We start from the raw sequence: 143510 nt of genomic DNA on the forward strand, positions 1-143510 counted from the left end.
CTGGCCTAACAGGAGTATCTTCACTGAGTTGCTGGCAATGGAACTGCTGGGCAGCTTCGAGGAGGGCAGTGACAGTGGTAAGAATTGTGTTTGCTGTGAGGTCTAAATCTGGAAGTCACCTGAAGTGACAGGCATCTCATAGGGGAATGTGGATTTGCCACAGGATTGGGGTGGGGGTGGGGGATGAGACAGATCCAGCAGACAAGTTTCTTAACAAAAACCAAGACTCCTGTCCACCAGGGGTGCCCAAAGGATACAGCATTTTGAGGAGGGGGCTGGGGAAGACCTCCATTCCCCAGTAGGCATCTTCTCTCTGCCACGCACACCAAAGGCCCTCTGAACAGGCCAAAGAGCCAATTCAGTGCAAAGGCTTACAGGAGCAACTGTGACAGTGTAGCCCTTTGGCCTTTCAGGGAGAGAGCGACAGACAGTGTGGTCCCTTGGCTTCTTCTCTAGGGTCCTGCAGCACAGATGAAGGGTCACGGGACTGCCCTCCTGCCTCTGAGCTCTCCGAGCTGGGGGCTCCATCGGGGGTTCCAGAGCACAAATGTCAGGTAAGCTGTCTCTTTACAGGACCACCTCCATGTAGTGCCAGCATGCTTTCAGGTCCCCTGACTTTGATCCTCTACCTGTGGGGACTGAAACTCCACAGAATCTTGTGAGGGAGCCAAGCAGCGTCCAGCCAGGAAGGAGTGGAGGGAGAAGTTGTATTTGAGCCAAAAACGTCGTGGGGATTTGGGTGGGAGGGAGGCAGCAAAGCCCAGGATGAGGACTAAACCGCCCCCCTCGTCCTCCCACCCCCGTCCTCCCCATCTGTCCGTCCGTCCCACTGTGGGGGTGGGGGGGGGCAGAAGAAAGTTAGGGCCAAGGAGTTGCTTCTCGGCCTTCTGGAAGGACGGCCGGTAGGCTCCTCCCAGGTTCCCCAGCTTACCTTCTCCCTCCCCAGGGCTCCCCAGCCCGCCTTTCCCACTGAGACTCATCCCTGATCCACCTCCCACCGAGTCCTCCCACCCCACAGCCCACCTTCTCCCCCGGGACCCTCGGCCCACCTTCTTCCCCGGCCCGCCTTCCCCGCGGCGGCGGGAGCGGGGCCCAGGCCGGCGGGCGGAGGCGGCGCCACCCGGGGCGCTGACGTAGAGGCCGCTCGGCGGCCGGGGGTCCCTTCGGTGGGGCCGCGGCTCCCCGCCCGCCGCCCCCGCGCGTCCATTCGCTTTTGTGTCCCGCGCGCGGCGCGGCGCGGCCCAACCCCGCGTACACTCGCGCCCTGCGCCCCGCGGGCCGGCGGGCGGCTCCCGGCGCGGCCCCTCAGCCAGCGCGCCGGCATTGTGTGGACGCGCCGGGCCGGGAGCGCGCGCGGGGGCTGTCGTGCGCCCCCGTCCCCGTCCCTTCCCGGTCGCAGCGCCGCCTGCGCCCCGCCGCCCCCGCCGCCCCCGCGCGGCCCGGCCCCCGGTCCGGCCCGGCCCGACCCGGGCAGCGCAGCGGCGGGGCGAGCGGCGGCGCGGCGCGGCAACATGGCGACGGTGCCCGTGTACTGCGTCTGCCGGCTCCCCTACGACGTTACCCGCTTCATGATCGAGTGCGACGCCTGCAAGGACTGGTTCCACGGCAGGTGAGCGCGCCGCTGCCCCCCGCCCGGCCCGGCCCACGCTCGGCCGAGCCCTGCGCCCCCCGGCTGCGCGCCCCAGGCCCGGCTCGCGGACTGGCCGCCGCCGCTGCCGCCGCCGCCGCCGCCGCCGCATTCCGGGCGCCCGGGTCGGGCCGGGCCGGGCCGCGCGCCCTTTTGTGCCCAGGGCGGGGGCGCCGGGCGCCGGGCGCCGGGCCCGCGCTGGGCGCCCTCGGCCGCGGTGCACAAAGCGAGGCCCGCGGGCCAGGAGGTGGGCTTCGGGTGCGGAGAAGTTGGGGCGCCGGGCTGGGGCCCGATCGTCTGACAGCGGGGCCGCGGCAGCTGTGGAGGCCGGGCACGGGAGGGAGGCCCAGGCCCTGCACCCCCGCCGCCTCCCCCCTGCGAAGTTGCAGGAACTTTCCCCGCGCGGGCTCGGGGCGGCCGGGCCGGGAGAGGCGGGCGCGCAGCCCGGCGCGAGTCCCCGGAGAGGCGCGACTGGCGGGTTCCGGAGCTGGCAGGGCTTGGGGCGGCCGAGGGGGCTCCGGGGAGATGGTAGCCTGCCCTCCCAACCCTCCCCCGTGGCCCGGGAGCTCCCCGGGCCGTGGTCCTAGCGGGCAAGACCCCTACCCGGTTCCCGCGCAGCCATTGGCCCCGGCCGGCCTGTGGGCCTGGGCGGGAGTGCAGTGACAGAACAGTGTGGTGGGGGCTGGGGTTGTGGCTTGGACGCCTCCTTCCTGGCCTTCAAGGTTCCCCATTTCCCTCCTCCCTGTACCAGGCAGGAGCACCCCAGTTTTGACATGACCTTATGCTCTCGAAGGAAGATGGGGGGGGGAGTAGGAGGTAAGCCCCGGAGATACTGAAACCCGCCCTCTTGGTCCTTGCCCCTGGCCATGACCTGGCCTGGTGCCTGGGTTTTAGAGCCTAGGTCCCTTCCTCTCCAGAAGTAAAAGGAGGAGGAGGAGGAGGAGAAGGAGGAGATGGAGGAAGAGGAGGAGGAGGAGGTGGTGGAGGAGGAGGAGGAGGAGGAGGTAGAGGTGGTGGAGGAAGAAGAGACGATCCTTCTGCCTAAACTGCTCCAACAGGTTCTCTTGTGTCTGACTTTGCCTGTGGGATGTGTTTGGGCCTCCGGGAGAACTGACTGCCCTCTGGGGTTCCAGTCATAAATGGCCGGGAGGAGGCTTGAGGGAGGGGAAGGGGTACAGTGGTAAGTGGTCCCTAATCCTCCTTTTGGAGAGAGAATCCTTTTGCTGGCTCACACCATGAGTCTTTAGGGGGCCCTTAAAAGTGAGCTGTAGCCTCTCCAATTTAGCGGGAGCCAGGCCTGCACTCATCTGCCCTAGGTCAGAGTCCCACCTCCCTGCCTGGATGCTGGTCTTGGAGGGAAGGGGGCTATGTGGTTCACTAAAATCCGAGCCTCCTCCAGCTTCTGTCTTGGGATATCTAGGTCTGAGGGAAGTCTCAGAGTAGGGTGACAAGTGTGACTCCTGCTCTCTGCCCCAAATAGGGCCACTCTAAACAATCAAATGACATCCGTCTCATAGATTCATGGCCTGGCCATGACCCAAAGCATTAAAGATGCTGGGATGCTGGCCCTGATTATGTGGGGGTTCCTCCCTTCTCCTCTATCTTCTTCCAGGGCCTACAGAACCTTTGGGTACTTGTCAGATCCCTGCTGCTGCCCATATTCTTGGTACCTGGACTGGGTCAAATGAAAGGACCTTTGTCTTATACCAAGGGGCTGGGAGAGAAGGATAGTTTTCATTTGGGCTTCAGACCCAGGTAAAAACCCAGGAATTAAAGGGGCAGGCAGAGGAGAGGGGCCAGGAGCTGGCCTGATAGATATCTTTGTTGCATTTGGCCCAGGCAGAGGCAGAGGAGATGTGATTAAGTCCTAATACTTGAAAGAGGATTTTTTTTTTTGAGGCCTTATCTCTCCTTATTACTTATCTGAGGTTTTGTATTTGATCCAGGACAGTTAGTTGATCAGCACAGCTTCATTTTCACCTATTTGGGGTGGTCCTAGGATCTGAAGGGGGCTCAGCCATGTGAAGTGTTTTGTCACATCTCTAATCAAGGGTCATTTACCCAAGTGAATCTTGACTGGGGAAAGACTTGAGGTGGGTATTGGACCCCTGGGTGGCTCTTAGCCTGGGGGCTGAGATGGAGAAAAGGTGGGATGAAGGCCTGGGGCCTGGTGGGTGGAACAGGGTAAAGATGGGCTTGGCCTCTTGCTGCTGCCATGACCCTGGCTCTGGGTAAATCCCTTGAGCTTCCCTTTGCATCGCTCCTCTCATGGTGAATTGAAGGTGTGGGATGAGACCACGACACTATCCAGACCTGCATAGCATCTGTACTGTTTGCCTCATGGTTCCCATTTTGATTCACTTTTTTTAAAAGTTTGAATGCCTTCCACACTTTTATTTTGAGGGGACTTAGACTGACAGAAGTGTTTCAGGTTCCCTTCCCTTCCATTTGCCCTAAAATTAACATCAGACATGATAACCATGGTGCCAGCTTTGTAACCAAGGAGAGAACACTGGCAGTGCTATTGACTGAACTACAGACTTTGTTCAGATTGAGTTAACCAGGTTTCCCTCCTTGCTGTCTTTTTCCTGCTCCAAGATCCCACATTGTATGTCTCCTTACTCTGGCAAATATTTCTTTTAAAGGAAACTTCATATCATTCCCTGAAATAGAACATTAGTGTAACTTGCCATGCACAGTAACTGTAAAAATAAACACAGTAACTGAACTAGTCAAAAGTCTGAATGTGTCCTACCTTGGCCTACCGAGCCTGGTTTGGGAGAACTGGAGAGAGGGTCTCTGAGTCACCCATACTCATGGTGGCAGATCTTTGCTCTTGGCAGCAGTTGTGGCCCTGATACTTGTACAACACAGATGCTTTCTAGGACCTGAGCATGCTTCTGGGGTAAGTCTGCCTCTCAGGGGAACTAAGCACCACAGTCTCTCCTGTATGTAGGAGGACATTCCTCCTGGGCTGGGTTGGCATGTGTGCCATCCTAAAATTTGTACCCTGCATTTCCTATATGTACAGTGTTGGGGGATATAATGTACTGGGATAAAATGTACTATATATGAGATGCCGTTTTCCAAGTTCTTAGAGGATTCTTTCTCCAATCCCATCTTGACCTGGGTACTGTCAGCCCAGTCAGTCTTTGCTGGCATTGTCTGTGGGATAGCATGACAATTGTTTTTTTTTGGGGGGGGGTTTAAATTCAGGGTGCTTACCCTGCCTTCTTGCTTTAACTGGTGGTCTACCACTTGAGCCATATCTCCAGCCCAGAGTTTTAGTGGTTCATTGGTGATGAAGTCTCTTCATGACTTTTTTGCCTGGGCTGGCTTTGAACCACAGTCTTCTAAATCTCAGTCTCTTAAGTAGCTAAGATTGCAGACACAAGCCACTGGTGCCTGATTGGAATTGAGGCTTTACAAAGGAATGCATAGGACCTGCCTAGTTGGAGGCAGCTGGTTGTACCCTCCAGAAAGAAGACAGACACAAGGAAGGACCACAGCTGTTTGCTTTTTTTTTTTTTTTTTTTTTTTGTCCAGGGGCTTGAACTCAGGCCTAGGCACTGTCCCTGAGCTTCTTTTGCTCAAGGCTAGTACTCTACCACTTGAGCCACAGCACCACTTCCGGCTTTTTCTGTGTATGTAGTACTGAGGAATTGAACCCAGGGCTTTATGTATGCTAGGCAAACACTCTACCACTAATCCACCTTCCCAGCCCTGTTTGTTGCCAGCCTGTTTTTGTGGGAGAACTGGGGCTTGAACTCAGAACATGGGTAGTGTCCCTTAGCTTTTTCACTCTGGTGCTCTCCAACTTGAGCCACAGCTCCACTTTTGGCTTTTTGGTAGTTAATTGGATATAAGAATTCTCTAGACTTTCCTACTTGAGGTGGCTTTGAACCAGATCTCAACTTCTTGAGTAACTAGGATTACAAGCATGAGCTATTAGTGCCTTTCTTCTAGACTACCTAAGGGGATCTAAACAAAAGGGAGACTCCTAAAAGGAGAGGACTTGTTCCGAAGGCACATGTGAGGACAAGATATAAGCTTCCTCCTACCAGGTTCTGCCCCCAAATCCATGCCCTCTGTCCCTGCCTGTGGCCATATGCTAGAGGACCTCATTATCTCATTGCTGATTTGACTGGAAGATTTTTTTTAAAATTTCTGACAAGTAGGAATTATTGTACTAAAGTATCTAACATCCTTAACCCTAGATTTCTGGTCCTCTTTGAGGTGCTTCTTCTATTGGATTTGAAAGTTTTGTTTTTGTCTTTTTGAGGCGTCTCCTATAAAATTGAAAGCTGCATGGGAAACTTTGATGACAAAAGTTTCACTTATTGCTCAGTAAATACTTATTGACATGTTTCAATGAGGAGCTTGGCACTGGCTTGTCTCTTACAGGGTTTCTTGTACTGGGAATTAGCCTTGGGGATAGAGTTCCCTCTCAATTTGGTAGGTCTCAGTGATGAGTGGGGTGGTGTGAGCAAAGAAATAGGGGTGGGGGTGCAGGCAAGGAGGCCTGCGAGAGGACTCAGGTATAACCAGAACTTAGCTGATGGGAGGCAGGAACCACACTGGGGGAGATTTTAAACAGAACAGCCACAGGAACTGACAGAAGCTATTTCTCTCTCTCTCTCTCTCTCTCTCTCTCTCTCTCTCTCTCTCTCTCTCTCTCTCTCTCTCTCTCTCTTCCCCTCCTCCTTTCCCCTTACCCCCCCCTTCTCTCTCTCCCTCTCCTTCCTCTTTCTTTCTTTCCTTTTCCTTTCTTTGGTGCCAGTCCTGGGGCTTGAACTTAGGGTGCTCAGGAGCTGTTCCTGAGCTCTTGCTCAGGGCTAGCATTCTACCATTTTGAGCCACAGTGCTGCTTTTGGTTTCTTTTCTTTCTTTTCTTCTTTTTTTTTTTTTGGTCTGTCGTGGTTCTTGAACTCTGGGCTTGGGCGCTGTCCCTGCGATCTTCAGCTCAAGGCGAGTGATCTACCTCTTGAGCCACAGTGTCACTTCTGGTTTTCTAGTGGATTATTGGAGATAAGAATCTCACGGACTTTCCTGTCTGGGCTGCCTTTGAACAGAGATCTTCAGATCTCAGCCTCCAGAGTAGCTAGGATTACAGGCATGAGCCACCGGCGTCCAGCTTGCTTTTGGTTTTCTGATGGTTAATTGGAGCTAAGAGTCTCATGACTTTCTTGCCTGGACTGACTTTGAACTGTGATCCTTAGCTCTCAGCCTCCTGAGTGGCTAAGATTACAGATAATGAGCCACCAGCACCTGGCTTTTTTTTTTTTTGTTAGATGCCAGTGCTCTACTACTTGAGCCACAGCTCCACTTCCAGCTTTTTGGGAGTTAATTTTAGATCAGAGTCTCAGAGACTTTCCTGTCCTGTTTGGTGTTGAAGTGTTACCTTTGGATATCAGACTCCTGAGTAGCTAGGATTATAGGCATGAGCCACTGGTGCCTAGATCTCCCTTGCTTTCTTGCTATTGTGGTTAGAACTCTGCTTTTAGCACTTCTTTGCATTAAAAAATAAATAATTATTAAATTGAATTTTTAAAACTTACTTATTATACCAGTATAGGGGCTTGAATTCAGGGCCTTGTCCTCTTGCTTGGCTTTTTTTTTTTTTTTTTTTTTTTTTTTTTGTCAGCTGTGGGACTTGAACTCTGGGCTGGGTGTAGTTCCTCAGCTCTTCAAGGCGAGAACTCTACCTCTTGAGCCACAGCGCCACTTCCGGTTTTCTGAGTGGTTTATTGGAGATAAGAGTCTTAGGGACTTTCCTGCCCCGGCTGGCTTTGAACCACGATCCTCAGATCTCACTGCCCTGAGTAGCTAGGATGACAGGCGTGAGCCACTGGCGCCCTTGCTTGGCTTTTTTTTGTGCAAGGCTGGCACTCTCTCCCACTTAAGCCATACCTCCATTTTTGGCTTTTTGCTTGCTATTTGGAAATAAGGGTCTCACAGACTTTTTGCCTGGGCTGGTTTTGAACTTGGATTTTCAGATCTCAGCTAGAATTATAGGTATGAGCTACCAGAGCAGCTCTGCGCTGATTATTTTTGAAATAAGGTCTTACTTTTTGCTCAGCTATTAGTTGAGAAGGTGTCTTACATGTATGCCTGGGCTAACTTGAAACTCCAATGCTCATGATTTCCAAATGGATGATAATAGGTATGAGCCATTAGCACCTAGCTTGCTTGCCTGCATATTTATTAATTTAGTTAATTTTTTAGAAAGGGCTCACTATGTAGCCCAGACTGGCTGAGAACTAGAGATTCTCCTACTTCAGTCCTCTAAGTGTTAGGATTACAGGTATGCATTACCACACAAGGGAGGCCTGGGATCCAGCCAGGAGATGACCGTTATTACCCAAAATGAGAGAGCAGGACTCATAGTGGAGGTGCATCGTGGGGATTAAGGTGGGAAAAAGGTTAGACTCTAGGAGTGCTTGGAAGATGCAGTGGACAAGACTTGCTTGGACATGTCTCTGATTCCATGTGTCTGTCTCTCAGGACTCCATCCCCATCCTTCTTTTCAGTGCAGGACTGTGAGTTTTCCCTGTTTTTACTCAGCCGTAAGCTCCTTGGGGCAGAGCTGTATTTGGGGTACCTGGGGACATAGAGTGGGGCTTGATGTCTGTGCTTAGTGGCTGGCTCTGTTGTTGGCCAGTGGACTGTGTGTGTCCAGAAGAGAGGAGGCCCCACCAGGGCCCCACAGAAACAGTGTTATGTGTTTAGGAATAATGATTCACCATTTTAAGACAAGGAATTTTCCCTGTGTGAGTTCTCAAAGTTCTGGAGGAGGTAGCAAGAATGTCTGCCTGCTCTCAAGTCCTGTCTAATGATGTTTTGCAAATAAATTGTATGGCGAAGGAAGCAAGTTGATGTGAGATTCCTACTAGCCAGAATATTTGCTTTTATTGGAAATATTTGTCTGGAAACAGGCTTGGTGTGAGACTCAGGACTGCAGCCCATGTTTGTTTGGTGCCACTTGGGTTGCAGGCCTGGCTACAGATGGCCTGAGGTCTGGGCTGAAGTTTGGGATGCTCTGTATCAACCCTGGCACTCTGGACATCCTCTTTTCTTGGGCCATTTCCTCATATTTCTTCACACTTGCCAGGTCCTCATTTCAAAAGCATGAAGGGACTTGCTTTTGGAAGTGGGCCATAGTAAAGTGTTCCAAGGTGAAGTGCTAACTAATGCCTAAAGTTCAGGGTAAAATAAGTCGGCCAACAGGCTTTTGGATGTTGACAGTCATGCTGCAGGAACTGCCATTCTGGCAATGGGTACCACCTGAGGGGATATGATATTGTTGTCATCTTATGTGGTTCCCATAGCAACGAAGGGCATATCACACTATGGTCCCCATGCTCAGCACTGGCCTAGAGGCAGCCAAGGAGAAGTCATGTGCAGCTTCCACCTCTGGTCAGTCCACTCCAACCAGGGCAGGTAGATGGCATTTATCTGCAAGAGGGTGTAGGTGAGAAGGTGGCAGCATCTGGCGTGTGTTCTTCCGGCTCAAGGATCTGAACAAATGGCAGGTGCTGTAACTGCTGTGTCTGTGGTGTGCCAGTGCAGCATGGTGGGAGGCATCCCCGAGGAGAGCTGCAGATGGCGCAAGGTAGAGGAAGTGGTTCCCTCTCCAAGCAGCCACCTGCTCAGCTCCGTGCCAAGTCTCTGTGCTGTGCATCTCTCAGGGTCCAAACCCGTAATGGTGGTGGTCTTGCTTCAGTCCATTTTCAGTCCCCTTAGTTCTGCTGACCTTGATTCCCAGCTTTGTGACTTGGTGGGAATATTTACTCTACTCATGTTCTCCAAAGTGCTGGGGGAAAACAAAAACATACTCAGACTGCATTTCATCTGGAATCCTGAGCACTGGAAGTCTTTGTGGTATGCATCCAGGCAAATGGAGAAACTAGTCTCTTATCTTTAAAAAAATTGAAATGAAGTTCAGTTAACATAAAATTAATCATTCCACCCCAGCACTGAAAAAAAAAAAGAAAAAGTAACTTAGTGGCATTTAGTGTATACATAATGTACACCTCTTGCCTATGTCTGATCTCAGCCCAAAGTAACCCCTCTGTCTATTAAGCAGATCCCTCCTTATTTCCTTTCACATCCCCTGACAATCACTAGATTGTTTTCTGGCCTAGTAGGTTTATCTATTCTGAGTATTTATTTTTTGTGTGCCTGTCCTGGGGCTTGAATTCGGGCCTGGGTTTTGTCCCTTAGCTTTTTTGCTCAAAGTTGGTGCTCTACCACTTGAGCCACACTCCATTTCTGGCTTTTTGGTTGATCAGAGATAAGAGTCTCACAGACTAGGTTACCTTTGAACTGATATCTTCAGATATCAGGTAAGCCTGATATCTGATATCAGAAGGTAAGCCCTTCTGAATAGTTAGAATTATGGGTGTGAGCCACTGGCTAAAGGCTCATTCTGGGTATTTTGCATTTCATGTAAGTAGAATGTTACAATATGTAACCTTTTGAATCTGGCTGCTTTTACTGAGCACAGTGTTTTTGAGACTTATCAACATTGTATCTTGTGTCAGTGTTTCACTGATTTTTCTTTTATAGCTGAATAATCTTCTTTTGTATTGATAGGCTAAGTTTTATCCATTCATCAGTTGTTGGATATTTGAATTGTTTCCACCTATGGCTGTTGTAAATAGTGCTGCTATGAATATTTGTGCTCAAATGTTTGGTTGAGCACCTATTTTCAGTTCTTTTGGACATATTAACCACATGCGCTACTGTTGAGCTATATTCCCAGCCCTATATTTACTTTATGAGTAACCAACTAACCATTTCTACAGGGACTACACATTTCTCCACATCCTCAGCAACAATTGTTATTTTCCTTTAAAAAAAAAAAAGATATAGCTATTCTAGTTGGTGTGAGTGTAAAGTATTTCAAGTTGGTTTTAACTTGCATTTCTCTAATGATTAATAACGTTGGACATCTTTTCATGGGCTTGCTAGTGATCTGTGTATATCTTCTTTGGAGAAATGTCTCTCACTTTCCCCCCCTTACCTTGCTAGTGATGGAATCCAGAGCCTTGTATGTGGTAGGTAAACACTACCACTTGGCTGTATACCCTTGGTCTGTTTGCTCATTTTAAAATTGGATTGCTTTTCTCTTTAATGCTGAGCTTTCAGAGTCCTTTATATATTCTAGAGATTATATCTTTATTAGATATATTAATTGAAAATATTTCTCTGAATTTCTTGTTTTGTTTTTTAACTTTTCCCTTCCCTCTTCCTCTCCTATTATTTTTTTCTTTTCCCTCTGTGCCAGTCTGGGGCTTGAACTCAGGGTCTGGAGGTTATTTCTTAGCTTTTTTGGTCAAGGCTGGAACTCTACTACTTGAGCCACAACTTCACTTCTGGCTTTTTGGTGTTTAAAGATAAAAATCTGGCTTCAGGGGCTGGAATGTGGCCTAACGGTAGAGTGCTTGCCTAGCATGCATTAAGCTCTGGGTTAGATTCCTCAGTACTACATAAACAAGAAAAGCCAGAAGTAATGCTGTGGCTCACGTGGTAGAGTGCTAGCCTTGAGCAAATGAAGCTCAGGGACAGTGTCCAGGCCTTGAGTTCAAGGCCTAGGACTGGCAAGAACAAACAAAAAAATCTGGCTTCAAACTAAGATCCTCAGATTTCAGCCTCTTGAGTAGCTAGGATTACAGGTGTGAGCGACTGGCATCTGGTTTCTGCTCATTTTCCTTTTTTTTTTTTTTGGTTGGTCATGGGGCTTGAACTCTGGGCTTGGGTGCTGTCCCTGCACTCTTTAGCTCAAGGAGATTACTCTACCGCTTGAGCCACAGCGCCACTTCCGGTTTTCTAGTGGTTTATTGGAGATAAGAGTCTCATGGACTTTCCTGCCCGGGCTGGCTTTGAACTGTGATCTTCAGTGTCCTGAGTAGCTAGGATTATAGGCAAGAGCCACCGGCTCCCGGCTCTCTGCTCATTTTCTTGATAATGTACATTAGTAGTTCAAGGTGTGCTTGTCAGTTTTACTCTAATTTCTCACTTCAATGAAGAAAAACTGATTTTTTTTTCTTCCTTTGGCTGTGCATGCTTTTGTTGTGATGTCTAAGAATCTGTTATTAAATCCAGGGCTATTAAAGTTTACCCTAGTAGTTCTTTTAAGAGTTTTATGATTTTAAATCTTTTTTTTTTCAATATTGAACTCAGGATCTTACCCTTGCTAGTCATACCCCTAGCCTTTTAGTTATTTTTGGATAGCTTCCAAAGGCCCATATGTTAAAGGCTTTGCTACATTGCTTTTGGCCTGTGATGGTGACTACATCATGGGGAGAGGGTGTGGTAGAGGAGGCTGTTCATTTCATGGCAACCAGGATCCAAAGAAAGCAACAAGAAGGGCCCTGGTCCCAAAATCCCCTTCAAGGGCATGTCCTCAATAACTCTTCTAAGACCCACCTTCTAAAGGTTTCACTACCTCCCAATAGCTCAAACCAAGCCTTTAACATATGAGTCTTCAGGGGACACTTATGATCTGAACTAAAGCACATGTTGGATGTACAGTTATTTCAGCATGCTTTGCTGAAGACTGTTCTTTTCTCTTATTGAATGTCCTTGGTCCCCTTATTGGGAAATTATTTGACTCTATATGTAGAGTTTATTTCTGAACTCTCAATTTTGTTCTTTTAGTCTTTATGCCTTTTCTTATAACAGTACCAGACTATCAGACTTTTTTTTTTTACTATCAGACTTTTTTTTTTTTCCCCTTCTGGTGCTAAGGTTTGAACTCAGGCATTAGGATAACTTGTCTGGCTTGCTCAGCTGGTACTGAGCCGTGCCTCTAGTCTGACTTTTTAATGGTTATTTTAGAGACAGAATATCATGTATTTCTTTGCCTGGGCTGGCCTTGAACCTCGATCTTCCAGATCTCAGCCTTTTCCATAGCTAGAATTACAGGCATAAGCTACCAGCACCTGGCTACTTTTTTATTTTTTAATCCACAGATTGTACCTTGGACCTTGCATATGCTAGGCAGATGTTCTACTGAGCTATACTGCAACCCCATGTCTGGTATGTTTATCTGTCTTCACAGTCACCTTTTCACATATGGTGACTGGATATTTCTCAAGCACACATGTACAGGGAACTTCTGCCCCTGACACTCTCTTGGTGTTCATGCATATGCTAGTGTGTACATACCCAGATGTGTTCATGTTTGCATGCCATTGGAGGGGCATTACTATCTCTCTGTTTAACCTCAAGTATCTGTTGAACCTCTGTGCCAGTTGTAGGGCTTCGGCATCTTTAGTATGTAGCTGCAATCCCTCTTGTATTGTGGGAGGTCCCCTTGTGCAGACCTCTACCTCAAGGCTTCCCTGACTGCCATCCTCCCTCAGGGCTCCTTTGTGCCTGAAGTGAAGATGGGCCAAGTCCAGGCCTTTGATGCTTTGGATGGGGATAGTGGGCCCAGTCGTGAGCAGTGCTGGATGTTTATGTGGCCAGCACACGGCCTCCCTGACTCTCACACAGCTGAGTGTTGATGGGTTATTCCTACCCACTGGACAAGCCTGCCAAGGCTTGAAGGATTTGGCTTGCTGTGGTCAGCACTATGAAGCAATAGACTGGGGTGGAGCTGTCCCAGCCACCTCAGGTGATACCACGCTATTGATGAGAGTGACTAGAAGTGCCAGAGCCCACCATAGGAATTATGGAATGGACACTCAGAATGCCTTGGGACTGGGAAGGGTGCCTGGAACTAGAGCTGGGTGGGATGGTGCTTCCAGTTAGAGCTGGGTGGGTGGAGAGGGCAGATCTAGTGAGAGTGTTGGCCAGAGAGGTTTAAGTCTTTCCAGGAGCCAGCTCAGAGTGTGGCTGGGAAACTTCTGTGGATTTAGGGTGCAATAAGCCTGCAAGGGAGGCCAGGATAGTGTGCTATATGGCAAGCTCTGAGGTGGTAAAGGACCTGTAGTCCTGATTCCTCCAGGTTGGGTCAGGGAGGGAGTTACTGAACCAAGCTTGTAGCCTGATGGAGAAGCCCTGAGATAAGGGAAGGGGGAACTCTAAGGTGAGGAACTCTAATACTGAGGCGAGGGAAGAGGACCTCTAGAATGAGGGATGGAGGAGCCTTTAGTGAGGGATGGGAACTGAGGCGAGGGATTCAGGAAGGAGGAGGCTGAGGTGCATGCTGGAGGAGCTTTAGGTGGTGCTTCCATGGTGGAAGGGCATCATTTCTGCCCCTTGGAAGTAGTGTCTTTCAGGCACTACTCCTACCCTGAATTCCTCCAGTATATCTTGGAGGGTAGAAATACTGGCTGCCTTTGGTTTTGTTAGGTTCTCACAGCTACAGTGTAGCTCCCTCAGTCTGTGTCTGTGTGACCTATGCTCTGGGCCACCCAGAGCATACTTCTGTGTGTCCATTGGCTTTTCTGAACCCTGGACCTTGACTTAGCCTTATGCTGTCTTGAGTTGTTCCTGAATCCTGGATGGAGCTACACCATCAGCTTGATAATTTCCCTTGCAGCTGTCCCCCAGCTTAGGTACCTGTGACAGGTTTGTGTTTGGGAGCCCATTTCTCCTTTCCTCTAAGCTGTAGCTGTATGGGACTAGAGCTTGAAACTCATGTCTGCCTGAGTTCTTGCCTCGGGGGCAAGATGCCCACTGGTCTGGCCAGGGTTGATCTTGGGAGGGGCCCTGGAGTGGCCAGGTATAGACTTCCATCCTGAATTTGTGGCCTGGTCACTCTTTTCTTGGTGGACACTGGATATTGGGACGAGAGTAGCTCTGCCTTTATTCTCAGTGATACATTATGGGGATCCGGTAGATGTGGATTTGGATGTAGATATAATAGGGTAAGCTCAATGTTTAGGGTGTGGCCCTCAGAAGTAACTGGGAAAGTTGGGTGCTGGTGGCTCATGCCTGAAGTGCTAGCTACTCCGGAGGCTGAGATCTGAGGATTGTGGTTCAAAGCCAGCCTGGGCAGTAAAGTCTGTTAGACTCTTATCTCCAATTAACCACCAGAAAACTGGAAGTGGCACTGTGGCTCAAGTGTACTAGCCTTGAGCTGAAGAACTCAGGGACAGCACCCAGATCCAGAGTTCAAGCCCCATGACTGACCAAAAAAAAAAAGTAACTGGGAAAGCTAGGAACAGCCCTTCTTGACATTAGGCACAAAGGCAATGAGAGAATCATTCACAGAGCAAACAGCCCAGTCTTGCCGATTACCCCTTCTCCCTACACCCCCATAAACTGTATTGGATCCTGGTCTATGCCCTAAAGTTAAACCTGTGACATTTATGTTTAGAGAGGTACCTCTATCTACTTGTGGGGGACAGTGTGAAGGAGGGAGGGGCCTGGAGGCAGTAAGAGGGTGGAGCCATTATCTGAAGCTCCATACTCCAGGTCTGGGATAGGGGCTCTGCCATGTTCTGATGCACTTTGGTCATTGCCTTAGTACCTTGTTCAGCTGTAGATCCTTAGGCAATCCTGGGCTGCACATTTTTGTGCGCACACACACACGCGTGCAAGCTATGTGCTGGCTAAGTTCTATTAAGAGAAGTTGCTGTTTTGAGTAGATACAGCATTAAATATTAATAAAAAATCTCCTGATAGGTTGTACCAATTTCTTACTGAACAGCTGAATTTTTCCCCCTTGTGATACCAGTCCTGGAGCTTGAACTCAGGGGCTTAGGTGCTGTCCTTGAGGGTTTTTGCTCAAGGCTAGCACTCTACCACATAAGCCACAGCTCCACTTCTGTTTTTCTGGTGGTTAATTGGAGATAAGATTCTCATGAACTTTCCTGCCTGGACTGGCTTCAAACCATGATCCTCAGATCTCAGCCTTTTGAGTAGCTGGGATTACGGGAATTATAAGTATGAGCTACTAACATGGAGCTTGAATTTTTCTTTTTTCTTTTTTCTTTTTAAAATAAGTTCTTGGGGCTGGGAAGGTGGCTCAGTGGTAGAGCGCTTGCCTTGCATGCCTGAGGCCCTGGGTTCAATTCCCCAGCACCACATAAGCAAAAAAAAAAAAAAAAAAAAAAAAAAAAAAAAATAAGTTCTTTGTTGTGAAAATACTGTACAGAGGGGTTACAATTACATGAGCAAGGTAATGAGTACATTTCTTATCAAGCATTTTTGCCTCCTCCTTTGTTTTTCCCCTACTTGAATTTTTCTTTTAATTGGCTTATATCAGTTATGAGGGAGGAGGATTTTCCCACATATTTGAACTGTATTCCACTCAAGTCAGCTGAACTTTTTAGTCTTTATCAATCAAACCTGGAAACTTCAGTTTGTTGGCAGTTACCTACTTATGGAGCTCATTTATACTGAAATCCTTCCTCCCCACAGTTGTAGTATTCTGGCAGTGATGCTGATGCTTTCTAATGAAGACAGAAGGAGCAGGTTCAATGGGAGAGGTCAGTTGAGAAGATAATCCTCTGATGAGTTGGGGGTGATCTTTCCATTATGTCTCCTGCCCTGCAGCTACTGTAAGGCTGGCTGCCTGCCACCTGTTTGCTAAACGTCCTCCTACCTTGGTTGAGTCCTGCTGCTAGGTCAAACTCATTTGCATTTTCTTCCAATACACCTTTAAGTTAGAATTGTTTTAGTGTTACAGAAAAATACACATCTCCTGATCCAGTTTTCCAGAATGTTCACCTGTTCATTGTGGTAGGAACCCTCATCACCTGTGAGGTTCTGGGTTGCTTGGGTCATTCGTTTGCCAAGACACACCTGTGAGGCCACATACTGCCCTCCTATCTCCTGGACCCTCTGGGTGCCATATGGCTTCTGAGACTCTTTTTGCCCTGTGACCCTAGCAGACAGAGCACTGTTGGTCAGAGTTGCAGGGGCGGGGGGAGGGAGAGGAGGAGGAAAAGGAGCTGCTTCTTTCCAGAAAGCCCAGCCTTCCCAGCTACTCAACCTAGCTAGGGTACCCCAGCAGTTCACAGGACTGTACTGGGTCAGCCAGGTGGCTAACTCCTGTGATCCTTAGACCCTGTGCTACACAGCAGATGTGTATAGTGACTGGCTGTGGTGGTCCCAATGATATACATGGGCTCTGAGATGCAATACTCCATGGCCCCTCGCCATGCTGGAGTCTGTCTGGTTCCAGTCATTGTATATGAGGAGTGTATATGGATACTTTTTACTGTTTATGGTTTCTCCTAGATCTCAGATATGTACTATTGCTTTTTTGGGGGGGCGCGGGGGGTCATTTGTGTGGCTTGAACTCAGGCCTGGGCACTGTTCTTGAGCTCTTTTGCTCAAGGCTAATGCTCTACCACTTTGAGCCACAGCACCACTTCTGGTTTTTGAATGATTAACTAGAGATAAAAGTCTCATGGGCACTTTTCTACCAAGGCTGGCTTGGAGCTACAATCCTCAGATCTCCGTCTCCTGAGTAGCTAGGATTTATAAGCATGAGCCACCAGTGCCTGGCCTATTGCTATTTTTTATTGGCATGTTAAATTGTACATAGTAGAGTTTCATTGTGACATTTCCTAAATGAATATAATATACTTGAATCATATTGACCACTTTTATGTTTCCTGTCCCTTTTACTTTTATTCCTTGGTTGTTGTGATTTGTTCCTCTCTAACTTTCACAATTAAGAGAAAACATACCTGGCTTTCTGAGTCTGGCTCATTTCACTTTATTTCATTTCACTCAGTTCCACTTACTTTCCAGCAGATGACATAATTTCATTCATCTTCATGACTCTATTGTAACTATATAGCACATTTTCTTTATCCATTCATCAGTTGATGAACACCTCAGCAGATTCAATAGTTTGGCTCCTATGAATTCTGCTGCAGTAAACATTGATTTGGAATTATCTCTGTAGCATCTGACTATGATTCTTTTGGATGTATATATTAGAACTGATCATGTATTCTATATTTTATTTATTTTGTGATGTGTGTGTGTGTGTGCTGGTATTGTGGCTTGAACTCAGGGCCTTGTGCTCTCTTGACCTTCATATGCTCACTGCTGGTGTTCTGCCACTTGATTTGGCATCCAGTATGATCTTCAGATCTCAGTTTTCTGAAAAGCCAAGATTCCAAGCGATTCAAGCATAAGCTACTTGTGCCTGGCTGGTAGTTCTATTTTTAAAATGTTGAGGAATTGCCAATAGTGATTTCCATAGTGGCAGGACTAATTTACGTTTCTACCATCAAGCATGTATATTATTTAAATTCAGAACTTCTCATTGAAAAGGAAGCAATCCATTTTCTGGGTATTGAAGTTTTATCTGTTAAAATCTGGGCTCCATAAGAACAGTTTCGGCTGGACAGGACTTTCTCTCCCTCAAGAATGAGTTTATAGGACTATCACTTCTAGGGATCTCACCAAGTGTTAATCCAATCTCCTCTTTTCACACATAGGAAATGTCCTGAGCAGCAAATTAGGGATTGATAGAGACCCAAGTCCCTGCCTCCTCTCTTGACCTAATGTTTTTTTTTTTTTTTTTCCCCTCCTTTTGTGCTACTTTTCTGAAGGAAATCACTCTCATATAATTTGGTTTCCATCCTGTGAAGACTCTGGACTCAAGCAGTGGTTGATGGGGTCCTTTGGGAGGAAGGTAGGCCTGGACATCCTGCACAATGGCTGGAAATGCTCTCCTTAGCAATACCCATCCAAATTAGGGTTCTCCTATGTCTCTGGCTGTACTCCTCAGGGTCTCAGGTATTCCTTGTGTTAGCTTGCTTCGACCCCATTTCCTGCCCCTCAGTGGCCTGAGGTTCTGTCCTTGAGCACATTTTTCAGCCTAGCACTAGTTCATTTAAGCATTTGACTCTTTCTTTACCTTGTATCTTTTGCTGGCCTTGGCCTCACTCCTTACCAGCTCCCTACTTCTGTGGGATGGGGGCCTCTGGGAGGCGCCTTCCAAGTGTACTTTCCTACTGGGGCAGTGCTTCTGTTTCTGAACTACTGTGATTCCTTTTCAAACTCTTGGGGAAGCCTTGTGGAAGCCATTCGTTTTACAGGGACTGTAAGTAGACAGGAGGAGGCAATGCCATGTGGTCACAAATGTCCTGGTGAGGTTGATTGATTGAAAACTCATTTGGGGGAGCAGTGTCACTGTCCTCACCACTAATGCGTTTAGAAAATCCACAGCCCACTGCTTAAGTAACTAAGTGGGCTGTTGGTGGAGTTCCCTTAGCAACACTCAGCAGCCAGCAATTTTTACAGATGCTTAGTAAGAGGGCTTTTTCAAGGCAGTTCCTGAAATATCCCCTCTGCCGAGTGGAACTTAGGGACAAGGCCTAAATCTCATGTTCACTAAGAGAGATTCTCCACCAGTTGTGTTCCAAAGCCCTTTATCTAGTAAAAGTGTTCAGCTGGTGTGTCTGCTGGTACAAGGTACTTGAAGTATAGCTGAGGCATCTGAACTGGTGTCTGCAGCCTGCTCTTGTTGGCCCTGTAGGCGATGATGTCTCTATTTTACAATGACACAGAGCCTCCAGTGATGTATCTGAGGCTAGGGAGCTGTGTAGCCTCAGAATCTTTCTCTGGCAGAAGGACCATCAGAAGGCCCTGGCCTTAACCAGAGAACTTCAGAGCTGTCCCTGCTCCAGGCCTCTGGTCCTGAGCCTTTCTCTCAGTTACCAGGGGCAAGGCCTAACTGCAGCCAGGGAAAGGGGCTCACATTGTTTTTTTCTGCCCATCTAGGTTTTTTCTTCCCCCTTCTAATCTTCACTTTTTCTTTATGATTAACAAAACAAAACAAAGGCCAGTGCCAGTGGCTCCTGCGTATAATCCTAGCTACTTAGGAGGCTGAGATCTGAGAATCACAGTTCAAAACCAGTCCTGGGCACGAGTCCCTGTGAGATTCATCTCCAATAAACTACTTGAAAGAGGCCGAGGTGGCTCTGTGGCTCAAGTGGTAGAATGTTAATCTTGAGCACAAAGAGGCTCAGGGACAATGCCCAGCCTTGAGTTCAAGCCCCAGGACCCACAAAACAAAACAAAACAAAGCAGGTCAAAGGACAAATGCTATCATATTCCATCAGAAGGGCTATGGAGTTTACCAGATGCTTAGTAGTATAGACCTTTGAGTCCAAGAGTTGTCAGGAGGTGACTCCTGATTGCTATCTTTTATTCTAGGACTGTGGTACACCTGTCTTTAGGCCCCATTCCTGGCAGGGCTCAGGACTGAGGCCTCACCTCCCTTGGTTTGAAGTCCCTATCTCTGATAATAGGGTCCCTGACTGCAAAGTATTCTCCAGTCAGATTATCTGTTGTCTCTGAGGGTTTCACAGGCTGTGATTCCTGGAGCTTCCGGAAAGAGATATTTGTTCTACATCTGCATACAATTGGTTTCCTTAGAAACCACTGGAGTAGAGGCTCTGAAACCAGCTTCTAAGTTTTAAAGAGACCATACCTTTATCTGAAATATCTGTTGAAGATTTCACAGAACAGTTTTAAAAGCACAAATACATAGTTTAGCTATTTATTTAATATATCAAGAGTTTCATACTGCTGAATAATAGAGCTGAGGGGATGATTAAACAAATGACAGGGCACACATACAATAGGAAATTATGTAGTTATCAACAATACTGTTGACAACAGGTTTTAATGACACAGGAAATGTTTATGATGTAACATTGAATGAGGTGCTGTATGTTTAGTATCACAGCTGGTGTTAATTAAATAGGCTGAACATTTAAATATTAAATATTAAATAGATATTTCAATGTTTCAAGGTTAAGATTATTACTAAAGGTTGAGCATTTTTTCTCTTGCTTTTATATTTTCCAACTAGTTTTCCAGGACTATCAGATTATTTTTTAGAATTTTTAAAGTTGTTATTATTAAGGTGATGTGCAGAGGGGTTACTGTTTCATAAGTCAGGTAATAGATGTATTTCTTTTTGAACAGTGTCACCCCTTCCCCTGCTCGCTTCCAGTGTCCCTCTCCTATCCTTACTTACAAGTTGTATAGTTCACTTTCAACAGTGTCCACTGAGTACCATTGCTACATTTGTTCACTTTGTCCCTCCATTTTTGTGACCCCCCCTTACCCCCAATAAAGACAGATAAATGAAGAAACAAGACAAAAAACAACCACCCATCATTTCCATTTCCTGGAATTTATTTCAATAAATGTTATTTGTTCAGAGGCATAGGGTATCATGTTATTTTTTTTTCTTTTTCATTTTTTTTATGTTGGTCGTGGGGCTTGGACTCTGGGCTTGGGTGATGTCCCTGAGCTCTTCAGCTCAAAGTGAGCTCCCTACCATTTGAGCCACAGTGCCACTTCCAGTTTTCTGGTGGTTAATTGGAGATGAGTCTTACAGACTTTCCTGCCTGAGCTGGCTTTGAACCAAGATCCTCAGATCTCAGCCTCCTGAGTAGTTAGAATTACAGGCATGTAGTTAGAATTACTGGCACCCAGCTCATGTTATTTTTATAATCAGAAATAAAGTAGACAGAGAAGAATGACTGTCAGTTGAGGGGTTATATTGCCTGGTTTCCTGGCTTACAGATTTATGGACTAGAGGTTTTATAGACATTGAAGATGGAGTTAATTCTCCCTGTCCTATATTTGCTGGCCTTAGGACCTTAAATACTAAGGGCAGGAGAGGATGGGCACTCACTCTCTATCATACCCCCTTTTCTTCTGTGATCTCACCTCCATTAATGCATGTCAGCTTTTGCCTCCCTTAGCTAGAGCCACTCAAGAGTCCTGTGGGGCTGTAGGTGGAGTGTTGTGTTTAAAAGGTGCCTCCTGGCTATCCTTCCACCTTCTTTGAATTGACCTGGGGTCAATGACTAGATTATGGCCTAGGACCAGTCTCCCAGGAACCTAGGAACATTTGGGCTATTCCATCACCAGCAGTACTTTCTTACTGGTAGTGTCTGCTGTAAGTGGAGGCCCAAGCATATGGCCAGCTGTGGAGGCCACTGTGGGGCAGAATGACCCTGACATTCTTTTTTTGCTGGCTGGCAGCTTAGCTCCTCTTGTTTCTCCAGATATGTAAAGGGGGGCAACTAGTTGGGACCTTGTGCCTCATGTGGATTTAGGTGGCAGGAGTGTGAGCCAAGTGAGGGTTATTGGGGGTGAGCCTGATGGACACCAGCTTCAACAGGCTGAAGGCATAGATCCCTATAGTCTATTTTTGGGGTGGTGAATGCTGTTCCTCCACATGGAGACTGTTTTTGCCCATGGCTTTAAAGAGTTCCTACAGCTATTTGAGTACTTGCAGATACTAAACAATTACAGATGCTTGTTGCTTACAAATATTAAGTACCTGCTTACAGGTAGCACCTCAGATATTTATAGAGGCTAAACAGCCAGTTATAGACATTGGGGTACTATCAGATACTAAATGATTGCTTACAGGTACTTGGGTACTTACAGATACTAAGCAATTAGTTTTTGATACAGAGAAAGCTAATTTACAAGCATTGTGTATTAATAATGTCAGTTTTACTCCTGTCTTACAGGCATGGGAAATGCCACAATAGTTCAGATTTGATAGCTAGTCTCAGTTTGAATTCGGTGTCCCTAGTAGCTGGTTGCTCACTTATTTTCTGTTTCTTCTGTGATAAGTTCTCCCCAGGCTCTGCTATGTATCTAATGTAGCCCCCCCTCTCTGTCTCTGTCTCTGTTTCTCTGTCTGTCTCTGTCTCTGTCTGTCTCTCATCTGTCATGGAGCTTGAACTTAGAGCCTGGGCACTGTCCCTGATTTCTTTTGCTCAAGGCTAGTGCTCTACCACTTTGAACCATAGCACCACTTTTGGTTTTTGAGTAGTTAATTGGAGATAAGAGTCTTACCAGGACTCTTCTGCCCAGGCTGGCTTGCAACTAGATCTCAGATCTCAGCCTCCTGAGTAGCTAGGATTACAGGCGTGAGCAACCAGTGCATAGCTTAGATAATTCTTAATCACCTTCAGATCACATAAGAATATATTTACCTAAAATCCTGCACCACACTCTGTTTGGCCCTTTCCCAACGGCCTCTTCCCATTGAACAAGTCACCCCCCCCTCCCCCCAGCACCACTGTGTGACTGGACTGGTGCCCATGTATGTCCTCTGAAGCATAGGCTTACACAAATAAGCTTACACATCTTCAGCAGAGGTGTCCCTGGGGATCATCTGCAGGGAGGTGGGCAGCTGCAGGGGCTCCCTGTAGTGGGAGGGAGTGGGTTGCTGCTGTGTGTGCCCACGACAGAGGGAAGGTCACCTTTCCTGCACTTCATTTTATATGTGTTTATATCATAAGCATCTTTATCTTGAAGGGAAAACAAAGGGTGGATACCAGGTAACCCTGGCTTGGCTAGAGAGTGGGTGTGTGCTAGGATGTGCAGCTCATACCTCTCTGACCTGCAGGGGAAGCCCCACTGCTCCAGAAAGTCTTAATGAGCAGGAGCCCTGTGGAATCCAGACAGATTCCAAGCGAGCTGTGGTAAAGGTAGGGCAAGGAGACGGAGACAGAAACTGACTTACAAGTCTGAGTGGAAGCCAGGTGTCTTATACCAATAATCTTAGCTACTCAGGAGACTGAGACCTGGAAGTTCAAAGCCGGCCTGGGCAAAAAAGTTTGTATAAGAATTCATCTCCAGGGCTGGGAAGGTGGCTCAGTGGTAGAGCGCTTACTTTGCATCATGCCTGAGGCCCTGGGTTCGATTCCTCAGCACCACATAAGCAAAAAGAAAAAAGCCGGAAGTGGCGCTGTGGCTCAAGTGATAGAGCGCTAGCCTTGAGCTGAAGAGCTGAGGGACAGCGCCCAGGCCCAGAGTTCAGGCCCCACAACCGGACCAAAAAAAAAAAAAAGAATTCATCTCCAGTTAACCAGCAAAATGACAGACTGGAGGCTAGCTCTTGTGGTAGATCACTTAGCAAGAAAGCTGAGCAAGAGTGTGAAGATCTGAGTTCAAGAAACAACCAAACAAAAAAAAAACCCAAGTGGAAGAACATCCATGCTCATTGGCTGCCCAGTGTTTCAAACACAAGAATTTGTACTGTGAATGTTCTTATGGGATACCTGCTGACCAGGAAGAGCTGATGGGTGCCTAAGAAAGTCAACTTTCCTGCATTTAACTAAAATACAGTGTCACACTGGGACTGTTTGGCCCAACCCTCCTGTGACACCTGAGTAATTGTGGCTCTGGGACTTCAGCTGAAAGGAACACAGATACAAGAGTTCCAGGCATCACCAGGATACCAAGTTAACATATGTTCCTGCTCTCTGGTACATTAGCAGAGCCCCTGTATTTTATTTGATAAGTTTGGTTGCCCAAGTACAGACTGGCTCTTTGTCAGTGAAGACAGAGAAGCTGAGATGCATGGGAATCAGAGGGCCTTGAGCTCTTCTGAAAGGGTGAGTTCTGTGGACTCCTCCACCCCTGAGCGCTATGCAGAAAGCTTAGATTTTTCCTGCAGTGTGGATTGCTTGGCAATTCAGATCTGTTCCTTCCTCTCCCTCCTCTCCTCTCCTCATCCTCACCTGTAAGATGAAAATGATTTGATCACCTGGCAGGTTGTCATGTGGATTGAGGCAGAACTGCCAGTTAGAGACTGTATTCACATCCTGGTGCCAGCCAGACTCCAGGGACACTCACCCTGCCTAATGGCCTCCCTGGCCAGCCAGGGAGCCATACCTAGATTTTGACCTGACTGGGAACTGCAGACTCCTTGGGAAGCCAGGTCTGATCTAGGGTTTTTTTCTGGCACCTTTTAAGGAACAGATATCTCTAACTTTTGGGATTTATAATTGAAGAGTGAATGACCTCAGAGCAGTAGCAGAATTGCTTCTCCTGCATTGACTGACAAGCCAGTGATGCACTGTTGGTGTGGGAGAGTTTTTCCTCCCACAGTTTCTATTAGCACAAATAATTTTGTCTAGAGCACTTATCACCTTGGGAGAGAAGAAAGGGGAAGGGAAGGAAAGGGAAGGGAGGGGAGGGGAGGAAAGATGAGAAGAGATGAGAAGTGGAGAGAAGACAAATTACCCAGTTATCCTTACTTCCTCCAAATATTTCCAGTCAAGTGTTTATAGAACTCTGTATTACCATCTGCTGAAACTTGGCTAAGTCTGGGGGGGTGGTTGCGTGAGTATGCACACACATGCCTACTGCCCACAATTAATGACCAGAAAACTGGAAATGGCACGTGGCTCAAGTGGTAGATCGCCAGCCTTGAGCCAAAGAACTCAGGGACAGTGCATAGGCCCTGAGTTCAAGCCCCATGACTGACCAGAAAAAGTAGACTGAGGAATGGCTCAGTGTTCAAGGAGGACCTCAGCACCTAGCTGACTTCTTGTACTTTCTTCTCAATTTTTGGGGCTCCTGCTGCTTGTTTGGTCCTTCTCATTCCTGCCTAGATCCTAACTGTACCTTCCCCATCTCTATGTGACACTCAGGGTGGTTTCTTCAGCTCTTTCTTCCAGCTCACCAGTTCCTCAAACATCTTGAGAGTACTAAACAAAAATGCGCAGTTTGTTGTTTACAGTGTCCACTGAGGGCTGGGAATTGCTCAGAGATAGAGTGCCTAGCAGGCATGAAGCTCTGGTTGGTTAGTTGCTTTTTGGCAATACTGGGTTTGAACCCAAGGCTTCTCCTTGCTAGGGTCACAACATCCATACATAAGGCTCTGGGTGTAATCCCCAGCACCACAGGAAAATGAAACAAAAATAAATTAAAAAATAAAATGTTCATTGACTTTAAAATTTTAAAGCCATCTTTCATTTCTGGAAGTTCTTGTTTTTCCAGTTTATCTGATCATTTTGTCCTAGTGTATGTGAGTGTGCATTTCATATTTTTACACCTGCCATACCCATTGTTTGAAACAGATTTTTTTTTGGCAGTACTAGGGGTTGAGCTCAGGACCTTGCCTATGTTCATAGCTGGTGCTCGACTACCTGAGCCTTGCCCCAGCTCTGCTTTTTGCTGTGTAATTGTAGGTAGAGTCTAATGAACTTTTTTGTCTGAGTTGACCTTGAACTTCAATCCTCCAGATCTCATTCTCCTTAGTAGCTAAGATTATAGGTGTGAGTCACTGGCATCCAATTTGAAACAGATTGTATTCTGTTGATTAACTATTGGGGAATCTTACTTTACAGTTGAAGTGTCTATCAACTCTCACAGAGTACTTCACCATCTTGTTTGGAAACTTGAGACTGTGCTCATTTTGCACCAGACTTGGTGAGACAGTGTACCTTGCCTCTTAGCTCAGGTTGGCTCTTCAGAGTAATTCTTCAAGAATGGATCTAGAGAATGGTACTGATTTGCAGTTTGCCTTCCAAAGGGTGGGGTTAGACCCAAGCCTGCTCAGTTTCTTCACTCAGGGCCTGGCATGGTGAGGGGGTCATCTCTGCCACCTCTGGTGGATCTTTGATGAAGACATAGTCCCTTGCTGGTCCTGGGCCTGGAGGGGAGTCTCACTGCAGTTTATTGCTTCTTCTGACCTACATTAACCTCAAAACCTGAACTTTTGATGCTTTGAGACTAGCCATACTCCCCCTGCTTCCCTGTGCCTGTGGCACCCAGAACTCATCTGTTGCCCCATGTTGCCATGCCCTCTTCTTTGCTTCTACCTTGAGGACTTCCCACATGTACTGACAACTAAACTGGGTATTTTATGGGGTGTTTGCCACACCTGTCTGTGTCCTTCAACACTGCGGTTGGAGCTAGGCTGGGGAGAACCATCCCTGAAGAGAGGAGAGTGACAGCAGTGTCCAGTGGCAATGTCCCCTCCACCCCCATTATCTGTTCCATACTTTGTCCAGCACAGTTCTGGTCCTCGACACTTAGATTAGGCCCTGGACTCCACCCAGATTTCCATGCAGCCCTGCTTGCACCCTTCACCAGGCTTCTAAGCAGTCTCTTCTGTTCTTCAGCCAACTCCTGTCACTCATAGACTTGCTTCTGACAAGGCACTTCAGGGACTTGGCACTGGGGTTTAGCAGTGTAGGGTTGTAGAAAGAAATATTGACCAGTAAAGGCACCAGCAGTGCCATTGTCCCAGAAAAGAGCCAACAATGTTTTCATGTACAATCCTGCCACCAAACTTCGTCCCTCAGTCCTTGGCCTGACCTGGGGACATAGGCCATTTTTAGGTATCTGAGAGCTTCCTGAATTCCAGAAAAGTTAAGGTCTCAGCTTTCCAGGGCTTGTGGCTGTCACTGAACTTACATCCCGTGCCTTTCTGCTGTGGGACCCTGGGAACCCCATAAATAAAGGAATATTTTTCCATGTCCTTTGGAATCATCACTTGGAGGACTGGTCTCATTTTGTGGCTCCTGTTTTGAAGTTGCCTCTCAAAAGGTCCACTTGGGTGTGGGTGCAGTACTCTTTGAGGCTAGGAGGCAGAAGTTTTAGTTCTCTTTTAGCCTGAGCCTAGGGCCTTGCCTACAAGTCTCAGCAGGTGGAGGTGAGGAGACAGGAATGGGGACGGAATCTAGCTCACCACTCTCCTGGCCCCAGTTCTGCTTAAATGGCTAGACTGGATAATCACACTGGTATCAAGAATCTCCTGGATTCTATGTTGGTGCCAAGTGCTGGGATCTGCCTCAGTGAGCCATACTAATAGGTGGACAGAAGCCAACCTGGATCTTGTGGTTGGATATAAGGTATCTCCTAAAAAAGCTCGTGTTGAAAGCTTGGTTCCCAGCTGGTGGAACTATTTTGGGAGTTTGTGAGAACCTCAGAAGGTGGAGTCTGGGTGGAAGAAGTTGGTCACTGGGGGATGCCTTGGAGGGTTACGCCTGGCCCCCAGTTCTGTCTTCCTCTCTGCTTCTTGTCAGCCATGGGGTGAAACCCTCCTCTCACATGCTTCTAGTACCATACTGTTCTGTCCAAACACCCATGCACAGAACCCTCTAAAACAGAACTAAATCTTTCCTTTTCTAAGTGGTTTCTATCAGGCATTTTGTCACAATAATGAACAAAGTAACTAACATACTCCATCCTCGCTTCTGATACTACCAGTCTGAGGAAATCTACTCCCCCTCTCTAGTGGCCCCAGGCAGTGGTGACCCTGAGTATCCATGATAGAAATGGTGGTTGACTTAGGGCTGGGATTGGCAAGTGTTTGCATCTTTGTGGTTGTTTTTCAGGTGCTTATGGCTCCCCTAAAGAACTGCTGGCCTTGGACTCCTGCAACCAACTCAGCTGGAGTCGCAGGGATATTGGGAACAGTTCCCTGTGGGTCAGCCCTCCCTTCAACTAAGAGGCTCACTACAGCTAGTATCTGCTATTAATCTCTAGAGCTCACCCACAGTGCATGCCCTCTGGGACCTAGGATACCCCACTGCCTGCACATTCAAGGGAGAACTCAGCCTGGTGTTGGGGCATTCTACTGATGTCTTCTTTCCTACCAGCTTGTCATTAGCAAGGGCTATATTTGTTTCTCATGATATGGCCCTACCTTCTTCCTAGAGGCACCACTCTCCTGCACCCCTCACTCAGCCCCCAGGACTAGCCCAGCACTGCACTAACTAGTTGTCATATGCAGCCAACCTCCCTCTTCCCTGTAGTCTCCACTCATTTCTGGGGTCCTAGCCCAGTGCACGCTGTAATGTTATTTTTTGGAGTGGCTACAACTGGCATCTCCAGATCTTTCAGCCCAAGACTGCTTCTGGCCTGCACAGCATGTTAGAGGTGGGCTGTGTGCCTTTTAGTGGCTCCTGTCTGGCTGTTGTAGTGGGTCATGATGTGGTTAAAGTGGTTTAGGATACTGACCGCTGAGGGGCTATCTCTTCTAAGTGGGACAGAGATCTAGGTTCAACCCTGGAACTAGAGGAGGCAGTGCTGGTAGGCTCAGAGGAGACTTTGAGATGAGGAGGCCCCTCCAAGATGGGAAGGACAGATCATGTGCAGCAGGGAAGAAGAATGCACTCCAGCCTGTGCTGAAGACATGTGTTGCAGGCTACTTGTTTACCCTTTCTGTTCAAGTATCAAGTAGCCAACAGGAGGAGTAGGCTTTGGCTGGGGCAGGAGGTCTGGCTTTTAAGTTTAACAAAATACTTTATAGAATTTGAAGATACATTGCAGCATGCTTTGTTATCTTATCCAATTGGGTCCCCCCCCCTACTTTGGAGTTACTGGGGACTCACCTCAGAGCCTTGATTGCTAAGCAAGCACTTTACTATTTGAGTTACATCTCAGCCTAAGCTTTTAGTTTGTTTTTTTCAAATAGGATCTTGCCTTTGTCCTCAGCTGAGCTTGAATTGGGATCAGTTTCCTAAGTAGCTGGGATTATAGACACATACCACCATGCCTGGTCATAAATATTTCATTTGGGATTCAGGTGGACCTGTTGCAACAAGGAGAATTACAAAATGTCATGTCAAAGCAAGCTTTACAATGTCGGTGTGGGGGGGGGGGGAGGGGGGTATGATTGGGTGGGGGGGAGGGGGGAGGCTGGGAAGGGAGGTGAAGGGTAAACAAAGGAGGAGGCTGCAATGCTTGGTAAGAAATGTATGCATTATCCTGCCAATGTAATTGTAACCCCTCTGTACAGTATGTTCTCAAATAAAATAAAATTAAAAAAAAATATTTCATTTGTCCTGTTTTACTTGTGGTGTGTGTGTGTGTGTGTGTGTGTGTGTGTGTGTGTGTGTGTGTGTGTGTGTGTGTGTGTGTGTTTGCTGGCACTGGGTCTTGAATTTAGGACCTTATTTTGTGTGTGTGTGTCTGTGTCTGTGTTTGTTTGCTGGCACTGAGTCTTGAATTTAGGACCTTATTTGTATGTGTGCTTGCTGGCACTGAGTCTTGAATTTAGGACGTGTGTGTGTGTGTGTGTGTGTGTGTGTGTGTGTGTGTGTGTGTGTGTGTGTGTGTGTGTGTGTGTGTGTGTGTGTCTGCTGGAACTGGGTCTTGAATTTAGGACCTTATACTCTTTCTGTGCAAGGTTGGCACTCTACCACTTGAGCTACACACCTCTCCTTCTGGCTTTTTTGCTGGTTTCTTGGAGTCTCTTAGATTTGTCTGTATGAGCTGATTTGAAACATGATCTTAGATCTCAGCCTCCTGAGTGGCTATGATTACAGGCATGAGCTGCCAGGGTGGTAGTCTGGCTTATTTTTTGCTTATTTAAAGCAGTATCTGAGATAGAGTAATTGTATTCCAAGTGTTTATTTAGCATTTCCTTTATGAGAGTTTCCCATTTAGCTAACTTTCCTGGATCTCTCAGTATTCCCACCCATGACCAGTTGACAATCATGTGTTTCTGTGAGATCTTTCGGTAAGAAAACATATAGATATACAGAGACCTTTTTCTTTGTGGTTTATCTTTAATAGATTTAGGTTTACAGAAAGATTGAGTGAAAGAACAGAATTCCCCTAACACTCCTTTCACAACTTTTCTTTTACATTTTGCCTTTCTGTGATTTCTTTGCACTGTTAAGCTAGGCTTGGTCTGCTTTAATCAAGGAAGTCCATAATTTGCATTAGAATTTACCCTGTGAACTTTGACTGTGATGTCCTAAATCCACCATTGTAGTATCTCACAGAACAGTTTCTCTTTTTTTTTTTTTCTAAAAAAGAATTTTTTTTTTAATTTTTTTATTGTAGAGATTCTATACAGAGGGTTACAGTTACATGAGTGAGGTAATGAGTACACTTCCACTTCCTCTTGAACATTGTTACCCCCTCCATTGTTTTCCCCCTACCATCCCCTCCCTCCCTCCCTTCCCCCAGGTTCTTTTTTTTTTTTTTTTTTTGATCGTGATTAAGTGATTACTTAATTTCCGGAAATTCACAGTATTGTGGAATAATGATGCTCATTTAAAGTCACAAGTTCATTCTAACTTTCCTGGAGCAAATTGTCTATCACAGTCTGTAATATATAACGGTGCTCATATGTTATATACCATATATGTGATCAGCAGCATGGGGATATTTAGTAGTGGTTCAACCAGATGAGTGGGAGTTCTTTGTTTCTTAAGTCCTGTTAGTTTTGTCATATCACCTAACATTTTGGATTCATCATCCACTTATCAGGGAGACCATGTACTGTTTGTCTCTTCGTTCTTGGCTTACCTCGCTCAACATGATTCCTTCTAGCTCCATCCATTTCCCTGCAAATGCCATTATTTTGTCATTTCTAATGGCTGCATAATATTCCATTGTGTATAGATACCACAATTTTTGGATCCATTCATCTGTGGTGGGGCATCTAGGTTGTTTCCATATCCTAGCTATTGCGAACAGTGCTGCAATAAACATGGAGGTGCATGTGTCTTTGTATATTGGTTCCTGTTGTTCAGGGTAGATGCCTAGAAGTGGTATGACTGGGTCGTAAGGGAGGTCAATCTTTAGCTTTCTAAGGACCCTCCAGACTGCTTTCCAAAGTGGTTGTATGAGTAGAACAGTTTCTCTTAAAATCATCTATGCTCCACCTACTCATCCTGTACCACTCTCCTGAACCTATGACAAACACTTTTTTTTCTTTTTAATATCTCTCCAGTTTGTCTCAAGAATGCCATATAGTTGGAATTAAAAATATGTAGCCTTGTCAGATGATTTCTTTTGCTTAGTAATATGCATTCCAGTTCTTTTATGTTCTTTTCATGGAGAGACAGAACTTTTTTTTTTATTTTTTTTGATCCGGTTGTGAGGCCTGAACTCTGGGTCTGGGCGCTGTCCCTCAGCTCTTCAGTTCAAGACTAGCGCTCTACCACTTGACCCACAGCACCACTTCTGGCTTTCTTCTTTTTGCTTATGTGGTGCTGAGGAATCGAACCCAGGGTCTCATGTAAGCGCTCTCCACTGAGCCACCTTCCCAGCCCGAGAGACAATATTTTTTAGTGTTGAATAATATTCTTTTTTCTGGACATGCCACAGTTTATCCACTTGCTCTCTAGAGAACACTTTGCTTGCTTCTGTGTTTTGGTATTTATGAATAAAGTGGCTGTAAACACACATGTGCAGGTTTTCATAGGGATATATCTTTTTAGTTCCCTTGGGTAGATACCAAGGAGAGCCAATGCTAAATCATTGGAAATGTAAGTTTTTTTCTTTAAGAGTCTGCCAGCTTACCTTCCAAAGTAGCTGTACCATTTTGCATTCCCATTAGGAGTAAAGAAGACTTTCTGTTGCTCCATGTCCTCACCAGCATTTGGTATTGTCAGTGTCTGGATTTTGGCCAGTATAATAAGTGTGTAGTGGGAGCTCATTGTTGTAATTTGCATCTCCCTGAGGACATATAATGTTGACATCTTACATAATTGCCATCTGGATTTCTTCTTTGTTGAAGTGTCTGCTAAGTTCTATGGCCCATGTTTAAATTTCTTATTACTTGAGTTTTAAGAGTTCTTGCAAATTTCAGATACCAGTTCTTTAACAAGATGTGTTTTGTAAATATTTTCTCCCAGCTTGTAGCTTGTCTTTTTATTTTCTTGGTGTATTTTACAGAGCAGAAGTTTTTTTAAAATTTTAATGAAGTCCAACTTGTCAATCCTTTCTTGCATGAATCATGCCTATAATGTTGCACCTAAAAAGTCAGTATCAAACTGAGCCTGCAAATTTTTTCCCAGCTTATCTTTTAAGGGTTTGATATATACATTTAGGCCTATTATCTAAAGTTATTTTTGTGAAATGTATGAGTTGGGATTAGATTATTTTTTTTCCTTCTACATATGGATATCCAGTTATTTCAGTACCATTTAAAAAATAATCTCTTTTTTTCCATTGTATTGCGTTCCTTCTTTGTTATTTATCAGCCAGCTATATTTCTTTGGGAATCTATTCTTTTTCATTGATCTGTTTTACTGTTATTTCATTAATACCTCAAAGTTTGGTCACTGTTGCTTTACAGTTAGTATGGAAGCCAGTAATGTTACCTTCTGACTAAAATCTTTGTTCTGTTGTGTTGTCTTTGCTTCTTCACATAAACTTTAGTCAGTTTATTAATCTCCACAAAAATAACTTGCTGGGGATTTACTGCTACTGTGTCGGTTCTATAGATCAAGTTGGGAAGAGCTGGCAGCTGACAGTGCTATCTTCCTGTCTGAACATGGGCTCTCTCTTTGTGTTTTCAGTTCTGTTGTTTCTTTTGTCAGAGTCCGTAGTTTTCCTTATAGATCTTCTACATATTCTGTTGTATTTCTGACTCATTTTATTTTAGGAGTGCTAGTATCAATGATATTATTTGTATTTTTTTATTTTAAATTTCAAGTGTTCATGAGATTTGCTAGTATATAAGATAGTAGTGAATTAAAAAATATGGCAACCTCTCTCTCTCTCTCTCTCTCTCTCTCTCTCTCTCTCTCTCTCTCTCTCTCTCTCTCTCTCTCTAGTATTAGCTTTTTTTCCCTTCTCTATTCTTACTGGGCCCCATACTACACAACCCTATTTTATACTGTTATCCCATTATTATCATCACCTTTTAGGTCAAGATTTTATATATAGGGCTGGGAAGGTGGCTCCGTGGTAGAGCGTTTGCCTTGCATGCATGAAGCCCTGGGTTCGATTCCTCATCACCACATAAGCAGAAAAAAAAGCCGGAAGTGGCGCTGTGGCTCAAGTGGTAGAGTGCTAGCCTTGAGCTGAAGAGCTGAGGGACAGCGCCCAGGCCCAGAGTTCAGACCCCACGACTGGACCCAAAAAAAAAAAAAAAAAAAAAAAAGATTTTGTATATAAGCACAAATAATGTGACTGGACTTTTGAGCTTGGCTTATGTTGCTTGTTATGATCTTCAGTTCCATTCATTTTTATGCAAATGACAAAATTTCTTTTATTTTCATTGCTGAATAATACTTTACCTAAATAATACTTGATCTATTCATTGATTGTTGGGTACCTAGCTAATTCCCCAGTTTAGCTATTTTGAACAGTGAACCATAAACATGAATGTACAGATAATCTCTCTTGTTTGCTGATTTTTACTCTTTTGGATATATTCCAAAAAATATTATAGCAATGTCATAGCTAGGTCTATTTTTAATTTGGGGATAAGCTTCCATGTTGATTTCATAGTGATTGTACTAGTTTACATTCCCACTAATAGTATATGAGAGATCCTTTCTTTCTGCCAGCATTTGTTCTTGTTTGTTTTCTTGATGATAGCCATTGTGACTAGGGTATTATGAAATCTCAGTGGGTTTTTTTGTTTTGTTTTAGGTTATTGCTCTCATATTATTATTATTTTTTAGGGGGGTTTCCAGTCATGGGGCCTGAACTCTGGGCCTGGGTGCTGTCCCTCAGCTCTTCAGCTCAAGGCTAGCGCTCTACCACTTGAGCCACAGTGCCACTTCCGGCTTTTTTTCTTTTTGCTTATGTGGTGCTGGGGAATTGAACTCAGGGCCTCAGGCATGCAAGGCAAGAGCTCTACCACTGAGCCATCTTCCCAGCCCGCTCTCATATTATTTTATTGTATTTTTTGCCAGACCTGGGGCTTGAACTCAGGGCCTGGGCAGTGTCCCTGACCTTCTTTTGCTCAAGGCTAGCACTCTACCACTTGAGCTACAGCACCACTTCTGGCTTTTTCTGTTTATGTGGTACTGAGGAATCAAACCCAGGGTGTCATGCATGCTAGGCAAGCACTCTGCCACTAAACCATATTCCCAGCCCTTATTTTTATTAACAGGGTATCTGAGTGAGTTCCCTATAATGTTGGTGCTGACACTTCTATAATACAGCCTCCAGTTGAGTAGAGAATTCTGATGTGAGAAGCCTGGAATAATCAAAGTATGAAAGGTGTGTGGAGAAAATTAGAGATTGCAGAACGAACAGTAACATGGTGTTCACTCTCTGATGTCAGATGGTGGTAAACTCTGATGTGAACAAGGAAGAGTCATTGTTTCATGCAAAAGGAAAAAGAGAAAGATATAAACACACATTTGTCTATAATCATTTTCTTCTATGTATTTGAAAAATGAAATGAATGCCGTTCCAATGACTAAGTATATTTTGTTGAGAATATCATAAATGAAAACAGGGATTTTAGTAATTTTAGAGTCACATTGTTATATATAGTTTTCAATTTTATACTGACATCCCTGGTTGTAAAGATAAAAAAATGTGTAGGTATGTGATTAAAAGAAAATGGCAAGGGGCTGGGAAGGTGGCTCAGTGGTAGAGCGCTTGCCTTGCATGCCTGAGGCCCTGGGTTCCATTCCTCAGCATCACATAAGCAAAAAGCCGGAAGTGGTGCTGTGGCTCAAGTGGTAGAGCACTAGTCTTGAGCTGAAGAGCTGAGGGACAGTGCCCAGGCCCAGAGTTCAGGCCCCACGACCGGACCCAAAAAAAAAAAAAAAAAAAAAAAGAAAATGGCAAGTCATATTTATGCAGTGTCTTCTATGGGCTAAATACTATGTGAAACCTCATTGCCTTATTAGCTGTCCCCATGCTCTCTCTCATCTGTATCTTGGCTCATTGGTCCCCCTGTGCCCAACATATTTTTCAGAATTTCCTCTGATAACACAATTCTTCATCCTCCATTCTGTACCTGAGGGGTTGACTCTTCCCCCTGGATCCCATTAGGATGCACGTCCTCTTAGTGTCTCCTATTTCACATTTCTCCAGAAGTTAGCTCCTCTCTATCATGTGTGTTATTGTTGTTGATGTTGTTTGTGTGTTGATACTGGGGTTTGGACTCTCAGCCTTCTGCTTTAGCTGAGCTTTTTTTTTTTAATTGGTGATATACAGAAGGAGTTCCAGTTTCATAAGTCAGGTAATAATTACTTTTCTTTTTGGAAAATGTCACTCCTTCCTTTGCTCTCTTCCAGTTTTTCCTTCCCATCTCCACCCTCAAATTGTATAGTCCATTTTCAACTTAGTGTCTGGTGAGAACCACTGCTGCATTTGTTCAGTGTGATTTTTTTATTTGCATTTCCTATGGCTAAGGAAGTTGAATATTTTTTCATGTATTTCTTAGCTATCTGTATTTCTTCTGAGAACTGTCAGTTCAACTTATTTGCTCACTTATTCAGTTATTAATTGGATTATTGGTTCTTTTTTAAAAATTGAGTTTTTTATGTGTATTCTGAGATTTGTGTGTGTGTGTGTGTGTGTGTGTGTGTGTGTGTGTGTGTGTCTGTGTGTCTGTGTGTCTGTGTGTCTGTGCCTATGTGTAAGTCTGCGTGCATGAGCCAGTCTTAGGGCTTGAACTTAGAGCCTGGGCACTGTTCTGAGCCTTTTTGTTCAAGGCTAGTACTCTATCACTTGAGCTACAGTTCCACTTCTGGCTTTTTGGAGTTAATTGGAGATAAGGGTCTCATGGATTTTTCTGCCTGACCTAGCTTTGAACCTCGATTCTCAGATCTCAGACTCCTGATTAGGATTATAGGTAAGAGCCACTAGCAGCCTGAGTATATTTTATCCATTGACTAGCTGGCAAAGATTTTCTTCAATCAGATGGTCTCTTGATTTAGGTAATTATTTCATTTGGTGTGTAGAAGCTTTTCAATTTGATGAAATCCCATTTGTCCATTCTTGCTTTTTTTTTCCTGGGCAATTGGAGTTTCATTCAGAAAATAATTGCCCATGTAGTTAGTGTTTTCTCATAGTAGTTTCAAAACTTACATCTTACATCCATTTGGAGGGAATTTTTATACAGGATGAGAGATAGAGATCTAGTTTCAGGCTTCTGGATATAGGTAACTAGATTTCCAGCATCATTTGTTGAGAATACTGTCTTTTCTCCAGTGAATATTTTGGGCTTTTTTTAATCAAAAAATCTGATAGCTATAGCTAGGTAGTTTTATTTCTGGATCTTCTGTCTGTTGCATTGGCTTTTAGTGTCTGTTTTGTGTCAGCACCATGTTTTTGTTACTATGGTTTTGTAGTATAATTCCAAGTCTCTTATGGTACCTCTAGCATTGCTCTTTGCTGATGATTATTTTTGCTATTCAAAGTCTTTTATATTTACATATGCTTTTTAGGATTGATTTTTCTATTTCTGCAAAGAATACCATTGGGATTTTGACACCTATTTTTTTCATTGAATCTGCAGAAGTATACAAATTTTGGAAGTATATGAATTTCACAAAATTAATTCTGCCAATCCATGGATACACAGAGTCTTTTCAATCTTCTGGTGTTTTCTTCATTTTCTGTATTCAGAGTTTCATAATGTCCATTGTAGATATCTATTATCCTTTCCTTTTTTTTTTTTTTTTTTTTTTTGCTTATATGGTGCTGAGGAATCGAACCCAGGGCCTCATGCATACAAGGCAAGCACTCTACCACTGAGCCACCTTCCCAGCCCTATCCTTTCCTTAGTTAAGTTTATTCATAGGTTCTTTTTATTTTTTAGGCTATTATGACTAGTTTCCTGATTTATTCTCAGTCTGTTCATTGTTGGCGCATAGAAAAGCTACTGATTTTCTGTAAATTTCATATCGTACTGCAATTCTGATAGTGTTTATCAGATCTAGTGTCTGTTTCTCTTCCTCCTTCCCTTCCTTCCTTCCTTCCTTCCTTCCTTCCTCCCTCCCTCCCTTCCCTTCCCTTCCCTTCCTTTCCCTTCCTTTCCTTTCCTTCTCTCTCTCTTTCTTTCTCTTTCTTTTTTCTTTCTCTCCCTCTACCTTCCCACTTCCCCTCCCTTACTCTTCCTTTAACTTTGCTTCTTTTATTCCTCCCTCCCTTCCTTCCTTCTTTCCTTCCTTCCTCCTCCCCTTCCCTCTTCTCCCCTTTACTTCCCTTCCTCCTTTTTACTTTTCAGTGTAATCTTTTAGGTATAATATCAAATAAGAATAATTTGACTTCTTTTTTTCCTATCTCAATAATCATTACTTCTTTCTTTTGCTATTTCTCTGGGTACACAATCCCAGAATTTCAGATAATTTCAGCTATTTCTCATTTACTGTATACTATACTCTACTGTATAGTAGAGTAGAGATACCCTTTATTATGTTGAGGCACTTTCTACTCCTAAGTTCTTCAGAACTTTTGTCATGAAAGGATGTTGATGTGTGTGTGTGTGTGTGTGTGTGTGTGTGTGTGTGTGTGTGTGTGTGTGTGTGTGTGTGTGTGTGTGTGTGTGCTGGTACTGGTACTTGAACTCATGGCCTAGACACTGTCTCTGACCTTCTTTTGCACAAGGCTAGGGCTCTACCACTTCAGCCATAGCCCTACTTAACAGTTTTGGGGGCAGTTAATTGGAGTTAAGAATGTCATGGACTTTCTTGCCTGGTCCTCAGATCTCAGCCTCCTGAGTAGCTAGAAGTACAGGCATGAGCCACTGGCACCTGGCAGGATTTTTATTATTATTATTAATTGAGATGACCATGTGATTTTTATCTTCGATTTTTGTTTATATGTTATATTACAATTATTGATTTATATATGATAAACATCTTTGCCTTACTGGAATGAAACCAGCTTGATCTTGATATATAATCTTCTTAATGTATTGTTGAACTTGGTTGATAAGTATTTATTTTATTGAGAATATGTCCTTCCAGTTTGGTATCAGGGTAACACTGCACACTGGCTTCATGGAATGAATTCGGTAGCAGTTATTCCCTTTCTATTTCATGGAATGGCTTAAGGAATATAGTTATTCTTAAAATTCAGAAGTTCTGTGCTTTTTTTTTTTTTTTGAGAGAGAGAGAGAAGGAGGAAATCTTCATTATTTCTTTAGTATCATTGTTCCTTATACATCTGTTGAAGTAGTTTATATCCTAGTGGTTCAATTTTGGTAAATAAGATGCATCTAGAAATTATTCCTTCCACGTTTTCCAATTTATTAGAATGTAAGTTCTCAAATTTCTTAATGGTCCTCTGGATTTTATTTGCTATGTGTTATGATATCCTTTTTTCCTTATCTCCAATTTAATTGATTTGGCTTTTGTTTTTCCTTCCTTTTTTTTGGTCAGTTTTACTAGGGGCTTTTCAATTTTATTTATGTTTTCAAAGAATCAGCTTTTTGTTTCATCAAACCTTTGTCATGTTTAGTCTCTTATTTCTCCCCTAATTTTTATTATTATTATTTTCTCTTGCTAATTTGGGACTTGGCTTATTCTTGGTCTTCTAGGACCTTGAAGTTCATTATCAGGTTATTTGAAATCTCTGGTTTTTGTTGTTAAATTAATTAAAACAATTTTTTTGTAGCAGTACTGGGGCTTGAACTCAGGACTTAAGTGCTGTCCTGTTGCTTTTTTGATCAAGTCTGGCACTCTGCACTTGAGTCAGCTCTATTTCCCACCTTTTAGTGGTTGATTGGAGATTAGTCTTATGGCCTTTTTCTGCCTTAGCTGGCCTTGAACCACAATCCTTAGATTTCAGCCTCCTGAGTTGCTAGGATTATAGGTGTACTGGCATTTGTGTACTTTTATTTTTATTCTGGATGTAGTTGCTCATAGATGTAAAGCTTTCTTTTAGCACTGCCTTTGCTATATCCCAGGAGATAAAGCAAAAGCAGTTATTAGGTTGAAGAAATTTTTTATTCCCCACTTTCTTTGGTGGACCACTAGTTGTTCAATATGTATTGTTCTGCTTCTGTATATTGGAATTTTTTTTTTAGTTTCTTTTGTTCATTTGTAAGCTAATGGTCTGAAAGAATATATGTCAGTTTTTAAATTTTTGTTTAGGCTTCATTTATGTTCTTAAATATCATCTATTTTGTAGAAAGTTCTGTGGACTGCTCAGAAGAATGAATTGTTCAGCTGTTGGATGAAGTATTCTCTAGATGTATGTTGAATTTATTTAGTATAAATAATTTATTAACTCTGCAGTTTATTTGTTGATCATTTTGTCTGGATGACCTATCCATTAGTGAGAATAGGGTACTGCTTTCTCCCACTGTTATTGTGCTGAGTTCTGTCAGTGCTTGTAAGTCAAGTCCAGTTATGTGTGTTTAGTGAAATTGGGTGTGCCAGTATTTGAAGCATGTATGTTAACAGCTGTTATCTCCTCAGATGCTGTTACCCTCATTATTTCTTCTGACTAATTTTAGTTAGAAGTGTGTATTTTAATAGCTATGAGTATACAATTCCTGCTTTATTTTATTTTTTGCATCATTTGTTTGAAAAGACTTTTCCCATCCTTTCACCGTAAGCTGATGTTTATCTCACATCAGTGAGATGTATTTCTTTTAAGGACAAATGACCATTTCTTGTTTTACAGTCCAACCTGCCATTGTCTTTTTTCTTTCCTTCAGTATTGAGGTTTGAATTCAGAGTCTGACACCCACTCTGCTTGTTTTCCCAGCTACTGCTCTACCACTCTAGCCCTGCATTTGTAGATAGAGTCTCATGGACTTTTTGGCCTGGCTGGCTTTCACCCTTGATTCTTTTGAGTAGCTAAAATTATAAGACACTGATATACAGCTCATTTTATAACTTTTGATTGGAGAATTGAGGCTATTAACTGTTAATATTAAGAGTAGTTTTTTTTCTGTCAGCTTATTGTTTTTGTGTTCTTTTCTAATCCTCATGTAATCTACACTTCTAGTGGGATTTATTCTTTCCTGTATTTTCCTGGCTGTGTGTATCTTATTCTCTGTGTAGGATTCCTTTAATTCCTGCAGTGCTGGTTTACTGCTCATGTATTTCTTTCTTTTCTTTCTTTTCTTTCTTCTTTTTTGGTGCTGGTCCAGGACCTTGCATTGTCCCTGAACTTCATTTTGCTCAAGATTAGGGCTCTACCACTTGAGCCACAGCTCCAATTCTGTGTTTGTGTGTGTGTGTGTGCGTGTGTGTGCGTGTGTGTGCGTGTGTGTGTGTGCACGTGTGTGTGTGCATGTGTGTGTGTGTGTGTGTGTAGTTAAGTGGAGATAAGAATCTCACAGTCTCAGCCTGGCGCTGCTGGCTCATGTCTGTAATCCTAGCTACTCAGGAGGTAGATCTAAAAATTGAGGTTCAAAGCCAGCCTGGGCAGGAAAGTCAGTGAGATTCTTATCTCCAATAAACCACCCGAAACCTGAAGTGACACTGTGGCTCAAGTGGTAGAGCACTAGCCTTGAGCTGAAGAGCTGAGGGACATGACTGACGCAAAAAAAAAAAAAGAAAAGAAAAGAAAAGAAAAAAGAATCTCACAGTCTCCTGTCAATCCTGGCTTCAAAATGTGAACCTCCTATCTCAGCCTCCTGAGTATCTAGGATTGTAGCTATGAGCCAATGGTTCCCAGCATTTCTTTAGTTTTTGTTTATCATGAAAGGTTTTTATTTCTCCTTCAATTGTAAAAGATTTCTGGGTACAGTAATGTAAGTTATTTCATTTGGCAGGCTGGAATATATAATTTGATGCTTCTTTGCTTTTAGAGTGCTTGTTAAAAAGTCTGCTGTTGTTTTCATAGGTTTGCCTTTACATTTGACTTGTTACAACTTCCTTGTAGTTTTCAATGTTATTACTTTTTTTGTATATTTAATTTTTTAACTGAAACATGTCTAGAGGTTGTTTGTTTCTCATTTTGCCTGTTTAGAGTTCTGATTGCTTCCTTTACCTGAATGATCCTCTCTTTCAAGAGTGGAAATTTTCTGCTGTTACTTTATTGAATATATGGCCTATGCCTTTAATTGTGTCTCTTTTCCTTTTATGCTAAGAATTCATAGGCTAGTCTTTTGATAATGTTATAGATGTTTGGCATGTTGTATTTTTATTTTCTTTGTATTTTTCCTTTGTCTTTGTCTGATTGATCTAATTCCTCTACTTTATCTTTGATTTCTGATATTCTTATTTTAAATTAGTTCTTTCAATTGAGTTTTTGAAATTGGGGTTATAGAGCTTTTAATTTCTAGGATTTTTTTCATTTCTAGACATAGAATTTCTTTGTCTTTATTGAATTCCTCCTATCAGGCATTGTTTTTCTTATTTCATTCACCTGTTTATTTGTCTTCACCTTTAGCTAATTCAGTTATCCTCTTTGAATTCATTCATTCTACTGCTTATACATATTCTCTATAATTTTGTTAATAATTCCCATCCTTGTTCTTTTGGGCTCATTGTTTGAAATTTAATTCACTTCACTATCATTCAGGCCCTTAATTATAGAATTGTTGACTTCTGGAGGAGAGGTGTCATATTTTTGCATGTTACTTGTGTTTTTATGCTAGAATTTGTATATCTGAGGTCATGTTATTCATTGTAAGTTATAATCATTTGTTGTATTTCAGTTGAAATAATCTATTCTTTTTTTTTTTTTTTTTTTTTTTGGTCAGTTGTGGGGCTTGAACTCTGGGCCTGGCACTTTCCCTAAGATCTTCATCTCAAGGCTAGTGCTCTAACACTTAAGCCACAGTGCCACTTCCGGTTTTCTAAATGGTTTATTGGAGATAAGAGTCTCACAGCCTTTCTGCCTAGGCTGGCTTTGAACCAAGATCCTCAGATCTCAGCCTCCTGAGTAGCTAGAATTACTGGTGTGAGCCACCAGCTTGAACTATTTATTCTTTAGGACAATGCAGTGGCTGGGTTGAGGTACAGTTTCTCACCACTGGACTGGAAGATATACCTCAGTAGTCAATAATTCACCCAGTGCCTCAGGGCAGAAGGCCTGGACTCTAGTTGGTAAAAGGGTCAGTTGTCCACTTGCATTTGTTGTTGTTGTTGGTCGTGGGGCTTGAACTTTAGGCCTGGGTGCTGTCCCTTAGCTCATCAGCTCAAGGCGAGCGCTCTACTACTTGAGCCACAGCTCCACTTCCTGTTTTCTGATAGTTTATTGGAGTCTCACAGACTTTCCTGCCTGGGCTGGCTTTGAACTGTGATCCTCAGATCTCAGCCTCCTGAGTAGCTTGTTTATAGGCATTTGCCACTGGTGCCCAGCTCCACTTTTCAGTTGGTTTTGTGTACCGGGAACAACTCTGGCCCTCAGAGAGCTTTGGAGTCTGTTGATTCAGCAGGTTTCTATTGCTCTACCAGCTCTCTGGTTTGTATCCTTGGGAGCACCATGTGGCCAAGCCTCAAATTTACCCCCAACTTTGTCTGAGAGAACATATGTAGGGGGAGAGCAAACAGCACTGAGTTCTGCACTGGCTCAGGGAGAACTCTGGGACCTATTTGCTCTGCCTGCTGTCTCAGTGCTTACCAATCCTGTCCTGCAGCCCACTTCTATTTGACGAGGAGATGGCCTGGAAATTTCATTATTTAGAGACTTTGGACTTGGGCCCTCAGTCCTGTCATCTGGCACATACTAGCATACTGAACCCAGGGATGGATCTCATTGCTTTCAGGCCTTGCCCAGCAATTCACCTCCCTGCAGGACAAGGCTATAGGTATCATGAGATTTGGAAGAACTGGTCTCAGGGCTCTGATCCACCAAGCAGTCCACACACAAAGCCAGGAGGCAAGCCCTGGAGGGCAAATACCAAGCCAGACTTTGGCTGTGTGCTTTGTGTTTTGTGTTTGCTCTAGCCTCAAGTGATGGGACTCACTTATCCATAAATTTGAATTTGAGTGCTCATATTTCAAGTGAGTTTCTGCTAGACAACCTATCATTAGGTCTTGTTTTCTATCAACTTTGACAGTTTGTTTTTTAATTGACCACTTAAATCATTGATGCTAAATGAGTACTGTTGTAGTTAGATTAATATCTACTGTACTTGTTAATGTTTTCTCTTAATTGCCCTTGTTATATGTTTTGTACTTCTGTCTTCCTTTCTTATACTTTCTTTAGTTTTAGTATTATTGTCATAATCATCACTATCATCATTTTGGTGATGTTGAGGTTTGAATTCAGGGCCTTGTGTTTCCTGGTCAAATGATCTACCTTGAGCCACATCCCAGCCATTTTTTTTAGTTTGTTTTTCAGAGACTGTCTCACTTACATTCAGGCTTGCCTTTGCTTGTGATCCTTCTACCTCCATCTCCCATGTAGCTGACATTATAGATATATACCACTCTAACTGGCTTGTTTGTTGAGATAGGGATATATGTATATTATATATATATATATATATATATATATATATATATATATATATATATATAATATTTTTTGACAGGAATGCATCTGGGCTGCCTTGCAACTACAATCCTTCCATCTCTTCCTCCCATGTGGCAAGGATTACAGTTTTGAGTCACAACACCCACCCTCACTTCTTCTCTGATTTTAATTGAACATTTGATAGATTTCATCTTTTTCTCCTCTCAGCAGAGCATTAACACTTTTTAAATAAATTGTTTTAGTATTTTCCCTTGGGTATGAAATACACATTTATGACTAATCCAAGTCCTCTTTTAAATAAATACTATAGCACCTCATGGGTAGCAAGAAACATAGTATTTCTCATTACTTCCTTCCATACCTGATAAAATCATAATTATTTCCTTGACTCATCCATGAATTGTAGCTGCTATAACTGTTGGTGTTTCTTTCCTTCCTTCCTTCCTTCCTTCCTTCCTTCCTTCCTTCCTTCCTTCCTTCCTTCCTTCCTTCCTTCCTCTCTCCTTCTCTCTCTCCCTTCCTTCCCTCCCTCCCTTCCTTCCCTCCCTCCCTCCCTTCCCTCCCTCCCTCCTTTCTTTCTTTCTTTCTTTCTTTCTTTCTTTCTTTCTTTCTTTCTTTCTTTCTTTCTTTCTTTCTTTCTTTCTTTCTTTCTTTCTTTCTTTCTTTTTATTTTTCTTTCTTTCTATTGTGGGGCTTGAACTCTGGGCCTGGGCACTGTTCCTCAGCTCTTCAGCTCAAGGCTAGCACTCTATCACTTTGAGCCAGGACACCACTTCCAGTTTTCTGGTGGTTTACTGAAGATAAGAGTCTCACAGACTTTCCTGCCCAGGCTGGTTTTGAACTGTGATGCTCAGATCTTAGCCTTCTGAGTAGCTGGGATTACAGGTGTGAGCCACTAGGCTATGCTGTTACTGTTTCAAACCAAGTATTGTCTGTTAGTTAGATTAAGAACATGAGCAATGAATTCTAATTTTATATCCTTTATGTACCTCTGAGTTTCTGACTTGTTTTTCTTTTCTTCTTTCTTTCATCGGAACTTAGTGTTTCTTGTGAGGCAGGTCTACAGGTATCCAGTTCTCACCGTTTCTGTTTGTGTAATAAAGATAATAATTATTTTTATTATTATTATATTAAGTAATTGTACAAAAAAGTTCTCATTCTACAAACAGTATAGATGTCTGACAACATTGTCACCCATTGTTCTTAACCCATCCTTTCTCTCACTTTTTTAAAAAAAAATTGAGATTAGGTGATTACATAAATTTCACAGTATTGTGGAATAGTGATACTTAATTAAAGTCACAAACACATTTTAACCTTCACAAGGCAAATTGTCGTTATCATGGTCTATAAAGTTTGTGAATTCTATGAGCTTTGATAATACAATTATTTCTTCCACATCAGGTGATGTTTACATTTCTTTCCTTTTGCTTACTGTAAGCTGTTCCCTCTTTCCCTCTCATTCCTCCCTTCCCACTGCTGTCTTCATGTTGCTTAGTTCTTTTTCTTCTATGTCCAGTGCAGCTGATGGGCCCCTTTATTGTATGTTGTTCTGTTTCCCACTTATTCTGCATCCTCCTCCTGGCTTCCCTCCATTGTGTGCATATATATATACCATATATATGTTATATAAATGATATATATATATGTAAATGATATATATATATCATTTAGCAATGATACGACAAAATGACTGGGTGTCCTTTGTTTCTCGAGTCCTGTTTACTTTGTCATATCTTCGTGCATTTTGGCTTTAGTATCCACATATCAGGGAGACCATGTGCCGTTTGTCTCTTTGTTCGTGGCTTACCTTGGTCAAAGTAATTCACTCTAGTTCCGTCCATTTCCCTGCAAATGCCATTATTTTGTCCTTTCTTTTTTTTGGGGGGGGGGTCTGGTCGTGGGGCCTGAACTCTGGGCCTGGGCGCTGTCCCTCAGCTCTTCAGCTCAAGGCTAGCGCTCTACCACTTGAGCCTCAACGCCACTTCCGGCTTTTTTCTTTTTGCTTATGTGGTGCTGAGGAATCGAACCCAGGGCCTTGAGCATGCAAGGCAAGCGCTCTACCACTGAGCCACCTTCCCAGTCCCTATTTTGTCCTTTCTAATGGCTGAGTAATATTTCATGTATATAGTACCACAATTTTTGTATCCACTCATCAGTAGTGGAATTTGGGTTGTTTCCATAACTTGGCTATTGTGAACAGTGCTGAATAAACATGGAGGTGCACATGTCCTTGTATACTGGTTCCTGTTGCTCAGGGTAGATGCCTAGGAGTGGTATGGCTGTGTGATAGGGGAGGTCTATATTTAGCTTTCTGAAGTACTTCCAGATTGCTTTCCAAAGTGGTTGTATTAGTATACAATCCTACCTGCAATGCAGTAGGGTTCCACTTTCTCCATATCCCCTCCAGAATTTGTCGTTGGGTGAATTTAGGACTGGGGTAAGGTGGTATCTCAGTGTTGTTTTTATTTGCATTTCTTTTACAGCTAGGGATGATGAACATTTCCTCATGTGTTTCTTTGCCATTTTATCTCTTCTGAGAAGTCTCTCTTTAGCTCCCTTGCCCATTTAGTGATTGGTTTGTTAGAATTGGGAGGGGTTAGTTTCTTGAGTTCCCTGTATATAATGGATATTAGACCCTTGTCTGATATATTGCTTGTAAATATTTTTTCCCAATTAGATGGCTTTCTTTCTAGTTTGGTTGCTGTCTTTATCTGTGCAGAAACTTTATTTTAAGGTAGTCCCATTTATTGAATCTCTCTCCAATTTGTTATGACCCTGGGACTCTGTTCAGGAAGTTTCTGCTTGTGCCTGTAAGTTCAAGTGTCTCTCCTAGTCTGTCCTGCAGTAGTTTCAGAGTATCAGGTTTGATGTTAAGGTCTTTAATTCATTTTGAGTTGATATTAGTGCATGGTGACAGGTTAGTTTTCTGCATGTAGCCACCCAGTTTTCTCAGCACCAATAGTTGAAGAGGCTATGATTCTTCCACTGTAGCCACCCAGTTTTCTCAGCACCAATAGTTGAAGAGGCTATGATTCTTCCACTGTATGTCTTTGGCTACTTCGTCAAATATCAACTGACTGTACGTGTGGGGTTTTATTTCTGGGTCCTCTAATCTGTACCTTGTCTTCAGGACTCTTTTTGTGCTAGTACCAAACTGTCTGTTATTATGGCTCTATAATAGGTCTTGAAATCTGGTATTGTGATCCCTCCTTTTCTTTTGCCTAGAATTGCCTAGAATTGCTTTGGCTATTCTAGGTCTTTTGTTGTTCCATATGAATTTTTGGATTGTTTTCTCTATTTCAGTAAAGTACATCATTGGGATTTTAATGGGAATTGCATTGAATGTGTATATCAATTTTGGCAGTATGGCCATTTTCACTATGTTAATTCTGCCTATCCAGGAACATGGGAGGTCTTTCCATTTCCTGATATCCTCTATAATTCCCTTTTTTAGGCTTTTATAGTAATAGTGATTATTTCTGATTTACTTTCGAAGGATAATTTTGATGGATTCAGTATTCTGGGTTAGTTTTTCCTCTTAACACAAAATGTTTCACTCTATACGCTTCTTGTTTACATGGTTTCTAAGAAGTCCTATGTCATTCTATTCTTGCTCCTCCACCAGTAATGTGTTTTCCTCTCACCTCCTGGTGATAGATTTTGTGATAGATTTTGTGTGTGTGACTTAAATGTGATTTGCCTCTGTGTCGGTAATTTTGTTTGTTTATTTGTTATCACTTACCCTGCTTGGTGTTCTCTATGTTTTATAGACCTGTGGTTTGGTGACTGATATTAATTTTGGGAAGTTATCAGCCACTGTTACTTCAGATATATCGTCTTTCCCTTTCTCTTTCTCTTCTCCTTTTGGTTTCCCCCCAATGTATTTGTTATACTTTTGGTTCCAGAGCTCTTAGATATTCTTTTTTGTCTTTTTTTGTTTGCATTTTAGTTTTGGAAATTTCTATTGATATATATTTATTTTTTCCATAGCTTTATCTAGTCTGCCCATCAGACACATCTTCTTACCATTATAATGTCTGTGGTCACTAGCATTTCCTTTTAAGAGCTTCCATCTCTCTACTTACATTGACCATGTATCTTCTAATCTGCTTTTCTCAGTAGAGCCCTTAGCAAATTAATCATAGTTGTTTCATATTCCTGTTCTGATAATTCCAACTTCCAACGTCCTTGCCATATCCAAGTCTGGTTCTCATACTTGTTTTGTGTATGTTTGAGACATGTTTGAGACATGCTTGTAATATTCTTTGTAATTTTGTGGGGGAGGGCAATAAACAATTTCAAAAGCAAGAATTTTATCCTCTATACATCACCATCAACTAGCATTATTTGTCATGTTTGTGCATGTCTGCCTCCTTCTGTCAGTTTTCTCTGGATGTTGAGATCATTTTTTATTGATTCTGGTTTGGAGCACACTGACAGCAGGGGTTTCTGATGCATCAATCTCTCTGTTTTCTTTAGAGACATATTCTAGAAGGCTGCTTAAGGGGCAAAAGTTTTTGATCAAGGGAAGATCCTGTGCCTAGCTTTCATGTCTTCCTCTCACCAACCGGAATGTTGGACAGGAGGAGCAGACATACAGCTGTTGTCTTTTGCTGCTTGAGGACCTCCTTCTGTCTGCATCAAGCCACTTTCCCTGAAAGTTCTGAATATACTAGTCGTTGCCTTTGATTTACACTATACATGGATTTATCTGAGAGTCAGAGAAGAGTTTTATTTCCAGAAGAATATCTTTAAAAATATATAGGTAGGTATATAGTTTTAAAGATTCCTATAACTCTGACCAAGATAGTTTGTCATGATTAAAAATATTGTAGATATCCAGCTACCAGAAGCTTATACCATGTAATTGTAGCTCCTCAGGAAGCTAAGACCTGAAGGATATCAGTTCAAAGCCAGTCTAGGAAGAAAAGTCTATGAAACTCCCTACCTAATGATCTAGGAAAAAAAACAGGCTAAGGCGGGGTTCACACAGTAGAGTGTTAGCTATGTGCAAGCACGTCAAGTGAGAGTACAAACACCAAGTTCAAGCCTTGCAATCAGAAAAATAAAAATTCTAGGGGTACTGGAGCCTACCTCAAGTGGTGAATGCCTGCTTAGCAAGTGTGAATCCTTAGTACTATGAAGGCAAGCAAGCAATGAGGAAAGAAAAGAAAAATATCCATTAATGGCAGGGAAGGAGAAATAGCTCACTAGTAGAGTATTTGCCTAACATGTTCAAGACCCTGTATTCCATTCCATCCACAGTAACACACACACACACACACACACACACACACACACACACACACACACACACACACACACCTTTAATACATTTTTGTTGGGTTGATAGCAATAGATAGACATACGAAAAAATTCAATGATCACAACTTCTCAGTGAAGAGTCTGTCTTCCCTTTACAGCTGACCACAGGCACCAAACTTTCATAGATGTATCTTTCCAGAACATTTTTTACCACAGTGAAGCATGTTTCTTTCATTCCCTTACACACACCCAAAAATAATGCTTAGGTGTAGCTTAAATTCTTTGGCAATTGATGCTCTTGCTGAACAGTATGACCTGGAGATTGTCCAGATCATCAAGGTATAGTTTTTATTTCCTGACACTTTAGTATACTGACCCTCAGTATATAAAGTGGAAACTTTATTCTAGTTCAGGTCTTTGGCTGTTTATATCCACAGGTAGTTCTGAGGAGGATATACAATAGGTGTGTGTGTATGTGTGTGTGTGTGTGTGTGTGTGTGTGTGTGTGTGTGTGTGTGTGTGTGCATGCATGTATGTATTTACAATATCAGCTGTTCTCACTCAAGAACTTGTACTAATGTAGCTTCCTGCCAAGAATGGTCGAGAACATTTGTTGGTCTGAAGGGTGCTATAGTTTGGATCTTGAATGTCCTCCATAGCCGTGTTGAAAGTTAGGCCCCCAGCTTGTGATGAGATTGGACACATGGTGAAAATTTTAGATGGTGAGTCCGTTGGAGGAAGTTAGGTTATTGAGGGTATACCCTTAAAGGGCATATTGGGACCCTGACTCCTCAGCTTCCTCTCTGTCTTTACTGCCTGCTGTCTGAGATAAACAGGCCTCTTGTACCACATACTTCCCCAGGACATACTGTCCTGCTGCAGGCCCAAAGGCTGCAGAGCCAAGGGACCATGGACTGAACTTGTGAAACAGAGAGCCAATAAAGCTTTATTATCTGAGGTGTTTCATTGCAAAGATGGAAAGCTGACTACCACAATTGGTAACACCAAGAACTCTCTAAACTTTTTGATCTCTGCTGTCATGATAGATGAGAAACCTCAGAGAAGTTCCAGTGGACAGCATACTTTCTCCTAGATCAAAAAGTAATTTGTGTGTCCATTTCTGTAAATTGCTAGACTGGAAGATATCACTTCCTTGTGTTATTTCCTACAAAAATGAGTCTTCTGATTGTTTACTGCATCCTTAGTATGTGTTTCAGGACTAGATCAAGAGCTCCCTATGTGTATACAACTTGCTTGTGAGTGGTCATTTATTTTGGTCCCTGATAATGGGCATATGTTCCATTGTCTTGAGTTTTGCACCCAACAGGTGGTGATGGCAGTGAGCCCCCCTACAGGTTTAAGAAAGGTCTCCCACCTTCTGTGTATCCATGAAGATATGAGAGGGACCACTGCTCCTTAGGCATATATCATGGCTAGACTGGTGTGGCTTTAATTAGAGCAACAAGCTTGTGTACCTTGCTGCCTTCTCTCTGGTGAATACCTATTCTAAATAATAAATGCTGGTGTGTTTTTGTACTTTAGACTGCATCAGAGGTCTGATTTTCGGAGGGAAACCCTAAGAAATGCCTTATTTCTGCTAAGTTACCATAAGGGACTTGGATCTTGGTGCCATCCATTCTCCTGTCTTCTCCTAGGCCAGGGGACATCTGTCTCTGTTGTGTCCTCCATGTGTAGTTGGGCTATCATTGGAACTCCATGGTTTCTCTGCTTCCTTTGGGAGTGAGGCTAGCTAGGGCTGGATTTTCAGGTTGCTTGGTCTCAGAACATTGGCTGTCAGGACTTTTGAGATGTTCCCAGAAAAGCCCTTTGCTTTAGGGCTAAGTGACCTGGGCTCAATCACCACTAAATGACTCACTGCAGATTTAGGGAGGTGTGCTCTGTGTGTGATTTCCAATCACCACTTGGGCTTTTCTGTAAACAAGTCCATTCTAGATATGTGGATAATAAAGGAATTCCCACATAATTGACTCAAAGCTAGCAGCTTGGCCCAGGGTCCATGGGCCAGTATGAAGATGCTAACAAGAAAACAAGGATGGGCATAGGCTCTATACTTGGGTTGCTTGTCTACACAGGATTCTGTGGTCTCAATAACTGAAGTCACAGCCCTAGTGGGTCTTGGCAAACCTAGTAAGAGATGATAGAGCCACTTGGGCCTCATTCTCCAACTTTACCAAAGGACTAAGACAGGCCTCAATGCATAGAGCCAGGCCTGGCTTGTCTTTAGGAATAGATTCTAAGCCAGCAGGTTCCATGGGCAGGTGGGAATTGGGATCTAGATTTTCCAAAGCTTTTCAGAAGTTCCTATGATGCAATACAGAGTGGGACTCTAGGTCACATTGATGAGTGGGAACCCCCCCCTAAGCATAGCAGACCTGCCAGGCACTATGCTCTTTTTTTCACGCCCTAATTTAGAAAGGACCCGTGGGACTCACCTCATCAAGAGTCCCCAGTGTATACTTTGTAGAGGCAACCTGACCCCTGCCTGCAACCTGCACCCATAGCATCCACTCCAGAAATGTACAACCCAGCAAAGTCATGTGTAAACGCCAGACAGGCGTGATAACTGTGACAAGCAGTAAACTATCTTTACTGTCACCTAGTGTGCGCCAGGCCCTGTTGCCCGCATGGTACATATACCCCTCTAATTGTCTGCTATGGGATATGTTGTTCTACTGTTGTAGAGAAAGAGTCTGAGACACTGAGGTTGAGTGCCTCTTGGGGCCACACAGTTGGCAGTGGCAATCAAAACTCAGAGTTTTTATGTGTCTTGGGTAGTTAGTTACCCCCACGTGCTTCGCTGCGGGTCATGGCACCAGACTACCTGCCATCCTGTTAGTTCCTCTTCTGTCCTGTCCACCATGCTCCTTGTGAACTCTGGAAGGGACTTTGAATAGCAAGAGCCTCTTTGCCACAGTGTTCCTGAGTCACGGGTCCCCAGCCTTCCTCAAGAAGGCTCAGGAATCTTCTGAGGGGCATCAGGAATAGGAAAGGAGGAAGAGATGACTAAAAGAGGCTAGCCTTCAAAATGAACCAGCCTTTTAATTGTAGATTACAAAAGCCCATTTTCAGTGATAAGCTCATTTTCAGTTACTTAAGAAGTTCAGAACAATTTAAAAAAGAACATGGTCATCATCAAATACAGAGGAAATGCTGTAGTATTTAGTATGTGCATAGACCTTAAACTTCTGAACTCAAACACTTTTAAGGTGGTAAGCTTTTTGTTTGTTTGTTTTGGCAATGCTGAGTATTAAGCCCAGGGTCTTGTTTATGCTAGGAAGGATACCACCATTGAGTTACATCCCTAGCCCAAGATGATAGATTTTTTTTTTCTTTTGTGCCAGTCCTAGGGCTTGAACTCAGGGCCTAGGCATTGTCTCTGAGCTTTTTTCTCAAGTCTGGCACTCTACCACTCGAGCCACAGCTTCAGTTCTGACTTTTTGGTGATTCATTAGAGATAAGAATCTCCTGGACTTTCCTGCCCTGGCTGGTTTCAAACTGTGATCCTCAGATCTCAGCCTCCTGAGTAGCTAGGATTGCTGGCGTGAGCCACCAGTGCCCGGGCCCCAAGATGGAGAGTTTAAATAGCTGTATAAACTCATGTGGGAATCACATGACTTTGTTACCTGCTCCTTACTCCCTGAAGATGTATGTTGTTCCTAATTTTTGTTATTTTGAATAATTGGGAGGTACTACCTTAAGCATGAATCTTTGTGCACATCTATTCTTTGCCTGAAGGCTATAAACCTTTCAAAGTTCTTGCCACTGAGTCAGGTAAAGGAGACCCCTTCCTAACCTTGGTCCCCTAAATAGAAGGATGAGAGTATGTGCCCCCTGCAGCCCCTCCTGCATTACATGGTAGTATTATTAAGGGTTAAATTTTACCAGAGGACCATTTCTAGTAATGATTGCTGCTTTGAATTCATGCCTACCATCAGTGGAGCTCCTACTATGTGCCTCAATCCCCCCTCCAGATTCTACAGAGGACTGGAAGTCAGATGAGGACTCTGCTTGTCCACTTTTCCTGTGGTATTAAAATAGAAGCCACTACTACTACTATTAACTACTACTACTACTACTACTACTACTACTATTGCTGCTGCTGCTCTTCTTCCTCTTCCTCCTTCTCCTTCCTCCTCCTCCTCCTCCTCCTCTAAGTCTCTTCCTATAATTTAGAAAAAAAAAAGAATACTTTAAACGGGGTTATAAAAGTGTAGTTTCTTGTAAGCCAGTGTTCTTTTATAGAAAAAAACCCTGCAAATGCAATCTGATGGCGATATTTAGGTCTGCTAATTCCAGACTTGGAAATGCAAAGAAGTTGACATGGTTAGGATGCCTGGGTGGGGGCTGGCTTAGGATTCTATCATCCATCCTTGATTTTTTTGTTTTTTGTTTTTTTGTTTTTTTGGTTGTTGTTTTTGATGCCAGTACTGGGGCTTGAACTCAGGACTGCATTCTCATCACTCAAGGCTAGTGCTCTACTTCTTGTGCCACACCTCCACTTCTGACTTATAGCTGGTTAATTGGAGGTAAGAATGTCACAGTTTTTTTCTGCTCAGGCTGGCTTTGAAACTTGATCCTCAAATCTTACCCTCTTACATAGCTAAAGATTACAGATGTGAGCCACTGGTACCTGGCTCTTCCTTGAGCTTTTGTGCTGGACCCTCAAGCTCTACTAAAGGTAGCCTGAGCCCATGTGGAGTTCCACAGGACTCTATGGCCTGGAATCTGCAGCAGAGCATGGCTCTATAGGCAGGCTGTCACTGCACATCTTATACCTTGACACTTGGGCTATGGTTCAGATACTCCCAAATTGACAGGCCTTTGGCCATCTGCAGAGCAAGTATTCCTGCAGGACAGCTTCAGAGTAGTCGCTTTCTCTTCTGGGCGTCCTCCACAGAGCAATGGTAAGTGGCAGGGTTAGGGTTTTACACTGGGACAGAGCATAGGTTTTCTGGAGAGCAGACAGACTTTTTTTTTGTCGGTCGTGGGGCTTGAACTCTGGGCATGAGTGCTGTCCCTCAGCTCTTCAGCTCAAGGTGAGCGCTCTACCACTTGAGCTACAGCACCACTTCCGGTTTTATGGTGGTTTATTGGAGATAGGAGTCTCACGGTCTCTCCTGTCCGGGCTGGCTTTGAACGGTGATCCTCAGATCTCAGCCTCCTGAGTAGCTAGGATTACAGGCGTGAGCCACCAGCGCCCAGCTGCAGACAGACTTTTTTAGAGAACTTAATGGGGTTTTGTGTCCCTGCAGGACACTGAGTTCTGCCCTTCCTAACCTTCTGTCAGCTTCTTCTTTTTTTTTTTTTTTCTATCTTATTCCCCACCTCCATCCAACTCTGTGCTGGGAAATTCTATTATCTTTCTAGTTACGGGGCTTTAGGTACTGCATTAGTTTTCATCTTCTGCTGCTGGGGTCACAACTGGCTCAGATGAAACCAACTGACTTCACCTAGTGGTACAGTGAAGTGAGATAATGTTTCTGCTCCTAGGCCTTCTAAACATGCCACCACCCTTCACCTCTGTTCCCGCACTGGAGGTGCCTCAGAGGCAAGATGGGTATAGTGCACAGGAACACACATGCATGTGCAGATATGGACATATGTGCACAAACCAGCACACAGATCTCAACATAGTATGTATACAAACTAGCCAACATATGGGTGGGGGGAGGGGGGAGGCGGGGAAGGGAAGTGAAGGGTAAACAAAGGAGGAGGCTGCAATGCTTGGTAAGAAATGTATGCATTATCCTGCCCATGTAATTGTAGCCCCTCTGTACAGTATGTTCTCAAATAAAATAAAATACAATTAAAAAAAAAAAACTAGCCAACATATATCTGTGTCATACACATTCTGGGTACCCAAAATCTGCCAATTGCTTAAGTGTCAGGTGTCCCATAGTGGTGTCCTGCAGAGGGCAGAGCAGACAGGATCACTGAGACATGAACTGCAGGAATTTTCAAACTGATATTCACTATCATTTGCTCACTTTGCATGAATGACAGGGGATTGAAATAACAATAAACGAATAGTTCTTTTTTTGCCTTTAAACGAATTAATAGATTCTTCACATAAGGGCTACAAAGTAGTGTCAGGAAGCCACATTTCCTGTCATTCGGTGGACAATATTAATAACATACCAGGGCTATAGGGACCACATAACCACAAAGTTGTTAAATCCTATTCAGAATCAGCAGCATCATTTACCACTTGCTTATCTTAGAAGAATATATAACATTTTTCTGTAACTGTTGTCTCTATTTCTCTCTGTCTTTGTCTGTCTGTCTCCTTTTGCCTGTAGTAGGTAAACTCGGGGCCTTATACTCTCATTTAGCCTGTTTGCTCCTGGCTGATGGTATATCATGGTATATGCCTCCATTCTGGCTTTTGTTTGTTTGTTTTCCTGGTTAATTGGAGATGGAGTCTTGCAGACTTTTCTGCCCAATCTGTGTTCAAACCTTAATTCTCCAGAGCTCAGCTTCCTGAATAGCTAGGATTACAGGTGTGAGCCACCAGTACCTGGCTCTCCTCTTCCTCATCCTCCTCTTCCTTCCTTTTTCTCCTCCTCTCTTCTCTTCCTTCTCCCCATCCTTTTCCTCCCTTCTCTTCCTCCTTCTTCTCCCCCTCCCTATTTCCTCTCCTTCTTCTTCCTCCTTCCTCCTCCCTTTTCCTTCTTTTCCTTCCTTCTTCTCTTCCTCTTCCTTTTCTTTCTTCTTCTTTTAAAATCATTTCCCATCTATTTCTTAGGGGCAGTTGGAAAGTTTTAACCGTGGCACAATAAAATAAGTAACCAGTGTCAATGAGCATCCTGCTTGTGAGGGTGATGGTGACTATAGTGTTAGTGGCTTGCACAGCTAGGTCTTGTGTGGCCCCAGGTGCTGGGTCTTGGGAGTTGGTGCTAGCCTCTCCATTAATGGTCCAGGCAGTAGGGGCAGTGACTCAGGGCTGGCACAGCACTAACATGGGTTCCTTTAGATATTCTGCTTCCTCTGGCTGCGGTAAGTGAGCAAGTGGATCCTGTTGTCATCCCTGGCCTGGCCCCGTGGGTACTATACCTACCTCTGGCCCAGGTCCTAGTTCTCCCTGGGTTAGGGAAGATGAGGCCCTCTGTTCTCTGAGTCCATTTGGAACAGAAACAGAAGAACTTGGCTGTTAAAGCCACCTCTCTCTTCCCTGTCATTTCCTGGACCTTCCTGTTCAAAATCAGTTGGCCATCCTGCTGAGATGAGCCACTGCCTCTGACCTGTGCTGTCCAGTTTATTTCCAGGTGGGTATGGGATAGTAAGGAGTATTGGAAGGAGGAAGCCATGGGGGGCGGGGTGTTGTCTCAGAGCATCCACCCTTCCAGTCCCCAAGATAGCACCTTCTTCAGCTGGTGCTCATGTAGAGCCCAGAACTCATGAGGGCTGCATAGGAGACATGGAGAGCATGGGGACCAGACTCTGAGCTGCATCCCTACCTGCTGTTTGCCCCCCGAGAGGTATGGAGCATGGTCACACACTCACATACTCACAATGCTCAGTTCTGTTGCTGGCTGGTCCGTGAATGTTACCCTGAGCTTTGGCTACCTCACCTGAGAAGTGGGCTCATGTTGACTGCTTCCTGAAGTCGTGATGAGGCTGTCCCCATCCTTGGAACTGTGGGGTCAGATACTTTGGTAGGGAGATGAAATTTCTTTCAGGTATATTATTATTATTATTATTATGGGGCTATACAAAGGAGTTACAATTGCATGTCAGGTAAAGAGTACATTTCTTTTTGGGAAATGTCACCCCTTCCCTTGCTTTCTCACAGCTTTTCCCTTCAATCTACACTCACAAGTTGTATAGTTCACTTTCAACAGTATCTAGTGGCTACTACTGCTGCATTTGTTCACCAGTTATCCCTCCATTTCTGTGCCTCTCTCCTAAGAACTATGTTATGTGAATAAATATCATTTTTACTTCTTTGCAGGTTGGATGCGTTTACTTCATTTTCTTGCCTAATTGCTCTAGCTAGGACTTCTATTACCATGTGGAGCAAGAATGGTGACAGCAGCACCCTATCTAATTTGTGATCTTGTGGAAGAGCTTTTAGCTGATTATCATTGTGTGTAATGTCTGCTTTGGGAATTTTTTCCCCCTGGTACCCAGATTTGAACTCAGTGTCTCATACTTGGCTGGATTGCTCACTCACTTTTTTTTGGTCCGGTTGTGGGCCTGAACTCTGGGCCTGGGCGCTGTCCCTCAGCTCTTCAGCTCAAGGCTAGTTCTCTACCACCTGAGCCACAGTGCCACTTCCGGCTTTTTTTTTTCTGCTTATGTGGTACTGAGGAATCGAACCCAGAGCCTCATCATGCAAGGCAAACACTCTACCACTGAACCACCTTCCCAGCCCCTATAATAGTATTTTATAATAGTTCTTTTTATTTCCTTAAGGCCAGTACCAGAGTCTTTACTTTCATTTATAGTTTCAGCAATTTTAGTCTTCTCTCTTTTTCTCTCTTGGTCAGTCTAGCTAAGTGCTTATCAACATTTGGTTTGGTTGATTTTCTCATTGCTGGGCTCATTTATACATAAATATTTTACTTGCTCTCATTTAAGAGCCCTGCATTTGGATGAGAGAAAAATTTGCTAAGGCATTTGCTTTCCCATCATCAGGTGATACCTGAAGGTTGTAAAAAGTCAGAAATAATGCCCTTCTTGATGCTTAGACCTGAGAGCACAGATTCCTGAAAACATTACTTTAGCCACACTGAGCTTCCCTCCCCAGGAGCCCATGTGCCATATGGCTCCAATCCAGGGAGGTCCTGGTGGTTCCTCTTGACATTGGTCAAGGTGACTGTGAGTGGCTCAGAGGCTGGGCTGAGGATTGGGACCTATATCCTCAGCTTATGCTAAGTGCTAAGTGGCCATTTATAAGACCAGGCTTAACATCTGCACTGCAGTATATACTGCTTTCACAATGGTTGAGTTTAGGCAGTAGAAGAGGGAAACTCTCACCATCTCCCAACCCTGATGTAGCTGAGCCAACTCCTAGCATCTGGTCTAATCTCCAGGCTCTGTTCATCTGTAACATTACCAGCTGCTCTTGTCATTCATGTCCACATTGGCCATGGACACCAACTAGACAACATAGTTGGTTTCTGTATATGGACAAATAAGTTGTCTCCCCTCCCCTTCTCCCATCCCTCCTTTCCCCTCCCCCTCCTCTTTTTTATCTTCTAACCAAGATAAGAAACTAACAAGTTGAGTCAGGTACTGGTGGCTCATGCCTCTAATCCTAGCTACTGAGGAGGGTAGGAAAGTCCATGAAACTCTTACCTCTAATTAACCACCAGAAATCCAGAAGTAGCTCCATGGCTTAAAGTAGTAGAATGCTAGCCTTAAACAAAATTGCTCAGAGATAGCATTGAGGCCCTGAGTTCAAGCCCTATGACTGACCAAAAAAAACTGGTGTGAAGGAATTTTGGAGTCCATTTGTTAGGGTGAGCTTACCATCCAGTGGGAACAGGGGTTTGGGTCTCCTGACTAGCTCTGGCAACATACACTGCCCACAGGAATCATTTTGTTCCTATTTCCTAGTCTCTTCATTTTTACATCAGTGTTAAAAAATGTCCTATTAATTTGATGGGAATAAAATTGGTATCAGCACCTTCAAGTTCCCACATAGAAAATAAAACAAAAGAAAAATTCAGTCATGTTGTGTGACTGAAACCAATATTTGGAACCTTGGTTTTTGATGGATTAGTAGTGTTTGCCCTAAGTAAAAACTATCTGCCTAGTTCATGTTGATGGTATCCAGGTGTCTCATTTCCCTGAGTTTCTCCTATATAATATTCTGTAGTTGACCCAAAGAAAAATGCCATATCATCATCATCATCATCATCATCATCATCATCATCATCTGGTAGTAATGGGATTTTGAACTGTCCTGGGTCTTGCCCTTGCTGGGCTGAGTTCTCACCACATATTATAGATGGCTGCTCTTCTGTTGCGTGCGTGCGTGCATGCGTGCGTGCGTGCGTGTGTGTGTGTGTGTGTGTGTGTGTGTGTGTCCTTGGGCTTGAACTTAGGGTTTGGTGCTGTCCATGAGCTTTTGCATTTAAGTGCTCTACCATTTGAGCCATACCTCGCTCTATTTGTGGCTTTTTGATGGTTTATTGGATATAGTCTCACAGCCTTTCCTGCCCAGACTGGCTTCAAACCATGATCCTCATATCTCAGGATTAGTAGAATGGAACAATACATTTCTGTTGTTAGAATTGTCTCTAGAAGCTTTTCAATATTTTGTGTTATATCCTTTGACACCATCATCATTTCCTAAATACCTCTCAATAGTGATGAGGCCAATGCCTGCTTAGTAGACAGCTCTCTCCTGGGATAAATCTCCAAGCAAGTTTGTAGGGGCCTGGAGGAAATCCAGGGATTGAGGAAGACAGGCCTGCCACCTAGGCCTTGCCATGAACTCTCAGAGGCAGAACTAGGCTGGTGTCCATATGGGATGGCCTTAGGTCTGTTCTTTGCTCCAGAATGTTTCATGGGGAAGTGATGGGTGTGTCTTGGCTGAGACATCTCTTGCCATCCCTGGGCTCTGGAGTGCCAGGGTGGTGATGGCCCTCACTGAGGCAGCCTGTGGATGAGTGGCTTATTCAGTAGCTCCTCATAGTAACCATCTCTAACACTGGGTCTTGGCTGAAGATTTAGATCCAGGAAGGCCACTGTGCAGCCCTTTCCTTCCCCTCTGTCCCGGAGAACCGTAATCTCCACACAAGGCTGTTATATCTGGCTTTAGTCCCATTCTGTGAGCAGGGACCCTCCCTCAGGCTTGGCGGGTAGACGCTTCTAAGGGAGATGAAATGTAAGGGTCACAGTCTGTCTCCTTCCGTTTCAGCTGTGTTGGGGTGGAAGAAGAGGAGGCTCCAGACATTGACATTTACCACTGCCCGAACTGTGAGAAAACCCATGGAAAGTCCACGCGTAAGTACTACAGCCTGGGTAGTAATCTGTTCTTGCTGACCAAAGCAGCATACATTTATCTGGGTTGCAGAAGGGCAGGGTCTCTGCTGGGCATCAGTGTTGACCTTGGGCTGCTGGGGCTGAAATGTGCTTGGTAGCTCCTGATGGCAGTGTTATACTCTGGGGATTCTAGTACCTAGAGATTCTTCCAGCCTAGCTTACTTCCCTAATGGGATACCAACCCCCTCCTGGTTGTTTTCTTCCCTCAAAGGCAATGTTCAAAGACGTTACTACCAGTGACCCCAGCTCAGCTCAGTCATGCCCAGCTGGTCACTGCTGCATAGGGTGGACCCTGTATGTGCATCTGTGGGCCAAGCAATAGGTGCCTTACAGTTATGGGGTGGTGGTACCTCAGGTAGTCTTAAATGAGAAGGGGTTCTGGGAGACCCTTGCTTCTGGGTCAGAGAGTGATAACAGGTCATAGTTCCATTGGGAATGTGGAGTGAAGAGGAGTCCTGAGACTGAGGGCAAAGAGGTGGGCTCTTCCATGTATGGGTATGTGTGTATGCATGTGTAGGTAGAGGGACCTTGGGGGCTGTTCCTTAGGAGAAGTGTTGGGTTTCGCTGTGTCCATAGGCTTCCCAACTTCTTTGCTGCCCCTTGGATTCCCATTGGGTCCTATTTCAGAGCCATGGGTATGAGGACCACAGAGGCCAGGTGGGCTGTGTTTGGTGATGTATCTCAACTCCTGTCTCCCCAACAGTCAAGAAGAAACGGACTTGGCACAAACACGGTCCAGGGCAGACACCTGATGTGAAGCCAGTGCAGAATGGCAGCCAGGTCTTCATCAAGGAATTGCGGAGTCGGACCTTCCCCAGGTAAGAGGGCCTTTCTCAGATGGGACCTGGATGGGGTGGGGCCCAAGAGGTGGGCCCTTCTCCCTTCACCTACTGTAGCCGTAGAAGTCTGTCCCTGTCAGTCATTCCAAGAGAGTGGGTGGGGAGGGAACCAAGAACCTGTTCTGGAGACAGGGGATTCCCCCACCTGGGCCCCAGCACTCTTGTGGATGGCTTTCCCCCTTTGTTGGCATCTGTCAGGGGCTGGTGAGGGGGACAGAAGATGGTGCCAGAGACTTCTCTTTGGGAAGAAAGCATTTCTCGCCCTACCTCTTATGCCTGACACCTGCCTGGTGGTGTCTCTGCACCTTGGTGGATGTCTTGAGGTGTCTGTAGAGATTTTCTGATGCCCACACCTTTGCTCTGCATGAGGCCCAGGCCCATGCTGGGAGCCCAAGCAGGCCTCCTATGAAGGCAGGCAGTGGCCTGGTGAGAAAAAGCAGCTACTAGATGCTGCCCCCAGTCCAGCTGCCCACAGCTGTCAGATGGTTTGTTTTTGTCTGACAATCTTCATTTCTTCGCTTTGGAAGAATATTACTGTTAAGTTTGTTAAGAATGTTAAGTTTGTGGGGTTTTCTTTTGATGTTTTAAATGTATTCCCCACTCCCTTCTTGTTTATGTGATTTTTGTTAAGAATCCAGTGTCACTTTTATCCTTACTCTATGTGTAAAGTATTTTATTTCTCCTCCATCTTCTTCCCTGCTTCTATGTTTACTAAGTTATAATTCACTGGTTTAAAGTGAAGAATTAATGGCTTTTTAAATGTGCCTAGAGTCATGCATCTTCACCAGTCAATTTTAGAACCTTTTCCTCATCCCCCCAAAAGAAATACCTTTATTCATTACCCCTGTCTTACACCCCCTTCCCCACAACCTTAAGCAACTACTAATCTACTTTTGTTCACATTGTATTCACCAGTACTTCATTCCTTTTTTGGCTGAGTAATATTCCATTGTATGACAAAATATTTTTTTTGTTTATCCATTCTTAAGTGATGGGCATTTGGATTGTTTCTACATTTTGACTACTATGAATAATTCTTGTTTAAGTATTTATGTACAAATGTGTTTGTGTAGTCATATGTTTTCATTTTTTCTAAGAGCAGAATTGCTGTGTCCTATGGTAATTCCTTCTGTAATTGTTTGAGGACCTTCTGGGCTATTCTAAAGCAGAGGCACATTATTTAACATTTCTGCCAGCCGTGTATGGTTAGTTTTTTTATTCTGGCTATCCTAATGTGTGAAGTACCACCTCACGTGTTTTCATTTGTATTTTTCTGGTGACTAGAGATGCTGAGTAGCCTTTCCTTGTGTTCAGGGTTCTTTGTGTATCTTGGAGAAAGGCCTAGTGAGATCCGTTGTCTTGTCCTTTTTTTTTTCCTTTTTATTATTGAGTTGTAATACAAAATAATGTTCATTATTATATATTCTTACATGTATGTCCCTTATCAGATATAGGCTTGGAAATACTCTTCCCGATTCTGTGGTAAAAGTACTTCTGTATTTTTAGTATCCTTTGAAGCAGACAAGTAATTTTGATGCTGTCCAGTTTATCTGATCTTTCTCTTTTCCTTGTGCTTTTGTTGTCATAGCTCAGAATCCTTTATCAACTCCAAGGACATGAAGCTTTATCATTGTTTTCTTCTCAAAGTTTTGTCACTGTAGCAACTACAGTTTATTCTTTGATACATGCTAAGTCAAAAGTTTTTTAGGAACAGCAACTTGCTTTTATAATCTTTGTTCTCTTTCACTCTTCTTTCCGCTCCCCTCCCTGATCTTCTATTTCTGTACATAGTGCAAGGACTTACTTCTGGACGCTCAATTCTGTCCCATTACTCTCTATCTCTTCTTACCCTATTCTCCTGGCTGGTGTCTCTAGAAGTCATGAAGTGTCATCCAACAAGGTCATCTGAATGCCTGGCATTTTATCCAACATTTCAAGTAATGGAATGTAACTTTTCCCACACAATACACTTTTCTATCTCATATGAAAATACTTCTTTCCTATTCTGTGGATTGTACTTTTGATTTTCCAGTTGGATTTGGTATGAATTAGGAACTCTCACCAGTGAGATAAGAGCTAGAGGTCTGGATTTACCAATGCTAATCTCTACCTAGTGGGAGACTTCTGGCGTCCTAAGCTTACTTGGTACCACCTTGGTATCCCTGGCCTTGCTCAGTTGTCTATGATTATAATATTTTCTTCTTCCTTTTTTTCTAGTCGCTCTGTCACTATTACTATGTGTTCAACCTAGCTTTTCCTTCCTGACTTTAACTGACTCCTCAACAAAACTGGATACTCCAGTCTCCCTGTCCTAGATGTCCTGTCCTTTCTTGGGTTTTCCTGCTACCTACTTGCCTCCTCTATTGACTACTCTGAGACATTGCCTGCCCACACCTCAGCTTTTGGCTCCTGCTCTGAGATTCCACAACCTTTCTCCAGCTTCTTTATCTTCTGTCTGTCTACTGGCACATACCCTTGGGAAGCTGACTCAGACTAGCTTTGTCCCAAGTCTAGCTCTCTGTATGCTCCTGCTTCCAGGCCTCTGTGATGTGTTGCTGGTTTCTCTAAGGCATACCCAGCTGTCAGCTTGTGTGCTTTTTATGGACCTGTTCTCAGCATTTCCAGCCAGGGGTTGCTTCAGCAGGGTCCACACACCCAGGGCAGTGCCCAGCATACATTGGATGAGACAGAGAACATCCAGCTGTGTGACTCTGAACAGATTATGTACCCTCTGGGCCACATGGTCCCTGGAAGATCTCTAGGATGACTGCACATTCTCAGTCAATTTCCCTTCTCCACGACCGCATCTACCACTGGATCTGTGGTAGCAGCAGCATCCAGGATTAGACATTCTCACAAGGATCACAGTAACCAACCTGGTGGAGTCCTTGCCTTGACCCTGCCACCTCAGCCAAGGCAGGAGTTTGGGGCAGGCAGGGCTGAGCAGGACAGGGGACAGCTAAAGCCCGAGTTTTTATTTCTCCATGTAGCTTTGTCTAAGGCCCTCCCAGCCATGTACCATATAGCCTCTGAGAACCTTCTCCGAGGTAGAATCTTGCTAGTTCTTTTCTAGTCATCCCTGATCCTGGTAGCTGCTGCTCTTGCAGTGAAATTGGATGCATGGAACTTGACAAGTTCCACTGGGTTGATGGGGAAACTAAGTCCAAGAGGGGTGAGAAAGGTGACTTCTATATCTGAGAGTTTGTGTGGCTGCACTAAGCAGTTCCTAGGTCTCCTGATGGGTGATGGTAGCTCAGAGCCAGGAAGGTGATGTCCCTGCTATGGAGATATGATTTCCTGAGAGTACCGTGTGAGGATCTCACATCCCAGTGATGTAGGTAGATGTGGGGTTTGACTGGAGACCTGGACTTACTATATCTGCCCAGGAGGGCTCTCCCTGGACAGTGTTCCTTGTATAGCACATTTTGACAGTGCCTCATGTCCCCGCCAGCCCACGGGTAATGGAGGGATCTGTTTTTTTCTCACCTATTAGGTTGGGCTGGCATGACTAGTGAGAGAGATTCACCTAGGTCACAGTGTCTCTTGCCTCCCTGTGCTTTTGTGCGTGTGGTTAGCCTATGGCTGCCCTAGTAGTCTCCAGTGTAGTACCTTAGGCTGACCTTCCTGGGATGCACGTAGCCAGATGTGGCATGAACTCTGACCCACACTTTCCCTACAGCGCTGAAGATGTGGTGTCCCGTGTGCCAGGCAGCCAGCTCACATTGGGCTACATGGAGGAACATGGTTTCACTGAACCCATTCTTGTCCCCAAGAAAGATGGGCTGGGCCTGGCTGTCCCAGCCCCCACGTTCTATGTCAGTGACGTCGAGAACTATGTGGGTAAGTGCTGGCTCCTTCGCATCTTGTGGGGGCCTGGAGTTGGGAGGCCTTGACATTGTTAACTATCATGTGCATACATCCTTAGCACCCTAGCCATGTTCTGGGTACTATGTGAGCAGGTTAACCCCTGGCCTCTATTCTAGGAATTCTTAGATGATACTGGGTTCTCCCAAGTGGATCCTAGTAGGAACCCCTTGCCTCTCAGTTGTTTCAATCACAAACAGGACCTGCTCTGGTGATCCCTTGGTTTTCCCAGCTATGAATTCTGCTGTGGGATGTCACATGACCCTGCTATGTCCAGGATCCTTGAGCTCTACAAGGCTCCTTCCCCATCCTGGCTGCCAGCCAAGGGCCAGGCCTTCCTCACCCACACTGCAACTTGCCTCCCACACTGCCCTTCTGGATTCTTCTGGGATTCTGCCGATGCCTTTTGTAGCTGCTATCACATGTCCACTTGCAGCCGTGGCTCTGTGACATGCCTAGTCAGGGCACTTGTGGGCAGAGAAAAGTGCAGCATGATAGATGAGAGGCAGAAGCTTAGCTTTGTAGTGACTCTGGTGGGGCTGGCAGCTGCCAGGCTGGACTCTGAGGTCCCTGTGGTTGCTGGGCTCAGGTATGGCTGGAGGTAACTTTGTGGTATTGCTGGAGGTAACTTTCTGGCTGGCATTGGTAGGAGAGGATGTAGACTGGTGAACTGCATACAGTTGTCTGTCCACATCTGTGAAGCCCACAGTGGGTAGATTCTGAGGTCCAGTGAGAACAACAGGCACTGGTGGCTTCCACCTGGGAAGCCATTATATTTTTTTTCAACCAAGGGGTAGAATAGCATGGACGATGGGAGCCTCTGAGAAGAGGATGTTCACCCTGGGCTGGGGTTAAGGGGAATGGGAGGTCTGTGGAGGAAGTTCATTCTGTGGGACCCTTCTCAAAAGGGAGTGCAGATAGGTAGGGCTGGAGCTGTGCCGTACTGGGGCTAGCCTTTGGTCAGCAGTGCTTAGCTATGGGCAGACGGGAAAGCTGTTTCTGCTCTGCTCCACCACGTTGGTGAGCCAGCTTCTACCCAGCTTTTCCATGAGGGTAGTAGAGTTTACCAGGCACATGGCAGTCTGGCTCTGCTCACCAGAGACTGCCTTTCTTCTACTACATCACATCTGCTCTACCAGCCTTGTTCAGGGTTGCTTCTGCCAGGCATGAGCAACCACTGAGAAGTGATACTGTTTGGTATTAGACATTTCACTCCTGTGATGTAAGAGTGATTTTCATCCCGCTCATAGTAGGATATGGGAATCTACTCTGTCATTGTGGCCTGGGGCTGCCCTGGCTACTAGGGCCCTGGTCTTCCATAGTTATGCCAATAGGAACAGGGAAGATATGCTTCTTAAAGGTGTTTATTGCTTTTATGTTCTTCTTTTCATTTATTTAAATTATGGAACTTTTTAAATACATGAAATGAGAGCAATGAAAATTAAGCCAGGTGTACCTACACTGGCCACAAACGATCAGCTGGTTTTCTGTCCTCCCTGTTTTTCTTTAGCTTGGAGTATTTTAAAGTGGATCACCTTTTCACTGGTAAAACTCAGTATGCAGCTCTCACAGCTAACTTTTAAAAAAATTATTGTGGCTGGAGATGTGGCTTAGTGGTAGAGTGCTTGCCTAGCATGCATGAAGCCCTGGCTTCCATTCCTCAGTACCACATGCACAGAAATAGCCAGAAGTAGTGCTGTGGCTCAATAGTAGAGTGCTAGCCTTGAGCAAAAGAAGCTCAGGGATAGTGCCCAGGCCCTGAGTTCAAGCCCCAGGACTGGCAACAACATCAAAAAAATATTGTAAAGGTGATGTACAAAGGAGGTATAGTTAAATAGGTCAGGTAATGAATACGTTTCTTTTTGAACAGTGTTACCGCTTCTCTCTTTTTTCTCCCAGTTGTTTTTTTTTTTTACCTTCCAACCTCCTTCCCCCAGCAAGTTGCATAGTTCATTTTCAACATGCATATTGCTGGCTGCATTAGTTCACCCTTTGTCCGACCATTCCTGTGCTTCCCCTTCCCTTCCCCAAATCAGATAAAGTTATATACAAGACAAAAAGTACAGAAATTAAAAACAGCCACAAAAGGGGAAAACCAGAAAAACAAAATCTACAAAAAGTAAAAAAAAAAAAAACCACAAAAAACCTCTTGTTTCTGTTCTTGGAGTTCATTTCAGTAAGCATCATTTTATATGATCACATGTTACATAGCTATTGAGCAGCTAATTTTTAAATGTTCATTCTATCATCATACTCTATAATTACTTAACTAATTTCTTGAATAGAGTCTGAGACCCAGTTTAATTCTGCCTCATATGACAGTTTCCTCAACACAGAACCTTTTTTACACTGGTCTTTCAAAATCAGAATTCAAACAAGACTACATATAACATTTGTTTTTTATGTCCTGAAGTCTCTTTCTCTCTGACAGGCTCCTCTCTGTGGCTCTAGTGGAGAAAAGAGCTATGAATTTCTCATATCAGGGTCATGCTATCAGTGTCCCTGTGGTGTGGCTTAGCTCAAGTTCCCATATCCCAGGTGTTGCCTATAAGCACAAGTTCAGAGGCTCATAGAGGTCAGGCTCAGATTTGTGGCAAGTTGTTCTCCTGGGCACGTGTGCCTTCACAGTGAGGACATTGTCAGTGCCTGGTACACATTTGGTGGCATCACCACCATCGTTGACATCTAGCTCCTCTGTCCACAGAAATCCCAGTGCCGAAAAACAAAGGAGGGGGTAACTGTGCTCAATAGGAAATGTACTTATTACCTTACACATATAACTGTAACCCTCTATATAGTATCTTTACAATAGTGTGTGTGTGTGTGTGTGTGTGTGTGTGTGTGTGTGTGTGTGTGTGTGTGTGTGTGTGTGTGTGTGTGTGTGTGTGTGTGTGTGAAATCTCAGTGTATCTGAGTAGCTTCTGGGGCCCTGGCAAAGGAGAAGTTCACTCATGCCCTCCCTTCACTGATGATGTCTTTTATAAAGACTTTCCCACTTCAGTTATCTGACTATCCTGAGTTTTTCCTCATCAAGACAAATGTTTTTCCCTCGCTCCTCAGTTGATGTTTTTAGAATGAGTTGATACTTATATGAGTTAGCTTTATGTCACTTTACAAAATATGAGGCAAATAACTGACAAAGGGAAAAGATTTAGTTTGTTTTTGAAGGTTCCAAGCCATGATCCCATGCCTGTGGGACTTCAGCAAGGGTAGACTATGATGGGAAGGTGTGGTGGAGCAAAATATTGCCATCATGAACCAGCAAGCAAAAAGAAAAAACCCAATAACCTCTTCAGGCCCTGCCCCCCACTAAGCCTTGCCTCCTAAAGGTTCCATTTCCCAGTAATGCCACTGGCTAGTGACTAAGCCATTAGCACATGGGCCTTCGGAGGACCCTTACCAAACCATAGTAATACATGTCATATAGCATGTAGGGTCCTTGATATTTTAATTTTTGTATTATTCAGAATATGTTTACACTGAAATGTATTTGTTGTGTTTCTGAAACTCAGGTTTACTAGGAAACTGTAGGTTTAATTTCTGACCTGGCTCCCTTCTCTGAGGCCTGAGATTCACCACCTCACAGCCTCACTGTGTCCTTGTGATAACTGCAGAAAGAAGAAAGCACTGGGCACTGTGTTGACCCTGGGGGATGGCAGGTGAGGGAGCCTTGATAATCAGTCTCCAGGTCCAAACCCATCCTACTCCGGGCTGCTGCCATATCTGAGGGAAGTTGACAGTGTGAGGGTTCGCTCCCATATTTGTCTTCAGGAAGACTATACCACCTCTTAGGCATATTCACCATTTCCCTGAATCCCCAGGGCCCGAGCGGAGTGTGGACGTGACGGATGTCACCAAGCAGAAGGACTGCAAGATGAAGCTGAAGGAGTTCGTGGACTATTATTATAGCACCAATCGCAAGCGTGTCCTCAATGTCACCAATCTGGAGTTCTCCGATACCAGGTGATGGGGCTATCCTAGATGCAGGGCCCAAGGGGCCAGCTTGAGCTGACTTCCTTCCCTGGACTGGCAGCTTCCATCCAGGTCAAACATGACAGGACTGTGAAGTGCTTGCACATAGAACATGCTGGTTTTTTGTTTGTTTTTTCTTAAAGTACAGCAGTAACACACAGAACAGTTCAGACAAATGGAGCAGAAAGGAAGTCAGCCTGACCGGGCCCCCATTCCTAGAGAAAACTATGGTGAAGTGTGTGCAGTCCCTTCCAGAATATCACACCTGTGACACACACTCTACTATGTACCCACGGATACACATGCATATGAGAAAAAGACATTGGTACATTCCTGATTTACTGATAGATGCATACTCCTAGGCATACTGATGTACTCAGAGCACACCGACAGGACATATGGACCACACAGGTGCTCATCCATGCAGTTTCCAACCAATGGACCCACTGGCACACTCATGTACACACATGCCATTTGCACACCCTCCTTCATTGTCCCCCTCATACAAACCTCTCACATTCCCATCCTTCACATGTATGCCTCTCACATGCCCATTGCACACACAGGCCCCTTGTATGTACACATCCTCTGCATACATATGCCTTTCACACATGCATGCCCTTGGCCACACATGCTCTGTAATTTCTGTCCTGCCTCCCATCAGGCCTTACTGCCCTCCAACTGGTCCTTCAGGAAAGATCTGGAACATTTCCCAACATGAGGCATGAGTGGCTAGGAATGCTTTTGGTTTTGTTTTCTTCTACTTTGCCCTCTTCCAGAAAGCATAAGAGAATACATGTGCAAAATAGGTGTGGGAAAAACATCAGTCTATGCCAAGAGCCACAGAAGGGGAATGTAACTAAGAACACTTGTTTTCTAGCAGCAGAGGCAAAAATGGGTAGAATATGGTAATGGAGAATGTAGCCTTACATGTGTTGATAAAAAGGATTTTCTCCACAGTTGCATTCTGAGTTGTGAATTACTTTGGTACTGGAGAACAGAGTCATGTCTCCATCAGCTGTCCTGCTACCGGGGTCCTTCCAAAGAGAGGCCAGGTGATGGAGCTAGGGAAAGAGATGCTTTGCCTTCCTGTGTCCCCTGCTTTGTCCAAGGACCACTTGGGAGAGAGCGATCATTTGTGGCTTTTGTTGGGCATTTGCATACCAGAGCATTCTTGTGAACTAGGCCCTTGCTCTGGCACAAGCTCTGAAAATTCCTGCACTGACCAAGAGGGAGGAAGTGTAGCCTGTGTCTCATTGGGAAATTGTCCTGAGATACAAAGATCAGGCCCAAGCTCATTGGCTGTCACAGTTGTTCCCAGGATATACTGCCTGCAGTAGCCTGCAATAACCCCTAGAGGTGCCCACAGTGAAATGAGTTGGGGGGTGATGTGCCAACTGCCTGCTGTTCAAGCACTCCTATCACACAGGTGGCAGGACCAGGCTTGCAGTCTGCAGCAGTGTTTTGTTTTGGGACCGTTGAGATGAAAGCTCCCTTCCACTGGTAAAGACACAGATGAAAATAAAGATTTTATTTTTTACAGGTCCTGTGGGTACATGACATTCCTGGAGGGCTACACACAGAGGCTGGCAAGCCCACTCAGGGAGAAACTGAGGGATCTCTGAGCCAGAGTCTATGGGGTCCAGGACGTTATCCAATTAGGTTTCACTCAGAAAATTTTAATTGGTGTGTTATAGCAGGCAAGCATCAGCTTCCAAGGGTCACACTATGGTACCATAACGTGTACCTACAGTCCCTGCAGGGTGTGCGGATCAGCTGGGCTGGTTAGGTTGTATGTGACAGTCCTGCAGGGAGGTGGTTCCCAAGGAAGATGTGTGGATCAGCCACACTGAGGCAGTGGAAGAGACTGGGATTGGAGAATGGACCTAGGCTGCCCCACTCCCACAAGGGTTCCGCTCTCATAGCAGGAGAGAAACCGGCTTATATGTAAATTGTCAGGACAGCAGCAGATTACAAGATTACAAAGATTCACACAGTCATGCGTGTGTGTGTGTGTGTGTGTGTGTGTGTGTGTGTGTGTGTGTGTGTGTGTGTGTGTGACCTTCAGATAGAGAAGGAGGTGTGAGGGCAATACAGAGAATTTCAGATAGGGCCATGGAGACCTGAAGGATCTTGCCTCACTTGAGGCAGCAAGGACTCCAAGATCTGGTCTGTGGAAGCTGAGATGTTACAACTCAGAGACTTCTGATCTTGGTGTTTTTGACACATACAGCATGGTACAATTTATCCAGGACAGTGACATTTCACTGAATCTTGGGCAGCCTTCACCTTTTGTCATCATCCTTGGATGTGACTCAGCTGATTGACAGGGTCCAGACATGGCTGGAAATCATGGGATGCCTGTTTTCTGCTCTGGCCAGCAGTGGCTTTTGTTCAGGTGATCCTCAGGAGGCACCACACTGCATGTGAGAAGTATTTACTGTCAGGGCCCTGTTGTGCCACAGTACCGTGAAATCTGCATCAATCAGCTGACTACTTTCCGGGTTTCCAGAAAGGGAGTCCTCTCTCTGGGATGCCAGTTGTCAGACTGTTTCCTTATCTGTGACTGGCATTTCTGGTCTGCATGGCCCTATCCAACAGCTGGGCTTATTCAGCCCTGTGAGAGCCTCTGCTTCTCAGCAAAATGGTAGCGATGCTCCCTGTAGTGAAATAGTGATATGACACACCTCATAATCCCTTATCCATCTCAGGGGTATAAAAAAATGGAAGCAATGGGTCCCATCACCATTGATCAGTCCTCCTCCCCTGCCCCAGAATGTCCAGCTTTGTGGAGCCGCCTGACATTGTGAAGAAGCTGTCCTGGGTAGAAAACTACTGGCCTGATGATGCACTGCTGGCCAAGCCCAAAGTGACCAAGTACTGCCTGATCTGTGTGAAGGACAGCTATACTGACTTTCATATTGACTCCGGGGGTGCCTCCGCATGGTACCATGTGCTCAAGGTGAGCCTCACCCCTAAGGGCATGCCTTGCCTTTGACACACTTGTGGCCTATTTGCAGACAGTCTATAATCCCTCAAAGCTCTGTCAGTGGCCAGTAAGTTCTCACACAATGACACTGGGATATCTGGCCTTGAAATATAAAGCCATGGAGGGGCTTTGGTTTTGATGTTTTGGTGGAGGGGCGGGGTATAATTGGGACCAGTGACAAATATATGCCTCTAATGGGGACTGAGGCTCATTAACCATCAAATAAGGCCAGTGGATGACTCAGAAAAGAAAGAGATGTTAGGAAGACTTCTTGGAAGTCTTATCCAGAGCCAGGCCCCACAGAAGCTAGCCAGGCAGGTAGTGGGCTTCTGACCTTGTGAGGAGGGCTAGTGGGCTCCTCACTGGGGCAACAAGAGGAAGGCCAGAAGCAAAATGAAGGACAAGTGACAGAAACCCTAAGCTTTGGCCATCACTAGCCACAAACTCGGTTTCTCCAGACCAGCGGGGGCTCAAGATGTAGTGGTGGGCTCAAGTGCCAATCCTGGCTTGAAGTGCAAGCAGCTTTGGCATCATCTCAGCCTGTGTGCTCCAGTGCCTAAGGACGGGACTCTCACTGCTCTAGATACAGGGCTTGACCTGGGAGCCCAGCAGCTCTCAAGAGTGGAGCTGCCAAAGACAGCTAGTTACAGTTTTATTTACTCACATGCCATGTGTAGTGGCACAGAATAATAGCAGGTGGTTATGGAATGCTGCCCCTGACCACGCTGGGGCTCACATACCTAGTACCTTCCTAACAGTTAGATTTCTGAATTGCAAGGCAACATTGTAGGTAGGCATGGTGGGCCTGGACAGGATATCTGCAAATCACGATCCATTACCAGCCCCAGACAGGATGGGCTTTGCTCCCAGTCTCCCCAGCTCTGCCCCCTGCATCCCCAATATTGTGGTTTTTGTCAATGGACTCTCTTGGCAGGGGGAGAAGATCTTCTATCTCATCCGGCCAGCCTCTGCCAACATCTCCCTGTATGAGCGTTGGCGGTCATCCTCGAACCACAGTGAAATGTTCTTTGCCGACCAGGTCGACAAGTGCTACAAGTGCACCGTGAAGCAGGGTCAGACCCTCTTCATTCCCTCAGGTGAGCAGGGTTCTGGGGATGAAGTGCCTGAGTGCACTGACCTTCGTCATGGTCATTGCACTGACCCCCATGCAGCATCTCCTATCACTGGGATGTTCTGGTGTTCACCTGGCTGGCTGACTGCCTGTCCCAGCCCAGTCCCTGAAAAAACCAGCATTGGCTCCATGGTAGCAGGAAGCTCCAGTGCTAGCCTTCTTGTGCCAGGGCCATCTTGAGGCTATGTAGCAGGCCAGCCTCTACAGTCTCAGGGCCTGGCTCTTTGACCCAGCCTCTCGCATGGGAAAGACCAGCTTAGAGAACCCAAGGTGAGGGGAGGGAGCAGCCATGACATCAAAGACAAGGAAGACAGCCCAGAATAGTAATGTCTGCTGATGGATGGAGCATCTCCTGAGAAGCTGAAGACCCTAGCTTCTTCTGGGAGAGTAAATCTCAGACCTGTCTGAGACCTCCTATTGCCGCAGCCCATAAGGAATCTGCTATCAGAAATACTTCTTTGTTTAAAAGTAGATAATTACATCCTGTGAAGGATTTAATGGCAAGCCCTCAGTATCTTCCAATATCCAATTGATGTGCAGATTTCCTAATGGTTATTTAGGTACTTTTTTTCCATTTTAAGTCAAGATCCAAATGAAGTCCTCAGAGTTCAATTGATTTCTGAGCCTCTAATCTATAGGGGTTCTTCCTTCCTTTTCTGGCTTCTCAATAGTCAAGTTACTTGGGGAGAATAACTCAGGGGCAAATCCTAGCTCTCAGAGAGAGTGACAGCGCAGCTCTGTCTCTTGTTGCCCCAGCATATTTAAGTCTGTGGCTTAGGTTTACTGTCCTTGGTTGCTGTACTGCCCCAGAGTAGACTGGACATATTCCCTTGGCTCTTGGACCTCAGCTTCCTTGTTTGCCGCGTGCAGAACTGGATTGGACAGTTTGTGCCATTTTGGCATGGTCTCTCCACCAACTCCCTCAGAGGGTGTAAGGCTCTTGAGCCAGATAGCAACTTGTTGCTAAGCAGTAAGAGCTGGTGGCGGAGTGAGGCAGCTCTGACGGGAGCTGGAGTGTGTAGTCAGGGGAGCCTCCCGAGTGTGGAGGCAAAGGTGGAGGTTAGCCTTGCCCTTCTCTGTTTCTCCCAGGCTGGATTTACGCTACGCTCACGCCTGTAGACTGTCTGGCCTTCGCGGGACACTTCCTCCACAGCTTGAGTGTGGAGATGCAGATGAGGTAGTGTCCACAGTGCCGTGTTGGCCTCTGGCCTCTGCCTGGCAGGTCTCCCTCTGACAGGTTTGCTGTGATGAGCACTGTAGCCTGATTTCTGTATAGGCCTGACCTAAGCGGGGAGGTTGGCCCCTGAGGGGCTGGGGTTGGATAGCCTAGTGGTGTGAGGTCATTGAAGGCATCCTCTGGGTGGCCTGTGGCTCCTTAGTAGCCACAGACCAATGTCTCCACCCTGTTGGCCCTTCTGATGTGCTCCTGTAGTCCACCTCAGATATTTAGGGCCCTGTGGGGCTGATGGGGCTGGGTATAGAGTTACCCTTTAACAGGGCTGGCTTGATGCTCTATTCACTGAATGGTTTTTTGCTATGGCTTCCAGGGCATATGAAGTAGAAAGAAGGTTGAAGCTGGGCAGCTTGACTCAGTTTCCCAACTTTGAAACTGCCTGCTGGTACATGGGAAAGCACCTACTGGAAGCATTCAAAGGTACCTGTCATTCTGGATTGGACATCTTAATCTGTATCCTTCATCTGGGGAACAGCCAAACTTGGGGCCAGGCTTGCTGTCTTGGTCTGGATGTTGTCTTCATGTGGCCTGATCACAACCCTTCAAGGATACAGCCTGTGGGAATAAGAAGGCACCTGTAGGTGCTTGGCAGAGGACTAAGGGGATGGCCTGTGGCATCTCCAGGCGCAGTTACAACCCCTGATGAAAGCAAGGCTTGGATGTGAGACAGAGAGGGCAGAGCCAGACCTCCTGTTCAGGTTGGGAGGGCTGACCCTTCCCCTTGCTGAGTGAGTGAGTACCCCAGGTTCTAAGAAGAAACCGTTGGCAGTTGGGCAGGTAGCTGTGGGCAGAGGCCTCTGGGAAGAAGAGCCATGTGCATCCAGGGCTTCATGCTGGGCCTTGTGCCCACCTGTATTAACCACTGTCTCCTCCTTAGGTTCTCATAAATCTGGGAAGCAGTTGCCCTCTCATTTAGTCCAAGGAGCTAAAATTCTCAATGGTGCTTTCAGGTCATGGACGAAGAAGCAGGTAGGAAGCCAACCACTTGTGTTCTCAGATTAGAGGCGTGGAGGATGGGCTGGAGAATAGACAGAGGTCTTACTCAGCAAGTAACAAATGGTTATCTGCCCTGGTTAGCCCAAGCTGATCCAGCCACACAGACAGCTGTCAGCTTTCCATTGCTGACACTGAGTAGGCTCCTGAGGGGCAGGGTGATGGATGCAGGTTGAAGAGAGCCCCACACCTGGGGCTCTGGTGGGGACAGTATTTTGAAATTGGAAGGACAGATTGGGGTCCAGTGAACATGCATCAGGATCTGGACAAGAAATTCTTGGGGTGCTCTTGGCCCTTCCCACTAAGAAGCCACACATCTGGTATGGGTACAGCCCCCAGGCAACTGGCTTTTCTCCTGACCCCTTGGCATTGGTTCCTTTGGGGATGTGGAAGCTGTTTCTCCACAGGTATAAAGAAGCCAGCTTTCAGTTTCTTGTCTTGCCTGGGTTGTGGCTGTAGGGAGGGGTAGGTCTGTCTCTTCCAAGCACTCTTAGGATATTATCTCCTACTGGGGTTTTCCTTGTTCAGAGCCACCTGACTACCCTCAGCCTCCAAAAGGAGGGCTTCCTTGAGGTTAGGGAGAGTCTATAGGGAAGTTCATGAGGGGAGGCCAGGTGGGATCTCCATGTGCAGCCTACCTTGCTCATGGATGGGCTTGGAGGGTAGCTAGTGGGGGTCATCCTTCTGCCAATATCTCCCTTGGGCCTCCAGGCTGGGACAGTCAAGGGGTCCTTCCTACTGTATCTCAGCCACATGACCAGGAAGAAGGGTAGGTTCACATCCCTACATCCTGACAGTAGGCTCAGAGAAAGCCCTGGGACCTGGGACCTGGGGTAGCTACCTTTGAAGTAGGTCTCACAGAGAGGCTCTTGTCAGGCAGCATGCTCAGACTCTATGCAGTCAGGCTGTATGGTAGCCTATTGCTCTGTACCCATTGGGATAGCCATAATCCCACTGGCTGGGTGAGTAGGGAATGAGCTGGAGAGACGTGGAGGTCTGAGAAATTGCAGAGGTTGGAGCTGGTGTTGACCCTGCTGTCCTACAGGCTTTGGCAGAGCATGAAGATGAACTCCCCGAACACTTCAGGCCCTCGCAACTCATCAAGGACCTGGCTAAAGAGATCAGGCTCAGTGAGGTAGGCCAAAATCCCTGGAAATGAGCATTCATGGCCTGGCCTCCCCTGCAGAGGGAAGCAGATGCATTCTCTAGGCCTGGGAGCCAACCTGATCCAGAGCTGCCTAGCCAGGGCAGCTCACTTCAGGCCTCTGGAGCTGATTCCTGGTGGGAGTGCCTAGGGAGGGAAAGATGGATGGGAGCCTTCACAGCTCCCACGAGGCAGGGGAACCTTGGAGGGGACTCCTGAATCTAGCCCCACGTTCCGACTTAGAGGATCCTGGCAGCCTCTGGTGCTTTGGGAGGGCAGAAGAGCCCAAAAATGAGGAGGGCCAGAGGGCTGGTGGTGTGAGGCCACACAAGTGCTGTAGGATGGTGTGGAGCAGTATGAGCCTGTCACATGATGGCACAGGGTGGTGTGAACATGTCCCGATCATGTGTGCAGGGTCTGCCTCTCTGGGCTGAATGCCTCCCCTATTATAGCTGTGAAGATCTTCTGAGTCCTGACATGAGGTCTTTCCTGTCTGTTCTCTGGAAGAAGCACATATGACCCTTTCCATTCCCCACCCCCAGAGTGCCTCCAAAGTTGTCCGGCCAGAAGTGAACACGGTTGTCTCCTCCGATGAGGTCTGTGATGGGGACCAGGAAAAGGAGGAACCTCCATCTCCCATTGAGGCCACCCCACCTCGATCCCTCTTGGAGAAAGTGTCCAAAAAAAAGACTCCCAAGACTATGAAGATGCCTAAGCCATCTAAAATGCCCAAGCCTCCGAAGCCCCCCAAACCTCCAAAGCCCCCCAAATCTCTGAAGCTTAAGGATGGAAGCAAGAAGAAAGGGAAGAAGTGTCGGGAGTCAGCCTCACCCACCATCCCCAACTTGGACCTGCTTGAGGCCCACACCAAGGAGGCCCTGACCAAGATGGAGCCACCCAAGAAGGGCAAGGTGGGGTCACTGCTCCTTCACTCCCTAGAGGGCCAGGCCAGGAAACAGCTGGTATTCTGTGTCTTTGCCCCCCCTCCCCCAAGGGCTTTTAGCTGAGTGGGAAGGGAAACCCATCTATGGGGGGAGGACCCTGGAGGGTGCGGAGGTCTGGAGCCTTGCTGTGGGTGAAGTCTGCCCAGTGAATGTGCTCCTGACCGAGGGCTGCAGGTCAAACCCCAGATGGGAAGGCTGTGCCCTAGTGAGCCTGCAGCAGGAGGCCCTCCCAAAGAGAGGCAGCACAGAGTTTGTGCTATAGCAGGGGCAGCAGCCAGCAGGGCATCCTTGATGCAGAGTGGTCTTTTAGGAAGGTGTGGCCCCACGTAGTCTTTCCACTGGGTTAGAAATTACCAGGGAACTAAGAAACTTTCTAGGGCTGGCACCCAAAGACATATAAGGACTTTATGCAGAAATAGCAAAGAGAACAGGTGTGAGGAAGAGGGGTTGGGAGCAGGGCAAAGAGTGCCCTGTGTGTGGCCTGAAACCCTCTGCATAGTCACAGAAATGGCTCAACCCTGGGACTCACTAGGTCTAGGTATTGGCTAAAGGAACCTGAGCCTCTAAGACCAAGCACCATTAAGTATAAATGCCTTCTTGGGAGAAGCTTAGCTCTCTCCACTTCTTGGAGTCCATCCTTGAAGGCTTGCAGTGGGATGGATTAGTGTTTGGTTTCTTTATGAGGGCTCAGGCCCAGGTATCTGGAGCTGAGAATGAATGAATCGATAGATGAATGAACAGATGGAAAAAATGGGTGGACAAATGAATGCGTGAGTGAATGCGTGGATGAATGATGATAGCTGATTGGATGAACAGATAGATGAATGAGTAGATCAGTGGGTGGGTAAGACAGGTTGAACAAATGAATGAATGAATGGGTTGATGGATAAATGAACTGATGAGCACAGGTGGGCACATGAGTGGAGGACTGGGTAGATGAACGGGAACACTGCATGTGGGGACAGCAGGAGTGGCGAGGCTTTTGTGCTGTGAACCAAGGGAGTCCCACTTGGCTGCTCTGTTTTCTAGACCCCAAAGAGTGTCCTGAGTGTTCCCAACAAGGATGTAGTTCATACACAGAATGATGTGGAGAGGCTAGAAATCCGAGAGCAAACAAAGAGCAAATCAGAGGCCAAGTGGAAGTACAAGGTGAGAAGTGTGTGTGTGTGTGTGTGTGTGTGTGTGTGTGTGTGTGTGTGTGTGTGTGTGTGTGTGTGTGTGTGTGTGTGTGTGTGTGTGCATGCATGCATGCATGCTTAGTGAGTATAAGAGATGTGAACCTGGCATGGTATGTATAGGCATGTGTCTGCCTGGCCTCAGCAGGTGTTGACCATAAGGCATGTCTTTGTGAGTCTCTAGTGTGTAAGGCCTTCTACGGGTCACTCTTGGGATGCAGTACAGGTGCAAGGGCCAAGTCTGTCAACTTCTGTGGGTGGCATCCTCACTGTCTTCACCATCCCCTCCTGGGGGAAGGCAACCCTCAGAGCTATGCGTGACTTTCCCTGGCCTGTTCCTGGCCACTGTCCCTACACACTGACCCCACTATCCTGGGTGGGCTCAGGAACAGCCTTGGTTTTGCTTTCAGAACAGCAAACCTGACTCCTTACTGAAGATGGAGGAAGAGCAGAAATTGGAGAAGTCACCCCTGGCTGGAAACAAGGACAAGTTCTCCTTTTCTTTTTCTAACAAGAAACTCCTGGGGTACGTGAGGGCTTGATTGGGAGGGGTGACCATGCAGATACCCCACACAGGCCTCCCACATTGCATGTGCCCCACACCTCACACACACAAATTCTGTGTGTGCATCCTGCGCTACACAAATGACACACGCATATACAGAGCAGCTCACACTCACCCTCACACATACCACACACCACGTACATACCACAGACAATGCCACACACATACCCCAAGCACATACCATGTATGCAACCCGTATCATAACATGCATGCCACATACGCACAGTCACACACAGCACATAATACACATACCACGCTGCACACACAGTCCCTTGTGGAATCCTCCCCATCCCAGTTACTGAGTTCATTCAATGCAGCTCTGTTTACCACATACCCTTATCTGCGTCCATGACCCAAGAGAGCTGTGTCTCTGCTTCTAGTGTGTTCTGATGGCAGGTGGGCTGGGAGTCTGGGGCCTGCAGCAAGGAACAGCCAGGCGTGGAGGGAGCCCCTTAGTAGAGCAGCTTTTGTGAACTCATGCTGAGGACATGGTGGGGGTCAGAGGCCTGGCTCTCAGCCCAGTGGCATGTGGGTAGGGCAACGTGAACCCAGCAATTTAGTAAGTCCACCTAAGTTTGTGACTATGGTGCGTGCCAGGGGGAACAGATTCATTTATCCTTGGTTGATGGCACCCAAAAGTCAGAAAGTCAGGAAGGCTTCTTGGACGAGGTGGTGCTGAGCTAAGAGATGGAAGGTCAAACCTGGGAGCCAAGCCATAAGAGTTCCATGGTTTCAGCTGCAGAGGGCCAGGTCTGCCTGGGCTCAACAACATACAACCATATCCCACTGAGATGTCTCCCATCTGTCTCTCTTACTGAGTCAGACAGGTCCTCATGGAGGGCATCCGCTTCTCCGGCTTGGCCTGATTTATTTCCTGTTCTGAGAGATAGAAGTAGGCCCCCTTCTGAGTGGTGCTAGGGCTGAGCCGTGAAGAGGAGAGGCAGTGTTACCATAGTCACTCAGCAGGGGCAGAGTCTACATGGGTCTGGTCTTGCTATCAGGACTGGTTGGCCCTGCGCATATCAAGGAATGGTTTTTGCTTTGTTAGAAGCATCAATTCTGAGTCCTGTGGATGTTTTATGATGGTACCACAGAGTTTAGAAAATGGAGCATATGTATGCACATATGTGCTTGGTTCTATGGCCCGGTCTTTTTTTGTTGGTTGTGGGGCTTGAACTCTGGGCCTGAGTGCTGTCCCTTAGCTCTTCAGCTGAAGGCAAGCGCTCTACCACTGAGCCACCTTCCCAGTATGGTCCAGTCTTAATGTGGCAGGTCTAGCTGCTGCCTTTACCGAGGGCACTGGAGGCAGGGTGATCCCATGTGCTGTCCACATTTCTAGAGCTATGTTTGTTGGAAGTTCCAGGCATCTTGCCTGGGTCTGCTGTCCCTCCTGAACTGACCGAAACCTGACCTAAGCCTAGAGTCCTCCTTATTCAGAGCAGTCTTATCTCACTCCAAGGAGACAGGTTACATTATTTAGACTAGTATTTGTCCACCCAGATCCTGAATTTATTTTCTTCCTAAGTATAGCTTATGCAGAAAAAGATAAGAAGAGTGGATTCTGTTCCCATCTGGGTCTGAGATTTCAGCACCTGGCAGGATTCCCCAGCATGCTTGTCATGGGGATACAGGCTCAAGAACTTAAACTGCTCAGGGAGGGGCTATCTCTGTGTCTTGTAAATTACATATCAGGGCCACATATCAAAGGACATGGTGCGGTTGAGAAGTGTCCCCACATACTCAGCCTGGCCTCCTGACATCTGTTGTTTGGCCTCTAAGAGGATGCTCAGATCTCCTGGGAGTCCTGCCCACCTGTTTGCTCTTGTCAAGGCCCTGGGGATGCCACTGACCCGCTCCTTCTGCTGCCCTAGCTCCAAGACTCTCAGGCCCCCAACAAGCCCTGGTGTGTTCGGGGCCTTGCAGAACTTCAAGGAGGACAAGGCCAAGCCAGTGAGGGATGAATACGAGTATGTGTCAGATGATGGGGAGCTCAAGATCGATGAGTTTCCCATCAGGAGGAAGAAGAACACTCCGAAGAGGGATTTGTCCTGTGAGTATAGGGGAGGGAGGACGTACGCACGGAACTTGGGGAGACCTGTTCTGACCCTGCTTGAGGTCAGTGCATGGCTGGTTCCACCTGAGGCCCCCAGTGGACTCCTGTGCTTTGCTTTCAGTCTTGTTGGACAAGAAGGAGGTGCTTCCCACACCTGTCATGAAGCCAAAGCTGGACTCCGTGGTGTACAAGGTGAGCTGCCTTCTGGGCCCGCTCTGTTGGTCCCTGTGGACTGTAGTCTGGATAGCTCATGGCCTGGCCCTTTGATGGAGAGGTCTCTGTGTTTTGGCTCAAGGTAGAGAGGGCATCCAGCTTCTCCAAAGTCTCTTGGTGGTCTTGTCAGCAGGCCATGGGCTAGGCTAGGATGTGGGCTAGGAGTGATGAGTGCTCACCTGAGTCTTTGGTCCCAGGCCTGACTTGCCTCCCCTCCCATGAGCTGGACTCACCTTGCAGGGAGATAAACGCTACAAGACTTGTCCACAGGTTGGAGTCTGGGGGCCAGGGAGCCTGTTGGGGGTAGGAAGTATCACACTAAGATGATGTCCACCGCCTTGCTAGGGCCCCACACTTTCTGAGGGACCCAGGAAGGACAGGTCCTGAGCTATCTGAGGCCCTCCCTGCTCTCCTTATCCATGCACAGCTTCTGCATGTCTGGTGAAACACTGGCACTCATTCGCAGAGCCAGGCTTCCTCCATAAAAGCAGTGTTGCTGCAAAGACAGCTTGTTCCGTTGTGGTCTGGGGTCCTGGGAAAGCTCTGGCAGCCACACCTGCGCCGAGTTTGGCTGGCTGGCTCTTACCTCTCCTGCCTCCCAGCCTGCCTTGACCAGCAGCTCTGTCCCTGCACAGCAGAGCGATGACTCTTCGGATGAGGGCTCTCTGCACATCGACACAGACACCAAGCCCGGCCGCAATGCCAAAGTCAAGAAGGAAAGTGGGAGCTCCGCAGCCGGCATTTTGGACCTGCTGCAGGCCAGCGAGGAGGTGGGGGCGCTTGAGTACAATCCCAACAGGTGGGTCCTGGCCGTGCCTAGCAGCATGCACAGACTTCTAGCCCAGAGTCCAGAAAACTAGATTTGCATTCCAGGACCAGAGCTCATCTCTTTCTCCGGTCCCAGTTAAATCCTCCCTAAAGCATGAGTTTTCGCTTGAGGTGTCAAGCACTTGACCATTACTTTTTCTCATGGGATCATTGCTTTTTCTCATGGAAATGTTTGCAGGATTTTCATGGGTACTACCCCCCACCCAAGGTCCCCCGGGGGTCTCGCACACGGGCACCTGTGCACTGTGGGAAGGCTGGTTTCCTCAGCTGAAGGTTCCTGCTGCAGGGGAAACAGAGCCTCAGGGAGCTTAGACACCTTTCCTGTCATCCCACACACAGCTGAAGGGGCAGAAACAGCTCCCGACTGTCCTTCTGCCTGAGTCAGGACCCAGGCTTGATGGTGTCAGGTGCCAGGTTCTGATGTCCTGAGGAAGGCAGGGCCCGTGGGACCTGAGGGCGCAGATCTGCCACTGAGCCCCTGGTTTCACAGCTTCCTAACTAGGACCGTGCTGCGCGCAGCATTCCATAGAGACAGATGAAGGGCTTGATTGAAAAGAGCCTTTGCTAAATCGGCTGGTTGTATTTTGTTTCATAAATGACTATTTTTCATGAAATGCTGTGTTCACAGCCAGCCAGCCAGAGGTGCTTTCTTTTCATAAGAGTGAAACATGACTGGAGAGAGGTACACAGGACTTGGTGTACAGATTCCTTGCTCAGCGTGAATAGTTCCTGTTCCATCCTCCCTTCGGAGAAGCGCTTGTAGCTGAGGGTGAAACCTGGCTTGGCCCCTACCCCACTCGAGGCTGCAACCCCATGTACCACACACAGCCCACGGAGAAGCTTTACCCGGGGAGGACAGATGCACCAGTTGATATTCCAGGACTAACCTGGCTCTTGAGAGCCTTCCCACATACCTGCCTCCCCGCCATGGCCTCCAGTGAGAAGCCCGGAGGCCAAGCACTGGGATGGCACAGAGGCCGCCCTACGTGAAGACAGGCAGGCTGGGAGCCTTGGCCAGGCCCCTAGGTGCCTTGTGTAAGAGCTTCTGAGGAGACAAACGGGGGGGGGGGGACTCCATGCCTACATCTGTGAGGAAGCTCTGTGTCTAGGAGAGTAGACTAGGCTGCTAATGAGAAACCCCATCTTCTGTATCCCATCTCTGGGGAGCACACCCTGCAGATGCTGTGTGTACCCTTGTACACACGTACTCACGCCCGCTGGGGCCTGGACGTTGGCTGCCCCCCTCAGCCCAGCCCGCCGCAGGCAGTTCCTTTCCCAAACTTACCCATTTGGAGTGTAGGTCAGTTTTTGATGGTCCATTTGCTCTGTTTTAAGTACAGACACTGTTGCAGGGAGGGGGAAGCAGCTAAAGAAAATGGAGGAAAATATGTTAATTTCTTGTGGATGATGTGCTTAGTGTTTACCTCTGGGGGAGAAAGAAGAGGATTTTGGTATGATAATTGGAGGATTAAAGTATTATTTTCCACGCTGACTGGTTAAACTTTGCTCATTGATTCACCAGTGACCACGTGGACAGATGGGCCATTGGGCATGCGGTCAAGTCCCCTCCCTGGGGCTGCCCGGATGGCATAGGTGGCCGGCTCACATACACATAAGGCCTCAACATGGGCCCTGCTGCCTGTGTTTGGGATTCTCCTGGTGGGTGTCCTGGCACCCCCAGAGCCTGGGTTGGGGGCAGGAGAGGGCCCAGTGCAGTGTGCTGTGGTGCTTTGTTGTTTGTGCTTTTCCTGCTGGAGAGGATAGTGCAATTGTGTGCAGGGCAGCTGGCCGGCAGCACTATGGCTTAGGCAGCATGAACAGTGCAGGACAGGGCTCTGTGAGGGCAGCTCCCAGCAGCGCCTTCCCAGAAGCTCGGGGCTACTGACCATTAGTTTTGTAGTGCTGTGCCTCTGGCCTAGGAGGCAGCTTTTTTGAGGGCCGCAGAGACCACTAGCCCTCCTCTCTTCTCCAGGCTCAGGAAGGGGCATTGTGACTCTGGAACCTTCAGCTAGCAGGGGGCCTGGCCACAGCACCATCCCTTAAAGACAGTTCTCTGTGCTCACTGGAGGTAGCCCCTTGTCCCTGCCCAGCTCCATCGGGGCCTCAGCGTCTGGAGCCTTCTGGATTCTGAGCCGTGGCTTTTCCAGGTCCCTTGAGGGACCATTGCCCAGTCATGGCTAGGTCTGCATGGCCAGCTGATACTGCCTCAGCCTTTCTGCTTCTTCCTTCTTCCTTCTCCTTTCCTCCTCCTCCTCCTCCCCACTCCTACCGGTTTTGCTGTGTAGTCCAGCACTTCTGATCAAGTGCTGGGATTGCAGGCATGTACCACCATGCCCTTCTCACCTCCTCCTTTCTGTCACACATTGCCCTGTCCAGTGACAGGTGTGTTTGCATATGAGTGCTCCTCTCCCACCAGATACACAGCTGCCCACACAGTTCTTCACAGTGCCATGTGCACTCATGGCCACTCACAGTAAGCCACCCCTCGTCCCAGGCTTGCCCGCTTTCATCTCCCAACATGCCCTCTTTTCCCAGCAGTTGAGATGGTGCCCTGTGTCACTGACCTTGCTAAAAGTGTTGCAGGTAGTTGGATGTGATTGGGGGAGGGGGGGGCGGGAAGATGAGGGTTGGAAGGAGTGTAATGCTGATACAGGCATCTCTGGAGGAATGGTTGGGCCCAGAGGGCAAAGGGAGGATACAGTGGAGATGCCGTGTGCCTGTAACCTAGGTCTAGGACTACCCAGGGGCAGTGCCAGGTGTAGCTAGTCCTAGCAGTGCCCTTGGCTAGAGCTAAAGTTAGGGCTAACACAGTGGCCAAAAGGGACACAGAGTAGGCAGGAGTTCAGGAGGGAGGCAGCTGAGTCTGCTAACCATGGTAAAGGTGAAGAGGCTAATGCATGATCTCTCAAGAGCCATTCTCTTGTCTCCTGTCTGTGACCCATCTCTGTTACAAGGCCTCCTGCCCTCCAAGAAGGTGTGTGTGTGTGTGTGTGTGTGTGTGTGTGTGTGTGTGTGTGTGTGTGTGTGTGTGTGTGTGTGTGTGTGTGTGTGTGTGTGTGTGTGTGTGTGTGTGTGTGTGTGTGTGTGTGTGTGTCCAGAGGGGATGCCTCACCTCTTCCATAGGGAAGTCATCAGCCCAAGCCACTTGGTGTGTGTGTGTGTGTGTGTGTGTGTGTGTGTGTGTGTGTGTGTGTGTGTGTGTGTGTGTGTGTGTGTGTGTGTGTGTGTGTGTGTGTGTGTGTGTGTGTGTGTGTGTGTGTGTGTGTGTGTGTCCAGAGGGGATGCCTCACCTCTTCCATAGGGAAGTCATCAGCCCAAGCCACTTGGTGGCCTCTGCAGGTTGTGTCCAAGTCTTTTGGGCTAAGGGGCTATAGTTGGTGTATCTGGCCTTAGTCGAGGGCCATAACTGAATGCCTGTCTCTTTGTATCCCCAGTCAGCCACCTGCCTCCCCCAGCACACAGGAAGCCATTCAGGGAATGCTGTCCATGGCCAACCTGCAGGCCTCTGACTCCTGCCTGCAGACCACGTGGGCTGCTGGCCAGGCCAAGGGTGCTTCACTGGCAGCCCACGGTGCCCGGAAGAATGGGGGTGGCAGCAAGAGTGCGGGCAAGCGGCTCCTAAAGAGGGCCGCCAAGAACAGTGTGGACCTGGACGACTATGAGGAGGAGCAGGACCACCTGGATGCCTGCTTCAAGGATTCTGACTATGGTGAGTGTTGGGGGCAGGGAGGCCCAGTGCAAAGATGGGCCGGAGGACCAGGGCCCATGGCAGGCAGCACCCTCTGACAGTGGGAGCTGGGCCCACTGGGAGGCCATCCACAGGCCTGAGTATTCAAGCCCTTTATTAATTTTGAGATAGACCATAAAGTCCACAATTCAATAGCCTTTGGTGTCTTTAGAGATATGTGTAATTATAGCCATAATTTCAAAACATTTTACCCTTTCCAAAGGAAATTTTATTGCTATTAATAGTCATCTGCCTTCCCACCCCCTACTCCCATTCACCTGGCAGCTCATAATTTTTGAGTCCCTATGGATTTGTCAGTTTGGGTCATTCCATATAAATGGCCTATATAATGTGATCTTTTTACCACTGGTGTTTTTTACTCAGCATAATGTCTTCAAGTTTATCCATGTTTGGCTGGTGCCAGAATGTACTTCCTTTTTAAGGCTGAGTAATATTTCTTGATAGGCTCTTTGGGCACTTCCACTTTGGGCTGTTGTGAGTAGTGCTGCTGTGAATGTGTGTGTGTAACCTCTACATATCCCATCTACACACACACACACGCACACACACAGAACACACACACAGAACACAGACATGTGCATGGACCTAGGCTCAGGGCTTCCTTCGCTGTGTTCCCAAGTGGGCACAGCTAGGTCACAGGCCCATGTCTTTAACTTTCTGAGCTCCTGCCTGATAGGTTAGGTTTCCACGAAGCTGAACCCTATGGCCACACCTGTCAGATGAGGAGTCAGGCACTGGCCGTAGCTCCTAGCTCCTGACAGGGGCACAGGCCTCCTGCTAGGCTGACTGGTCTGGCTCAGGCAGGGCTCCGGAGGGCTGTTTTTAGCGAGCTCAGAGGCCCTGAGGGCAAGGGCTGCCACCACACCTCAGGGAATGTTCCTGCACACACATCACCATTATTGTGCTGGCCAGGCTCACTGTTCCCAGGTCTGGGCATGCCCTGGCTCAGTCCAGAGCCTTTTTCAACACCGTACTAATGGCTAGAAGCTGAGGTTTTGCCAAGCCAGGCTGCTGAGTTGGCAGCACCGTGGGCAAGGCAGGCCCTGCCCCACATCTGGTGAAGAGATTTGGGATTTGACAAACAGGCTGACAGCAAAGTAAACTCCCGTTTTTCTGCCCTCTTTTGGGGTGTGGAATGTCCTGTTTCATCTGCTGCCTCTGGAGCCACAGGCCCTGGAGTTTCCTGGACGGGCTTGCACTGCAAGGGCCACAAGCAAGTCACCTCCCCAGGCCACCCCGCCCAGGGTCACTGGGAAGTTCTGAACTCCCCCTCCCCCCAGATGCCCGGATCTTCAGTGCCGTCTTCTTTGATGGAACACCACTCCTGGGTCTGTACAGGTGCCCTGTTGTCTGGAGGTTTCTGAGCACCTGTACCCAAACGTGGGGCTCACTCTGGGCAGCTCCAGTTTGTTAGCCTGCAGCTCTGCCTCACTGTGCCCAGCAGCTCAGGGGCCTGTTCTCTCCTTGCCTCCCTCAGTTTACCCCTCATTGGAGTCTGACGAAGACAATCCTGTCTTCAAGTCCCGGTCGAAGAAGAGGAAAGGCTCAGACGATGCTCCCTACAGCCCCACAGGTAGTGTCGGGGGTGGGGGCCTGACATCTGACAAGGACAGCTGTGTCATCATCTGCCATCCATCCTACTGCTGAGGACATGGGCTCTGTGCCTGTGCTGTCCTGTGTGTGGCAGGGGTGGCCTCTTAGCCACAGCTCTGTTCTCCTGGGGACTGGTCAGCGGCCCTAGGAGCAGGACTGGGGCTCTGCCTGTGTCAGGGCCCTGAGCCCTGACCTCGCTTGCAACCTTTCACCCCCCAGAGCTGTCTAGCTCTCCAGTCTTCTTTCATCAGTAGCTACCTGAGGGGTACCGATGTATCTGTGGCTAAGGGACGTCTACTGGGGTGGCCAGTGGGGTGGGGGTGGGGTGGTGCCGCTGCCTTCCAGGTTGCCTTCACAGTTTGCTGGCACCCTAGCCTCTTCCCCATGGACGGCCCAGTGTGATGTCAGTCTCTTGAGTTGTGAGGTGGCTTCTCTTGGGGTTCTTAGACACAGGGCTGAGCTGGGGTTGGAGGGTGGCACCAGGCCTGGAGAGGCAGGGGGGTGGGGGCTGGAGGCTAAAGGGCTTGTTCTTCTCTTCCACAGCAAGGGTTGGCCCCTCGGTGCCAAGGCAGGACAGGCCTGTGCGTGAGGGGACTAGAGTAGCCTCCATCGAGACCGGGTTGGCAGCGGCCGCAGCCAAGCTGTCCCAGCAGGTGAGAAGGGGCGGAGGGGATCCACCTACACTGACCTCCCTGATACGTCTGTCCTGTCCTACCCATGGGGCATTGGATTATAATATGGCCCATTCCTCCTGGTTGCAGCTTCCAGCTGGGTGACAGGTAAACTGGACTGACCGCCTTTCCCCAGATAGTGCTGGACTGTTCTCTAGTGCAGGCCTCAGAGGGCCTCACAGCCACCCCACCCCCCACTCCTCTGAGGGGCTCTCTCTTAACCTAGGAATCACGGTCAAGTTTCCTCCCAGATAAGTTAATGAGGCCCGTCCCCACCAGCCCTTCTAATCTTGCTGGCTGCCTTTATCTCCTCCAGTCCAGAGAGACAGAGTCTTGGGATCTCAGGGACCTGATCCAGGCCTGGACACATCCGGGTAGCTCTGAGAGCCGAAAGGCCTTGACAACTCAGAGTACGGTGTCAGGGTGGTGGGCTGGTCCTATGTGTCCAGCCACCTGGTGACCATACACTGAAGGGGGGCCAGGCTGGCAGCTCCTGGACACCAAGGCCGTGTCTCTACACAACCCTGTGTCCCAGGGCAGCTCAGGTTTGCACCCTCAGCCCTACATTGCTCAGTGAGGGTGCTTTGGTGTGCTCGGCACTCAGCCCTTCCCACGCTTGGGCACCAGGGCCGAGGCCTCTGGGCCACAGCTCGGCTGGTCTGAGTCTCTTCCCTGATTTGTATCTAGGCAGAGACCATATTGGTTGCTTGCCATGCTGGCAGCTTGAGCAGGCTCAGGGCCCGAGGCTGCCCTGTGGGTGACATGTCCATGTGCTTTGTTCCAAGGAGGAGCAGAAGAGCAGGAAGAAGAAGAGTACTAAAAGGAAGCTGCCTCCTAACACTGTCTCATCCTCTGCCTCGGCCTCTACTGGTACCACCTCGGCCTCTACCACACCAGCCTCCACCACCCCAGCCTCTACCACCCCGGCCTCCACTACCCCGGCCTCCACCACCCCAGCCTCCACTAGCACGGCCAGTAGCCAGGCCTCGCAGGAGGGCAGCTCCCCCGAACCTCCACCTGAATCGCACAGCAGTAGCCTGGCTGACCATGAGTACACAGCGGCTGGTGGCTTTGCAGGGGCTCAAGCTGGCCGCACCTCCCAGCCCATGGCCCCTGGAGTCTTTCTCACACAGAGGCGGCCTTCTGCATCATCCCCCAACAACAACACCGCTGCCAAAGGTACCCTTGTCCTGCCCGCCCTTTGCTGGGCCCTCAGGAAACCCCAGACTCGAGGACCCTGTCCTGTGGGCGAGGATAGCACAGGCTGAGGGAAGGTGCCAGCCTCAGACCGTGGGGTTTGAGTTAGCTCCTCTCTGAGTGTTTGACAGCCCCACTGCGTCTCACACGAGTGCTTGCAGCTGGCCTGCTCTGTGGGCAGGCCCTGTCCATCTGTGAAGATGGCAAAGATCAGGAGCCGGTGCTGCATGGCCCATGCGGCTGGGTTGGGCTCTCCGTGCATTAGGTGGAGGTCCTCAGCCTGGAGCCAGTGTGTGGTCAGCTCCTTGCTGAGGCTGGGGAGTGACCTGAAATGCACCAGGCTGGACCCAGGGCACTGGTCCCTCTGTGTGTTGGCGCCCCCAGCTAGCTGCCTGCACTCTGGCAGTGGTGCTGGGAGGAGGTAGCATGCTTGATGGGACAGGGACCAGGGTGGTCTCCTCTCCCCTCACCACAGTCCCTGCCTGGTGCAGCATCCTCTCAGCCTAGATGCTGGCACTGTGGTGGTGGTTCAGAGTTCCCTCTGCACGTCTCCGGGGACAGAGCTGCCCCTCTGGGTCTTTGGGGACCGCCCCTCTCCCCCCCCAGCCTGTGGTCTGCTTCCCTGCCATCTGACATGTCTTCTTTTCTGTGTCCTCCCTGCTGCCCTCACAGGAAAACGTACAAAAAAGGGCATGGCCACCGCCAAGCAGAGGCTTGGGAAAATTCTGAAAATTCATCGGAATGGAAAACTGCTCCTTTAAAGTGTGGAAAGCCAGGATCCTTCTGCTCTGCTCAGGACCCCCCGGAGCCCCGCTAAAACATCAGCCCCTCCCTCCAAGGAGGGTGGCCTAGCTGCCTCACCCAGGGAGGACCCCACTTCCTCCCAGCCATCACTCCCCCCAATGAGCATCTGTCCCTTGAGCAGGCGGAGTGAGCCCAGTGAGCGGCTGTCCCTCGTTTTGAATATGGACATCCTTTCTCACGTTGCTTAGTGACCAGTTCCTCAAAAGCCAGTTTGAGGACCATTCCAGTTTCAGACAGCCTCCAGACACCCCTGAGTGTGGGTGTGGTTGCAGGGCCTTTGCAGCTCTGCTGGGAGCTTGAGTCCTTCAAGGAAGGTGGAGTGAGCCAATGCTCATCAGCCCCAGAGTCTGAGCTGGCCACAGGCTGGTAGCCTCCAGAGGCTTAAAAAAAGGCAAAGAACACAGAGATGAGGAGGAGCAAGCAGGATGCTTCTTTTAGCCCTTCCTTTCTCTTTCTGAGAGGTCTCAGACAAATCCACAGAGCACTCAGCCATCAAGAAGAGGCCTGCCCTGAGCTCCCCCAGCTGGCAGGTGGCAGGCAGGCTGACCACCCAGGGCTCTTTCTCTGGGGAGGCTAGGACCAGCAGCTGGTGTGTTCATGTGGGGAGGGGGCATTGTGGGGTTCCCAGGGAAGGGCAAGGGCTCAGCCACGTCTTAGGGTCCGGGGGACCCAGGCTAAGCCGCGTGGAGGGCCCCATCCAGCACTGCTGGCTACACTCTGGAGAAGCACTTCTTGGCCAAGGCCCCTCCCCCTCCCCCCAGCCCTGAGACCGACCGATGGGCGGGTGGCGACCAGGTGTCTTGGGTGCCTGTGGATGAGCACTTGTGTTCCCCCGCGTGGGCGCGTGGCGTCGAGCGCGGCCGTCCTGGATGGCATGTCTGCCCGTTGACACGGAGGGGCTGGATTTGTTTCTCAGGCAATCCTGTATTTTAATTTTAGATGTATTTCCTGAAGCATATTTTTCATAGAATGTAGCGTGTAAATAGCTTTTTAAATGACTTCTTTTTTATAAGAGTAAAAGTATCTCCTAGGAATTTCTTTCTATAGAGTCCTTCATTAACCTTTATACGAGTTTTTTGCCGACTACGATGGACACTTGGGTTCCGACGCTTTTTTCCTTTTTCCTTCTTTCCTTTTGTTATTATTCTTACTCTTATTTTTTTCTTTTAGGAACTAAGGTATTGCCTGAAAAACAAGTGCCGTGCGCGCAGCCTTATATACTCTGCCTCTAACAGAAGCAAATAGTCCACAAGAGATGTATTTCAGACGCGTTTTAAAGACGCGTCTTCAACTTTCATACCAGCTCTTTTGTTTTCCTTCTTGTATGACGAGGGATCGGGGAAACAGTTATTTTACTAGCACCTTGTGAAGTGTTTCTGTGTTTTGTGATGCTGTAATTTATTAATGTTTGTAGCTTTTTATATTTGTACATTTCTTATGAGCTTTGTTTATATGCCCATGATCTGGGTGTTCTGTCCGCGAGGAGAGGCAGCTTGGCGGAGGCCTTACCCACGCCTGCCGTCCTGTGAGCAGGGACTCCGGCCACCCCACCGTCCCCAGAGCCTAAGGCTGTGAGGGAGTCCACCCCCACCCAGCCCCGGGCCACGCAGAACTGGTGTTTTTAAAGCTCCCTTCTCCCCCCCCCCCCCCCCCCCCCGTCCTTGTGACCATTTATATAATCTAACCCCAGGCATCAAGCTGTCCTCTCTCTTCCTCTCTCTTTTTAATTTTATTATTATTTTGGCAACATGTACATTTCTAACAAAAGTTTATCGTGGCTATTAAAGTGTTTTATTTCCCAATTCATATTACTCTTGTATCGAGTCCATGAGGTCTAAGGCAACTTAGACCAAAGTTTTAAAAAAAAAAAAAAGTAAAAATATTTCAGGTTTTGTACAGAATCATGTCTGTGTAGTTTCTGCCTCTTTCGCTGTGGTCCAGACACCACCTTGCCCAAGCCCCACGCCCTGGCCACCAGCATCCCCGGGGAGAGGCTGGGCTTGGATCCCGAGGCTCCCATGACTTGAGCCTGGCCAGCAGGGGCCAGCCAAAGAGCCTCCAACTCTGGCCCTGCAGTTGTGGGGGAGGATCTTCCGGTGCATTGTCCTGTAGGCAGGGTCACTTCACAACAAACCCACACAAACAGCCCCGCTGGCCACTCCCTCCAGTGACTTGAGGATGGGAGCATGCTCCATGGCAACCGGTAACCATGGTGCATGTGGGCAGGGTGGCAGGGACATGAGCAGAGCTGGTTGGAGGGATGCACGCGAATTGCAGCAGCGGTCTAGGAATGGCTTGCCCTCGGGCCACACCTGCTATTCAAGTTTAGGTCCCAGCCTCAGATCCGCATGAATCTCTCCAAGTGACAGTGACAGAAGCTAGCATGGGGACTCCAGGGAAGGAACTACAGACGGGGTGCGTGGCCAGGATCACCCAAGTGTGCAGAGTCAGCAAACTAGAAGCAGATTCTTTGAAGGAGAACCAGCTGCATTCCAGGCTGCCCAACCCCTGACAGTGGAGCACTGTGGGTATAAATCACTTGGTGACCTTTATCAGGAAGCCTGTGCCATGACCTTGGGATCCTTCTCTGAGCATCCTCAAGTCCCAGTTAGATGCTCCAAAGAGACACCCCATCTTGAACACCTGAACGGAGGCACTGTGTACAGGATTTCTTCTGGACCTCAGAGCTGCAGGGTGGGGGTGAGGTCCTGGTGTTGCCACCCTGGGCCTGTATTCAGCTGTAGGCTGGTGGGGATTTCAGATGCAGTATGGACAGTCACAGCCCAGACCTCAGCAAGAGATATGGGGCCTATTAGCCCCTATTCAGTAATAACAGGAATGTCCCTGGGGTCCCCAGAGCTGATGGAAGACAGTGCCCTGGACTGAGGTTCTCTGGGCTGTGCTGCTTCTCCAGGCTCAGGTACTGGAGCCTGGTCAGGACAGAGCCTGGAGTCCCTACAGCTACGCTGTCCAGGGGCTGGCTGATTTGCCCCTCTCCCATTTAGGCTATGAAGACTGTCGGGAAGCTAGGATCCCAATCCCAGTAGCAGCTTCCCCATGCTACATGGCCTCTCTCTGGGCCCAGACTCCATCTTGTGCCGTCCTGGCACTAGCCTGGAACGTGGCCAAGGGCTGTAAACTGGTGCTCACTGTGTGCTTCCACCTGTGTATCTTGTATAAAGGCAGAGGGCTGAGTGGCCCTGAGGTGCAGGACAGGGCCCTGGCCAAGATCATCCTGGTCTGATGCGCCCCCTGCCTCCAGAGGACCATGCCCCCAGGCCTCAAAATAGGGAGGCTGGGAGGGGAAGCCCACAGCACAGTGGCTCCCTAGATGCCCAACTCTACCCCTTCCCCACCCCTCCCTCCACAAGGGGGGTGGGGTGGGGTGACAGGAACAGGAACCAGGTCCCTTCACTTTCTGCTCTGCACCACCAGGAGGAGCCCTTGTTCTGACCTCAGTGGGCACCTTAGCTCAAAGGCCAGGATGAGGTGGTCTCTCCATGCCAGAGGACCCAAACTTGGGGCTGGGTCTCTACTGCAGGGAGAACTGACCTCCACCCAGCACAGTCCCCTCCTGGGTCCCAGCACAGTCACAAGGAAGCCATTGATGGGACTTTGTGCCCAGAAAGATCCCTTGACCTTGGCCTGGAGCATAGTTCCCTGCAGCTGGTCCTGACCTCCTGCTAGTCTCGATGGAATAGAGAGCCTGGGCTTTTGGTCCCAGGACCTGAGGTTCTGGGGCTGTTTGTTCTGCAGCTGTCTTAGCGCTACCTGACTGATGTGGCCTCACCTGTCCAAGGAGCAGGAAAACCCACATGTGGCCCTTTTCAGCCTTCCGGTCCATGCAGACTCACCTGATTTCCTAAGATTCTCCAGTGCAGGGCTGGGTGAAGATGCTGCCCCAACTGTCATTCAGGGCCACAGTGACTGGGGGAGGGGGTGGGGGTAAGGGGGTGTGATCATCTTTAGTTCATGTCACCATAGAGTCCACAGAGGCTCAGAGCACAGCCAGAGCCATGCTGTCTCTGTACCACAGGACCAGGTGTAGGTGGCCCACCCATGGGAAGGACAGGCCCGGAAGGTCCCTGGAGTAGCCCCATGGGAAATGGGGACGTTTCTGAGGCAGGCAGCCAGACCTCTGTGAGCAGAGGGAGAGGCTGGTGGGCCATTGCCAAGGGCTTCCCATCCCCCACCTCCTTGCCATGTGTCCATCTACTCCATGTTTGGCTGAAAGCTCAGCAATAAAGTATCTCAGTCTGTCCCCAGCATCAAGTTTATTGATGTCTTCTTGTTCTACTGCCCCAGAGCCAGTCCTTGAACCTACAGGAAGAGGCCCAACAGGAAAGCCATGGGGGTAATGCTCAGAATGAACACCAGGGGGCAGGGCAGGGCCAGCAACAGGCTGCCCATTGCTGGTGGTTATTTAGAGCCTAGGGCTGGTTACAGATCTGTGATTGGATGGGGGAGGGGGAGGAGGGGACAGTGACTCAGGAAATAACACACAAGCTATGGATGCTTCGGGAGAGGTAGTGAAATCCAGACTACCTTAGTCATTAACTCTGAAGCACTGGTGTCTGTATTTTCTTTTGTGTGCTACACAGTCACCCTCTGAGGGAGGTCCTATGAGAATCTCTTCTTTACTAATGGGGAAACTGAGGTACTCAGTTACACAGATGGTAGCAAAGGATTTAACTACAGCCCTTAGGCTTTGGGGAGAGACCGTCCTGCAGCACATAGTAGCCAGGAAAACAGCCCCCCAAAGCCAGCTGGAAGAGTATACAAAATGCACAAATGCCCAGGATGTGACAAAATTGTCCTTTCCAAGGATGTCTGCAAGTGGAGAGGGCTGATTCCCACTAGAGGGTCACAAGGGTCACATGCCCACTAGGGGTGCATGCTCACCAGCGCTGTCCCTACTCCCTCCCCTCTGGGTATTTGGCTCTCTCCAGGGCCTGCCTCAGACCCTGCACAGTCCTGCACAAGGAGCCTGCTTACAGAGAGGGACACCTAGGCAGGGTTTGTCTGGTTACATAGCAAACCAAGAGTCTCTGCCCTTCTTGCAAATGGCATCAGAAGATTGAACAATGGGAATGAGAAAAACATGTACCAGGCACTGGTGCTCACACCTGTGATCCTAGTTACACAGGAGGCTGAGATCTGGGGGATGGAGGTTCAAAACCAGCCAGACTAGGCAGAAATGTATTGAGACTCCATCTCGATTAACCAGTAAAAAGCTGGGTTGGAGGTGTGGCTCAAGTAGCATAGCACTAGCCTTGGGCAAACAAGCTGAGCAAGACAGCAAAACCCCTATAGCAACACAAAACAGTCAACAAAGCAAAACATGTAAAGGATTAAAAAAACAACCTAGTCGGTGTCGAGGTCTTATCACTTTCTCTCTTTTCTTCTTTCTCTCTTTTCTTCCACTCTCTTTTTCTTTTCTTTTTGCCAGTACTAAGGCTTGAACTTAGGTCCTGGGTGCTATGTCTTAGCCTTTTTGCTCAGTCTGGTGTTGTACCACTCAAGCTATAGCTCCACTTCTGGCTTTTTGCTGTGCAATTGGAGATAAGAGTCCTATGGACTTTCTTGTCTGGGACTGGCTTTGAGTTGCAATCCTCAGACCTTAGTGTCCTGAGTGGCTAGGATTACAGACATCAGCCAGCAGTATCCGGCCAACCATGGGTCACCCATGTGGCCATGGGTCACATTTACTAAAGGTTCACTGTATGCTGTCAGGGTCCCCAATTTTTCACATGGCTAACTCCTAATCATGCTCCCTAAGTGCTATCCACAGAGAGAGCAGGACTGTGTGGACCAGCCAGTCTGGCCTGGGAGGCCAATCTGAGAAGGTGACTATTGAGCAGACAGACCCCCTGAGACAGGGACGCAGTGTTCTGGAATGGGAACAGTATGTGCAAAGGCTCTGTTAGCAGGCCCTTCCCCTCGCCTGGCTGTGGGCCATCAAGTGATATCTCAGCTTCCTTATCTGCAGAGTTGGAGCAATGGTCCTGACTTGAACCAGTGCTACTCACAGGCCAGCTACCCTTGGCTACGCAGTGTACCCACCAGCCCTTCTGCAAGGCACTCTACTCCACTTTCCTGCCCAGAGGATCTGGCTCACTATGGGACCTTGGGTAGGTTAGTGTCCCTCTCTGGGCCTTTTTTCCTTTGCTTTCTTGATGATAAAACCTCTCCACCTGGAGGGGAAGGGAGGGACTTTCAACATGCCTCGTGGGCAGATCTGTCCTGGGAGAAGGGGAGAAGCTGCTAGTGGGCGCCAGGTGCCAGACCTTTTTGGATGATTAATTAAACATTTACTTATTTCCAGTTTTCACACTTTGGAGTGAACCCTTTGTTCATTTTTTTCCAAACACAGCAGGGTTTTTTGGGTGGATTCCGGCCCCCCTCCTCCCCTCCACCCCTTCTCCCCTACTCCCGCCCCCCCCCACTTCAGCTTGGGAAGCAGGGCTGTGTCTGGTAGAGGGAGTGGGGTGCAGGGCAGAATAGCCAGTGGGGAGGGGTGGCCACAGGAGGGGAGCTGGGCTGTCTACAGCCTGACAAATGGTCTCCCATAAAGTCCTGGCCTCCCTCACGAACCGCCCACCGCCCACTATGAGTCCAAACAAGCCAGGGATGCCACCTCGGCAGAAAAATGAGGCTATTCCATTAACATCTGACACGGATTTACAGGCCCCAAACAGAAGAGCTAGTGTGTAAACACCCCAGCCGGCTGGCCCTTGCAAGGCCTCTGAGCAGGATCCTAGTAATTAATTAATTGTCCGCCTGGCCCAGAGGGACCAGGGCCCCAGGACCCAGCCTGTGGGACTTCCAAATTGGAGTCCCACTTGGCCTGGCACATGGAGCGGCAGGGATGCGGAAGCTGCTAGGAAGACACCCAAAGAGAGCTGCGCCCATTCTGACCGCCATGTTGGGTGGTCTTGGAATTCATGTCCTCCCAGTGGAATAGGGCAGTGTGGCTGGTCGTGGGAGCTAAGGGCCTTCTGAGCATCTTGTGAGGATTGCACCTGCCAGGCCTGAGCACCGCCCACCCCTACGATTGTCTCTAGGCCACCCTGTTGGACACCTGCCCAGCCTAGGATGTTCTGCATACAGGAAACACTGATCTGCTTTATCATCTCTTTAAATCAATTTGGTTGAGTTAATAAGTGTGCAAGGACACATCAACATGGCTGCAGGGGACTTTTTACACTGAAGAGGGACATTGCCTACATGTCAATAATGTTCCCTTGGCTTCTTGTCAAAGGGAACGCTAACAGAAATGCAGTGTTTTCTAATGCCCCCAGCTCTTTTCCCTTTTCCTTTTCCCCTTCCCTTCCCTTCTTTTCCATTTTCTTCCCCTCCTCCTCCCCTCTCCTTCCCTCCCTTTTCCTTCCCTTTTCTCTTTTTCCTTCCTTCTCCTTGCCTTCCTTCCTCCCTCCTTTTCTCCCTCCCTTCTTCCCTCGTCTCTTCCCCTACCCTTCTTCTCTCCCTCCTGTTTTCCTTTCCTTTCTTTTTTATTCCTTTTTCCTTCCCCTCCTTTCTTCTTTCTCTCCTTCCCTCTCCTTCCTTCCTTCCTTCCTTCCTTCTTTCCCTTCTTTCCTTTTTTTTAAAATTTAATTCTCTCCCCTTCTCCCTTCCCTTCCCCCTCAACTATTCAGGGCGTCTCACTCATCCTTCCAGGGGGCCTTTCAAGGGCCTCAACTATTGATCCCTCAACTCTGATCCCTCAGCTGGGGGCTGGGGCACATGGACTGTGACCTGGGGACAATCCTGCTTGCCGCTGGGCGCCATCAGGATTACAGAGATAAACCACATTAGCCAGCACACTCATGGAAGGGACACACAGTGTTTCCTGGGCCATTATCACTGCTCAAAAAGCCATCCATTTCACCTTAAAGTCTCGGATGCCCTCCTGCTTCCTGGCTTAGCTCAGCCCCTGAGATGAGCTGTAACTCCTGGCTGAGTGCTGAGCTCCTGGTGAGTTCCTCCCCTCTGCTTCCAGGTGTGTGAGCTCACAGATGTCACAGAGGATTCAGTTTCCTTGTAGGTGAGTTTCCTTGTAGGTGAGTGGGGTCATGAAGCCACTTCTGGGAGAAGGAGGAGGAGGAGGAGGAGGAAGAAGAAGAGGAGGAGGAGGAGGAGGAGGAAGAGGTGCCTGGCACTTGCAACAGATGGGGGTCCAGAGTTTCTGGGGAATTTTATCCTTTTGTGAAGTTGTTTTTCCTGTCCTAAATTCAGTACTGTATAGTACTTCCCTTGCCGTGTTTCCAAGTCATCAAATCCGGCTCTTCTGACACCTGTGAAGCAACTCTGAAGGCTATTGGTGGGGCCCAACATCGTGGGCTGTGCCCATACTTCCTTGTAGAAAAGAGAGATGTAATATCCCTCCCAGGTCCCCCAACATTGGCCCTGGCCTGTCTCTCTAGTTCCCTTTCCACATCATCTCTGGAATTCAGCTCCAAATCATCATCTCTTTTCATTACTCTCCAGCTCAACAACCTTCCATAGTTCCTTACTCTCCAGCCTGGACATCCAGAGCACAGCAGGGCAGGGGATCCTGTAGGTGCTCTAACAGGCCTCCCTGTGGCCTAGTTTAAGACAGTCTCTGGACTTTGACCCTATACAGTGTGGGGGCCATGCACTAAGCCAGTGGTGGTCTTGTCTCCACAGCTCATGGGCCTAAGTGGAGAAAAGGGCTTTTAGAATAAAAGCCACTCCTATAGTGGCTTGACAGGAGGTGTAAGAGGAAGAGGTCTCCAGGACTGTGAGGGTGTAGGCTAGGGTAGGGGTGGGGATTGGAGGGGCATGAGGGGCTGGGGGAAAGGGAAGGGTAGGCAGTGCTGAGCTGGGCTAGATGGGTCAGTCAGGCATCCGGGTGGCCTTTCCTGGGGCCTGGGGTTATCACTGTTTCCTCCTGTGAGGCCTGGGTGATTCATGGCCTCAGGGCATCCGGGCAGGTGCTCAGGGGCTGGTGGATGAGGCAGTTTCTACCATGGTGGGCTAGCCTGCTCTGTCATGTAAGCTAAGTCTCCCCAGCCCAGCCCATTCTAGATAGAGGCCATTGGCCTGAGATCCCCCTGGACACTGTCTCATTCTGAACTTGCCTGAACTCAACAAGTTGGAACTGGCCTTCCCTGGGCAGGGGTGTGTGTATGGGGTGGGTGGAGGGCATCTTAGTCTCATATAAAACACAGGCTGAGCACAGTCTTTACCATCTACATTTAGAGTAAGATGCTGGTCTTCTGCGCTCCTACAAGGATCACCACTGAGCTAAGCTTCCACAATTTAGGGGTGTCTCTAGCCCATGTCTCTAAACTCTTCCAAGTTCTCCCCTCAAAATAGGAACCACACAGTCAGCTTTAGTGACAGAAGCAATCCTGCTTCTCTAGTACCAATTTTGTATGGTAACCACACTTTTTGTCGAAATAATTGATAAAATATAGCTTAAGGGAGATTTTTTTACTTCCTTTTTATTAACATATATTAATTTTACAGAGGAATCCCACTGTGATATTTCCATACATGCACATGAAGTAAAATGCTTTGATCATATTCACCCCTCCAATCATCCTCTGTGCTCTTCTTTTCTGTCCCACTGGTCCCCTCCTCCTCAGTCCTCATTTACACTCAAGTCATTTTTTATATCTATATTCTGCATATGAGAGTGAACATGTGATACTTGTCTTTCTCAGTCTGACTTATTTCACATGATGCTCTTGAGTTCCATCCATTTATTAGCAAATGATATTTCATTCTTTTTTATGGCTTGAATAGTTCATAGTGTATATCACTACATTTTCTTGATTCATTCATCACTCAATGGACTTCCTAGGCTGAGTTCATAGTTTGGTTGTGCCGGTGTCTATGGATCGTATGCTGATTTACATTCCCTTAGATATATTCCCAGGAGTGATACAGCAGGATCATAATGGAAGTTCTATTTTTCATTTCTTGAGGAACTTCCATACTGATTCCAGAATGGCTGCGCTAATTTGCATTCCCACAGACAATGTATAATGATTCCTTTATCCCCAAATCCTCACCTACATTTGTTATTGTGAACTTGCCAATATTATTCTTCACAGGAATATAAAAAATTTCTAAAATATATATGGAACCACAGACAATCCTGAATAATCAGAGCAATCTTGATCCAAAAGAACAAAGCTGGACGCATCATATTGTCAGATTAAAAAAATAATAAAGCTGTAATAATCAAACCAATATAGTACAAGCATAAAACGTCTCCTCAACCAATGAACTAGAATAGAGAGCCAAATATAACCTGATATCTAATGCCAAATGATTTTCAAATAGATGTCAAGAAGACACAATGAGGAAAGGAGAGTCTCCTTAATGAATAGTGTTGGGAAAGCTGCATATCTATGTAGAGAAGAATGAAAATAGACCCTTATTTTACTACATATACAAATATCAACTCCAAATGGGCTAAAGACTTAAGCATAGGCCTGAAAGAATAAAACTACTCAAAGAAATTCCATGAAATGAATCTGAGCAGAAATTTCTTGAGTATGACTCTAAAGACATAAACAATGAAAGCAAAAATAAGCACTTAGGACTATACCAAACAAAAATAGCTCTGTACAGCAAAGGAAGCACAATAGAGGAGGATACAATGTGGCCTGGGAGAAATTATTTGCAAAACATAATTGAATAAGGAGCTCGTACCCAAAATATTCAAGGAACTCCGATTCCCCAATAACAAGGAAACAAATATATGTTTAAAAATGGTCAGAGGACCTGGGCACCAGTGGCTCACATCTGTAATCTTAGCTACTCAGAAATCTGAGATTTGAGGATCATAATTCAAAGCCATTTCTGGTAGGAAAGTCCATGAGACAATTATCTCCAATTAACCAAAGTCAAAAGTAGGGTTGTGGCTCAAGTGGTAGAGCACCATTGTTGAGTGAAAAAACTAAGAAAGTGGCCAGGCAGTGAGTCAAGCCCCAGTATACATGTGTGTATGTGTATGTGTATGTGCATGCACACGCACACACAAAGAGTCAGAGGATCTGAATGGATAGTTCTCAAAAGATAAACAATCTGTTTTTAAAGCCATGGATGAGTTTTGGCATGAGCTTTGTGTCATTTTCTGTAAATGATTCTTTTTGTAAAGCCATCAAATGTATGTTTGAATGACTTTTCATCTGAGTATATGACAGGACAACATTTAAATCAATACACAAATCAAGTCATTCAAGCTGACACAATTGGAAGAAAGTGGATGCAAGGAGAGATGATAGGGAGAGCAGGGACCTAAAGTCCTTTCACACGGGGCTTGGTCATTTGGAACAATCAAATTGTTCATTTGGGGGTAAAATTCTTACGTTAGTGTAGATGACATGCTATTTGGTAAAAGAAAGCAACCATGATATAAACTGGACTTTTTCTTTTTTCTTCAGTATAGTTACCCTTCAATATACAGAAGAGCCTGCTTCCAGAATGCCCTCAGAGACCAAAATTGATGGATACCTAAGTCCCTTGTAGAAAATGGCCAAGTATTTGCATAACTTAGGAACTTCCTCTCAGGAACTTTAAACCATCTTTAGATAACTTATAATAGCAATGCAGTGTAAATGCTATCTAAATGATTGTCCTATTTTATCACTGGGTAATAATGATGAGAAAAATGTCTGCAGATGGTCAGTATGACACAATTTGTTTTCAATTTTTCCATCCATGGTTGACTGAGTCTGTGGATGTGAGATTAGTAGGTATGGAAGGTGGGTTGTGTTTGCTTTAAGAGAAAGATTCTTAAAGCTGGTGGGGTTTTCTGATGCCAGGAAACCAGGAAATGGGAGAGTATATTTAGCAATCAGAGTGGCTTAGTTCATGGTAATTGGCATATGGATACTTAGTAATTTGGATTCCAGTTGTTTAAACAGATAGTCTTGACCAGATTAAACACACTGTGAGTAGGTCTTTCTTTGAGAAATAAGATGGAGAATGCCTTGCTGAATGGTAGGTTAGCTTTCTCCAGGCTTTAATGATTTCCCAAATCCTTGCATAATGATTCTGGCTATTTCCTGATAACTCATGGTCTTCCTGTTACCTTTTCTTTTCCCTCAAAGTTTAGCAAACTCTTCTTTGTATTTTGATACAAACTGAAAGATGTCTTCGTTTTTAGCAACCCACTGAATACAAGATGCCATCTCAGAACTGTACAGGAACTTTGTGAAGCCATTCAAACAGTCTCAGCTTCTTACTGCTTTTTCTACCCATTTGCTGAAATAACCAGAGAAGCATACCATGTTCATGGATTGGAAGATTGAACATGTTGAAGCTGCCATGTCTGAAGGATCCCACACATCCATCTCAGGGGACCATACAGAGGCAGGCAGGCACAAGAGAAAGATTATTAGAAGGTTTATTAGAGGAGCCATATTTCCCCCAAGAGGGACATGGCCTCCGTCCCCATCCAGGTAGCAGGAGGATCTGAGGGATAGGAAATGAGGTAGATGGCAGTTCAGGTGGGTCTGGGTGGAGAGAGGGAGGGGCCAGCTGTATGGAGGGAACTCCAGGAATGGGAGGGGGGGCCAGGTGCTGGTGGAGCTGAGGACCAAAGGTGAGCCTAATACTAACAATGTCAGTACTACATAAATTGATCTAGGCATAATGTAATTCCTATCCAAAAAGATGGATATAGATAAGCTTATTATAAAATTTAGATTGAGATCAGAAGCCTTAAAGAAGTGTTAGGGGTGGCATTATGTCCTCTTAAATTCAAATGTGGATACCATAATCCCCAGTACCTCAGTATGTAGCCTTATTTGGAAATAGCATCTTTATAGAGGTAATGAAATTCAAATGAAATCATTGCAGGATCCTAATTAACCTAATGACCTTATGAAACTCAGGGCTTTGGTACTGTCTCTGAACTTTCTTGCTTAAAGATAATATGCTCTAACACTTGAGCCACACCTCTACTTCTGGCTTTTTGGTGAAGATAAGAATCTCACAGACTTTACTGCCTGGACTGGCTTCAAACTGAGATTCTCAGATCTCAGCTTCCTGAGTAGCTAGGATTATAGGTGTGAGCCACTGGCGCTCAGCTTATATCCTTCAGCTTTTTCACTCAAGGCTGGTACTCCTACTGTTTCAGCTACAGATCCATTTCGGGCCTTTTGCTGGTTGATTGGAGATAAGAATCTCATGGACTTTCCTACCCAGGCTAGCTTTGATCCTCTATTCTTGTATCTCAGCCTCCTGAGTAGCTAGGATCATATGCATGAGTCACCAGCTCTTGGCTATAATGGACTCTTACAGCTCAGTAATAAGAAGATAACACAATAAAATTGGATAAAAGATTTGAAAGAGTCTTCAAGGAGTAAGGGAATGAAAATTAGCATATAGAAAGTACTTATTAGCCTTGCCACTCAGGGAGATGCAAATTCAAAATGTATTAAAATATATTCACTAGATTGGCTAAAATGGAAATGACAACCCGGGGCTGCAGCTGGTGGAAAAAAGAGGGCTCACTGCACAGAAGACTTTGGTAGCTTCTTAATGAATTAAACACCTACTTACCATAAAAGCCACATAAAGTGTTTTCTACTTTATTCTTGGGTACTTTCCCCAGAGAAATGAAGTTCTGTAGTCCAGAACTGCTCTATTTATAAGTTACTTTAACTGGAAACAGTTCCCAAATCTAGCAACAGGTGAGCGAATGAGAGGCCCTGGGAGATCTGACTGATTACTTGTCCCTGGGGAAGAATTTTGAAATCATATGAGGGGCCAAAGAAACCAAACTCAGGACAGGCATGTGGTAGGATTCCATGCATAGGCAATCTGTGAACAGGCAACACAAGCCCCATAGGGACAGATACATCACTGGCTTTCTGAGGCTAGGGTGGGATTACCAGAGGGGCTCAGGAACATGGAAGTGCTCCACATCTTCATTGTGGTGGGCCATCCATGGCACTTCACACTTGTTGGTGAATTTTGTGAATTTCAGAGTGTGTAAATCATAGCTCTATAATGTTGGTGGGTTGTTGTTATTGTTGTTGTTGTTGGTGGTGGTGGTGTGTGTGTATGTGTATGTGTGCCTGTGTGTCAGTATTAGGGCTTGAACTTAGGACCTTGTGCTTTTGCTCAGCTGTTTCTGTTTGTGACTAGTGCTTGAGCCATGCCTCCAAGCCATGCTGGTTTCTTGGATATAAAAATCTCACAGGTTTGTCTGCCAGGCTGGCTTCAAACTGCAATTTCTGCTGTTGTTTTGTTTTGTTTTTAGAAAGTCAAGTTCAGCTCTGTGCCCCTTCCAGAGGCACAGATCTTAGAACCCCTGCACACAGCTCCCAACCCCCTCACCCCAAAAACCTCCAGCAGGAAACCTGCATCCAATCTCCTGAGCGAGTCAGCTCCTACCTGTGTTTGGAAATCCAAGCCTGACAGGTGGGGTGGGTCTTGCTGTTTGGGGGTGGGGTGGGTGGGTTGAGGGCTGATTCGTTAAAAGGTTTTATGAAAGCATGCTAAATAGACCGTGCAATTGCGAGCATAAGTTCTTCTCTGGTGGAAATTACTCAGCCATTTGGTTCTTATTTTGGTGAATGCGGTTCGGCCCTTTTGAACACTCACTTGATATTCCTCGGCTGCCAAAGCAACAGGAAGATATGCTTTGAATTCCCTGTAAACCCCGTGTAAACACCAGACTTACGGGTAATTGCAACAGAACACCAGCTCTGCCTGGGCAGCTCTGCCTGGCATGTCTTCCTTGACTACTGCCACTAAACACACCCAGACACTGGGCCCCTAAGCTTCAAGGTCTAACGCGTGCCACTTGAGTCCCCACCCCAGACAGACAGAGGCCAGGGCTTTTGGGAGGAGCGTTTGGGGAAGGGTTGCTTGTCACTCCCTAGCCCTTGCCCTTTGGTGTATGGACTCCCTTCATCCTGGGTGGATCCTGCCATCAACTTGACTCTGGTCTCCAAAGCCAGGACCTCAGGCGTACTCCGAACACTGGCTTCTGTTCAGCTGAGCATCACAGGAGGGTCCACAATGGTCTCGGGTTTCCTTCTTACCCTACCTTGGCTGCAAGGGCAATGGTGTCTTTCCCAGCTCCCAGGACACCCACCTTTGGTGAGTGTTGCTTATTTGTATTCTGGCCAATCACTGGGGGTCCTGCCTCAAATCTGTAGGGTGGTCTCCTCTTGTTTCCTGGCTTTCTGGAATCTTCTCAGAGTAGATGTCTCATCCAATCAGATTCCCTCTGAGGGCTTGAGGTGCCAGGGAGCATTCATCTGAGTAAAGTCCCCAGAAATCAATATTTTAGTCAAAGCCACTGGCACGTGGGGAGAGGAAGTCAGGGCTACGGCCTGGATGAAGCCTCTGGTCCAGGTTGGGCAGGCCCCACATGGCTGAGGCCCTGTGGAATGAGGAGGGGCTGTGGGCATGAGCCCAGAGCTGGCAAGTCCCAGCTGGCACAGCACACAGAGGCCTGGCCTTGGCAGTGATAGGATGGTGTGGGACTCAGGGAGGCCTCCTACCCTACCCTACTTCCATACGGCACACAGGTCTATAAGTAGAGGCCTGAAGGCCCCCCAAGCCGGTAGGGTTTTACTCTGCCAGAGCTGTCTCCCTAAAACATGCCACATGCCACATACCACATGCCACATACCCATTATTCACAGGCTCCTGCCATTGCCAGAATCTCCTCCTTCCAGATGAGATCTTACCAGGAGGGATATTTTATACCCAGAGCCAATAGTGGTCACAATTGGACATTGTTGGGAGGGTGAAGGTGGAGCAGAACCAGCTGCCAGGATTATGGACATGTTGGGCTACTTTGCTGGACCTTGGACCCATAGGATCCCATCAAGAAATAGAGGAAATGAACAGGCCGATGGGAGGAAGAGGAAGAGGTCTGGACCAGAAAAGCCTGACCTCCCTCTTAGAGAGCTGCAGAGAAAGGGTGACTGAACTTAAAGTCATGAACACTTCAGCAGAGGGCTGAAGCAGGACTCTACCAGGGCGGGGCCTCGTGGTCATCTAAGTTCCTTGTGGAAAAAGGTAGGCTTCAGCTCTTGAACTCACAGGGTCACATGAGCATGAGGAATAGTGACACGTGTGAAACTCTTAGCTCCTGATAGGTACACAAGACACACCATAAGTTGGTACCAGAATTATTGGCTTTAAGGCAAGGCTGTAGCTCAGTGGTAGCGTATTTGTTTAGCACATGCAGGGCTCTGGGTTTGATCCTAGCACCACAAATGAAACAAAACAGAATGATTAGTTCCAGAAAAGCCTCTGAACTCACCAGTCCCCTACCCAGCCAGGGCTCTATCTCTTAGGTTAGGCCTGGGAGTAGGGGTGGAGGTCTTACCTACATGGCAAATGACAGCCATCTAGGAAGTTACTGGAGAACATCCAGCTACAGTAAACTCAGCCATTCTGACTTGATGGGCCCTAGTTGTTACAATTCCGCTGTCATGAGGTGACTGTGTCCCTTCCAAACTTCACATGTGGCCAATGTGACGGTATTAGGAGGTGATCAGTATTAGGAGGTGATCAGACCAGAAGGTTCCTCCCCAAATGGGTTCAAGGTCCTTATGAAAGGCTTTAGGAGCTGGGTACTGGTGGCTCATGTCTGCAATCCTAGCTACCCGGGCAGCTGAGATCTGAGGATAATAGTCTGAAGTCAGCCTAGGCAGGAAAATCTGTGAGACTCTTATCTCCAGTTAATCACCAAAAAAAAGTAGAACTGTGGCTCAAGTAGTAGAGCTCTAGACTTGAACAAAAAGCTCAAGGACAGTACCCAGGCCCAGAGTTCAAGCCCCAGGATCCCCACCCCTACTCCCACCCCCCACAAAAGCTTCAGGCAGTGTTTGGCTCTCTACTCTTTCTTCCTTCCATCTGTTAACTGAATCTGATGGTAACTTGAAGCTAGACTTGCCAGCCTCCAGAACTGTGAGAAACCAATCTTTGTTCTAAATTACCCAGACTCAGATGTTTTGTTTTAGCAGCATTCATGGATCTCCTCCCTCACTGTCCCCTCTCCCTTCTCACACTGAATTCGGCTTCTCTGACTCTCTTTGGTGATTCTGGTAAGCCTCAGATTCTGTTCCTTATCTCGTCTCCAAGCCCAGCTATTGGCTAGGCCCATAGAGAGGGGCTCTATACACTCTAGCTGGGAACTGACTTGGAATCACTCAGAGGCATCTCTGCTGACATGTCTGACTAGAGGCTGGGATGAATACACATGACTTGAGCTTCCTTATAAGATGGTAGCCTTGGGGGCTGGGAAGTGGCTCAGTGGTAGAGCGCTTGCCTTGCATGCCTGAGGCCCTGGGTTCGATTCCTCAGCACCACATAAGCAAAAAGAAAAAAGCCGGAAGTGGCGCTGTGGCTCAAGTGGTAGAGCGCTAGCCTTGAGCTGAAGAGCTGAGGGACAGCGCCCAGGCTCAGAGTTCAGGCCCCACAACCGGACCCAAAAAAAAAAAAAAAAAGATGGTAGCCTCTGGGTAGTATGGCTTTCCTAAGGAAACTCAGGGCTCAGTAGGAGGATTTGCAGTGAACGTAGATAAGGCTAGTGGTCTTTGGCAGCCTGAGGAGCAGCCACAGAGCTGCTTCTTCCTCTTCTGTCATACAAAGCCATCAAGGCCTCTGAATATTCCAGTGGGAATTAATTAATTAATTAATTAATTAATTAATTAATTAATTAATTATGTCAGTCATGGGGCTTGAATTCTGGACCTGGGCACTGTCCCTCAGCTCTTCAGCTCAAGGCAAGCGCTCTACCACTTGAGCCACAGCGCCACTTCTGGTTTTCTGGTGGTTTATTGGAGATCAGAGTCTCACCGATTTTCCTCTCTGGGCTGGCTTTGAACCGTGATCCTCAGATCTCAGCCTCCTGAGTGGCTAGGATTACAGGCGTGAGCCACCAGAGCCCGGCTTATTATTATTATTTTTATAAGAGTCTTGTCAGACAATTTGCAGCCAAGTGTTTTATCAGCACAAATAGCGGTAATGGTAATGAGCGTTCCTGGATAATGACGAAGCCCCTGGGCTGGAGCTTTGCCTGTGCCCCTGCCTTTGCCTGAGATCCATGTCTTATTAGCTGGATGTTGTTCTTCCCCAGGTTCCTCATGAGGAGGCTGGCTCATACTGCAAGCAGGGATTGGCTCTGGCTTTTCTCCCGGTCTCCATAACTCCCTCCACTTTGGCAACCATTACACATCATAGCTGAGTGACAAACTCCTTCATTCTGTCATTGAGTACCAGCTGTGGCAGCCAAGCTGGATGAGGCCCTTGTTTCCCTCACCGTCTGCATTGGCAAAGCAAAAAATTAACAAGGTACATGCCAGGCAGAGTGGGATGAGGGGTGGAGCAAGGAGGGGCCCTTTAACAGGACCAAGTAGAGAGAAGACCTGAGGCCTGCACAGACATGGGGAAGGATCCCATAGGCAATGGGAATCGTTGATGCAAAAGCTCCTGGGACAGCTGGGCATTTGTGGCTCACACCTGTAATCCTAGTTACTCAGGGAGCTACATTTTGAAGATTGAGGTTCAAAGCCAGCCCAGGCAGGAAAATATGCAAGACTCTTAGCTTCAATTAACCACCAAAATGCTGGAAGTGAAGCTGTTGCTAGTTGCACTAGCCTTGAGTTCAAGCCTCAGTACCAGCATACACACACACACACACACACACACACACACACACACACACACACACACACACACACACACACACACACACACACACACACACACACACACACACACACACACACACACAGAGTCCTGGGTATCACTGAGCTGGGAGAGTCTGAGGGCCAAAGCAATGACATAGGAAGTCAATGTGTGAGTAGAGAAGTCACCTGGATCTGTCCTGAGAGTCCTGGACCAGGTTCTGATCCCCTTCTCTGATATGATCCTCCTCACAGGGGATCATGGGAGGAAATGAGAGGGATGAGTAAAGGGAGACTTCATCTAAATACACCCTTCCACCCTAGGCCGTATATTGGGATCTGTCAGGAAGCGTCGTCCCCACTCAGAGACCTAGCCTGGCCAGTCAGTGCCAAGGCCAGCCCCATGGCAACCCCTCCCTCCTTCTCTCCCTCTCTGCCTGGCTGCTGGGGGCTGTCGGGCAGCCTCAGCGGCAGATCAAACAGCCCCCCAGGGCTGGGCCTTGCCCATCAGGGAAACATGCTGCTGTGGAACGAGGTGATTTCGAGTAACCGATGCGAGGAAATGGGTATTTATGTAACGGTGGGCATGGTTTTTATTTTCCCTAATTTTCAGATTACTTTCGATTAGGCCTCTTCGGAGTAGAAAAGGCTTGAAGTGAAATCGATCCTGCCTAAATCATTATGGCCCGGCCCAGCCCCAGGCTGCCTCTGCAGACAATTACCCCAGACCCCAAGGTTAGGGGGCAGACTCCAGGCAGGGAACATTTCCTCGGAGCTCACTCAACCCTGAGCAGTCCAGGGCTCCAAACGAGGCCTTTTGTGCTGCATAGGACACTATGGCCATTGATTCTGACATCCCTCTGGCCAGAGCTGGGGAAGGACAGAAGAAAGTTGTTCCCACCAACATCTGGACTCTGTCTCTCCTCCCTGCCCCCTCTCTGTTCTGACTTGGGGGGTGGGGAGAGGGAAAAGGAGAAAAAATATGTCCAGGCCAAATTCAAATGCTTTCATAAAATTTGTCCTAGAAATGTTTTGACATGAATATTTTTGTCAGTCTCCAGCATCTGCCAAAAGAAACTCAACTCCCTAAGACAGCTTGGGTATATTCTAGAGTTGACTCCAGAGCTCCCTTGAGGTAAGCAGGCTGGACCTCAGCACCTGAAAGGCCACCTGGAGTAATGGATTAGGGCATAAGGTACACTAGTGCCATGCAGAGAAGGCCAATGTGACAATCAGAGGCCACCTTCCACTTATCCACAGGTGGGACCAGCACCTGGTTCAGTGGAATGCAAGGATGGTGGAGTTGGAAGGGTGGTAGTGTTGTAAGGAAACTCAGTTGCAAGAAAGAGAGAAGGCACCACTTGAGGCCAAATTATGCATCTTTATTGTAGAGCCAGAGGACTGCTGGTGGACTCTTAAAGACCAGCAGCAGCAAATGCAGCTAGCACAACGTTTATAAGGCCCAAACTATAAAAGCTGTATGGAATTAAACCTAACAAAAGTGTTATACATAAGCAAAGCAAACCAGATGAGGACACTTAAATCTTATAGAAGTGTTAAATAAAAACAAACCATGAGCTGGGTGTGGTGGCTCACACCTGTAATCCTAGCTACTCTGGAGGCTGAGATCTGAGAATCATGGTTCAAAGCCAGCTCAAGCAGGAAAGTCTGTGGGACTCTTCTTTCCAATAAACCACCAGAAAACTGGAAGTAGCGCTGTGGCTTAAGTGGTAGAGCGCTCGCCTTGAGCTGAAGAGCTGAGGGACAGAGCCCAGGCCAAGAGTTCAAGCCCCACAACTGACAAAAAAAAAAAAAAAAAAGCAAACCATCTAGGGAAACAATCAGGCCAATTATCTAGGGGAAACATAGACCCAGTCTCCTTACTTCAGTAGGAACCATGAGGACACCTGGGAGGGAAATCCTATACAGGACCATGGTGGTTTCCTTCCAGGAAGTTGGGGAAGTTGAATTTTTTTTCTTTTTTTTTAAATTATAATTTTACTTGTCTGCAATGAATGAGAATTACTAAGTAGGTGGTGTGTGTATGTGTGTGTGTGTGTGTGTGTATGCCCTGAGCCTAGAACTCAGGACCTGAACACAGTCCCTAAATTTCTTTTGCTCAAGGCTAGCATTCTACCACTTGAGCCACAGTACCATTTACCATTACAGGTGTGATCCACCAGTGCCCAGCCTAAACAGGAAATTTTATTTTTGTTGGTCATGGGGCTTGAACTTGGACTGGGTGCTGTCCCTGCACTCTTCAGCTCAAGGCTAGTGCTCTACCACTTGAGCCACAGTGCCACTTCTAGTTTTCTGGTGGTTAATTGGAGATAAGAGTCTCATGGACTTTCCTGCCTGGGCTGGCTTGGAACAGTGATCCTCAGATCTCAGCCTCCAGAGTAGCTAGGATTACAGGCGTGAGCTACCAGCACTCACCTTAAACAGGTAATTTTAAGAAGATTTTTAACTGAGTATGATGGCTTTGGGAGGGAGAAATGGAGAGCACTGTAGTTTCAAAGCCAGCTGGGATTAAAATCGTTTATCCCTAATACGAGTACTGTAAACTAGTGCAATCACTGGCATGGAGGTTCCTAAAAAAAACTAAAACTTGATTACAATCCAGCAATACCACTCTTGGACATTTATCTGAAGGAAAGTAAATCAGGATATGAGAAGTATCTGTATGCCCATGTATATTATAGCACTATTCACAATGGACAAGTTATGGAAATAGCCCAGATGTCTTACAACTTATGAATGGATTGTGAACATGTGGTATATATGCACAATGGAATATTACTAAGTCATAAAGGAGAATGAAGTTATGTCATTAAAGGGAAATGGATAGATCTGGAAGCCATCATATTAAGTAAAGTGGGCCAGGAACAGGACAAAGGTTACATGTTTTTGAAATCTCATAAGTAGATGCCCAACTTAAACTATAAACACACATATAAGCACATAGAAGATCATGTATGTATATATGTATATATAGATGTGATCAATCTTACTAAAGTACAGTATATGCATGTGTAAGATACTATGGTAAAACCCTTTTGAACAATTAATATGAACTTTAACGAAAAAGGGTATTAGGGAATTGAAACATGTCTTGTTTAGAGTGCAGGTTCTAGTGGGAAGGAGGCACGCAAATAGAGGGGGAGGAAGGGTGAATATAGTCAAAATATTTTCTATGTGCCAGACACTGGTGGCTCATGTTTGTAATGCTAGCTACTCAGGAAGCTGAGACCTGAAGATCAAGGCCAATCCAGGAAAAAAAATTCATGTGAGTCCATCTCCAAGTTGACTAGCAAAAAGCTTGACTGGAAGAGTGAGTGGTTCAAGTCACAGAATGCCAGCTGTGAGCAGGAAAGCTGAGTGTGAGGCTCTGAGTTCAAGCCTCTGTGCCAGCATGAACACACACACATACATGGGTATACATGGGTAAAAATGGAACAAGGAAACTTGAGGGAACTGGTTTGAGAAGGGGAAGGGAGAAAAGGGAGGTCATAATCAAGATGCATTGTATACATACATGAACATATTAACTGTACAACTAACATGCTTAGAAAGACTTCATTCTAAGGTTATATCAGAGGGCAGTAGACATTGGAGTAAGGGGACCCAGAGGACCTGATGAAGGTCCTGCACACATGGGGCGTGGAGGGACAGAACATGCCTGGACAGAAACTGGTATTCATGGAATGCCCATGTGTGCTCCAGGAAAACAACCTTTCCTGTTTCTCCCACTGCTCCCTTCAAAGGTCATCAGTGCTAGACAGGTCTCCAGATGAGAAATCACCTCTGGGCTTTTCCTGTCTGGCCTCAAAATCCCACCCCTTCCCTAGTGGGCCATCCTCTTACATTGGAGATTGCACTTCATGACAATTCCACCATACCCTTATGGAAGGAAAACATGGACCAAGAGAAGCTACCTTTCTTAGGGCGTTTACCTTAAAGAACATAGGGGTGGGGATCTTGCACAGCCACCATAATCCTCTCTTGAATGAGTACTATGGGCTATACATCTTCAAAACTCACATTCCTGTCCAAAGCAGGGCTCAGGGACAGTCCTGGTGAGGTAGGGTCAGATTCACCCTTTACTGATGAGGAAACCCAAGGTCAGCTGAAAATAATTGACCAAAGATGAGTTGAGTGGGACAGAGCTCAAAGCAAACCTTCCATTTCCAAATCCACCATTTCTCCCCACTCTGGCTGGGTGATGCTTCCTTCCACACCAAAAGACCAGAGGAACTGTTTAGGTAGACTAAGATCCCATCCCAAACTCTGCTATGAAGCTCAGAGCAAGTCCTGGTACCCAGGGTCCAGGACCACCATAGCCCCACAATGATGCCTAATGAAGACTTAAGACTATAAGAGGCTCCTGCAATGAAGACTGATTATGACTAGTAACTCATTCCTAGAGCGACTCCACTCAGAAACAAATTTCACCCTCCTCACCGACGAAATGCTAGGCTTCGCATTGTAAAGAGAATGCGTATGTCCCCTTCAGTTGAAGAACTGAGACTATGAAAATTGGTGAGACTCATTCCTCCTTCTCCCTCCTTTGAAAATTAAAAGAGCCTTTGATTTTCTTTGGAAGTAAATAGTCCCAGTCTGAGAGGATGGTTTATTCAGAAAGGCAAAAATTTAGTCACCTGCCACTATTAATCACCTGCCACAGTGAGTAATGTCACCATTCAGCTGCCACGATTGCCAGGACACTGAGCTTCCTGTCTGTCCCTCCCTCCCTCCCTCCCTCCCTCCCTCCCTCCCTCCCTCCCTCCCTCCTTTCCTTTCTTCCTTCCTTCCTTCCTGCTATCCTCCCTTCCTTCTATCCTCCCTTCCTCCCTTCCTCCCTCCCTCTCTCCCTTCCTTCCTTCTATCCTTCCTTCCTTCCTTCCTTCCTTCCTTCCTTCTATCCTTCCTTCCTTCTATCCTTCCTTTTTTTCTCCTTCCCACTTCCTCTAAAATTTGTGGGAAAATGTGCATTTTAAACAAGGGTATTGAACTGTCATAGATTTTCATACCTATGGTGGTTCATTGAATCAAGTTTCCTGGATATCAAGGAGTAAATGTACTTGTGAATTTCTTATTTATTTATTTATTTATTTATTTATTTATTTATTTATTTATTTATTTAGTCATCCGTGTGACTTGACCTCTGGGCCTGGGTGCTGTCCCTCAACTCTTCAGCTCAAGACCAGTGCTTTACTTGAGCCACAGCACCATTTCCAGTTTTCTGGTGGTTAATTGGAGATAAGAGTCTCAGGAACTTTCCTGCTCAGGCTTTGAACTGTGATCCTCAGATCTCAATCTCCTGAGTATCTAGGATTACAGGCATGAGCCACCAGCACCCAGCAAATTTTCCACTTTTTATTAGTGATTTATAGACATATCTTGCTATCAGAAAAGATATAATATTGTATGATTTCAAGTTATAGAAATGTAGTAAGGTTTGTTTTGTGAGCCAAGATATTCTCTATCCTGGAGAATGTGTCATATATTGGCTATTGTTGGATGGAGTGTTCTGTGAATGTCTCTTAGGTCTAATTTGTTTATAATGTTGCTCAAATCCTCCATTTGTGTATTGATCTTCTTTCCATTTTCCCTATTATTGAGCTTCATCTATTGAGGTCTGTAACCATTATTATATAACTGTTTCTTCTCTTGCTTCTGTCAATATTTATTTTATGTATTTAGGACTTGGTTTTTGGTGTATATTTGTTTACATATTATGTGTTTTTGATGAATGACCCTTTATCAATTTATAATGTCCCTCTTTGTCTTTCATAACAGCTTCTGACTTAAAGTCTTCTGTGATATTGAGAGTGCTAATCTGGTTCTTCTCCTCCTCTTCATCCTTTCTTCTCCCTCTCCCTCTCCTCCTCTTCCTCTTCTTCCTTTTCCTCTTCCTCCTCTTCCCCTTCCTCCTCCTTCTTTGGTGCAGGGGATGAGAATTTTTTATTATTTGTATACACTTTTCATCTTATGACTTTTGATCTATTTGTGTTTTTAGCTCCAAAGTGAGTCTCTTATAGATAGTACACCATTGGATCAGTTTTTTCTTTTTGTTTTAGTCAGTTGTGGGGCTTGAACTCAGGGCCTCGGTGCTGTCTCTGAGCTTTTTTGCTCAAAACTAGTGCTCTACTAGTTTGAGCCACAGCGTCACTTCTAGTTTTCTGGTAGTTAATTGGAAATAAGAGTCTCATGGACTTTCTTGCCCAGGTTGGCTTTGATCTTCAATCAGACTTGAGCCACCAGTGCCCAGCTTTGGGATCAATTTTTATTCAGCTGCCTTTTGATTAAAAAGTTTAATCCATTTACATTTAACTGATTGTTGATGAGGAAGGACTTATATACATTTTGTATGTCTTATAGATTTTTTTGTCTCTCATGTGCTCATTATCTTCGTTTGTGCCTAAGTGATGTTTTTGTGGTAAAATATGTTGATTCTTTTTACATTTTTTGTGTATAATCTTGAGGTTGTATCAGTCCTAGGGCTTGCGCTCTGAACTTGAGCACTGTCCTTGAGCTCTTGTGCTCTACCATTTGAGCCACAGCTCCACTTTTGACTTTTTTGTGGTTAATTGGAGATAAGAGTCTCATAGACTTCTCTGTCTGGGATGGCTTCAAATTGTGATCCTCAGATCCCAGCCTCTAGAGTGGCTAGGTTTACAGGTGTGAGCCACTGGCTTGAGATATTTTCTTTGTGGATACTTTGGGCCTAGGGACAGGTTGGCTAGGACTGTTGACTGGAGTGTCTATATATGACTCTCTTTATGGATTACGTTTCCTTACAATACAAGGGGACAACAGCAAAGACTCCAATAATAGAGATTCCAGTGAGCAAAGTAGAAACTACACAATTGTTTGGGATCTTGTTACACGGTGTCAATTCTTCTTCTCTTTGGTCAAAGTAATCATAGCCCAACTTGGCTCAAAGAGGGTTCTCAATGGGGCAGTGCTAGATAGTTTGCAGGAATATTTAGAAACATCCATACTTGTTCCATTTGAGCAGTACCAGGAAGGTCTGCAGAGTTGACCAGGCAGCAGGAAGGAGTCTGTTCAATCTCCCGGGTCAAGTGGCATGGTCAGAGCTGAATAGCCAGAAACACAGACAACTGCAGGAGGAAGGGTGATCACGCAGGGGAGTTACCAATGTCTTTAAACAGTATGCCATGGAGTTGGGGAGGGGGGGTTCTCTCCAAAGCGAGGGCTGCATGTCCTTCTTTTTTAAACGGAAAGAAACTGCAGCTTTTTTAGGTATAGAAATAACCTGTGAACCGGTAAGGACCACATTGCTCCTCTGCATCTAACTGGATGGCAAGCCAGGAACTTTTGGGACAGACAGATGCCAAGCTCTATGACCAATACAGATAATGACGAATAGACAAAAGAGAACAATGAGTAGAAGAACTATTTTCTCCCCTACAGGGTACTATGAAGAGCAGTTACATGTATGGAAACCAGAGAGGAACAGCAAGTTACGGAAGCTCCCACAGCAAGCTCTTCACTGAGCCTTTCCACAGTGTTTCCTCCATCCTGGGTGGCCTCCTCTTCAGTGCCCATATGTATTCTTTAGCCCAGAGGCAACATCGGATGTGGATACTTCTGGTGCTGTCTTGACTAGAGGCCAAGCCATCTGATTTTCAGTCAGACAGTGGCTTGGGCCAAGGGCAGCCAAGGAAGGAGTGAGCCTGACCATGTTTTGTTCTATCGGGTATCAGCCCTCATCTGTATCATGGTCCCTCCCCTGAATAGCTATGGCCTACTGGACTCTCTCTTCTCCTGCAATAGGAGATCTCAGATGGAGGGGGGGAATCCTGTAGGTCAGGGATTTGAAGGCTCTGCTACAGCTGTGGGAAGTGGAGGTACCCCTGGCTGGGTGTAGAGTCCTGGCTCTTCCTGGTTCTCAAAGGCAGCCAGTTTTTCCCTGCCTTTCTAACAGGCATGGTGTTCACTTACTGCCCTGTGTTCATCTGATAATGTGGCACATGTGTGCAATCTCAGGTAACTTCAGGTGGGCCAGTATCTTCCATTCCTGCATGGCTTTTTAATCTCTGAGAGTACAGGGCTAAGGCATTATCAGATATGGTTACAGCTACCAAGTCTTGAGGCATCCTGGGGGCCAGACCTGCAGAAAGGTAGAGGGCTGATGGGTAGTCCTCTGAGGAGATGCTCAGTACTCAACTCCAGCTTAGAACAGCTTGTTGGGATTGCCTGCAGGACCTAGGACCCTAATGTGCCTGCTTAGTGAATGGAGCGTGGCAGAATGGTGGCTCAGCTGTTCACTCTCCATCTTGCCATCCCCTGACTCTCCTTGCATCTCACACCTTTCCTTTTCCCCTGGTCTACTTGATTAGTATTGGTTAGTATGTAATTGTACTCCCCTGGCTGCGTAGCACACTGGAGGAGAGGGGAGGACTGAAGGCTGAATTAGAGCTTGGCAAAGTAGATAAACACACACCACACAACTATATTCTGTTTATAAGACCCTCACTTCAATGTCAGTGACTTAAGTAGGTTCAAAGCAAATGATTGGGAAAGATAACATTAAATTGTGTGTGTGTGTGTATGTGTGTGTGTGTGTGTGTGTGTGTGTGTGTGTGTGTGTGTGTGTGTGTGTGTATTGGACCTGGGGCTTGAATTCAGGGCCTGTGCACTGTCCCTGAACCTTTTTGCTCAAGACTAGTACTCTACCACTTGAGCCACAGCTTTACTTCTACCTTTTTTCCTTAGGTTTACTGGAGATAAGAGTCTCAAAACTTTCTTGCCTGAGTGGCTTTGAACCATGATCCTCAGATCTCAGCCTCCTGAGTAGCTAGGATTACAGGTATGTGCCATTGGCATCTGGCTGAAAATATTAATTTTTAAAAGTAGGAATGTCTATAAATAAATATAAGATAAAGTAGATTTCAGAATAAAGAAAATCACTAGAGACAAAGATATTATCATGATGAGGAAAAGATCAACTCACCAAGAAGATGTGATCTAACTAAACAACAGAGCCTCCAAAGTTCATAAGAAATAAGCAAATTCAAAATTATAGCTGGAGACCTCAACACTCCCTGTCTTAGTGGAAAATCAGCAATGATGTACAAGAACTGACTACATTCAACCAACAGAATCTCATTAACATCTAAGACCACTCTGGCCAAGCATCTGCAGAATGCAGTCTTTTCAAGTGCCCATGGAACACTCACTAAAAGTAGATCTATCTTAGGCCATAAAACCACTCTTAATCTTGTGACAGTCCTATATGATTATGATGGAGCTGAAAAGATTCTATTAATATTGAAAAACTGTAATATTTGGACTATGTCTTTTTGTCTGTAGGGTCTCAAAGAATAAGTCCCAAGACACAGTGAGAAAAGTAAACGGACAAAGATTCATTGAAGAAAAAGATAAGGAGAGCTCTTACTAGACAGGAAGGGTCTCAAGGGAGGTCACTACCTGGCATATGTTTGTGCAACTGTTAATAAGATGTTTCTAGGAGAGAGTTACTCTCAGGCTCATTGGACAACCTACAGGCCATATCAGTCCCCAGACTCAATCGGAGTCTGCACAAACCCAAGCTGCACAAACTCTCCATATATCCTTTAGCCCCTCTGACTGGGTGTCCATTCCAGCACACACTTCTGGGGTCCAATCAGCCTGTTGTTTGTGTGCAAATCTTCCAGGTGCAATGGGTGGTGATGTGTTGCCCAGGAGCTTGTGTGCTCCTCCACTCAAGGCCATGGTGATGTATTGTCTAAAGGTCTGCATATGGAACTGCTCAAGGCCACAGTGAAGGCTGTAGAACCTCTATGAGAGGAAGCCTTTGACCTAATTGCCTAGCCAAGCTCTTCTGTTCTCACTATTGGCTAATGTCATTGTAGCTGTCAAAATACTATTGTGCAATAGTGACTTGTTATCTGTGGTGATGCTGGTGTGAACAAGCCTACAGTACTGACAATTATCCAAAAATGTAACAATACAATTTAGTAAGTATGTTGTTGGTTTATGTGTTTACTATACTTTGGTTGTTATTTTGAGTGTGCTTCTATTTATAAACACACTGTAAGATAGTGTACTATGATACATTGGCAGCAGCCTCGTGTTTCCTAGGTTGAGTGATTGCATCAAAAGTCATTTCACATGACTGATCTTTACTACCTAGGCCTCTTTAAATAAACTCTAGGATGCCCACAAGTAATAAAGTAAACTAATAATGCACCTCATAGACCATATCCTACAACAGGAAAAACTCCCCTTAGCAATTAAACTACACACTTGAAAACAATCTATGAATAAAAAGGAAAGACTCAAATGAAAAAGAATTAAAATATACATGATTCAAATGTGCTGAAAGGGAAATTTATAGCATTAAATGCTTTCATTACAAAGGAAGAAAAGTATCAATAACCCAATTCCATCTCAAGGAAATAATAAAGATAAGAGTAAAACTTAATGAAATTGAAAATATAAAAAGTAAAACAAGCCTGGTGCCAGTAGCTCATGCCTATAAGCCTAGCTGCTCAGGAGGCTGAGATCTGAGGATCACAGTTCAAAGCCAGCCCAGAAAGGAAAATCTATGAGATTCTTATCTCCAATTAACCACCAGAAAACTGGAAGTGGCACTGTGGCTTACAGTGGTAGAACACCAACCTTGAGTGAAAGAGCTCAAGGGTAGCACGCAAGCCCTGAGTTCGAACCCTACAACTGACCAAAAAATAAATAAAATAAAACAAAAATTAGCTCAAGGAAAGAAATCAGTTAAACTAAATAAGCCTATATCAAGACTTACAAAAGTAGAGCTAAAAGAGATCTATATTGCCAGGTGCTGGTAGCTTACACCAGTAATACTAGCTACTCAAGAGGCTGAGATCTGCGGATTGTGATTTGAAGCTAGCCTAGGCAGAAAAGTCTGAGCCTCTTAACTCCAATTTACCACAAAAAAAGCTGGAACTGGAGCTGTGGCTCAAGTGGAAGAGTGCCAGCCTGAAGTGAAACAGCTCAGGTATAGTGCCCAGGCCCTGAGTTTAAAAGTCCCAGGCCCAACCTCCCCCCAACAAAGATCAGTATCAAGAATGGAGGCAGGGGATATCACTACAGGTCCAACATTAAGAGGCTAATAAAGGAATGTTATTAAAAATGTTATACTCAAAAGTCCAACAATTTAGAAGTAGGTGAATTCCTTGAATAGTACACACTATGAAAACTCAAATTTAAATAAAAAATATCAACAGTCTTATTGCCACTAAAGAAGTCTCTATATCTGGATGGCTTCCCTGGATAATTCTCCCAAATATTTAAAAGAACAATACAAATTCTATAGAACTCTTGTCATCTCTTCCAGGAACACTTTCCAAGTCATTTTATGAAACTTTCCATATCAAATGGCTCAACTAACTGGTACACATAGTATACCATGGAATAATACCAAGCTATAGAAGGAAATGAGCTACCCAAATGGATGAATCTCTAGGGCACTGTGCTGACCAAAATATTCAGCCCCAACATTTACAGATTGTGTGGTTACAAGCATATATGCTATTGAAATGGTAAAATTACAGAATGGGAGACAGACTAAGGGTGAAGATGGGGGTGAATGTAGGTACAAAAGAGCAGTAGACTGGGCATTGGTGGTCACATTCATAATCTTATCTGTTCAGGAGACTGAGATCTGAAGATTGTGGTTCAAAGCCAGGCAAGAAAGTCTATGAGAATCTTATCTCCAATTAGTCAGAAAAAAGCCAGAAGTGGAGTTGTGATTTAGGGAGTAGCATGCTAGCCTTCAATTTTAAGGAACAGTGCCTAGGACTTGAGTTGAAGCCTCAGTGCTGGTACAAAAAAAAGAGGAAAGATGCTTGTGATGATGGAATTGTACTCTCTCCGGACTATGGTAGTAGATTTATGAGCCTATACACATAGTAAAATTGTATAGTACTAAACACTCACACACCCATACTCAGGCACACATACAAATGAGTAAAAGTACAATAGGAAATCTGAGTAAGCGTGGTAGATTATTCTACACCAATGCCTTGGTTATAATGCAGGACTGTAGATTACTATCAGGGAAGCCGAACAGAGGTTGCACACAATCTGTATTATAGGTCTTCATTGTTTTTGTGGTAGCCAGTACTGGAGTTTGAACTCAGAGCCTCACTGTTGATTAATTGTTTGTTTTGCTCAAGGCTGATGATCTACCAATGGAGCCACAGCTCTACTTCCAGATTTTTGCTGGATAATTGGAGGTAAGCGTCTCACAGACTTCTGAGCAGGCTGGCTTTGAACCTCAACCATCAGATCTCAGCCTCCTGAGTAGCTAGGATTACAGATGTGAGCCTGGCTGTGTTATAGTTCCTACAACTGCATGTAACACCACAATAATTTCAATAAATTTTTTGTCGGTTATGGGGCTTGATCTCTAGGCCTGGGCTCTGCTCTTCAGCTCAAGGTGTGCGCTCTACCACTTGAGCCACAGCACCACTTCTGGTTATCTGAGTAGTTTATTGGAGATAAGAATCTCATGGAGTTTCCTGCCCTGGCTGGCTTTGAACCATGATCCTCAGATATCAGCCTTCTGAGTAGCTAGGATTATAGGCATGAGCTACAGACACCCGGCTCAATAAAATATTTAATTGACAGTTAATAATAACAACACAGGGCTGGGAAGGTGGCTCAGTGGTAGAGCGCTTGCCTTGCATGCAGGAGGCCCCGGGTTCGTTTCCTCAGCACCACGTAAGCAGGAAAAAAAAAGCCAGAAGTGGCTCTGTGGCTCAAGTGGTAGAGCACTAGCCTTGAGGTGAAGAGCTGAGGGACAGTGCCCAGGCCCAGAGTTCAGGCCTGCGACTGGACCCAAAAAAAAAATAATAATAACAACAACAACAACAACAACAACAACAACAACAACATGGCTGTAGAATTTTGTCAAAGAGACCAAAGGCACAAGTGATACGTTATCTAAATAGGTGAAAATAATGTACATTCAGATGTATAGAAAACTAATAAAAATTTACATAATAAATAACTTTTCTCCTGTATAAAGATCTCTTCTTGATGCAGAATGATCACCAATGTGGTGGTGACTTGCCTTAGGATAATTTCTATCAGATATCTATCTCAGAGCTGAAGCTCTAATTATTCAGTAGTATGTCATCATTTCATTCCACTCTGTTGGCATGTTTTTCGCTTCACCATTTGCTTTGATGATACAGTTTCTAGCATGGCTCCTTCTGATCTTTCATCAAAATTTGGAGCTTTCTAGTCATTTTATTGCACACATGACTGATAAATGTCAATGTGCCAAATGTATACTATGGTATGATTACCAGTGTTTGAAGCCTGATGGATAGAGATGTTGTTATTCCAAGTGGTCCCAGAGAAACTAAATCTTATGGGTGAGTTCTAGGTTTTCTGGAATTAGGTATCCAGTTTTACTAAACTTAAAGATATGAACAGCCTTGTTCTCCATGGCCAAGAGGATAATGCCAATCCATATCAAGATGTGGCAAACTATTCAGGTTACTTGTTGGATATTTATAATCAAACACATGTAGATAAAATCCAGGTAAACAAACATTGCAATCTTAGAACATTCTAGTTAAAATAAAGAGCACAATGATGTTGGACGGTTGCCCTACACTGTGCTGAAGGAAGTAGAAGAAAGAGAACAGTACGCTCAGGCTTAAGATACCCACCTCAAGCTCTTCATTCGTGATCAGCTGGCTTCTACATCTTCCCTGAAATCCTTCTCTAGGATGAGATTTCTGAAAACGAGGCTCAGGTTCATATTCTGAGAGCAGCAAATTCTGTAAGTTAAATTCCCAACCTTGTACAGTCTTTGCTCTTAAAGTTAGAAAAGAACTGATTACATTGATTAGAAAGGACTGAGGTCCTGAAAATTAGAACAGGGACATGTGGAAATAGCCCAGGAAGCTAGAGACAACAAATCTCTACTGCTGAGTTTTCTTTGCTAGAAGAAGTCTTTTTATCCCTGCCTGTGAGGGTTATTCCTCTTTGATATGCAGAATTTGGACTTTCCTCCCCTGGCTATATGTAGGTAGTTGTTCACAAAACAGCTGATTCTCCTCAGGACTCACCTTCACCATGCACCTTTTTGCCTGTATGCCTACAGCTAGACTTAAATCCCAGCAGATCACAAAAGATGAAACACAAAGTATGCTCCATGAGGAAATATTCAGCACTCCAAAAAACACCATTCTTTTTCACTGCAATTTAAACAGATGGAAATCTGCAATAAACAAAAGGATATTAAAGATGTGAAATAATGGTGGAAGGGACATAATGTTAGATCTGGAAGAACTGAGGAATGTGGATATACTAAGCAGATATCCTAGATCTAATATTGTTAATTGTGGGGATAAAAGTGCTCTAACAGAGTACAAACCAAACATACCAATGGCTGACAGAAATATGAACCAGAAGAGCCACAGGAATAAGGCTGAGATGCCAGAACTTCTTGGCAAACTGTGCAGGAATGTATTTAAAGACTTAGGGAGGTTGCATGTTAGAATAGAGTTAGAAAAGATTTGCCATTTAAGATGCCAGGAGGTTGGGTTAGAGATGTTGTTCAAGTGGTAGAGCACCAGCCATGAGCAGAGTGAGAATGGGAATCCCTGAGTTCAAGCCCCAGTACCAATATACACACAAAAATGATGCCAGGAGGTTCCAGTGGATGTACCTATTTCCAATGGGGAGCAACGTGTGAAGGGAACCCTGGCTTCCTTGAAGAGTTCAGTGATCGTAGAAATTACAATAGGGGAAGTAGAGCTGTGGCTCCAAGTGGTACAGCACTTGCCTTGAGCAAAAGAGCTCAGGGACAGTGTCCAAGCACTGAGTTGAAGCCCTACAATGTACAGAAAAAGACAAAAAGAAACCAATAACCATAAAACAAAACAACAACAACAACAAAAAGAGCAAGCTTCTTGGAAGTGGTACTGTGGCTCAAAGTGGTAGAGAGCTAGGCTTGAATGAAAAAGCTTAAGGACAGTTCCTAGGCCTTGAGTTAAGCCCCATGACCACTACCACCACCACCAACAAAAAGAATCCTCTTTTAGCTGAGCACTGGTAGCTCATGCCTATAATCCTATCTACTCAGAGATCTGAGGATTGTGGTTCAAAGCCAGACTGGGCAGGAAAGTCCATGAGACTCTTTTTTTTTTTTTGGTCCGGTCATGGGGTCTGAACTCTGGGCCTGGGCACTGTCCCTCAGCTCTTCAGCTCAAGGCTAGTGCTCTACCACTTGAGCCACAGCGCCACTTCCGGTTTTTTTCTTTTTGCTTATGTGCTGCTGAGGAATCGAACCCAGGGCCTCAGGCACGCAAGGCAAGTGCTCTACCACTGAGCCACCTTCCCAGCCCCTTTGAGACTCTTATCTCCAATTAACCACCAGAAAACTGGAAGTCACACTGTGGCTTAAAGTGCTAGAGCACTAGCCTTGAGTAAAAAAGCTCAGGGATAGCACCCAGGCCCTGAGTTCAAGCCCCATGACCAACAACAATAAAACAAAACAAAACAAAAATTACAGTGAGAACAGCTGGCGCTAAATTGAGAAATTGAAATGCAGTGGGTTAATTGGATGTCACAGTGACAGAGACCAAGTGGTAGCATTTATTCACCAAGACAAGTGGACACACTGCTGTGGGCAGTGGATTCAAAGAAACAATCAGCATAGTCTGGTAGGCAAAGATCTTCATCATTGGCTAGTTAGCCATGGCATTTTTAGAAGATATTTAATGGTGATCACAGGAATGAAATGCATGAAAATTCAGTCTACTAAATTCCTGCTAGGTCTGTATCAGCAGAAAATTTTAGGTCCAGCTAGCAGAAGTCTAAATTGAATCAGAAAACCAGAAAGCACATTTCAATTTCCAGACTGGAGCTGGTTATGAGTCCAGAAGCCCTTGAAGGAAGGAGAGACCAGATCTCCCTAAGGAATAGCCCACCAAAATTTTATACTGTCAGTGTGCTCACAAGCCTTTCCAATCTCTATAGGATGTATTGAAGAAAATGTACCTAATGCCACTGAGAAAATGAAGAAAATGCAAAGAATCAGACTGGATACTGGCTATGATTTCAGAAGACTCAAAATACCATTTTCAGTAATATAGCACTGGTAGCTCATGCCTATAAATCATAGCTACTCAAGAGGCTGAGATCTGAGGATCACAGTTCAAACCCAGCCTGGAAAGGAAAGTCCACAAGACCTCAAACTAACAACAACAACAACGAAGAGCCAGAAGTGGAGCTGTGGTTTAAGTGTTAGAGCACTAGCTTTGAGCAAAAAGCTAGGGACAGTGCCCAAACCCCGAGTTCTAGCTCCAAAACAAAACTATCACTTGGAATAATCAGAGTAGAAGCTTGTGGTGGTTGGAGGTTTGTCAGTAAGACAGTCTTGTCTTAGGTCACTGTCTTATATCCTGTGGCTAATTCTCCAGTTCTAGAATATAGAGTAGAATAGACATAATCAGCAACTGGCAGAGTCCCACATTTGTCCTCTGATTCATGCATGGAGAGCTATCATGATGGGAAAGGCCAATTGGGAGCTGGTAGGATTGTTTCTCCCTATGAAATAGTAAGCAAGGTGTAATTGAGAGATTGAGAAGATCAGTAAATGATACCTATATCTTGAAAGATGAAGCTGATGATTACAGGTATGATTCCTGTCATAGCCCCATTCAACTCTCCTGTTTGGTCTATGAGGAGGATAGATGAATTCTGGAGAAAGATGTCGATCATCATAAGCTGAACCAAATGGTTATTCCAGATGTGATTTTATTGTTTGAGCAAATGAACCCATCCCCTGTTCCTGGAATGCAGTTATTGATGTGGCAAGTATCTTTATTTTACTTTGTTTGTGGGGGAGGGTGATGCCAGTGATGAACCCTTACACATGTGAGACAAATATTCTCCTACTGAGCTACATCCCCAGCTCCAGCAACACCTTTACCAACATCCTACCCCTGAGGACCACTAGAAATAGTTTCCTTTCAAGCCTTTGATGTCTACTTCAGGGGAAATTAGCTCTCCAGTCCCATATCACAATTGGATTCATAGATCCTGCTTCTTGTTCCTTTCACAAGACATGACACTTGTGGTCCGTTATGTTGATGAGCTTGTAGTCATAGTATGACTACTGCTACAGTAGTGGTGACACTGAGCATGCGTGGCAAGAGTTTTATGTGGCAGCGTGTGGGCAATAAATTGGACATATATCCAGAGGCCTAATCCCTCAGTGAGGGATATGTTTAGTGTGGGGTATATTTAGTTATTTAGTCCAAGATAAAGAATAAATTATTGCATCTGAACCCAAGAAAGAGATACACTGACTAGTGGGCCTTTGGACTTGGGAGGTAAGGTGTTCTTCTTCTGGCCCATTTCCTGACTGTCCCAAAGCTGCTAGGTTTAAGTGGGGCCTAGTGTAAGAGAAAGCTCTGCATCAGGTGCAGGGTGCACTGCCACAGGTGTCACCTGGTCCGGCAGATCCGCTGGTGGCATAAGTACCAGGGTCATGGAGGGATGCTGCTGGAGCCTTTGTCAGACCCTCAGAGGTGAAATTCAGCTCAGGTTATTAGGATTTTAGAGCAAGGCCTTCATATCATCTGCAGGTAACCACTAACCTTCTGTGAGATGCTGTTGGTCTGCAACAGGCCCTTAGCAGAGACCAAAGGACTGACCATGGGCCACCAAATTACTATACAATCTGAACTACCCACCATAAACTGGGTGTCCAGACCCATTAAATTGGGTAGCTACAGCAGCATTCCATTTGGTACCAATCATATCCTCCAAAGCCATGATCCCAAACATTGAAATACTGAAAGATCAAAATGTCTAAGACCTAAAAATCCTCCAAATTATAATTCCAAAGGACTATAATCCCAAGCAATATTTAAATCCTGAAAAAAGAATCACTCAAACTTTAACCCCCAAGAGAGGTTGGGAAAGGGCTGTATAAGAGGGCAAAAAGCCAAATGCTGGAGAAGGGATTGGCCATGTGACTTGGCACTGATGAAAACTTCAGTTTAAAAATACACCATCTGTCTGCATTGGCATTCCTTCACGCTGATGAAATTCTAGGAGCTTGTAGTGATCTAGAGTCGAATTTGCAGGAAGAAGCCAGTGAAGATACCAACGGATTAAAAAACTATGTACACAGTAGGCTAAGAAGACATGTAGACAACTATGATCTCAATATGATGATATACAGAGTGGATTTCGGTGGACCAAATGACACAGACACATGACAAAGAAGATTTTTTTAAAACAGTAGTGAGAGTTGAATTCAATGTCTTAAACTTGCCAGATAAGTGCTCTACCACTTGAGCCTCACCTCTAACCCTTTTTGCTTTCATCTTTTTCTTTTTGTTGGTCATGGGACTTGAACTCAGGGCTTAGGCACTGCCCCTAAGCTCTTTTGCTCAAGGCTAGTGCTCTACCACTTTGTGCCAGCACCACTTTCAGGTTAATTGAAGATAACAGTCTCACAGACTTTCCTGCCCAGGTTGGCTTTGAACCATGACCCTCAGATCTCAGCCTCCTGAGTAGCTAGCAGTACCAGTATTAGTCAGCAGCGTTCAATATTTTTATCATTTTCTGGACAGGATTTCACACTTGTGCTCATGCTGGCCTGAACTGTGATCCTTCAAGGCCTGCAAGCCTTGAATGACAGGCATACACCACTACTCTGAGCCTTTCTTGGTTGAAATGGAATCTTGAAAACTTTTTTCCTAGGCTGGCTTCAAACCTAGGACCACCTAATCCCTGCCTCTCAAACAGTTAGGATTACAGGTTTGAGTCATCTTGCCCTATACAACAAGAGAAAATTTAACAAGGAATATTTACATTGGTATACTCTGAATCCTAGAAGAACACAGAAATAAGCAGTGTCGGGGAGAAAATAAATGTGAATGTATTCTCTGCAGATAACCATATCCTTAAAAAAGTAACTAATCATCACAATGAAAGACTTCAAAATACAGCTAATAATAGTGAAGGTTGGCCAGCTCCAATCCATGACTTCTGTGCAAGGGCCAGTGGGCCAACCCTGACCCAGAAAACAGAATGAGGTAGGGACAGATGGCCCATTAATCTAGAGAAGTCTGGGGCTTTTTCCAGAGTGGGAAAGAAGCAGTAATCAGTGGCTTCATGGTCTAGAGGGGACGCAGCTCACCTATTACATACTACGTACAGAATCATGTCCCTCCCACATCCACAAAGGGCTGCACATGGCTACATGTGTGAGGCTCCCAGGGCGGTTCTAACAAAGCACCACAAATTGGATGGCGTGTGGTAAGTAACTGCAATTTATTCACTCTTAGTTTCCAGGGTCAGGGCTCTTCAATTGAGGCATCTGTTTGAGGCTGGTTCCTTTGGAGGCTCAGAGGGAAATTCTATGACAAGCTTTCATTCCAGCTACTGGTGCAACTGGCACACCTTGCTGTATTAGTCAGCTTTCCACTGCTGTGGCAAAGTACCTGAGCCAATCAATTTAAAAGGGGGAAAGGTTTAGTTTGGCTCATTGTTTCAGAAGCCTGTTGCTTCAGAGCTGTGGTGACATTAGATCTTGGGAAGGTGAGGCAGAGGAGGCCTATTCAACCCATGTAGCAAAAGGGGAGGAAAGGGCTGAAGTTCTAACAACCCTTGAAGCATATGTTCCCAGTGACCTAACTTGTTCCCACTAGGCCCCACCCTCTCAGGCCTCTACGTCTTCCAAGTACTTTGGCCTTGCGACCAAGTCTTTAATTCATAGGAACATTTAGGATACAAGCTATATGTATTATCAATTTTTGTCACTGTGATAGACATTTGAGATAAATAATTTAAAAGAAAGAAAGATTTGCTTATTATTTATTTTTGTGATGGTTCTGGGGCTTGAAGTCAGGACCTGGGCATGGGTCCTGAGATTCTTTTTTTGTCAGTTGTGGGGCCTAACTCTGCGCCTGGGTGCTGTCCCTCAGCTCTTCGGCTCAAGGCTAGTGCTCTACCACTTGAACCACAGTGCCACTTCAACTTTTTCTGCTTATGTGGTGCTGAGGAAAGGAACCCAGGGCCTCATGCATACGAGGTGATTGAGCCACCTTCCCAGCCCCCTGATATTTTATTTTGTTCATGGCTAGTGCTCTACTACTTGAGCCACAGCTCTATTTCTGGCTTTTTTGGTGGTTAATTGGAGAGATACAAGTCTCATGGACTTTCCTGCCTGGGCTAGCTTTGAACTGCTATCCTCAGATCTCAGCCTTCTGAGTAGCTAGAATTTACTGGCATGAGATACCAGTGCTCTGATGGAAGATTTATTTTGACTCATGGTTTCAGAGACTACAGTCCTTAGTCAGCTGGCTCCATTGTCTCAGGGATTATAGTGAGGCAGAACATCATGATGAAAGGGTGAGAGCTGCTAATCTCATGGTGGCCAGGAAGCAGATATTGAAACATAGCAAGGCTAGGGACAAGATTTAGCCTCCAGGGAGATGCCTACCAATGACCTATTTCTTCCTAAGCCCCACCTCCAAACCATCATCCCTTAGAAAAGTCATTAAATTGGGAATCTATTAGTAGATTAATCCATTGATTAGGTCAGAGTCCTTAAGACCCAGTCACCTCTTAGCTAATAGAGGGATTAAGCATCAACACATACACCTTTTGAGGGGATATTTCATACCTAAGTCACAACACTTGGGCACCTGGCTTATAAAAGCATCACTTCTCTGTCGTCTGCCCTCTTCATATGGCTCTTTTTAGGCTCTTTCTATCTACAAGTAGCCATGGGATTCAAGACCCAACTTAACATAGTCTAATCTCATCTTAATTACATTTACAGGGACCTTATTTCCCCAATCATTTCACATTCTGACCTTCTGGATATCCCTGAACTTTGAGGGACATTATTCAATATAGTACACAACAGAAAACAGCAGAGGTAATGGTACATTGTTTCCATAACTAGGTTATGACATACTGTGCCTCTCATATTTTCTTCCTTTCTCCTTCGCTCCAACTAGTTGCTATGTTGGAGTCCCCACAGGCAGCTTATGAAAAGGTTCATGTAGTAAGTTGCTGAGACTTCCAGCCAATAGTAATGAAGGGAGCTCAGTGAAGATCCTCCAGCTTCAGGCAAGCCTTCAGATGGGACTGCGATCTGGTTGATAGATAGCTTGCAGTCTTAGAACAGCCTCTAAGCCACAGCCATTTAACGAAACTGCCCTGCCCTGCCTTCTCATTCATAGAAACTGAATGATAAATGTTTGCTGTTCCCAGTCACTGAGTTTGGGACTCATTGGGTATGTAGCCATAGCAAGCTTGGATGAAGTGGGGGTGGAGGGAGGGATAGAAAGTGCTTTAGGCAAGAGCCTGAGCCTAGGTCTTACACAGAGTGAGATCTGAGAGAAGCCAGTGGAACCTTCCTGAGATGAGCTATCCAGGTTGGTCATGGTCTTAGAGGCCTCCTGGCTGGGCCTGGAACCCAGAGAGTCCTTCACAAACAAAGCCGATACATGACATTTCTGGAATGAACTACAGATGGCGCCTTTCATTTGGCCAGCTGCCCACTACAGGGGAAATAGCTGCCCGGGCCACAGTGTGGGGGTGTCCCTACAGCCTCCTCCCAAGCTGCCTTTTGTTTATGTTATGTTTTGGGTTTTTTTCCCCCTCTGGGTTCCTGGTTTACAGTCACCAGATGTTAGCAGCTTTCAACTGAGCTGGCTGGTGTTCATAAAATTCTGAGGAGAAATGCTGCCCGCCATTGCAGAGTTATAAATGAGTCCATTAAGGGAGGTGGATTTGCTAAAAGGTTGCCTTCGTTCCACCTGGTCCACGGCATCGCTTGCATGATCGATGATTCCACAGCCTTTAGACGAGGCTGGAACCTCGGTACATTCTTAATGCTTCAAAAGTTTCCAATTAAAGGCAAATGGCTCTTGGCAAAGTCCAGGGCATTTTTACTAACTAAAATAAATACCTGGGCAGGCTCCATGGTTTATGACTTCTTCACGCGCCTGAGAATAAGCAGTCAGGAGTCAAGGTTAGGGATGGGAAGCCTGATGCGTCCATAAAAGTCACCTATAAAGTGGGGCTCCAAGGTACCATGGTGGGGAGTCCTGACACATTCAGACTTTCCAAGGGCTGGTGAGGCAGGTGGTAATGGTGCAGGACACGAGGAAGGAACCTCCCATCTAAGGTCAGGAGGCCACGATCAGTCTCCTGGCCTTGACTCCACCCTTCCGTCTCTGCACTCTGAGCATGTTTCTGTGCCAGCTTCACGTAGTGGTAGGCGGGATTAGGCAGTAAGGAGGTGGGGAAAAGAGCCTGATGGGTCAGGGGTCAGTGATCACTATGGCTACCAGTTAGTTCCTCACAGTGGCCTTCCTGTGAGGGCCCTGGCTGGTGTTAACCAGGTGCCTTTTCTGTTTTGCCTTCTGCCCACCTCTCATACCATCCTGCTGCATTATGTGCACTTGTCTGACTTCAGTAGCAGGCCGGGTTCCTGGAGGAAGGGCACTTCCTGAGAACACAAGGTCCCATTCTGGAATGAGTGACCCTTGCCTTGTCTTTAGTCCTAACCCCATTGGAAGGCTTAGCCCTGGATCAAGAAGGAGTGGTACACTCCCCCCCCCCCCCCGCCCAAGGACTTGGGGTCCTTCCCCTCCATTCGTTCTTCTTTCCCTTGCCAATGAACACTAGGCAGGGTCTTCCTTCAAGAGACCACAGCCCTTACTATCCAGGAGTGAGAGAGGATGAATGGCCCAGCCCAGTGGTTCCTCTAGAAAGCTGACCTGGGAGGAGAGAGAGGGCAGCAGGGCAGGGACGGATGGGCATCTAGGGGGAAGGGGCTGATTCCTGGGCACAGAGTCAGTGTGTGTGAAGTATGGGTAGAAAGAAACACCCCGAGGCCTCCACATACACATTATATTCCCTATGCATTTCGTCTTAAAACCCTGGATAATACCACCAGATGGTAACAGTAGCATCAGAGGCAGGCTGAAGGCTGGTCCTGGATGCAGCAGATGGCTGAGACTTCCATTCTCAGCATCCCACAGCCTTGGATACACCTTCCCACTAGGAACTGCTGGGTGATAGGACCTAGCATTGGAGGTCCAGTAGGGCTTTCCCACTATCTGGAGTCTACCATAGTCCCATCTGAATGCATAGTCAGCTCTGGAGGTAGGCAGGGTAATGGGCAGCACTGAAGAGCTAAGGGATGGGACTGTCTCCAAGATTCCCAGTTTAGGGAGAGGCAGAACTGAAGGAGATCAGCTCTGTCTGTGCTGGGACAGCCATCAGGACCTCCTCTATTCTAAGTCTCCCCAAAAGACTCAGGAGAACTCCATCTGCTGAAGTGGGCCAGGTTGACTTGAGCCATAGCTTCTCCAAGGGACCAGGTCCCATAAGAAAACTGCGAATTGCTAGGTGGACCACAGGCACAGTGGCAGATAGGACCCCCTACCAGGCCCCTGGGGGGGAAGGGGTGGAGCTTCATCCTGCCTGACACGCCCCATTTCCTGAACCTAGCAGTATTTCAGCCCTGTCAGCCTCTGTGGGTTTGGTTTGCATCTTTCCAGAACTACCTGATGCTCTGAGGCAGCTTGGTCCCTCCTGCTCCCTCCACTGATCTGTCACAGGTTGGTCTCCTGCCACCTTATGCCATGTTCTCTCTGCTCCCAAGGATCCAGCCACCCTGAAGCCCTGCAAATCCCAATTTCAGGTCTTGGTGTACCAGGAGTCTGATAACTAACTCCTGGACCCCCCTCCTTCTCTCATTTGCCCAGTCCCCACACATGTGATTTCATTTTTTGCTGCCATTTCTGGAGTCAGCACGATGTGTCATGGAAGAAGTCTAGTGCCTATATGGATCAAAGAGTCCATCCAGTACCCAGTGGAATCATAGTGGATGTCTGGTCAAGAATCTGTTAGCCTATTCCATAAGTGCTTCAGAGACAGGTTTGGTGGGGAGCTGGTGGCTCATGCCTTTAACTCTAGCTGCATAGGAGGCTGAGATCTGAGGATAGTAGTTCCAAGCCTGACTGGACCAGAAAAATCTGTGATACTCTTTTTCCCAATTAACCAGCAAAAGACTCAAAGTGGAGGTATGGCTCAAATAGTAGGACACTTTGAATGAAAAAGCGAAGCAAAAGCATAAGGCCTTGAGTTCAAGCCCCAGTATCAGTCAAACAACCCATCCCCCACAAGTTTATCTGCTGCATGTCTGCTGATGGGTGTTCCAGGGCACAGGACCATTTGTAACAGTGCTAGCTCCTTGGGCCAAGCAAGAATCAGAGGATAAAACCTACTGAGACATGAGTCCTACCAGCCACTGTCCAAGGGTGGAAAGGCTTCCCATGGTCTGAGAATGCCAGGATGCTGCCTTCTCCATAGCACAGGGCTATAGGACCCCTCTCTACCCTTCCAGCCTCAATTCCTAGGCTTCCCAGCTCCATAGCTAATCTTGCCCCGAGTACAGCAACTTGGGGCCAAAAGGTCCCCCTCTTCTGGAATGGTTGCCTGAGGAATGATCCTTTCCTTTGGAGGAAAGTTTCCAATCCTTTCTTTCCTGAAAAGTCAAGTCCAGGGATCTCCTAGGCCCAGGCTGTGGGAGGCCTTAATTGGCTGGGAACTATAGAAGTCACAAAGAGAATGAGGCTCCAGATAAAGGTTGTCACTGGCCATGAAGTTTAAGGATAGAAAAAACATGGAAAATGGAATCTTTCCTTCCCACAGAGCTCCTGATGGGACCAGCAGGTGTGTTTTCACCAAGAGCAGTTTTGGATCAAGGGGAAGTATGGTGGGAAGTTCCCTTAAAAGAGTTCCCTTAAGCGAGGCTCGCCTTTAATCCTAGCTACTCAGGAAGCTGAGATCTTCGATCTCAATTCAAAGCCAGCCAGGGCAGGTAAGTCAGTGAGACTCTTCTTTCCAGTTAATCCACAGAAAGCCAGAAGTAGAGGTGTGGCTTAAGTGTTAGAACCCCAGCCAGCCTTGAGCAAAAAAAGCCAAGCAAGAACATGAAGCCTAGAATTCAACAACCCTAAATAATAATAATAATGATGATGAGTCTTAAAAGAATTTCTCCTATTTTTATCTTCCTTTTCTTTGATTTTGACTTATTTAGAATCATAAATTACTTAATTACCTTATTTTCCTAGTTAGTTTGTGACATCTGTAATTAATATTTTGACAAGTTTGGGGAAGCATGAGAAATAGGACTGAGAATATGAGGGTGTCAGGGTGAGTATAGGCATGAGTCACACAGGCTCCTGTCCCCTGAGGATGTCTAAGCTTGTCTATTGAATGTCCTCCAGAAGTCCATGTTCCAGGGAGCCTATTAGGAGGTCCTTAGTTCCTTGAGGGCATGCTCAAAAGGGGATTGTAGGATTCCAGCTCTTTCCTGTCCCCCTCCCTTCTCTCTCTGGCTCATGAGCCAAGCAGTTTGTACTTCAACATGTTCTTGTTATAATGTGGCCCTCACAGAGTTCCAGAGTCACAGGGCCACCTAATCTTGGACCTGAATCTCCAGAACCATGAGCCAAAATAAAGCTTTTTCTCTCCATAAGTTAATGGGTTGGGGTTATTATATTACCGTGCCAGGAAGCTGGCTAATACAGTGGGGAGGCAGAGTACTCCCAGCACTGGTTTGGCAGCCACAAGCAGAGCCAAGAGATGCACAGTAGACAATTTTATTCCTGGGTGAGTTTCTACATGCTGGCACCAGGCCACAGGTAAAACATATTCTCAAGAGCCTTTTTTATACCAATAAAGACACCCAAGGCCAGATGTCTATGGCCAGAGCCTGTCAGCTACTCAGGAGGCTGAGATTCCTAAGATGGAAGTTTGAGGCAAGCCTGGGCAGAAAAGTTCTCTCAGTGTAGGGAACTATCATCAACCAGCTGGGAGGTGAGCTGGAGGTGTTGGTCAAGTGGTAGGGCACTAGTTGAATAAGAAAGCTGAGTAAGGGCAAGATCTCTGATTTCAAGCCCAGTACCAGAACAAGAAGGAAAGAAGGGAGGGACGGAGGGAGGAAGGGAGGAAGGGAGGAAGGGAGGAATGGAGAGAGAATGTACAAAGGTTCTTGGCAGTACAGAGTAGATAAATTGTGTGAACTCACACAGCAAAAGCAACAAGATTTGAGTAAAAATTAATTACAGCTACCTATTTAGTCATTTATGGATTCATGAACCTGATGTTGGGGGAAGACACAAATTCTCAAGAGTGTGTAGCATGTGGTTCCAGCAGTATAAAGTCTGGAAATAGAAAAAGATGGACGGTCCCTCTTAAGGAGACACAGAACTGCATGGTAGAATGGACCTCCACAAACACTGAATCATTAACACAGAATCCTTTTCTTTTTTCCTTTCTTACTGCTTTTGTTTGTTTGTTTTTGTGCTGGGCCTGGGGCTTGAACTCAGTATCTGGGCTCTGTCCCTGAAATTTTTTGCTCTTTTTAATATTCTACAAATTGAGCCAGTGCTCCACTTCTGGCTTTTTTTTCCAGTTGGGGTTGTTTATCAGAGATAAGAATCTCACAGACTTTCCTGCCTAGGCTGGCTTTGAACTGTGATCCTTAGATCTCAACCTCTTGAGTAGCTAAGACTTTCCTTCCTTCCTACTTCCTTCCTTCCTTCCTTCCTTCCTTCCTTCCTTCCTTCCTTCCTTTCCTCCCTCCCTCCTTCCCTCCCTCCCTCCTTCCCTCCCTCCCTCCTTCCCTCCCTCCTTCCCTCCCTTCCTTCCTTCCTTCCTTCCTTCCTTCTTCCTTCCTTCCTTCCTTCCTTCCTTCCTTCCTTCCTTCCTTCCTTCCTTCCTTCCTTCCTTCCTTCCTTCCTTCCTGTCTTTCTTTCCCTTTATTCCCTCCTCCATTCTTCCTTTTTCTTCCTTCCTTTCCTTTCCTCTTCTTTGTGTATGTGTGTGTGTGTGTGTGTGTGCTGAATTCAGGGGCTCATACTTGGTTGACTTGCTTGTTTTCTCATGACTGGTGCTTTACCATTTGAGCCATACCTCTAGCCCATCCATTTAAAAATAAACACATAAAAAATAAATTTATTATCTTGGTATTGGGGCCTGAACTCCAGGCCTTGAGCACAAGCAAGAGCTTGAGTTCTTTTTTGCTTATGGCTGATATTTTATTACTTAAACCATACCTCCACTCTGGCATTTTGATTGTTAATTGGAGATAAGATTTACCTGCTTGGCTGACTTCAAACAGTGATTTCAGGCTTCTGAGTATCTAGAATTATAGGCATGAACCACTGAAGTTTGGCCACATTATTATTTATTTATTTGTCCAAAATTGCAGTCCTTTAATTTCTTACACTTTTTATTTTTAAGCTAAGTTTTTAGTCCTTTGTTTCAGTAGCCCTGGGAAATGAACACACTAGGTATCACATCAAGAAATAAAGCTAAAACTGCCTGAAATTTCATTGCCTAGAGGAAATGAGACTTCTGAAGGTATTTTCTGTGGGCAGAGCCATTGCCCTGATTTATAGCCAAAGGGTACTTCTCAAGTGTGCCACATATGGGCATCCTGTGCCCATCTCCACATGGATCCACAGGATGGTTTTGCACAAAGGCACAACATTCCATTATGGATAGAACACAAAGTACCTGTTGGTGGACAGTGTAGTTATTTTTCCCCTCCTTCCCTTTTCTCTATCTCTGTCTCTGTCTCAGTCATTGTCTCTGTCTCTCTGTCTCTCTGTCTCTGTCTCTCTCTGTCTCTGTCTCTCTATCTCTGTCTCTGTCTCTGTGTCTCTCTCTCTCATTCTTTCTAGTTCTCTACACCCCCCCCCCCACACACACATACTCCTTGCACTCACTCTCAAACCTCCTGGACTCAAAAGAAATGAGAAAACCCAGACCTTTCTGATCACAAATGTTTTCAAATGCCTGCGTATTAATGACTGGTGAGTATGTGCGTTGGTGAGCCGAGGGTGATCCTTCTTGTCTTAAATGAGAAAAAGTCATAGGAAAAATGGGCTTTGTGTTGTCAAACATTAGCCTGAGCAGACGCCCTCTGAGCAGCCCACTCTGGGGGCTTCCTGAAACCAATTGCATTTTTCCTGAAGGAGTGTGTTTAACATCAGCACCCCGAGGAGCTTGGCCCAGAGGAGCTTGGCCGAGAAGAGCCCCAAAGGCCAAATATTTACACAGCCAACCCCAGAGCCTCATGGAAATGACCTCATGAACATTGTTTTTAATTCATAAGACGTGCTGATGAATAGGAGCTATGGCCTTTCTAACACTCACTGTGGACCATAAGTTTGGGGATTGGGTTGCTGAGCTGGGAAGCGACCCAGGGAACTGGGGGTGGGGGCGGGGAGGGGGGGAAGGCAGGCAGGACTGGATTCCAATCCTGGCTCCAGCTTCCCTGCTGTGTGAGTTTACAGGAGGCTGAGCCCCACTTCTACACAATGAGGTGTGTGTGTGTGTGTGTGTGTGTGTGTGTGTGTGTGTGTGTGTGTGTGAACTCAGGGCCTAGGCACTGTTCCTTAGCTTTTTCAATCAAAGCTGGTACCCTACTACTTGTGCCATAGCTTTACTTCCAGCTTTTTGGTGGTTAAATGGAGATGAGTCTCACAGACTTTCCTTCCTTAGGCTAGCTTTGAACCTTGGTCCTTAGATCTCAGCCTGCTGAATAGCTAGAATTATAGGTGTGATCTGGCCAAAATGGAGATTTAAATGATGCCAGTTTCCAGGTGCATGGTACAACTGGAAGGTATTGAGGATCATGGAGCCCTCTGTATTGTGTGCGTCTTCCATCTGGCTGGGTGCTGCCTCGGTGAGCTGGGCTCCCCTTGTCTGCTATGAAGCTGCCTTCCTGCCTTCCTGCCCACATCAGGTGGAGAAGGTTCTAGGCAGACAGCAAATCAACAGGAAGCATGACTATTGTTCTTTTATTCTCAGATTTGGCCACCTCAGCAAGTAAATGGCTAGCTTAAGACCCATTTGGTTCATCATCCAGTCCCTGCTATGTCCTCTGGGCCTCTCCAGTCTATATCCACCTGTCAGCACCTGCATTGCCACTTAAGATTGTTGGGTCCCCCTGAGTCTTGTCCTGTCCATGTAAAGTTTCTGGAACTTCTGGGATCTGGAGCCCCCCCCCCCCACTTAACCCACGAATGATGCACATGAATCTCAATGCTCCAGCTCCTTTGTCCCTTATATTGTTTTTGTGCTGCTTCAGGGGCTTGAATTCAGAGCCTATGTACTGTGCCTTCATTTTTTCCACTCAAGGCTGGCTCTCTACCACTTGACTCATACCTTTACTTCTGGCTTTTTTGGTGATTAATTGAAGTAAGAGTCTCATGGACTTTCCTGTCTGAGATGGCTTCAAACTGTGATCCTTCCATCTCATCCTCTTAGGATTACAGTTGTGAACCACCAACACCTGCCTTTTATTGTCCCTCAGATGATCACCGAGGCCCATCTTTTAATGATTCCTAGGCTTTTCCAGTGGAATTAAATTCCAGTGTCCTACTTGGCAAATCATCCTGTCTTTATTTGCTCTCCCTTTCCTGCTTTCATTTGTCCTCCCACCCTAGTACTTCTTAGAATTGTCCCTCAAATAAGCTACTTGCATTATAATCCTAGTACAAAGGTTGACTTCTAGAAGAGCCCAAAGAGACATGATTTTTTTTACTCCTAAATCAGCCAAACAGTGTTTCCAGGGCCTACAACTGTTGTTTCTTCTCAGGAAACTATACTCTAGCTGCTCAAAGGAAAATTCTGGAAATATCTTTGATGCTTTTCTTCCTTGACCACTTTATCTTATCCATCAACAACTCTTTCAAACCTATGCAGGGATTTTGCATATCATAATCATAGTTCTAAAGTATAGTTCTAAAGGAGAATTCTTAAGAAGAAAAAGAGAGAGAGATGTGCCAGAAGAATGAAGATAAGAAAAATAGCAGCCCTCATGTTGAAATTTGTTCAAGCCAGAAAATAAGGGGAGCACCCTCTTTAAAGTGTTGAAAGAAAAAATAATAATAAAGCTCTCAAACTAGAATTTTATACCTAGCAAAAATGCCTTTAGGAATGAAGGCAGAAATAGCACTAATTTCAGGTAAGTAAGAAAAACAAAAAGAACTCTCACTCATTGCCAGGAGAAATGCCTAATGGTCCAGTCACTCTTTTATGTATTTATTTAGTCATTTTTTAAATTATCTTCAAGTAGTGTACACAGAGGTTTTGATTTAATATGTCAATTTGTGACATACAATGCATTTTGATCAGTGCCACACTTTTCATCACTTTGGATGAAAATTTGGGAGTTTTTTCCCCCCAAACTAAACATACTCTTACAATATGATCCTAAGTATTTATTCCCTTGAGTTGAAAAACCCTGTACTGAAAATGATGTATAAAATGACCTTTGGTCTATGTATTTAAGGCATATATGAAAAATGAGTGACCTTTGTATTTAGACTTGGATCTCAACCCAAAGATACTCCTTGTATTTGCACAAATATCCCAAATTCTGAAAAAATTGAAAATCTGAGGTATTTCTGGTCCTGAGAATTTGCATCTACAAAAAAATAGAGTAAAAGAAGGAATATATTAAAATAAGAAAAAAATATTTTTCTCCTCACTAATCCAAAGTGCATTTTCTGTTTATTTTTTATTTTTATTTTTATTTTTTGCCAGTATTGGGGATTGAACTCAGGGCCTGGGCTCTGTCCCTGAGCTTCTTTTGCTCAAGGCTAGCACTCTACCACTTGAGTCACAGCACCACTTCTGGCTTTTCCTGTGTACATGGTACTGAGGAATTGAACCCAGGGCTTCATGCCTACTAGGCAAGCACTCTCCCACTAAGCCACATTCCCAACCCTGCATTTTCTGTTTAAAGTATTATTGTATTTAAAGAACTACAATTATTTTAGTAATAGGCCTGGAAGACCAAGCAGGCAAAATCAATATGCATTTACAATATTTTCCATCTTGATATCACTGATGTTTATAGGATAGTTCATTCATCAGTAGTATAACATGCATCCCTTATTAATCTCATGTGCAGTACTTATCACGTTAAATCTTATTTGAGTTACAAAACATAACTGTAAAAGCTTAAAGAGCAGAAATCATGCCAAGTATGTTCTTGGACCTTGATAGAATTAAAATGTCAGTAATATAAAGAGAGGTAGAAATCCCAATATTTGGAAATTAAACAGCACATTTCTAAACAGCACATGAGTTGAAAAAGAAGTCTGAAGCAAGAATTCAAACATTTTGGATTAATGAGGATAAAAATGTGTGAGAGGCAGCAGCAAGAATGCTTAGAGGAAAATTTATTGCATTACATTCATAAATTACAGAAGAAGGAGGATTTCAAAATTAGCAACATATATTTCTACTTTGGGAAAATAGAGCGAGGAAAAGGTGATTTAGCTGGGCACTGGTGGCTCATACCTGTAGTCCTAGTTAGAAGGCTGCGATCTGAGATTGTGGTTCAAAACCAGCACAGGCCTATAATCCCAGCTAAGCCATAAATTGGAAGCAAACTTGGATCAAGGTCCAGTCTGGCCAGGGGAAAAAAATCAAGACCCTGTCTCAAAAATAAACAAAGCAAGCTGGGTGCCAGTGGCTCACACTTGGAATTTTAGCTGCTTAGAAAGCTGATATCTGAGGATCTCAGTTCAAAGCCAACCTGAGCAGGAAAGTCTGTGAGACTCTTATCTCCAATAAACTACCAAGAAAGCCAGAAATGGAACTGTGGCTCAAATGGTAGAGTGCTATGAGCAAAAAGAAGCTCAAGAACACTGCCTGGGCCCTGAGTTCAAGCCCCAGGACTACTACAAAGAAAAAAAAGCAGAGCAAAAAGGGCTAGAAGCATGGATTAAGCAGTAGAACTCCTACCCAAAAAGAAGTAAAGCCTTAGAGGGAGAGGGAATCATTACTGATTCCATATACATTGAAAGGATAAAAAAAAAAACCTAAAAGCAATTCTATGCCCATAAATTTTGGCAGTCTCAGTGAATTGAACCATTTTTTTAAAGATACAAATGACCACAAATCACTCAAAGAGAAAGAGACACTGAACATTCTGTCTAGTAACACAGTTTAATGATTAGTTTTCTAAAACAGAAAGCATCATATACAGATGAGTTCATTGGTGAATTTTATTAAACAGTTAATAAAAAAATGGTTACAAATTTCATACAACTCTCCAAAAGAAAAAGAAGAGAAGGAAAAGGCAGAGGAAGAGGAGGAAGGGGATTGAGAGGAGAAAGGGGAAGAGAAAACACTTCCTAATTTATTCCATAGGATCAGTACTTAACTTTAGTACTAAAATGAGATAGACATTTCAAAAAAGAAACATTACAGACCAATTTCATTCATAAATATAGAGACGGATGTCCTCAATGTGTTAGCAAGTCAACCTAGCAACATTGAAAGGATGACCTAATGGATTTCATTCCATAAATGCAGGTACAGCTCAGCATTAAAGAACTAAGTCAATGAGTTCTACTTTATTAATAAATTAAAAATGGGAAAGTATACCAATTGCTGTAGAAAAAGCATTTGATAAAAGCAGTACCCATTTATGATATTTTTAAAAATTATCACACCTGTAATCTATGTGGTAGTCAGGTAAAATCTTGAGTTCAAGGCCAGCCTAGACTACATAGTGAGACCTGTCTGAAAAAAAATCCAATCAAGCCAAGTGCTGGTACTCTCTCCTGTAATCCGAACTACTCCAGAAGCTGAGATCTGAGGATCATGGTTCAAAGCCAGCCCAGGCAGGAAAGTCTTTAGGCTCTTGCCTCTAACTATCCAAAAGCCAAAAGTGAAACTGTATCCTAAGTGGTAGAGCACCTTCCTTGAGTGAAAAAAATCAAGAGTGTGAGGCCCTGAGTTCAATCCCAGTACCAGACCCAAAAACAAACAAACCAACAATCCAAACAAGCAAGCAAACCAACAAACCCAATCAATCAACCAACATAGACCCTGGAAGCCAATTAAAAATAGATCCAGGTGCTGGTGGCTTACACCTGTAATCCTAGCAACTCAGGCTGAGATCTTAAGATTACGGTTCAACGCCAGCCTGGGCAGGAAAGTCTGTGAGAGTCTTATCTCCAATGAACCACCAGAAAACCACAAGTGGTGCTTTGGCTCAAGTGGTAGAGCACTAACCTTGAGCTAAAGAGCTGAGGGAAAGTGCTCAGGCTGAGTTCAAGAACCATGACCAACAACAACAACAAAAAAGAAATAGAGAGAAATTTCTTTAATGTGACAATATATGCAGAACACCCACAGATGACATAGTATAAAAATAGATTGTTTCTCTCTAAGACTAGGACTCATATTGCCTTATTTCAAGTTGTAACTGTAAGACTATAGTAATCAAAACACCAGGAACAATAGCAAGTTGCATGTCTATTTTACTGGGCCAGAAGGTGTATTTACTCAAACAATATTCTAAGTGTTTTGGTGAGGATGCTTGTAGATGGGATTCACATTTAAATCATTAGACTGAGTAATACAGAATGCCCTCTTTGGTGTGAGTGGGCCTTGTACAAATAGTTGAAGGTCTGAATACAAGCAAAGGCTGCACTTTTCCAAAGCAAGAGAAGTTCTACCTTTGAATGGGATTTCAGGTTTCCTGAACACACACACACACACACACACACACACACACACACTCTCTCTCTCTCTCTCTCTCTCTCTCTCTCTCTCTCTCTCTCTCTCTCTCTCTCTCTCTCTCTCTCTATTATCTGTCCATACATTTAGCCATCTCTGTATCTGCTATCTACCTACCATCCCTCCATGTATTTATTTGTCTACCTGCTATCTATCATCTATGTATCTATTATTTATAGATGTGTATCTATTTATGATCTATCTTTCCATCATCTATTTATTAACTATGTATCTATGTATCTATCATTTATCTATCTATCATCTCTCTATATATATTTATCCATCATCCTTGTATGTATATGTGTTTGTATCTATCACTGATGTATGCATATATATGCATCTATCATCTGTGTCTCTATCATCTATTTTTCCATCTATATCTCTGATTCTGTCATCTCTATTTCTCTCTCTGCCTGCATAGAGACTCATGTGAGAAGGGCAGAAATGGGCAAGCTTAGAAGAAAGGTTTCCCAGTAAGCAGGCCTCATGGCACCTTGCTCCTGACTATAGCCTCCAGACCCATGAGAAAAATGTATTTCTTTTGTTTAAACACCTGGTCTGTGACATTTTGTTATAAAATCCCAACTATATCTAATGGAATAAGTAAAAAACAGATAAATAGAACAGCTTAGAAGTAGACTACCTCAAGCACAGTCAACTAACCCTTGAAAAACGAGTAGGGGGAAACTCAATGGGTAAAGGATGGATTAAATATTTATGTTGCCATCCATATGAAGAAGAAAAAAAGAACAATCCTGCATGCTACAGACAAACACATGCAGAATAAACTATAGGTATAATGTGTGAGGCCACAATATTTCTAGAAGAAAGACCACATATATTTAGGTCTGATGACAAGATTAGATAAAATACCAATGTGCTTCATGGAAAGAATATGGGGGCAGTGGATGTGGTCCCGTGGTAAGCCACTTGCCTAGCATGTGTGAAGCTCAAGCCTGGTCCCTAGCAGAAGGAAGGAAGGAAGGAAGGAAGGAAGGAAGGAAGGAAGGAAGGAAGGAAGGAAGGAAGGAAGGAAGGAAGGAAGGAAGGAAGGAAAGAAGGAAGGAAGCAAGGAAGGAAGGAAGGGAGGGAAGGAGGGAGGGAGGGAGGAAGGGAAGGAGGGAGGGAAGGAAGGGAGGAAGGAAAGAAGGAAGGAAGGAAGGGAAGGAAGGAGGGAGGGAGGGAGGAAGAGAACGAGGGAGGGAGGGAAGAGGGAAGGAAGGAAGGAAGGAAAAGAACAGAAAGGAAGGAAGGAGGAGGAGGGAAGAAGGGAGAGAGAAATTGGGCCTTATTAAAATTAGAAGTACTGCTCTATAGAAGATCCTATTTTTAAAAAAAGAAAGAACAGATACCTGAATAAAAAAGAAAAAGTATATACTAGGAGAAAGTATGTGTAAAAGACGTATCTGATAAAGGACTTGTACCCAAAACATGCAAAGAACTCTTAAAGCTCAACAATAACAAATGACTCAATTTAAATATGAGCAAAAGTGTCAGTGACGATTTCATTGAAGAAGATGTACATATGGCAAATAAGCATAGGCAAAGATGTTTTATGTATCTCATCAGGAATTGCAGAATTAAACAGCAGATGCCACTAAGTATCTATTAGCACGGACAAG

At 45.9% G+C, this 143510-nt stretch overlaps 1 protein-coding gene across 3 annotated transcripts; it reads left to right on the forward strand.

Moving 5' to 3' along the window:
* Positions 1-1219: 1219 nt before the first annotated feature.
* Phf2 (PHD finger protein 2) lies at positions 1220-91518 on the forward strand. 3 transcript variants are annotated; one of them, XM_070033311.1, is made up of 22 exons: positions 1220-1609; positions 59535-59620; positions 60363-60477; positions 64178-64338; positions 68184-68325; positions 71110-71296; positions 72258-72420; positions 73545-73632; positions 74003-74109; positions 74567-74658; positions 75728-75817; positions 76369-76737; positions 77800-77919; positions 78356-78471; positions 80382-80560; positions 80685-80755; positions 81412-81575; positions 85039-85313; positions 86830-86925; positions 87489-87598; positions 88402-88795; positions 89486-91518. In XM_070033311.1, exons 1-22 carry the CDS (start codon positions 1512-1514, stop codon positions 89572-89574), a joined length of 3312 nt encoding a protein of 1103 aa, XP_069889412.1. In that variant the 5' UTR covers positions 1220-1511; the 3' UTR covers positions 89575-91518. The 3 variants fall into 3 exon arrangements, with proteins under 3 accessions (XP_069889412.1, XP_069889413.1, XP_069889414.1); XM_070033312.1 differs by having other exon boundaries at positions 81415-81575; XM_070033313.1 differs by lacking the exon at positions 77800-77919.
* Positions 91519-143510: the final 51992 nt, after the last annotated feature.

Source organism: Dipodomys merriami, unplaced genomic scaffold, assembly GCF_024711535.1.
Source record: "Dipodomys merriami isolate MVZ:Mamm:240054 unplaced genomic scaffold, mDipMer1.0.p SCAF_22, whole genome shotgun sequence".
Classification (NCBI taxonomy): Eukaryota; Metazoa; Chordata; class Mammalia; order Rodentia; family Heteromyidae; genus Dipodomys; species Dipodomys merriami.

What these genes read in the sequence shown, in the direction of transcription:
- Phf2 (XM_070033311.1), top strand. Translation starts at nt 1,512, where the DNA reads ATGGCGACGGTGCCCGTGTACTGCGTCTGCCGGCTCCCCTACGACGTT. An exon ending in CTGGAGTTCTCCGATACCAG is followed by an intron (nt 68,326 to 71,109) that starts GTGATGGGGCTA and finishes CCCCTGCCCCAG; the next exon opens with AATGTCCAGCTTTGTGGAGC. An exon ending in AGCCACCCAAGAAGGGCAAG is followed by an intron (nt 76,738 to 77,799) that starts GTGGGGTCACTG and finishes TCTGTTTTCTAG; the next exon opens with ACCCCAAAGAGTGTCCTGAG.